The 144179-nt window shown below is 37.0% G+C and overlaps 1 protein-coding gene across 4 annotated transcripts; it reads left to right on the plus strand.

Moving 5' to 3' along the window:
* Positions 1 to 410: 410 nt before the first annotated feature.
* Positions 411 to 83246, plus strand: LOC134796706 (transmembrane protein 151B-like). 4 transcript variants are annotated; one of them, XM_063768879.1, is made up of 8 exons: positions 411 to 1048; positions 64344 to 64492; positions 64843 to 65061; positions 78078 to 78168; positions 79737 to 79902; positions 80514 to 80637; positions 81209 to 81329; positions 81533 to 83246. In XM_063768879.1, exons 1-8 carry the CDS (start codon positions 998 to 1000, stop codon positions 82430 to 82432), a joined length of 1821 nt encoding a protein of 606 aa, XP_063624949.1. In that variant the 5' UTR covers positions 411 to 997; the 3' UTR covers positions 82433 to 83246. The 4 variants fall into 4 exon arrangements, with proteins under 4 accessions (XP_063624949.1, XP_063624950.1, XP_063624951.1 ...); XM_063768880.1 differs by having other exon boundaries at positions 78078 to 78162; XM_063768881.1 differs by having other exon boundaries at positions 64858 to 65061.
* The last annotated feature ends 60933 nt before the right edge of the window (positions 83247 to 144179 follow it).

The raw sequence follows: 144179 nt of genomic DNA on the forward strand, positions 1-144179 counted from the left end.
TTCTAATATTCTATATACAACATTGATACAACTAAGATCTACCTAGTTAGCAAGCCCTTATTATATTGGACCAAATACCTACGTGTTGGACGAAATGCGAATTGAAATATCATTAGGACGAACTATGTATTGGACGTACAGCTAACAAATCTATACATGGCCAATATAGGGTCATTGCGCTAGTTTTCGTCTGGTGTCAGTTTCCCACCACTTGACGAAATTTGAAAATAAACCTTTATTGCTGCATAAATTTGGACTTATTGCAATCCCTAATATCTACATAAAAATTATATTTTGCAAGAAGCAAATTATAAATGAAATGTATTATTTGCTAATCCGTCAAGTGGACGGAAACTGACACGACGGTAAACTGACGCAATTACCCTAAACCTAATAGAATTCAGAGCGCAAGTTATAAAAGAAATTACTAAAACTCGCTTGTATTACGTAAAGGGCTCGACTACGTTTTATAGCCCTCAAAGCAGTCAACGGAGCGCGAGCATAGTTATACAACTCACTCGGAAAATACCCTAACGTATGACACTGTAATCCATTCCCCTGACAGATATCTTCCACAATGCAGGCAACGGTTCGGCTGCAGCGTGGAAACGTGGAAGCCTCCCCGTCGCCATGGTTACCAGACGCTGCAGTGCTTTCACAGCCCGCCCTTCGTCGCAGTGTGCGTCCGTGCCCCGTCCGCGCCGCACGGATTCTTCGAAATTCCAAATTCAACTTGTCATGTTCTTTTTTCGAAGTGGTATACTTTTTTAATTGTAATCAAAAAAGGTTGTCAATAACTTTTTGATGTTTTTTAAAGTGTTAGAATTTTATTGATCGTGGACCTAGGTCCGCAGGTTGTTGGCAACACGATGTGCGAGGGTCGCGTAACTTTGGACAGAGTTTGGATGCAGTTGGTGTGGTTTCAGTGATGGAGATTTGTGTGTTGTGTTTAAGCCATGAGGAAATGCTGTTTTGGAATACGGATCGACTTTAAGACATGACGGCGCAAGACCGAGGAAATATTTTCACGGACGACGACGAGGATTTGGTATGTATTTTATAAAAATATTTTTGAGATAACACACTTCACACACGTGTGAATAAAATACAAAGAAAACTTGGCCTTTTTCAGGGCGTGAGCATAAAAGGGCACTTGAAACTTTTGTAATAGGATGTTTCGTAGTTTGTTTAGAGGGGTGACAGAAATGGTGATCGATGGTTGTTTGTTGACTGAAAAGTTCCCAACTCGTGCGAAACGTTGGAGGCTATTTCGAGTTCCGTAATAAAAAGACACATACACTGAAACGAACTAAATACCTATGTACAATTGTAAAGTCTTACCTATTCTTTTGATAGAAGTGATAGAAGTGACAAGTCAAACGTCTATCGGCTTGATTCGGAAAATGAATTAGATTTCTACTAGACTTCAACAAGTTACGATACGGATAATTTAAAGATATTTGTAAGATAGATATGTCAAATTTGACGTTTCCGCGTATCTGGAGGTCCTCTTGAACGATTTCGACAAGTTATGACTTAGATATCCAAGTCACATCTAGTCGATATCTAATGTAGATCTAGTTGATCTCTAAATCGTCTCAAGATCTTGTGATTATCTCGAAATCCGAATAGGCCTGTATGTTTGCTACATATTTAATGGGAAATGATTACTGCTAGCTACGCCGTAGCAGACGTAGAGGGAATGATAATTTAATAATGCGGTTTATTTTTAGGAATCAATGTTGTTCTTGGTTTGATACATTTGAAATAAATGTTAGTAAATTCGTTTGACAAATTCGAATCACTCGTAGATTTTACTATTTTTCCAGACATTTAGGTTAAGTATAATTTAGTGTAGTTTAGATATAGTCAGACATACAGGCCTATTCGGATTTCACACACATTTCACAAGATTTCACAAGATCTTGAGACGATTTAGAGATCAACTAGATCTACATTAGATATCGACTAGATGTGACTTGGATATCTAAGTCATAACTTGTCGAAATCGTTCAAGAAGACCTCCAGAATCGCGGAAACGTCAAATTTGACATATCTATCTTACAAATATCTTTAAATTATCCGTATCGCAACTTGTTGAAGTCTAGTAGAAATCTAATTCATTTTCTGAATCGAGCCGTATGTTTGCTACATATTTAATGGGAAATGATTACAGCTAGCTACGCCGTAGCAGACGTAGAGGGAATGATAATTTAATAATGCGGTTTATTTTTCGGAATCAATGTTGGTCTTGATTTGATACATTTGAAATAAATGTCAGTATTCGTTTAACAAATTCGAATCACTCGTAGATTTTTTTTTTCACATTTAGGTTTAGTTTAGTTTAGCTATAGTAAGATTTAGTTGTTAGGTACCTATTGTTATAGAATATTTTATAAAATTTTATTCGCTGATATTACTATGTATTGACGTTGCACCTATATTAGGTAGGTAGTACTTACTTATACAGCAAGGAACCGACTCGGTATATAGCTTTATGCCAGAGGAGTCACTTTTCTTTACATACAATAATTACTTCCTTAAACAGTTAACGATCGCTTCCCCCTTTAAGTACGAAGACTAAAATTTACGCTTTGTGATGTAATACTTTTCCCTGTCCATTTATTTTTCAACCTGTACCTACCCTGCCTACATAATTGCAACCTGGCTATATCTATACATTAACCGTTAAATTATGCACCCTTACTAGACAGGTCGCAAAACAATGGCAGGGGTGGCCATTGCAAAAGCCTAAGCATTTTAAACCAATTAGTCCCATGTCCGTAACGTCTTAAATGCACATACTACGATTTGGTTCTGAGAGTCAGGAGTGTCAAACCGTATTCCCTAGGCGGGTGCGGAGCGGAACACGGAATAGTGGATAAAAATAAAAGGCATTTGGCGTCAGTGTCGTATCGAACAGCTTATGTAACACGTAACGCTGTCAATAAAGACAGACAGGTGAAGCCTAGTATTCGTTATACAGATAGGCGTGTACTCCGGCCAAAAGTATGGAAACAACGTAGTTTTCTTTAATAAATATCTCGTTTCTATTACGTATTATTGTATATTGTAAAAAAAAACTTACATTACTTAACTATTAAAAACTTACAACCTCAAAACATTAATAATATACCACGAGAATAGCATATCTGTGTATAATCTAATTACAACTTCATTTATTATTAGTCATTAAATATTATACTTACTGTTTAATATCGGCTTCATCTCATTAGAAATATTAAAGGGTCACGCAACAGACGAATAGGACCTAGTGCTATTTCCTACAAAACGTTTATATCAAGTTCTGTATTTCGTCAATAATGCATCCTTTCATGAATTCAAATTAACTTAGTTTAATTTTCACGAAGATGGGGCTTTCACTCGCATGTCCAGTTATCAAACAAGAGTATGTTGAAACAAGGGTGAACATAGCACATGTTCCGGAAAGGGTTGCAAGCGCAAATTAACGGTGCCCCGGGGACTGGATAGGGGAAATTTTTCCAGTTGGAATTTGGCTGGACTCGTGTTAGCAAATGTTTACCTGGCGGTTTTAATTAGGAAAAGGGATTAAATTTCTTAGTATGTCGGTGTCGCACTCAACTTTATTTACATTGTGTCGTTAGAATGCATGAAAAGTAACGCTATTTAGAATGTAGTAGTAGTTATCACTTTATTGTTAAAACATACACCCGATGATAATGATGTCGTCTGGGAACAAGTAATTTATCGTAGATCGGCGAAAGAAACGTTCGATAATACGACAATCATTGATGGTACAAGATTCATACTCCATATTCCATGAAGAATAGAAGAATTTATATTATCTCCAGCCTTCATAGATAACAGAACTAGCGACACAAAGCATACCAGAGCTCGTCTCAAGGACATGCACTTTATGTAATAAGCTACCAAGCGTCTTATGTAAGCGTTAATATGTTAGGGCGCGTATACACGGTGCCGTCTTCGCGCTGACACCGCACTGCCGCCGCACGGGCTCGTGTACACGGTACCGCCTCCGCGTCGACACCGCACCGCCGCCGCACCTCCGCGCTATGTTGTCGCAGTCGGATCGTATAATCCGCCGTATTACATTACGGCTAGCCGTTTTCAAAAACAGGGGCGTTTCGAAATGCGGCGGTTCAACGATTAGCCAGATTGAATGCGGCTGAATGAGAATCCACCGGAATGTATTCGGCGCTATGCGTTCTTCAACACGGCTAGCCGTAATGTAATACAGCGAGTCATTAGCCGCCGCTTTGACAGTTTTTAGTTCCCATTTTTAGGGTTCCGTACCCAAAGGGTAAAAAACGGGACCCTATCACTAAGACTCCGCTGTCCGTCCGTCCGTCCGTCTGTCACCAGGCTGTATCTCATGAACCGTGATAGTCAGATAGTTGAAATTTTCACAGATGATGTACGGAACCCTCGGTGGACGAGTCTGACTCGCACTTGTCCGGTTTTTTAACACTCGTGGCACTGCCTGACATAACAACAACAAACTATGAAAAACGCTGGGGTGTCCATCATCTGGAGTTCATCGGACTGTTTCTTTTCAAAAAACATTTCCTTTGCAACTTAACTAGACGGAGCCTATTTCTGAGCCGTTTGCCCTTCGGGCATCTCATCATCATCATCATCTCAGCCATAAGACGTCCACTGCTGAACATAGGCCTCCCCCTTGGACCTCCATACGTGCCGGTTGGAAGCGACCCGCATCCAGCGTCTTCCGGCGACCTTAACAAAATCGTCTGTCCATCTTGTGGGTGGACGTCCTACGCTGCGGGCGCTTCGGGCATCTGAAGCTACCTAACGAACCTAACCTACCTACCTATTGATTTAGTGAGGCATCCGTGAAAATATTACACTTTGGGGTAAAAAGCGTAGGTAGGTAAGTAGGTTAGGTTCGTTAGGTAGCTTCAGATGCCCGAAGGGCAAACCGCCCAGAAATAGGAGCCCCGCAAAGCGGGGCTCCGTCTATTTAAGCTGTGAAGGAAATGTTTTGGAAAAGAAACACATGTAGTGCGGTGGGACCATGGTAAAAATTAATTAAATTGCAAACATTGTCAAACTCCGGTTACGTAGGCGACCGAAAGAACTGGTCACTCTACAATCTAAATAGTAGTACGATGCGGCTAAACGTAGCCCGCCTTATTGAAGAACGTATCGCAATGACAATCCGGCTAATCGTCGAACCGCCGCATTTCAAAACGCCCCTGTTTTTGAAAACGGCTAGCCGTAATGTAATACGGCGGCTTATACGATCTGACTACGACATGTACACGAGACGCGTAAAGCGGCGGCGGCGGCGGTGCGGTGTCGGCGCGGAGGCGGCACCGTGTACACTGTACAGGCGCCCTTCACCGTGTACAGGCGCCCTTAGTCAACCGCAAATAATGTTGAAAGGAAATAGATACATTTTATTCATTTTCTTTCTATAATATTCTATTTATTATCTATTCCTTGATTACTACTCAAATAAAGCTAATTCATAAATAAAATAAACTTAAAAATATTTACGTAGTAGGACTTTCCTCATACGATTTCTCTTACCCGAGAAAAATAAAGTATGTTTTCACGCCACTGTTCGGAAATGTGGCAATAGATGGTCTAAAACCAAGCTGGAAAGTAGGCAATAGCTGTAGCACCTGAAGCACCACTACTACAATGTTTCATTGTTATCATCATCTGTCATTGGTGACGGTTTGCTACAGCAATGAGTATCATTTAAAACATAAAAATCAATAAAAGGTCTGTTTGGCGCAACTTTTTCCTTCAAAAATAAAATTAGGTTATTTATAGGACCAATTTCTTGTTAAAAAAAAAAAGAAATGTCAAAACCATTCAGTTCATTTTTTAACAATTATCCATTGAGTTCACGCTTAAGGCGTTTTTTACTTTTGTAGCTGTTTGTGTTTTTTTTTAGCAAAAACGCTTCTAAGTTTAGAGTCAGTTTGAAGCAAATAACAGAAAAACGCCTCTTAAAAGTGATAAAAAAAAGTAAAAAAGGCGGGATCTGAAAATACTTACTGAATTGGATAGTGTAAATTGTGTTTGACTAAAAATACAAGAAACACGTATCTACGCTCGCTATAAAAATGAGTTCTTCTGGTGAAGAAAATTATATTCTTACGCTGACGCCTACCGAAATTCAAGAGGCAGTGGCTAGTAATTTGCTACCAGAGAAATCGCGGGCTAGTACTTATAGTTGTTAGCGCCTCATTGGTGCTACCGTCGTGTCCCTACGTGCTGGCCGCTTGATCGCCTAATGAATTCGGAATTCGATTATTGACATTGACTAGATATATATGATTTTGTTCATTCTGTTGAAATTATTGATTTTTTACCAAAAGAAGAAATGTTATTTATTTTACAAAAAGCTTAATATATTAATAAAGAGATATGTTTAAATGAGTTGTATGTTCTCAAACATAATTGTGGTGACCCCGACGTGATCAAGTTCGCAATATTTCTATGAAGATTGCGCTGAGTTGAAATGAAGACTATCCTTCGGAGAATATCCCAATTTATCCAATAACGATTACCAGATGTTGTGAGTTTAAGCCGGTGAGAGCACGAATGGCTATTGCTGGTACCCATCAACTATTTATCAATCGCTATTAAAATATCGTAAGTAATTAATGGGTAATTCTACGAAGCGCGGGATTATTACTGTAAGTACCTCTATGTACCTAAATTTGCTTTAATGCGTATGCAAGTATAATTTACCAGTTTAAAATAATCTCGCACCCTCAAAATGGAGGAACTCAAACGACAAAGAGGAACAGTTCGGAGGGCTTTAACCCTATTCAAAAAATTCCTCACGCCGTTGTTAGATAAAAAGAATCTAACTCAAGTTCTTGTAAATGAATGCACCCTTAGGTTGTCTAAAATACAGGAGGCATTTAATCTTTTCAATGAAATTCAAACTAATATTGAATTACAGGATGATTCTCAGAGTGAGCTGGATGCTCGGGAGGCCACAGAAAATGAGTTTTATTGTGTAATGGCTCAGGCCCAAGAGGTAATTGCCGCCTTTAAGGAAAAAGACCATCAAGGGGACGAGTTCTTCAGCCAGAGCAGCCGTCAGCGCGGAGGAGCGAAGAATGTGAAACTCCCGCAGCTAAGACTTCCTCCCTTTGATGGAAAGACAGATAAGTGGCTAGAATTTAGAGACCTTTACCTGTCTTTAATACATGACAACGAGAACATTGATGACGTTTGTAAATTTCACTATCTCAAGTCATACCTTCAAGGCGATGCAAGCTTAGTTATTAATTCTGTGTCCGTCTCAGCTGAGAACTATCCTATCACTTGGTCTCTTTTACGCGAGCGATATGATAACAAGCGTTTGTTAATCAACCAGCATTTAAAGGGTTTGTTTAGCATAGAGCCTTTGTCGAAGGAAAGTGATGAGGGTTTACGCAAATTGATTGACCATTTGTCAAAAAATTTACAAGCACTCAAGTCTCTTGGTGAGGAGACCGATAAGTGGGATACCTTGGTTATCTATATGGCCTCGTCGAAACTTGACGTTAGTACCGCGCGAAAATGGGAAGAGTTTCGTAGTGACATAACTTCTCCATCATTACAGGAGTTTTATAAATTCCTTCGTAACAGAGCTGACGTTTTAGAAACGGTATCTAGTTCGAGGAACGATAAACGTCAAATTCAGACGGATTTAAATAAAAACGACAAACGTCAAAATGTTACTCGAACTAAATGCTTTGTTTCGTCAGGCCTGTCACCGGGATCTGCGACTACCGTGGTTATAAATGAGTGTCACTATTGTAAGCAGGATCATAGGCTAAGCGATTGTCCCAAATTTAATTCCTTATCGGTTGATGAGCGCTTCTTACAGGTGAGTCAGTGGAGGTTGTGCAAAAACTGTTTACGCCCCGGCCACACTGCTTATCAGTGTCGCACCAGTACTGCGTGTAGGGTTTGCAAAAAAAGGCACAACACCATATTGCATAAAGAAGTGATCAACCATCAGCAGCAAGGTGAAGAGGAAGCAGCTGCCAGACCTAGTAATAATATTTCAAATCCTCAAATGTCAGCAGCTCCTTCGCCTTCAAACGTAAGTCAAGACGCTAAGCCCCAAGCATGACTAGCACGGCCGCGCGCCGATCCGTGGGTCAAGTCGCTCTATATGTATAAAGACGCTAGCGGCGGCGCAAACTATAATGAGGTTTCTGATTCGGCTATCGTAACAAACTCGACTAACACGACTGTCACGTTGACAGCGGCAGACCGTCGTCATATTATTTTGGCTACAGCTCTAGTTGAGGTGACTATTCACGGAAACAAGTTTGTTTTGCGCGCGTTATTAGACAATGGTAGTCAGTCCTCATTTATAACTGAAAAGGCTAAACAAAAGATTGGTTGCAGTACAATTATTGTAAATCGCTCCATTTCGTGTCTTAATAAAATACCTTTGTTTATAAATGAATATTGTGATCTTAATTTACATTCACTCCAAACGTCATTTATAGCTGAAGTGAGGTGCTATATCATAGCTGAGATTACGGATGAGCTTCCTGCAGTCAATACAGGAATAAAAGTAGATATTCCTAACAATATTATCCTAGCTGATCCTAAGTTCCAGTCGCCGGCAGAAGTCGATCTCTTGCTTGGTTCCGATATATACTGGGACTTGATTGGGCAAAGAAAAATTAAGCTAGGTATAAGACAACCATATTTAGTAGAAACCGAGCTAGGTTGGATAGTGGCTGGCCCTACGGGGGGGAGGCCCAGGGACTCTACGAGTTCTCATACTATCCGCTGTAACTTTTCACAAGATATTAAAAACCAGTTGTCAAAATTTTGGGAACTGGAAGAGTTACCTAGTTCGAAACCTGTAATATCTTCAGATGATGCTTATTGTGAAAAACTCTTTAACGATACTACGCACCGTAATAGTGACGGAAGATATATCGTGAGTATCCCCTTTCGAGAATCGCCAGATGCTCTTGGTGATTCATACAAAATGGCAGAAAGGATACTCTATAGCATTGAAAGAAAAATCTCTAGGAATCCTAAACTTAAAAAAGGTTATTCTGATTTTATTAAGGAATATGAAGACCTTGGGCATTTGACTGAAGTCTCGAAAGCTGAAGAAGGTAGTCAGTTTCTTCCTCATCATGCTATTTTAAGAGAGCAAAGTGAAACTACCAAATTAAGAGTCGTGTTTCATGCGTCAGCAAAAACTACGTCAGGTAAGTCTTTAAATGACATACAGTATGTAGGACCCGTAGTGCAAGACGACTTGTTGTCTATTTTGTTAAGATTTAGGCAACATAAATACGTAGTTACAGCAGATGTAGAGAAAATGTACAGACAGATTCTAGTAGAGCCCAGCCAACGTAAATACCAGCAGATTCTTTGGAAAGACCCAGATACTAAAAAGATGCGTATACTACAATTAAATACAATTACATACGGTACTGCTTCAGCGCCTTTTTTAAGCACGCGATGTTTGCTGCAATTAGCGAAGGAATGCGACAATCAAACTATCGCCCAAATAATACAGCATGATTTCTACATGGACGATCTTTTGACTGGTGCGCAGACTGAAGCGGAGCTTGGCAACATATGCGAATCAGTTACCAATATATTAAACGGAGCTTGCTTACCTCTTCGTAAGTTTCATACGAACGCTCCTGATATTGTCAAAACCAGCCTAAGTACCATGATACCTAAGGATTTAGATTTAGCGGGCCAGTCGAGTGTTCTGGGTTTGAAATGGCAACCAGCACCCGATTGTTTACAATTTTCAGTGGAAATTGAATCCACACCGCCAGTAACTAAACGTACTATTTTGTCAAACTCGGCAAAAATATTTGATCCGCTCGGCTTACTAAGTGCGGTTACAATTACACCTAAAATCATTCTTCAGAGGTTGTGGTTATCAAAACTGGACTGGGATGATCCAGTTCCAGCTGATTTAGGTAAAAAATGGACAGATTTTGTAGACAAGCTCAAACATTTGACAAACATTAATATACCGAGATACGTTTTGTGTAGTCAACCTGTAAACAACTCTACACTCATTCTCAGATGCATCTCAGGATGCATATGCTGCATGCATTTATTTAACCTCCTCAGATGTTGACGGTACCATGCTTACACGTTTACTGTGCGCAAAAACAAAGGTTGCTCCCTTGAAGCCGACATCTATTCCACGTTTGGAACTTTTAGGCGCGTTACTGTCTGTTCGATTGACTGTTAAGGTTCAGAAATCGCTACGCTGTAATATTGAGCAAGTTTTCCACTGGACGGACTCAGCTGTCGTTCTAAGTTGGCTTCAAGCGGAACCTCGGAGTTTAAAAACGTTTGTAGCAAATCGGGTTGGTGAGATTCAAGAATTGTCTCAACATAGTACATGGAGGCACGTGCCAGGAGAGATGAACCCTGCTGATTTGGCATCAAGGGGGGTTGACCCTCAAAAGTTATGTACCGCCGATATTTGGTGGCAGGGTCCCTCTTTCCTTAATGACCATATGTCAAACTGGCCAAAACTGAATCCGCTTATCAGCGATACTAGTTGCATACCCGAAATGAAAACGTTTACTCTTATCGATAATATAGTAGATATAAACTACAGTGTCGTAGACTTTGAAAGATATTCGAAGCTGACGACTTTGCAAAGAGTCTTTGCATATGTGCAAAGATTTATCTACAATGTAAGAAATCCTGCGTCTAAACGTTGTGGTTATTTAACGACAGAGGAATTAAATTCATCTTTAAAATATCTGACAAAGCAATCTCAACTAGAGTCTTTCGGTGATGATCTTTGCACACTGCAAAAAGGTAAACCTTTACCTTTAAAGTCTCGAATACTTAAGCTTACACCATTTATAGATGAGGACGGACTACTACGTGTCGGTGGTCGTATTCAGAATTCTCCAGTCAGTTACACGCAAAAGCACCCCGCATTATTGGATGCTAAACACACATTCACGAAGCTGCTGTTTCAGCGTGAGCATAGTAGAACTTTGCATGGATCTGTTAAACTAATACTAAATAATCTACGCAATCAATTTTGGCCTATACGCGGGAGAGATTTAGCTAGGAGTACGGTTAATAAATGTAAAAAGTGTTGGATTATGAAAGCGAAAACTGTAAATCCTATAATGGGGAACTTACCTGAAACCAGAGTCACGCCAAGTCTGCCCTTTAAGGTTTGTGGAGTTGACTTTGCGGGACCCTTCTTGATTACAGATCGTAAGGGTCGAGGCTGTAAGATAACCAAGGCTTACTTAGCTCTTTTCGTTTGTTTTTCGACAAGGGCTTTACATTTAGAACTCGTCAGTAGTCTTTCCACTGACGCGTTTATTCAATGTCTCCGACGGTTTATATCTCGTCGTGGTTATCCATGCGAGATTCATTGCGATAACGGTTCAAATTTTGTGGGTGCGAGTAACGAACTTGCTTCCTTTCTGAAGTCTAGCAATAATTCTGTAGCTTCGTGGGGGGCTAATGAGGGTATAAAATTCGTGTTCTCGCCGGCTTATTCTCCACATTTCGGAGGGATATGGGAAGCCGGAGTCAAGTCAGCCAAATTCCATATGGCGCGGGTCCTAGGCAACACCCACATGACCTTTGAAGAACTGTCAACGCTTTTCAATCAAATTGAAGCCATCTTGAATTCTCGGCCGTTGACCTATTTATCGACCGATCCCAACGACCTGGAGCCATTAACGCCAGGTCATTTCCTGATCGGCCAATCATTGATGTCTTTACCTTCTCCGAACCTGTTGGACATCAACCCAAATCGGCTAAGCAGATATGAGCACATCGAGCAAATGCGGCAGCAATTTTGGAATCGCTGGCATAAGGAGTTTCTGGCCGAACTACAGGAACGGATTAAGTGGAAGGTCAACACACAACAACTTCAAGTTAACGACGTGGTTGTCGTTAAGGAGACAAACGTCCCTCCAATGAAATGGAGAATGGGACGAATAGTTAAGTTGTTCCCCGGACAAGACAACGTATCCAGAGTGGCGGATGTTAGCACGGCACGTGGCATAATACGAAGAGCAGTTCATCGTCTATGTCCACTACCCAAACCGGAAAAGGCTTTCTTCGTCCTCGAGGCTCTACCTCCTCGAGGGGGGGGAGTATGTTAGCGCCTCATTGGTGCTACCGTCGTGTCCCTACGTGCTGGCCGCTTGATCGCCTAATGAATTCGGAATTCGATTATTGACATTGACTAGATATATATGATTTTGTTCATTCTGTTGAAATTATTGATTTTTTACCAAAAGAAGAAATGTTATTTATTTTACAAAAAGCTTAATATATTAATAAAGAGATATGTTTAAATGAGTTGTATGTTCTCAAACAATAGTTATGTAAATGTTTTCTTATTTCCTCGCAGTAGTCGTGAAAAGCACTATGTAATGCCTCGGCCGGAAACGCTAAAGATGGACTCGTATTATTTGAAGGCCTCCACTAACGTGTCGGCCCTCAAACGCACTCGTCCATCTTTTAGCGGTTTTCCGTCCTCTCCTACAATGTACTATTCCCTTATCCCACCTGACCTTAGTGACCTTACACAATAAAGTAACCAAGTTTATTTATAGTGAAACTTGTAATTATTGACAGCGAAATTTAAGAAAGTAAAATTGTCATAAGCTTGATAAATGACAAACCAGCATTCTATTATAAAAACGGTATTTCGAAAAAACCTACCTACATACTTACTATTAGTTACTACCTTACAGTTGAAACTAAGCGACTCAACACAACCTAAAGCATCAAAATATGTCGAGTCTCCGTTTCAAAATAAAGGTGGTGTCGAGTATATAGGTATATATGCGGCTGTGTGTATACGATCAATTGAGATTGCCATATGCTGTTAATAATTGGTGCACACGGCTCCAATTGGCTCCAATCAGGCTTCAAACCACGAGTGTGGTCAACAAACTGTATTATAAATATGCTGATGTTGTTGTGAATATTCCAATTTAACAAAATTTAAATATTATTGCTTCCTGCACTTTAATGTATAATGCGCTGTTTTTAAATAAACTGAAGTTTTTCACTGATATACTTACAATGTTTTTTTGGAATGAACACTGAAGTAGGTATCATTATTACGTTGATATATAATTTATACAATAAGTATCTTATAACATAAATGAATGATGCATTATAATGAAATGTTGTCTTTATGTCATCAATCGTATAAGAATGGTTTTAGTATTAAATGATTAAAATAGGGAATTAATACAACAATTTTACAAGTACAACAATTTTGCACTTAAAGATGGTAAATAATTTAACGGCTACACGAAGTACAAGACGAAACTTGAGCGTACTTTAACGAAGCGAATCGTGCACATGTGTGAGTTCATGTACGATGTAGGTACGTGCAAACTCTATTACCAAGTAACAAAGTGGAACATAGTCCACATTCTGCACCTATAGGTACCAAATGTAAAGCACACAACAAATAAGGACCGTCAGTTCTAGATTTAAATCAATTGTATGCACCCTTTTCATTTACGCTCGGTTACATAAAATACACTAGGGCAAAAAATATCTCTTAAGTAAGATGAACGCATCGCGGTAACACAATTTCATGCCCTGTTACATTTGTTTCCAGTGGGCATTAAGGAAGAAAATCAAAGATTGTACATCCAATTTTTAAATAAAAATATTAGGACTAAGGGACAGGATGAAGTAATAGGTACAATTATTCAAGAGGGCCTGGGCAAGATGCCAATCGTTTGCGCCGTTGAAACGCTAATGTCTCTCCGTCGCACTAACATCGAAGAGTGATAGAGAGACATTACCGTTTCGTTCATTACGGCGCAAACAATTGTCATCTTGGCTAGGCGGTCAGGTAGTTTTGTCCCGCAAGAGTAATCATTATTAAATTATAATTTTATTTAAAGCTACTTTACTAACGAGTGACACTTTAGATATAGAGACCAGCACTGGTGTTCGGAATAGAAATAGTGAAGTGACAGCGGTTTGAGTAAAAATTTTATAATTTTGGTGTTTTTACGGATTATACGCGAGAAGGAGGAGAACCAAGTCTTACTTTTAGAAAAAAAGGGCATTTTATACATGGTATAGGGGATCACGTTAATCTCAATTAATATACAAACATATCTCAAATTAAATACCTATATTACAAATATAAAACAATACTACATTTATGCTGGCCACCACACCACACCACAATTCCGCATCATGCTTATACCTAGATAAAAAAATAATAGGATTCGTATAATGTAAATATATCTTTTCTTTTCTTCTAACTAGTGCTTCTTCAACTAGTGAAAGTTAGCAAACTACTCCGCATATTTCTCTCAGCCTTTTACGAGGCAGAAAAGCTCAGCGGCACTTCTGATTTTAGTTCATTCCCTGCTAATAAAGGTCTCATTTGAAATTCGGAACGCGCTAGCTTGCGTTACCGTTCAATTTTTTTACAATATATAGGTAAAGCCTGACCAGTATTACCCTCTTGACAATGATATTGAATATATGATCAATATCATTGTCAAGAGGGCGCTGTTATTCTCGTGTATAGGGTGACAGTTCTGTATTAGTTCCATTGAAATTCTGCAACATGGCGCGTGATCCTGGTCAGGCTATTTTGAAGTTTCCTGCAGCAATGCATTGTATTTTACTTTTATATTGGTTCATGTTATAAACAACCTAAGTTAAGAAGAAACATAAATAAAGAGAATAATAGCCGGCAGATCATGTCCATAACCGATTCATAACAAGAAACTACTATTTGAAGAAACCTCTATAACTGTCCATATTGCAATTTATAACAAAGAAATTAAGCGCAGTTGGGGCAGTTTTCACTTTTTCCGGTTCTAGTACCGCACTTATGCCACGAAACTTGATTGCAGTCTAATAACATTAAAACCCACATCTTATTTCATTTGCATCCTTATTGATAGCATAAAAAAGGAAAAGGTAACAGGGCCATTTTATTTAAAGTGGTCCCCTACACATTTTTTTCAAAATTGGGATTTATTGTGTTATTTCTACTCAGAATCACGAGCTCTTTCTATCCTAATAGGAGAAAAAAAGTGTCCCAAGGTTTTTTCCCCATTCCGTTACCATTTTTTCATAGACTTTGTATGGCGGTTTCGGAATGGAAAGATCGAAAAATGTATGGAAATCTTGGGACACTTTTTTTCTCGTATTAGGATCAAAAGAGCTCATGATTCTGAGTAGAAATAACATAAAAAATCCCAATTTAAAAAAAAGTGTAGGGGACAACTTTAAATAAAATGGCCCAACAACGCGGACCGGAGGGATAAGCGTGCACGCTCCCATTTACGTGCCACACTTCCTAGTGCCGTGCCGTTTCGCGAAACTCAAGGACCCAAGTTTTTGGAGCGCGTCCAAAACGAAATTACTCGTTACATAAGCTATCTGCAGTGGGTTTCAGTGGCGCTGTTGTTATTGTAATTAGGAATTTGATTTTGACCTTGACGTTTAGTGTTTTAATTTTATATCAAGAACTTTACCTGCCATTTAACGTTTTCCCTTAATCCTGTCTGAAGCTACAACAATCATCTGCAGTAGATACTGTGACAAAAATTCGCGATGAATGATAATAATTTATTTATTGACTTAAAATAAATATCTATGAATAGAAATTAAAAAGTATAACAGAGTATATTCGAGATAATCACAAGATCTTGAGACGATTTAGAGATCGACTAGATCTACATAGATGTGACTTGGATATCTCAGTCATATATTGTCGAAATCGTTCAAGAGGACCTCCAGAATCGCAGAAACGTCAAATTTGACATATCTATTTTACAAATATCTTTAAATTATCCGTATCGTAACTTGTTGAAATCTAGTAGATATCTAATTCATTTTACGAATCGAGTCGTAAGTATTCCCCAAACTTAGGAATTTTCAATTCTGTTTATATTATTATGCTTCCGCGATAATTTCCATGAACAATGTTTACAACCTTTTATACCGAACTGCTATGCGGGACACCTTTATGCTAATGGTATAATCAAGTAACCTAGAGCGAGCGCACCACGCGAGCACAATGGAGCATACATTGGTGAGCATACTGCTACGTGGTCGCACATACATATATCAATGTGTATACGAGACTTTACTATACGTCATACCTAACAATGGCACTATCCCAAACTGTTAATTGGTTTTGCGGTTTTATATAGCTGCGACCTCCTTTGTGTCCCAGCGTCCTGCATTGTATGCCAGGACTGCTGGCTCGACAATAGCATTTGTGAAAATAAAATTTAAAACAAAGAAAATGGCGGTTAACGAACCAACACGTTTTTTGCCATTGGCGAGAAGTCTCGGGCGCAAAAATTATCTTGTTGAAACTAATTCCACTACATAGGCACCTACTTAGTAATGAACTTTGTAGCAAGTATGTATGATGCAAGTTCCGAACAAATTCAGGCACAAAAAGTGTGCTCTTGCCGCGCAGGGAGTTGGAGTCAAACGAGGGTAGATACCCTAAAATTCCTCCACGGTAGTACTCAGATTGCATGTAGGATAGTTTGAAAGTTCAATTTCACCTGTAACAATTTTAGAAAATTTAAAATATTTGGGTCCACTAGCGGAAAACTGTGGAACAAGTTATCCATTCCAATATTATCCCCTGTTATTAAGGAGACTGAAAGATTCTTGAGTCCCTATTAGCTACCAACCAGCTAGTACTTAAAAACTGCCAAAGACTTGTTAAGTTTTACGTGTAGAATAATGCGTAGAAATAAGGTGGAAAGAAGTAGAAACGAATTGGAAAGATATTTAGCTAAATTCTTTGCAAAATCGTGACTCATATAAACTAGTAGTTCGCCCCGAACTAAAAACTCGCGGTTCGCTATAAACTATATAGTGTAGATTCATAGACATCTATTACATTTTCGACACGATTGAATAAAAAATGTTAAATTCAAGATGGCTGATACGCCTATTTCTTCGCGTACACACCACAATTGACCAGACAACGATCCACCTACCCTACCAATGTATCTAAACTATGGCCACTCATATTTTCTTGCAAAGGAGTTGACCAGAATAGCAAGACCCCTCACAAATAGCTTTTGCGCCTTCTATAGGCTCTTTTAGCTCCATAACCCCGTGAGCGAGCCTGCTCATAATTTAATGACTAAAATGTAATGCCCTCAACTACATGTTTACCTAATATAATTTAAATTAGAATACATTTACATAAGTTATTGCGTATCAAACTATCCTCTGATAGATCAGCTTAAAAACATCGAAATGCCGGGACGTGCCCCTAGCGAGCCGACTGTTTCAAGTCGAATGTAAGAACTTCACTTCGCTTTGCTCGCTCGTTCGAAAATGCTGTTTTCAGATTACCTTTGCATCATAAATAAAAAAAATTGTAGCACGCTTGTCAAAATATCGTTTTACGAACAAGCTCATGAATCACTTTACCCCATTACATGTTTTGATAATACGGCACGAAAGTTAATCAAAACCGGTACGCAAAAACACCTCTTTCGGGAGCGAATGTTCATAAATCTTGAAACAACGCTGCTTGGCTGGTTGGTGAAAACGTCAGATGTGTCATCGAAGTGTCTAGAACTTAAGCCGTTTTTATGGAACTCGGTGAAAAGCTACAATGATGCCAGATTCATGTTGCTTATAAAGCATAGGAGAGTCGAACGTTATGTCGACTCTCCTATGCTTTATAAGCTGTTAAGTCTGTTATCTCTAGATCTCTTTAAATTTTTCGTATTAGGAGGAGGGAAGAAAAATATGTGACACGTTCTTATTTGGAGCGCAATAAGAGCGCGTCATATATTTTTGCGGCCCTAGTTGTGTAACATACTATTGCTGTTGACTGTACTACAATGACTTAATAAACGGATAAGCTCGTTGTGTTAAGTTGAGGATGTCCAATTAGATCCCAAATTATAGTTTTGTACAATGTTGAGTAAAATATGTAGGTGTAGTAAAAAAGCAATTTACGAATAAGTATCCGAAACTATTTTTATGGTTTTCTAGATAAGAGAACAAAGTAACTTAAAGAAGTAGGTAAACGTAAATCATTTTCAATAAATGAAAATTCGCACTGTCTTTATTAGCGCCCTGTAGAGATCGGCAAGGAACTTTTGACGTCATATTATATGGGAAAGCAGCAACATTTCTGTAAAACAATATCAACAGGAGATCAAGAGTTCAAGGCCTTTTACTGGTCCGTATAAGCATAGGACTCACCTGTGCTAAAACAGTGGGAATAAACACAAGGTCGTTTCATTCGTGCATTGTTCCATTCCCTGCCATTCCCAGCCTTGCAATATTCAGGGACCTCGGCGCTAGGAAACTGGACAAATATCACATAAATCGAAACTACGTTTTCTCTGTTTCACTACATTGGAACTGAGTAAGAAGGAAAGGGAAATAAATAATGTAACGGGTGCAGGGTATCTGCTATAAAAATGGAACGACGGTTTGAGGTCGAGGGACCAGATTGACTTGCATTCCCTAGCTACAAAAAGCCTGGTACTGAACTGGTGGTAAACCACGTTTAAACTAATTAATTTTACGTTTATACTCGTACTACAGTCGAGGAATTTGACTTCTGTAGGTACCACAGATATGAATATATTATATCTACCACTTCGTACCTTATAACACTTTAAACTCTCGCGTTTTGTACACATATTTAATCACACAAACGGGTCTACCGCGATATAATTTCATTGTTTTTACCTTTTTACGGAGTCTTTCCGTGACCACAGCTGGTGCAACTCAGCTGAAACGTCGGAATTAAAGGTAAAAACAATGAAATTATATCGCGGTAGACACTTCGTACCTTGTCATAGTGTAATCAATGTGAAATCTCTAGGAATCTCATATTATTGGCACTGTGATAAGGTACAAAGTTGTACAGAGAAATCAAATTCGTTGACCGCTCCTGGGTGATTCTTTTCGCGATGCAAACACTTCATTTCCACTGAAGTGTTTACATCGCGTTGTTCCACACATTTAATATTCATTTGAATTACTGAAGTAGGTTATGGCTCATTTGAATTTGAAAGTGCCTTGATCTGTTTTATTTCATAAAATTCCCATCAGTTTATTCCTTCATATAAACAAATAAAGTGGTCTTATTGGCATTAATAGATACACTGAGAAAAAAAACATCGTTTAAAACAATTGAATTTGCATTAACGATTGCTTTAAACAGTTCCATATGAGTCTATCGAACCAAGCAGTAAAGTTTACTGTTTTTACGTTTCGTACGAACGAACGTACATTAGTTGATATTGTAATATAGCAGTTAAGCTTAATGAAATAATTTTAATGTGTGCTCGATAGCTCATATTTTTTTCAGTGTAAGTGTAGGCAAAAGCTTTTTAATCCTAATTGAAAAGCTTTCGCAAAACTATTAAAAAGGAATACGCGTTAAGTAGGTAGGTACCTAGTGCAACATATTGTAGCTCCATATAAATACACACACAAATATTGTAGTAGCATTACAGCTGTATTTAATTTAAAGATAAATATATGTCATTTTGTGTTAAACTTCAAAATGACATAATTAGTTCGTGTCGGCAGTATCATATAACAAATTGTTATGTGAGGTGTGCGTTATATGAGCAAAGTTTGATTAGTTGCTGTAACAATAGTTACATGATACTCCTAGGGAAATTTCCTGCTTGCTTGCTAATTATCCAAGTTTAACAATAAGGTGGATGTAAATTTTAAATAATACATATTATGTAGTTTGACAAGGTATAGCTTTAAATATTAAGACTAGACATCGCGAACCTTCATGACCCGCAAATTTCCAAAATCTGATAATCGACAAAACGGAAATGTTTACATAATTGGGTACTTTCCTCTACTTAAAATAAATTATTTTACACTATGCACGAAATAAAGCAATTATTAGTAAAACACAATTTATATTTAATAAATCGGATAGAAATATAAAAAGTAGGCGAGTTGACGATGCCGTCACTATACTCGTTTTCATATAAGTACCGGGTGTGGCCTGTAACACGAGCAAAGAATTAAAACATAGATTGTACTCCTCAAACCGTGACACTTTTGTTCAACAACTTTTAAAAATTATGAAGTATTTAGACTCCCTATTTTTCATACAAAATAAATATTATCTTCAATGGACGCCATCGCCACGCCATATCATTGTGATTGACGTTGCTTGTCACGCCTTAAACATAACAAAATTCGCAATACATTGCGTCTTAGATTAAACTTTAAAGTGTATTAAAAATCAAACCACAAGTTATTTTTAAAAGTCGCTGGACAAATGTTGGTCAGTATGATCAGTATGAGAGTACAGCCTACAGTTTAATTTTTTTTGCTCATGTTACAGGCCACACCCGGTATAGCCAGACCAAGAAAAGTCTGCTGCGAATTTAATAGCCCACATGATATAAATTATGACGTATAAATAACACTTGCACTGCGTGGGCTGTCAAATCCGCAGCAGACTTTTCTTGGTCCGACTCAAAATTCCATATTGGCAAATCGTTTTGACGGTTCTAAACAAGAAGCTGATTTGACTAGTAGGAAAGTACCCAATTTAACAAGAGTCGGTCGAGAAAACGACGTACAGAGGAGAACAGCCAGTCCGATCCAGCAGTTACTCTTACTTAACCGTTTTTTCCGCTCAGGAGATAAGATGTATTTCTAAAACTGGTTTCATACATTAGTAATACTTTCTTTTAATGAGCAAAAGCTATTAAAATTAACGTTCTGTCGTACTTATTCTACAATCTCCAAAAAGCTTGTATAATTTCACTTTGGGGTATAGTGGTCATGGTCATAATTATGCACGGCTCGATTGTGGGTGTCCCCGCGGCAGGTATTTTAGGACAATGCTAGTGATTAGCGTACCGAAGTAGATTGTCCCGTTATTATACCTATCAAATGAGGTCACCCTGTGTTCCGGGGCGGGTAAAATACCCCGCTTATAACATAAAAGAATTAAATGTACTTTGAATTTTATGCGGGCGACAATACGAATGATGACACATGCTGAATTTGATTTCATGAAAATATTTTTTTTTAATGGTTAGGACTGGAACAATTGAACATATTGAAGTGGAAATAAATAGTGGTCAGAATGATCGATAAGGTATATAGGTATTATTTCTTTTAAAAAATACACTATTTTTAGTTCATTATTGTATGACATATTCGTAAAAGGCTGTTTGTTTTCTAAATACTTAAATAAAAGCAATATGCAATGGTTCGCGTTGAATGGAAATTTGTAATATGGAACTATCACACATTTGAACTTAAACACCTTACACGCGTTTCGCTGTGTTGTTTGCACATAATAATATTAGGTAAACTCGTAGATGAGTAGAATTTTTACCATTCTAAGTGAAATTAGGTAGGTACTTATATATATGCAAATTTCTGAAGTTTTATAATAATCTAACACGTAAAACTTTTTTTATCAAGCATCGACTACACTAGCAATAGTAGCAACGTATAAAGTTTTTCTAAAAACCGACTTGAGAAACTTATGAAGTAGGTAATCTAAGTCTAATAACATCTTCATCGTCCATGAAAAAGCAACGTTTGTTACTAAAAAAATACTAAACGCAAAAAACATACCTAAAACAAAAATGAATCAAGTGTAATATAAAAGACAAAATAGTTTTAACCTTACGTCTGTATGATTTAGGTCTAAAATGGATGTACACTTTTGCTGAAGCAATTCCCACTCGTTTTTCTTGCCGAAAACGGGCGAGCCAAATACTCAGAAAAACCAGGGGCTCATATGTAACATACGTTTACACTGTGTAACCGCATCGTGGGCAAAGCAGTGAGCTCCGAAGAGACGACCTTACAATAGGGACATAGATCTGGGGTTGCCGTCGTCGAGGTTGCAGTCAGAGTTTGGGGCGACAGTCAAATGAGCTGTTTCGTAGCAACATGCGCAAGCGTCAGCAGCAAATGGCATAAGCGTGGAATAACTGACTAACTAGATAACTAAATAATCTAAATATCTAAAAGTGGCGAATCAGGTCATAATGCCATCTCTTTCACTCTTGATTGGTCTTAACAAAGGTAAAGGAGATGAGATAGCATTATGATCTCAGTCGCCAGTTTTGCGGCAAGTATAGATGACTTGATTTGTGGCAATATTTCAGACAGTATGCCAGCAGTCTTTTTTTTAACAGTATTTGTAACGGATCTCAAGGTCACATCATTCCCGAGAACTCGACTCGCACTTGCTCGTGTAATCAGTAAGAATAAGAAAACATTGGCCAGAGGTAATGTTCTTCGAGGAAGCTAGCAGGGGCACGATTTATAGTCACTTCAAGTTACCTGCCGCTTACTCCGTCCCTAACTAATGTTAATCGTGGAGGAAACTTTATAGATAAATACATAGCTTGTTCAAGATTTTAGGTAATGTTTTTACTTGAAAAATTTACGTTTAAGTTACTTAAATAAAAACCAATTGAACTCGTGCTACGTATTTCTCAGTATTTATATACATAGCTGTATCACGGTTTTTTATATATTTTTTACTTCGATAAGACTGGCTGACGTTCTTAAAGTTATTTTGATAATCATTTAAATGCTATCTCTCTTACCTATCTACAGGCCAATTCGAACGTACACTGATATCTGAATGATGTTTGAATTATTAGGTATATTATAATGGGTCTCTATTAGTTCCCATAAATGTTTTGTTCCGATTTTTTCAGTCCATAACGTTTTCCATCATAATTTTTATTAGTCATATTGTCAATAGTCATAAATTTTAACAATATAAATTGCAGTTCCGATTGTTGCAGGTCATTATTATTGTTACTCATAATATTCAAAGTCCAGAAGGTATACTATTATATAATGTTGAAGGCAATAAACTTGCTTACAATAATCGTTGTAAGGTCTTTTATCGCAGGTTATAATGATAAGTAGGGGCTCTATTGCATTCCCTAAATTTTAAGTTCCGATTTTTTTAGACCATAACGTTTTCCATCATAATTTTTATTAGTCATATTGTCAATAGTTATAAAATTAAACAATACAAATTGCATGCTTGCCTACCTACCTGGGGATTATTTTTTGTTTGCCTTACTGATTTCCCCTCCATTTCTTATTTTTCATGTAGTTTATTAAGCCATTTCGTCCCGCCAACGAGTTGACGGAGCCCCGCTTTGCGGGGCTCCTATTTCCGCTCTGAGGGACACAAGGTAACTAACGAACCTACCTGAGGAAACATATTTTTTATTGTTTGGCTTACTGATTTCCCCGCCATTTCTTATTTTTCATGTAGCTTATTAAGCCATTTCGTCCCGCCAACGAGTTGACGGAGCCCCGCTTCGCGGGGCTCCTATTTCCGCTTTGAGGGGCACAAGGTAACTAACGAACCTACCTGAGGAAATAGATTTCTTATGTTTGGCTTACAGATTTCCCCGTCATTTCTTATTTTTCATGTAGTTTATTAAGCCATTTCGTGCCGCCAACGAGTTGACGGAGCCCCGCTTTGCGGGGCTCCTATTTCCGCTCTGAGGGACACAAGGTAACTAACGAACCTACCTGAGGAAACATATTTTTTATTGTTTGGCTTACTGATTTCCCCGCCATTTCTTATTTTTCATGTAGCTTATTAAGCCATTTCGTCCCGCCAACGAGTTGACGGAGCCCCGCTTCGCGGGGCTCCTATTTCCGCTTTGAGGGGCACAAGGTAACTAACGAACCTACCTGAGGAAATATATTTCTTATGTTTGGCTTACTGATTTCCCCGTCATTTCTTATTTTTCATGTAGCTTATTAAGCCATTTTGTCCCGCCAACGAGTCGACGGAGCCCCGCTTTGCGGGGCTCCTATTTCCGCTCTGAGGGACACAAGGTAACTAACGAACCTACCTGAGGAAACATATTTTTTATTGTTTGGCTTACTGATTTCCCCGCCATTTCTTATTTTTCATGTAGCTTATTAAGCCATTTCGTCCCGCCAACGAGTTGACGGAGCCCCGCTTCGCGGGGCTCCTATTTCCGCTTTGAGGGACACAAGGTAACTAACGAACCTACCTGAGGAAACAGATTTCTTATGTTTGGCTTACTGATTTCCCCGTCATTTCTTATTTTTCATGTAGCTTATTAAGCCATTTTGCCCCGCCAACGAGTCGACGGAGCCCCGCTTTGCGGGGCTCCTATTTCCGCTCTGAGGGACACAAGGTAACTAACGAACCTACCTGAGGAAACAGATGTTTTATTGTTTGGCTTACTGATTTCCCCGCCATTTCTTATTTTTCATGTAGCTTATTAAGCCATTTCGTCCCGCCAACGAGTAAACGGAGCCCCGCTTCGCGGGGCTCCTATTTCCGCCCTGAGGGATACAAGGTAACTATACTTGGTCAAGCAGATCTTGTCAGTAGAAAAAGGCGGCAAATTTGAAAAATGTAGGCGCGAAGGGATATCGTCTCATAGAAAATTTGAATTTCGCGCCTTTTTCTAATGACAAGATTTGCTTGACCATCTATAACATGCCTACCTGAGGAAACAGATTTCTTTTTTCTTTATATGAAGGATGTTATTGATTTGGTTTCTTAGACGTAATTCACTTTAGTCATTAAAAATGGGGGTCCCTTTGTTTGACATAATTATTGAAAGTCATAATGTTTAATATTATAGCTCCTAAATATAAGAATATTAGAGGATATCATTTTCTGACTATCGAAATTCGAAACAGTAAGTTTATGGGAAACAAAGGGATGACATTGAAACGATATGATTAACGACCATTAGTCCGATAAAATATTATTATATGCCTTAAAATATTTCTGAATAATTATTGATATGCCTTTGAATGTTATACTCATCAATTTTATAACTTTTGTGATTATAGCGTTTATTATTATAGATGTTTAACATTAGAACTATGAAACGTTATACTTAACAAAAATTATGACTTTTGATGTTTATGTCCATAAATTATATGGATATCAATTTCTGACTATCGAAATTCGTAACAATAAGTTTATGGGAAACAAAGGGATCCCATATTAATAATGCGTCTTGCCCGCACCAATGTACTTACGAACAAGTTCGAGGGAAATGCACGACTAACTTACTAATGATTCAAATATCATTCTGATGTGAATGTACCTATACGTTCGAATTGATACTACATACATACTAAAACGGGTTAGCGATAGCAATATGACATCAGTCATCTTTATATACGAGTACCATTCACGCCATCCGCTCGCGGAGAGTCTGTATATAAACACTTTCTCTAAAATTACTATCTAAATACAGGATACTATTGTTACATTTTTGATAAAACAAGCATTGTAATCCCCCACGGGAGTATGGCGACGGTGGCGGCGCTTCAAAATCCAACTTTCCCCCTTTGAGTATTATGTATACCTACCTACGGAGATCCGTTTTCGCTTAATAGTCTTCCCCATTTCCTTTTTTATACAAAATCTACTTAGGAACAAAGTAGCTGTTATTTTTAAGTATCTTCTTACCTTCTTTAAGAAAATTTAATGTATAAGGGAAAACCGAGTCCTTTATTCCTTCCTTCACTTTTGATGTATATGACAGGTTTAAGTAGATTTTAATTTGTAATATCTTCTCTGTAAGAAATAGTAAAGCAATGTCTGCAATTTTGGTTTACAACACAACTAAGTCGGGTACAATTTTAAGCGATATATGTACTTAATATAAATCGCAACCAGAAATTTAGCTCTAATCTTAACTATATTTAACTTGTTCTTAATTTTCAGGACATACCTAGTTAAATAATCGTAGATAAACTAATTTAATAACTGAGAATTTACCATGACAGTTCAAAAATACCCCCAAAAAGTTAATGCAGTATTGGCAAAAAATATATGCAGAAATGGTTCACAAAGGGCAGACAAGTTAAATATTCTATGGAGCGAGCGGGACGTTAATCAAGTTTATACTTTACGATCATTACGTGAAGTTTAAATTGGGTTGCGAATAAATTGCAAGTTCGGGCACCGACGCCACCGACGGTGGTTAGCGGAAAGTTGGCAAAGTGTTTCGATTTCGTGGCCTTCGTCAAAATATCTGAACATTTAGTCTGAACATCTAACATTTTAGTCGTAGGTAGACGGCCCTAATAAGTTGACAGTTGATCATTTCAATATCGAGGGTGGATTAGAGAATGGACGGGCATCGGACTTAAGACGAGTTCAGTCGTATTGTACCTTACCCTCTAGTACAGTTAGTGAACTACTTTAATAAAACTAAACCAGAATTGATTATAATTAAGAAAAATAGATAGATTTGGCCATGTGATCTCTAGTGAAATAAATACGTTGTGAACCTTAGTACCCATCGTCTTTTATGTGCAGACTGATTAGATTTGGATTTAAAATACTACCCCTAAAATACCCTATGTAATTATAAATATTACTACTGTATCTCTATATTATAACACTATCGTATGAAAAATAAATACTTAATAAATTATACTTTTTTTTAATTTATCTCATAACGGGCCCTACCGTGAACAGTAGTAAGCCCTTGTTGTTTGTAATTTAAATGTTATACTTTCCTTTTATATCCCTTCGCTAACCTAGGAAAATAATAATATGTAAATCATGCAAATATTATTAATACGTACAAACATACTTTATCTACTGTCACGCCCGGATGAAGACAGGTCTCTAGGCTAAATAATACCTATTTTATTTTATTTTTAATAGGTATTCCTAAGCACTATGTAATATTTACTTTTATCAGCGTTTCGGAACCTATTTTCAGACAAGAAGAAACGCCAAGAAACTCATCTGTATATACTTTAAATGTATGGAATACTGAAGCAATCGTCTATTAAACATGACTTAATTCCCTTATTTACCCCGTTATAGAAAAGCTCAAATTGTCACTAGTGAACTGCTCCGCCTGTCTTCTTCGTGACTACAAAATTCACCATGACAGTAATTCTCTATACACATTCTATTCTCTTTGGTTTTAGCAATCACTTTTTCTGATTAATGGCCCACTACGAAACTTGACTTAGTTAAGTTTTTGTTTCTCGATTGATTTCTCGTGGGAATGTTATGCTTTTATTTAAAATTAATTTACTGAATGCATACTTTATAGTTACTTACATGTATTTATTTTAATTGACATTTTTACATATTAATCGAGGTTTTATAGTTTATGAAAATATTATAGATCGATCAGCTGTGTCATTAATTTATGTTAACTAGATCAGCTAGTGCGTATAGTTACAGTATGACGGTTTGGAATCCTAACGGTCGATCGTAAAGAATACTTTATTGTAATTATTGCCAGTATAATCAGTATATTATATTGTCTTTGGTATAAATGTGAACTGTTGAACATCGTTTTATTGTTTTACTCCATTAAATACATACCAACAAAAGTGAGGCGCCGTTTCATATCGAATAAAGGTTGAGTACAATTAAAACAAATGTAATGTAATAATAATTACATGTTTTTCTTAAAAAGTAAGTATGGTACTTTTTTTTATTGTATAAAGATAAAAGAGCAATAAAATTAAGTAAGGCAAGGCAAAGGCAGAGACTTTTAAAATAAAACCTCGTTGTAGCTTATTGTATCTGCATTAGACAAGACGGGAATGGAAATTCTCTTTTTGTACCCATTTTACCGGCTAGCCTCTTCTACCTCATTTGCTTAAGTTGTTTCCGTGAATTATTTATATACGTGACGTACAATCCAACAAAAGGGGACATATCCACTAAAATGATTATCAAAATGAATGTTGTATAAGTAATTACAATTTGAAAGCATCATCTTATTCATCATCAACATCATTGTATTATAAAACATAAGGGTCAGGGGACCAATTTCGACTGCGGGGTAATTTCAATGTTTTACATTATTAACTAGAGTCACACACAACAGATCTTTTTCGCTATCTGGTCATATATGGCACTCTTGTTAATAATGTAAAACATGGAAGATATTTCGATTAGTTGAAATTATTCCGCAGTCGAAATTGTCCCCCTGCACCTTAAATCACTTATAAAATGAACACACAGTCGCCGCCTGCTGATAAATTTTAGGGAAAGCAGAATTTAATCCCATTGAAGATAATGTTTGAATCGTGAAGGTAGGAGTTTTTGAGTACACACACAAACACCTCTAAATCAAATCGGAAATTTGTTTACCTAATCCCTTCTACCAAAATTGTTCAAGGTTTGGTAGGGTCTTCGTGAAACGAGTTTACTTTATGATTCGCAGAGAGTGTCATAAGAAAAAGCGTTTTAAAAAGTATTATTGGAGATTTGATTAGTAAACTCATATAAAGTGTCATTCTTTGGAACTTGCTAACTATGTAAACAAACTGCCATATTGAAATTGTCACTGAATGATGATTTCAATATGGCGGTTTGTTTACATAGTTAGCAAGTTTCACTGAGTTAAAATGAAGTCGCCATAGGAGATTTTCGCGAAACTGATTATCATAATTCTCCCACGTCACTACGATTGGCTGCGCCAAGTTAAAACCAAGTACCTAAGTTAATTTTTTTCGAGAATCAGATTTATCTAATCCGTATTTTCAATATACTTTGGTAAATCCGTCGCTTTTAATGAATAATTTTATTTTTAACGCTTTCGATCACGTCTTCAATGTTGACAGTAGCTTCGCAGCGCTCCAAGTGCTAAGCCTGAATACTAAATGAATGGATATTTCCGGTAATGGCCGCCCAAAAGTGGTAAATAAATGGTGGTTAAGTGGCAGCGGGATGATGGGGGAGTCTCACGTCGCACACTAACAAACACGGCTTATTTATTCAGTGGCAATCGATCGGCCTTCGGAGTGATATTGAGAATGCTCGCCGAAGTACTCATGTTTGATCATTCGGATTGTCTCTTGACAGCAGGATCTTAAGAACAATTTATCTGAGTTCTCAAGCCCAGTGAGTGAATATGAAGTGAACCTTGAATTTATATAACGCGTTACAATCTCGACGAACTTACAATTTTTTTCGGACCGTTTGTTACAACTATAAAAAATAGGTACAATACGGTCACGAGTGAATTTAAAAATCTACAACCCGACTATAATTTTTTACAACCCGGCTCCAAACCAGAGATAAAACGCAGCAGGAGGACGCCTTCTAAAAGGTAGACTGCCGATCTGGTCCAGATTGGTTGAATAGTGGACCGACCGTTGTGGAAATTTTTAGACCAAGATAATGCCCAGTAGTAGACTCCTTTCAGCGATATGATTATGATAGTACGATTCTTTGTTTGAATATTACAATTCTAACCAAAAAAAGTCCGTTACGAAATCATATTAAGTATATACTTCCTGTAGGAATCATAATTAGACATTAACATTATACATATAATACCTAATTATTCAACTTTAATTAAGGTCGTATTTTCTACACCAAAATGGCCGACCTTTTAAATTAAATTGTTTTAACAAAAAGGTAAACCGGAGAAGCTATTAAAAATAATCCCTTAATGGTAGAAGAGCCGGCCGCAAAATTTCTAACCGACTTGATACCACGATGAAATGCACAATGGTTTCCCAGAAAAGTTATGCTAAGTCCGAATTCGATAGTCTGCCACGGCGGAACTTGCCGAAAGTACGAAAAAGAAGGCCACTTCCGGTGCGAAAAAAGGGGCTGATTTAACCCATCTGATACCGAGATAGTAGTTATGGCAGCAGTTAGAAATTTACATGTAGACACAGAAAAGCGAAGTCTGCCACTATTTTTTTTGCCGGAAGTGCTTGGCAGACGCTCTCAAAGGTGACCATCGGGACCCCTAAATTAACCCATCTGATACCACCATGAAACCAATGCCAGTCGGTAGGTATGAACTCTCATGTCAGGAATATATAAGTCTGCCAAGGCTTTTCCTGCCGAAACACCATGGCAGACGAGATTATGTAAGCAAGGTTGCCATCGGTTACCCTACACTAACCCATCTGATACCACCATGAAACCAATTCCATTCGGTAGGTATGAACCCCCATTTTAGGAATATATAAGTCTGCCAAGGTTTTTCCTGCCGAAACACCTTGGCAGACGAGATTATAAGCAAGATGACCATCGGTTACCGTACACTAACCCATCTGATACCGCCATGAAACCAATTCCAGTCGGTAGGTATGAACCCTCATTTCATGAATATATAAGTCTGCCAAGGCTTTTCCTGCCGAAACACCTTGGCAGACGAGATTATGTTAGCAAGGTGTACATCAGTTACCCTACATTAACCCATCTGATACCTCCATGAAACCAATTCCAGTCGGTAGGTATGAACCCTCATTTCGGAAATTTTTAAGTCTGCCAAGGCCTTTCCTGCCGAAACTCCTTGACAGACGAGATTATGTAAGCAACATCCGCATCCGTGGGACCGGTATACGTGATTACTGTAGGCTTATTTATTACTTTATGCTTTTACATATTTGTATATTATTATGTTATTAATGAAATATATTTATAATTTATTAAACCTATACCTAATACATTGGGAATTCATTACCTGCTTACGGCAGTAGTAGGGAGTAGTGTGTGAGTTCTGGCTCACTTAGCCAGGCCAACAGTCCCTCCCCCTTTTTTTCCCTTGTTGAGGCCCTGCAACCTTACCTTGAACCCAACCTAATGTCATTGTAGCTCGAATCTAACCTAATCTATTTTTATTGCTTTTAGAAAATATTCTAATAACAATTATCTACTTTTGCAAAGTTAAATGTTGAATTCTTTATTTCGCAAAATGGAATTTTAATGTGACTATAATGTATGTGCAATCTACTTAGAAACTGGGTTTAGAAATATAAAAACACACATTTTATATAGGATAATAAGTTTATTCAAGTAATATTCTGAACATATGAGATATAGTAACATCATTACTTATTCTGTGTACAGTGGAGAAAACATGCAAGTGATAAACTAAACAGTATTTGCCACAAACCGATGTAAAAAAAACTTTGCAGTTGTTGATTACAATACCATATCTTAAGGCCCCAGTACACAATGGGCCATCGCCGGCCATTCCAAGGGACGCATTTATGCGTTAGAGGGAGCAAATGATATTGCTATCTCATTCTACCGCATGGCTGCGTCCCTTGGAGTGGCCGGCAATGGCCCATTGTGTACTGGGGCCTTTACAATTTCTCTCCATGAACATTTTATGATACCCAACCAACCTTCCGGTTTTCGCCCGAATGAATTAAAATATTCACCAACACCATTGACATCAATATAAATGGCTATCCGATGTCAGCCAGGTTTAAAATCCGGATCTAAATTGATAATAAGCAATTTAAACAGGTGAACAGGTAGCTGAACAAACATTGGCATTTTGTTGGCTGCAAATACATTCGATTCCACGCCTATATTCATTTTACTCATATAGTGTTACACAGAACTCATTTGCTGTCAAGAATTACCGACAATTGTCGTGTTTCTTGTGACAATTGTCATTAGCTTCGCAAAATAAGTACTTAGTATTTGGCGATATAATGGAGTTTTTATTTTATTAACATGTTGGTGGCAAACAAGCACACCGCCCGTCTGATGGTAAGCGGTTACCGTAGCCTATGGAGGCCTGTAACGTCAGTACCAACTGTGATGTCGACAAGTGTCGCACCTGCCACCGTAGTGAAATAGAGGCCAGGCCCCAATTTCACATCGGTGACAGGTGCGACGAATTGTAAAATCACTATCGCTGACGTCACAGGCATCCATGGGCTACGATTACCACTTACCATCGGGCGGGCCGTATTCCTGTTTGCCACCATCATTGTATTATTTAAAAAAAACTTTATTATATCGGAAAAAACAGATATTTCTCCTGTGAAGTTTCTGACAATTGTCAAAGATCTAGAAGAATTGTAGGTAATTCTTGACAGGTAATGAGTTATGTCGGAATTTCGTGACAATTGCAGTGTTTCTGTGACAATTGTCATAAACTTAGCAAGAGAAATATTTGTTTTTTTTCCGATATCATAAAGTTTTTTTTTAATAATACAATGATGGTGGCAAACAGGAATACGGCCCGCCCGATGGTAAGCGGTAACCGTAGTTCATGGATGCCTGTGACGTCAGCAACAGTGATTTTACAATTCGTCGCACCTGTCTGACGTTGGTGAAACAGGGGCCAGGAGTTAAGTCAAAAGCTAGTAAACAGTAATCTCCTCCATAGTCCTCTCTAACTTTCAGGCAGTTTTATTAACTTCTTATGGTATCAATGTGGAGTATAAATAGTCTACTATACATATATCCCAAAAACTTTAACGTTTACGTTTTTAAATACAGGGTGACCTTAGCCATTGGACAAACCCTGAAATCCCACATAGGGTTACTTCTCAGAAATGCTCTAACGGTAATTTCTTTTTAATTAGAACAAAAGATAAAACATTAAATTATCAAACAAAAGTTAATTCCAATAATCGACAACAAAAAGAAACATACTGTATTAATCATTGGCAGTGCTTTTGACAATTTGTTTGAAAATGTGCGGCAATGATGACATTTGTCAAAAGTCAGAATCTTATTAATGTCATAAATAAAAAAGATAATCAAAACGGTCGAAGAAAGTTTTAATTAATTTAATTTAATGTAATAATTTAATAATTAATCTTATTTAAAGCTGCAACACGACTGATCAATTGACATGATTGTTCTCCCAGAAGGAGGTTCGTGGGGTGTTAGACTTTGGTACGGTCGTATAGAGGGCGGTCTCGTGACTTCAGAAAATTCCGACTTTTGGCCTACCGCTTCCGGTCAGAAAAATGTTCGACGGCCCGGCCAAACGGTGGGAGGTAGGTGGGGGGTGCTCGACCAAATGTCATAGAGGACCCTGGCAGTTTTTGACGCCGCCATTTTTTTTCAAAATGGCTGACTTTTTTTTTTAATTTTTTCAAGTTTGTCCTAGCGCGCTGAAATTTTGGTCACGGAATCTCGGGGTCCTCTAGATTCGTATGGGAAAAAAAATTTCGAAAAAATCCAAGATGGCGGAAAAAATGGCCCCTTTTATTTTGTATGGCAACTTTTAAACGGTGCGAGATAGGTGGGGGGTGCTCGACCAAATGTCATAGAGGGCCCCGAGACAAAATAAACTGCATTTAAAAATTTTCAAACGGGCCGACTTTTTTTATTTTATTTTTTCAAGTTGGTCCGAGCGCGCTGAGATTTGGCATGGCGAGAGATAGAAGCCTCTAGATTCCTATGAAAAAAAAAATTTTTGGAAAAAATCCAAGATGGCGGAAATAATGGTCATTTTAATTTTGTATGGCAACTTTCAAACGGTGCGAGGTAGGTGGGGGGTGCTCGACCAAATGTCATAGAGGGCCCCGAAACAAAGCAAACTGCATTAAAAAAAATTCAAAATGGCCGACTTTTTTTTTTTAATTTTTCAAGTTGGTCCGAGTGCGCTGAGATTTGGCATGCGGCGAGCTAGGGGGCCCAGCATTACCATGTAAAAAAAATTTTTGGAAAAATCCAAAATGGCGGGCGACAAGGGCAAAATTCAAATTTCCAAGTAGGTTAAGCGAGTCCGAAGGGCGAGCTTCAGGCCGGGAGGCCGAAGGCCGACCCCGCGTAGGGCCGTCAGGCCCGGAGCTTCACCCCGAATATCCAAGCGTGCCCCACCCCCAGTAATTTTGGGCGAGGCCGAAGGCCGAGCTGCGGGAATGACGAACAAAGCAAAATCCTATACAAAAAGTGTGTTAAGCGAGCCCGAAGGGCGAGCTTCAGGCCGGGAGGCCGAAGGCCGACCCCGGCGGAGGGCCGAAGGCCCGGAGCCTCCACCCCGACTCCCAAAACGCGAGGCCGAAGGCCGAGCTGCGTGAATGCAGTTCCCCCAAGCGTTCTACAAAGTCAACTGTCTTGATAAGCGAAGCCGGCGGGCCGAAGGCCCGACGGCGAAGCGTCGAGGCTCGCGAAGGCCGAAGGCCGAGCTCCGCGTAGGGCCGAAGGCCCGAAGCGTCACACGAGAGGGGGAAGTTGGCCTACGGCCTTCGGCCTTCGGCCCGCCGTTTCGCTTGTCTAAGACACTTTTCTCTATTGGGTCGTGTTTAAGCTCCAACTTCCCGCTTAAGCCCCGAAGCAAAACCAACCCTCCCAACTGTTTTAATAAGCGAAGCGGCGGGCCGAAGGCCCGACGCTGAGCTTCGAAGCCCAGCGAAGGACGAAGGCCGAGCTCCGCGTAGGGCCGAAGGCCCGGAGCGTCCCTTACGAGTTCCCAAGCACGCGAGGCCAGGCCGAGCTGCGGGAATGTAGTGCTTTCACGCGGATCTTTTCGTCCTAGCAAAAGTACAACTTTATTTCTTTTTCCCTTTGGAAAACAAACTACTACTACTACTACTACAACAAAAACAACAGCACCAACAACAAACTACAAGAAGACCGCGGGGCCCTCGGGCCCCGCGCACAGGGCAAAATCTAGTCATACTATTTATTACCTTAGGAGCTACTAACACATACAGGTTGCTTCAAAGTAAAAAAATCGTAATTTGTTATGATACTTTGTATACTGGTTCTAAATACCATTGACGTGTAAAATTGTATTGATTTTATGAATAAATTATTGAATATTGAATATAAATACCCTAATGCATGGACACCCTGTATATCAACTTGAAAGAAAATGTTCAATATTTCTTTATAGTGCGACTCCTTAGCTCGATTTAGTATGGAGGTAGAGTCTGGCTAATAAAAGATGAACCTGCAAAAATGCGGTCCTGGTCTGACCCATCCGTTACGAATCTAGGTTCAAAAATAATCTAGTTACAGTGTCAGGATCTACAATGAAATTACACAGCACAAGTCCACACGCCATGACAATTAAAATTTATAATAAATTGAGTGACACCTTAAAAGGAGAAAAGAACAATACAGTATTTTTTAAACAATTAAGAAAGAACTTAGTAAACAAATGTTTCTATCATATAGAGGAGTATTTCAGGGACAAAGATGTTTAGTGCGCGTAAGATTTGTATTTATTGTTATTTATTATTTATTGTAATTAGGATAATTTAGTTTTTAAGTTCTAGATAATAAGTTTTCTGCTATGCCCCATCCGGGTTTAATAATATGACGTGTATATTTTGTATACTTATGTTATTTAGCATGAATAAATGAAATGAAATGAAATGAAATCCTAAATCCTGTCCCATCCGGCAGAAAGCACGAAACTTGGCATGCAAACTTCAAACTTCAACATTTATTCAGCAAATAGGCCGCAAGGGCACTATTACACGCCGCTAAAGAAATTTTCACTTCAAAAAGTTTTGAGATGTAATGTGAAACCAAGTCGGTTATTTTAATCAGTGCCAGGGGGTGTTAAAACAGTATCAATAAGATATCTTTAATTTGTAATTTTTAGCGAGTTTTAGCGGTGGGCAAAGTAATCCGGTGATTTGGCATCCATACCAACATTGCCCACCACCAAAAACGGATTAGGGTTGTCACTTTCATCTAATTTTCCCAACTTCGCATGTAAAATAAGGTTATGTTTGTACACTAAAGTAAGTTTATAAATATATACTGTATTTAATTTGTCTTATTATCCTTTACTTAGATGTTTTATCCCGTTAACTAATGAAAAACACAGCAAAAATCATATTTTTGGCCATTAAACTATTGTAACAGATTTTCTCAAAAGTGACAACCCTAGCCTTTGTAAAATGCTTAGGCGAGCCTTATATGGAAATGAGCAAAAACGGGTAGGCAACATTGCCCAGCAAATTTATTTAAAAGTTTTTACACTTATCGCTAAGTTATTAACAGGGAATGGTAGGATTGCCCAAAACCAGTGATCCTTAGACATCATCATCATACGAGCTGTATTTGAATACCAAATTGACGTGGGCAATGTTGGCGAAAACTCCGGATATCTTTGCCCACCCTCTAAAACGCAAAAAAATGGGTAAAAACACGATAAAAATATTTTTTCTTCAAATAAACTGATGCGTTTGATCACAATGGACGTGCTGAGCAAAAAAAGTAATTACGATTTGTTTTTTTTTTGAGAAATTCGTGTTTTTTTTTTAAATGCGGGCAAAGTTGGTGATAATGACCGGTACCTACTCTTCGAAGGCCGCAAAAATATATGACATGCTCTTATGGTTCTACAAATAAGATCGTGTCAGATATTTTTGCGGCCTTCGTTGTGTGTTGTGTAACATAAATTGCAGGTGACTGTATATTAGGAATAATTATTTTATTTAGTTTCAACGAAAGTTTCAAGTTTAGTACGAAAATACTTCAGATATACAATATGCACAAAATGTAGACCTAATCGAAATAAAACATTGCTTTTTATAGTAATTTTTTTTAAAACATTCGATACATAGGTATACATAACAATAACCAGGCCACAGCGGTATTGGCCTGTAAGCTTTATCTCGGTCTCCAAAGCCGCAAAAACTCGCTAGTACTTCGTGCTGGTCTAGCCGTTATTTTTTCTTGAAGATTTTCAGAGAACAGCACGTACACGCATTATACATATAGACGGAACGAACGGCATAATCATAATCATTTATTCGTCGCAATCCATGGTATTACAGATCTAGGTACAAGACTTTCAGGTATTACTTATACGAATTACATAACGCTTCCTGTTAATAGGCAATATTTTAAGATAAAAGTTCTATAATATATTACAAGATTACAATTGTCATCAAAATTAATTGACGTACAGAAGTCAAATACGTTTTTAAAATGACGCAAAATGAAAATTAATCCCAATCAGTAAAGGATGAGTGTTTAAACTTTTTTCATTTTAAGCGAGTTTTGATTTGAAGGAACATAATACTTAAATTCGACTGTAATCGTATTGTTTTAAGATAGTTTACTGAGGTTTTCAACCATTATGACCCGTAAATAACAGCAAATCAAATTTAAAGGAGACGCGAGCTGATATTTATGTACCCTATTTTTTGAAATACAATTTATCTACTGGTATACTTTCTCGTGTGCGTATATGATTTAATGTCAAATCAAGCTGTCATTTTTATTTGAAGAATTATACGTGTGCTCCGGTGCAGCCCCAGCGGGCATCTGACTTGAAGAAGAATTTTGAGTGATGTCGTCAATGTATGGAAATTGTTCGAAGGTTTACATTTGAGATTGAATTTCTGTGTTGTCTTTGTGAGTAAAAATATAAATCTTGAATTGTCTAGCTTTCAAAATCACACAATAATTCAATTACTGTCAAAGACAAAATTGTTTTGCTTCTTTCTCAAACGGAACTCCATATTTTGATATTTTGATACTTTTAGTGTCGATTTGTAGAGAATAACAGCAAATTAAAAATATAATGGCATGAAGAGTCGGTACACGGTTTCTTCGTGAACAAATTTACGTGTAATAATAATAATTATAATATAATTATATTATAGTGGTTTTCCGGGTCAAGGTCCGGGTCCGAGTCCGGGTCCGAGTCTGAGTCCGAGTCCGGGTCCGAATCCGTGTCCGAGTCCGTGTCCGGGTCCGAGTCCGAGTCCGGTTCCGAGTCCGGTTCCGAGTCCGGGTCCGAGTCCGAGTCCGGGTCCTAGTCCGAGTCCGTGTCCGAGTCCGAGTCCGGGTCCGAGTTCGAACCGGATCCGGGTATGAGTCCGGTTCTGGGTCCGAGTCCGGGTCGCAGTCCAAGTCAAAATCGAAATTAGAAATCACCAAACGTGTACTATGCGTCGTTGAAGAGTTTTGTTCTGGTCATCATCAGCAGTTCCACTTCATCAAATGCGACAGTTTTTAATGTAAATGCTTGATTTTATGATGAAAATACAAAAAAAAAAAAATTTTATTTTTTATTTATTGGTATTCAGGATAACAACAGCCGTAAATATAACTAAGACATATTAATGCTTACATAAAAATAAGGCCAGTAACAGTCATCCATTGAGTTACATTATATAACGATTAAAAATAACAAAGATAAGAAAACAATGAGAATGTACAATACACACAAATGCTCGATACGCTAGAAATACTATAAACCGGTTGTAAAATGTATAAACCGGTTGTAAAATGTATAAGTAATCTAGTTAAAAATACCTACTTCTAATACAAAACAAAACCATGACATTGCATTAGTTGAAAATCAGACACCAGCAGACGTTCACAAAAATATCAAGATAAACATCATAATGTAGTAGTTATTCAAACTGAAAGTTTATTGTTCATAGAATTATTATAGGAGTTAGAATCTAAAAAGTACACCTACCTGAACGTACAACTAACTGCATTTCCCTGGCAACCAGGAACACATAGCTTGAAAAAATTATGATCTTATGATATAAAGAGATGTTGTAATAAAATGTATGTATTTATTTAAGGAGCAATTAGTACCAGTACTGAAGTTAAATGTAGAAACACAATAGTAATAAAAACAGAAACTGATTTTATGTTAATTTTCTTTGAACAAAATGGAATATATATATTTTTTTAATTTATTTTTAGAACCTACAAAAGGATCGGCAGTGCAGAATTCAGTGTTATACAAGTGAGGGATCCGTGATAACACGGCGTTAGAACCATAGTTAGTGGAGTGGAAGGGAACATGAAATAGAGTTGTATGTCGAGTTCGACGTCTTGGAACTCGAAACGTTAGACCAGATAATAATTCAGGGCAGTCTAAACGATTTCTAGTTATATCGAAAAGTAGACTCATATCAGCTAATTTGCACCTAGCTTCAAGTGAAAGTAGGTTATATTCCCGGCAATTACCTTTGTACCCAGCAGATGGTTTCTTAAATTTAAAATTTAAATGAGCTACAATTTTTTTTTGAATTTTTTCGATGCGGTCTTTATGAACAGCGTAACAAACTGACCAGATAGGTGATGCATATTCAAGGATGAATCTCACATATGCGTAATATACGACTTTTAGACATGACAAGCTATGAAAAGGTTTACAGGTCCTCATGACGAAGCCTAAACTGCGATATGATCTGTTAATAATGGAGTCAACGTGATTTCTCATTGTCATTTTAGAATCTAGAATTACACCCAGGTCACGCACAACATCGACTCTGTTCACCGCTACGCCATTAACCCTTCGAGTGGCATTGTCCTCCTCGAGGTCTCTACGGTAAGTGGCGGTGGCCGCGAGACGGACAGACATAACAAGCCGGTTGAGTGGCGCAGCCATTTTGGAAAAATATACGTCAAGTGGCGGGGCCTCAACGGGTGATCATCGCTAATTTGGCGCGTGTTAGAAATATGACCGTTTTCCAAAACAAATCTATGAATGATATATACAAACTATATATCACTGAATTCAGCATAAAATGGGTTATTTGATTGTATACCAATGAAATCTATTCTATTTATGTGAATTATGCTAGACTTGTTCTAATCTCATATTACCAATTTTTTTCTACTTTCATGTAAAAATACGTATAATTACGAAATAAAACAATTGACTGTAGAAAAAGCAGTCTTTATGACAAAATAATACCTACATAATAATACATTTAACACGATTCACACAGTTTATTTCACTTTTTATCAGTGCGTATTCCGTTTGAATGTTCGCGGCTCGACGACGGTCGGCGCGTAATGGGCGAGGTGGGGCAGGAACATCACGTCATTTCTAACAAACTTTGTTTTACGCGGGAATTCGACCGTTAGGGAATACCATCCTTGTTTATTGACGAATGCATCTTGCAAGAGTGAGCAAGCAAGGCATAGTTTTAACGGTTTTATTTTAACGCGCGAAATGCAGCGTCGCACAGAGGCCGCGAGATGGTCTCTGCCAATTACGGGCTTGTTATGACCGAACCTTCTCGCGGCCTCAGCCACGCCGAGGCATATTTAAAAAAATGGCCGCGCCATTTCTCCTACCGTTCAACCGGAGGTGCTGCCACCCGAAGGGTTATAGTGGTATGAGTAATTAAATGGCTTAAGACTTCGAGTAAAACTTATACACTGACACTTATTAACACTTATTGTTATCTTATTACGGAAGTAATACTCGACTAGGTTATTAAGATCATTTTGCAGGAGTTCGCAGTCTGCTAAAGATTTAACACGCATGAATACTTTTTTATCATCTGCATATAATAAATGGCGTGCGGTTACAAAACATGTATTAATATCGTATATATAAGCATTATAAAAGAGAGGACCGAGATGGGAGCCTTGGGGCACGCCGGAGGGAATATTAATGTAATCAGACCTATAGCCGCCAAGAACTACAGCTTGGGAACGATTAGTGAGGTATGATTTGACCCATCTGAGCAAGTCGCCATGAATTCCGAGTGCTTCAAGCTTCATGAGCAGTATAGCATGGTTGACACGATCGAACGCTTTTTCAAAGTCTGTGTATATCACGTCGACTTGACCGCCTCCTTCCATTTCTGTTAAAACATGATTCGTGAAGCAAGCTAGGTTGGAAACTGTAGAACGTCCCTTTAGAAAACCGTGCTGTTTATCCGAGATCCCACAAGAGACAAGGGGGTAAATTTGTTTAAAAATTATGGATTCAAAAAGCTTTCCTATGGTATTGAGGATAGGGATAGGTCGATAATTCTCGATATTGGACTTTGAACCTTTTTTATATATAGGAATAATGTGGGCCCTTTTCCAGATGGAGGGGAAAATACAGTCCTTTAAAGATCGTTGAAATAGAATGGTTAGTGGGCATGCAAGGCTCTCAGCACAAGAAGATAAAAAGATAGGTGGAACGCCGTCACAACCAGGTCCCTTAGTTTTATCTAGTCGCTTTAAGAAACTTAACACGATCTCGCAAGTTACATCGATTCCGGACATTGCATCGCACTGATTGCTGCTCATAGAACTATTGTTAAGGTTATAAGAGGAGTTTGAGGTATCAAAAACACTCTCAAAAAATGTATTAAACGCATTACAGATATCCATGCCACTGTTGTAGTGATTACTACCTAAATTGAAACAATTAGGGTAATTAGAGCCTCCCCGTTTAGATTTGACATATTTCCAAAAGAATTTAGGAGAGCGCTTGATGTAAGATTCGGTGTTGTTATTAAAACGCTGAAAACAAATCTATACTTATGCCTTTAAGATTTGAGGAGTTCCCTCGATTCCTCATGGATCCCATCATCAGAACTCGAGCTTGACAAAAATGTGGCTTAAAAACTTGACTTGCTTAACAAACATAACGAAGACGACAAATCGCCAAACGTGAACTATGCGTCGTTGAAGAGTTCCGTTCTGATCATCATCAGCAGTTGCACTTCATCAAATGTCACTTTTTTGAATGTGTATGCTTAATTTGATGATAAAAACCTAAAAAACACTATATGTATGCGTTTAAAATTTGAGGAGTTCCCTCGATTCCTCATGGATCCCAACATCAGAACTGGGTTTTGACAAAAACGGAACCAATCTGTATGCATATACATACAATCAAAAAACTAATTTTCAAAATCGGTCCAGGAATGACGGAGATATAGAGTAACAAACATAAAAAAAAAAAAAAAAACATACAACCGAATTGATAACCTCCTTCTTTGAGATTTGGAAGTCGGTTAACAAACTAATATTAGCCCAAAATCTAAAATAAATGAAGTACCGATCACATAAAAAGTAAAAAATTAAATTAAGTAAATAAAAACAGGAAGGTATCATAAAATGTTAATGAAGAGAAATTGTAAGAGATGGTATTATGCCAACCAACAACTGCAAAGTTTTTTAACATCGGTTTGTGGCAAATACTGTTTAGTTTATCTTTATTTTAAAACGAAAAATGTCAACTTGCATGTTTTCTCCACTGTACACAGAATAAGTAATATGATGTTACTATATCTCATATGTTCAGAATATTACTTGAATAAACTTATTATCCTATATAAAATGTGTGTTTTTATATTTCTAAACCCAGTTTCTAAGTAGATTGCACATACATTATAGTCACATTAAAATTCCATTTTGCGAAATAAAGAATTCAACATTTAACTTTGCAAAAGTAGATAATTGTTATTAGAATATTTTCTAAAAGCAATAAAAATAGATTAGGTTAGATTCGAGCTACAATGACATTAGGTTGGGTTCAAGGTAAGGTTGCAGGGCCTCAACAAGGGAAAAAAAGGGGGAGGGACTGTTGGCCTGGCTAAGTGAGCCAGAACTCACCCACTACTCCCTACTACTGCCGTAAGCAGGTAATGAATTCCCAATGTATTAGGTATAGGTTTAATAAATTATAAATATATTTCATTAATAACATAATAATATACAAATATGTAAAAGCATAAAGTAATAAATAAGCCTACAGTAATCACGTATACCGGTCCCACGGATGCGGATGTTGCTTACATAATCTCGTCTGTCAAGGAGTTTCGGCAGGAAAGGCCTTGGCAGACTTAAAAATTTCCGAAATGAGGGTTCATACCTACCGACTGGAATTGGTTTCATGGAGGTATCAGATGGGTTAATGTAGGGTAACTGATGTACACCTTGCTAACATAATCTCGTCTGCCAAGGTGTTTCGGCAGGAAAAGCCTTGGCAGACTTATATATTCATGAAATGAGGGTTCATACCTACCGACTGGAATTGGTTTCATGGCGGTATCAGATGGGTTAGTGTACGGTAACCGATGGTCATCTTGCTTATAATCTCGTCTGCCAAGGTGTTTCGGCAGGAAAAACCTTGGCAGACTTATATATTCCTAAAATGGGGGTTCATACCTACCGAATGGAATTGGTTTCATGGTGGTATCAGATGGGTTAGTGTAGGGTAACCGATGGCGACCTTGCTTACATAATCTCGTCTGCCATGGTGTTTCGGCAGGAAAAGCCTTGGCAGACTTATATATTCCTGACATGAGAGTTCATACCTACCGACTGGCATTGGTTTCATGGTGGTATCAGATGGGTTAATTTAGGGGTCCCGATGGTCACTTTTGAGAGCGTCTGCCAAGCACTTCCGGCAAAAAAAATAGTGGCAGACTTCGCTTTTCTGTGTCTACATGTAAATTTCTAACTGCTGCCATAACTACTATCTCGGTATCAGATGGGTTAAATCAGCCCCTTTTTTCGCACCGGAAGTGGCCTTCTTTTTCGTACTTTCGGCAAGTTCCGCCGTGGCAGACTATCGAATTCGGACTTAGCATAACTTTTCTGGGAAACCATTGTGCATTTCATCGTGGTATCAAGTCGGTTAAAAATTTTGCGGCCGGCTCTTCTACTATAACCGGGAAGAGGTTACGTTGGTCGACAATAATAAGGTCCTACGCTCTATTAATTCAAGCTTTATTTATACCAACAGCGCCTTCATCAAGAGATAAGCATCTTCGTAACCCAAGAGCAATTCAAACGAGTCATTTTCTATAGAAATTTCCATACCAATTTACCTATATTCTTTGCTCTTGATTGTATTTAGTGTATCGTAACAGTCTATACCCATTCAGTGCTAATCACGGCACAATCTTTTCGTTATCTCGCTATTGAGCGTTTTCCTTACATGACGGGAGGCCAATTCGAACGTACAGTTTGATATCGATCTAAATGAAGTTTGATATTATCTAAATGATGCCATTACCATTCGCGCGTGCATTCCGTTCGTACTCGCTAGTATATGTGATCCGAGCGAATCGCATGGGCGAATAATAACTAAATTACATCATTTAGATATGAAAATGTACGTTTGAATTGGCCTGCGGGAAAATACGGTATTTACTACTATGAAGCGCTACGCGTTAGTTAACGGAGTGATGGCGATAACGGACTTTTAGGGATATAACCCTCTTCTTGCTTCGCCGTAATCGGTTAAAAAGAGTTAAATCATTCTCTGCTAATTCGAATTTGAAAATGAATGAGTTAGCTCTTTTTACGTATTTAAATCTATCTATAGGAAGTAAGGGTCGCGCTTAAATTGTCTATCGTAACCGTCACATTACATACTTGTTATGTAAATGCGAGAGTGACATATGACACAATAGGCAATTATATTTCAGATATTTCTATTACATAATATCCATTATACTGAAATTAAAAAAAACCTCAGAGTAAAACTGTATTAGATTATCCATAGTAGCCCCGAGTTAAGGATGGCTCACGTTAGACCGGGCCGTGTCCGGGCCGGAGCTTCCGGCGCATCGTTTTCTATAGAAAGCATCACGTGACCGCCTGTCATGTCATAGAAAAGTAAGCACCGGAAGCTCCGGCCCGGACACGGCCCAGTCCAACGTGAGTCATCCTTTATTTAACTTACCTATTAGGTCCCTTGGGTAACGCCGGTTAGGACCAATATTACAACTGTGGACAGGTAGAATTGATTTCCTAATTAAATCAATTTTGTCTTAAAGTCAGTTAAAACTTTCACGAGCGATTCTCAAACATTAAAACAAGTTGAATTCGAAACGTAACCTCGGTCCATTAAAGCTACAACTCAAGACTACGCCAGAACACAAAAGATTACGTTTGTTGTCAAGTATCTACCAGAGATTAACTTAAAAGCTCGTCTTTCAGTGTGAAGGCCTCTTTGTCATTTAAACGTGTTTTAGACGTAAAGGGGATCTTTTTGTTTTAGTCCGCCTAAAGCCAGTTAAACGCCAACATGCCATGTTATACAGGCGCATTCGAATTTTAGTTATTAGATCAGTATCATATCGGAAACAGATCGAATAACTAAAATTCGAATATTTACGCCGCATAACGCATAAGTAGATACGGTAGAAACTTAAATTGATACACCTAGTATGCATGTGCTTCTTAATTGCTAAGTCCATCTTTTGTACCATATTTTATGCAAAATAAAGATATTTGTTATTTGATCTTTTTTTTATTTTTTATGAATGGGCTTACTCATGGCCACAGACTAGCCGAGGCGCAGATGTGGCCTACGATGGAGCGAGCTCGCCCAGAAGGTGCCTGTTCACTCATGATTTGAAGGTTGCCGGGTTATAAGAATACGGAAATATAGACGCCGGCAAGGAATTCCATTCCTTGGCAGTGTGCATGAGGAAAGAAGAAGCAAAGCGCTTCGTGCGAATTGGTGGAATATCTACCAAGTAAGGATGGAAACCGGCCGTGCGTCTAAAAGTTCTCGTCGTTGATCTACTAACACTAGTAATGTAAGTCTGTATATAACTAACAATTTATGGGCATATTGGCCTGAAATAAAGAATTTTATTATAAAAGTCCGATGGTAGAATGGGGACGGTGGAATAAGCTCGTGTAGCTCTTGAGCACACTCCCCGAAGTGCAACCTGTAGAATACCGACAGGCTGGCGACTTTCCGCCGATTAGCTTAGCCGTTAGCTTCTTGTCACCAATCATCCTCCTGGCTATGCGCTCCACTGAGTCCAAAGCGGCGAGTTGGTATTTAGCTGAGCCGTCCCACAGGTGGCTGCAATACTCCATAGTCCATACACGATCGGACTTGAGCTTTGTAAAGTGTTAGAAGCTGTCCAGGTGTGAAGTATCGCTTCACCTTATTAAGGAAGCCCAGCTTTCTGGCCGCAGTTTGTGCTTTAAACTCAATGAAGGTGCCGAAGCTGATCTATTAGGTGTATCAATATTTAGGATATTTGTCTTATATTCATATTCATATTCATATTCGTTTATTAATAATAATTCATATTACATGTCATTTTACAATGTTACATCAAAGTAGGTATAGTACAAAATAAATTTAAATTAAAATAAAATTAAAATTAGAACAATAAATAAAATGTCAAATAAAGATATAGGTACCTACGGTAACATAGGTAATAACTTAATTCATAAAGTCTGCAAAACTGTAGAAAGTGTGCTCTACAAGCCATCGTTTAAGCCTAAATTTAAAGCTGGTCAGTGACGGCGCATCTGTGACGTGTGGTGGCAGACGGTTGTAAACGGCTGATCCCATTACATGGGTGAGTTTTGCGGATTTTGCCAATCTACGCTTCACGCCCACGAGTTTTCGGGCGTTTCGCAGGTTTCGTCCATGAATATCGGATCCACTCGAGTACTCGTCAAGGTGACATCGCACGTATGTAGCTACTTGGAAAATCACAATGGAGGGCAGAGTGAGTATCCCAATGTCCTTAAAGTGAGGTCTCGCAGAGTTACTCTGACTCACTTGCACAATCGCTCGGACGGCTCTCTTTTGCATGCGAAAGACACGCTCCCATTCGGCAGCGCGGCCCCACAGCTCTGCGCCGTATTGTAGGAGTGAGTGTACAGTGGCAAAGTAACAAGACCGCACCACCCTCCTGGGCACCACTCTCGCCAGACGTCGCAGGGCAAAGCAGGCACTTGCTAGCTTGTTATATGTTTATTGTCACTTGCTATATGACATGATATGGCTTATAAGGGCATTTTCACTGAACTGTGCACCTTTCAGCCGACAGTGGTGCCTTGACACTGAAACTGCATTATCACAAACATCAATAGAACAACGGTGCCGTGTCAGGGACGGCGGTAATCGAGGCCAGGTAGCACAGAGAACGGTGCGATACCGAAGTTTAACTGTGGAGCTTTTAGACAAAATAGTTATTTCTTTACATAACTGTATTTATATTTCGATCGTCCGAACTGATGGCAAGGGTCTATCGCCGCACAAAGGCTCGTAAAATGAGCGTATATTAATGTTATGCGCAGAAATGAAAGTCTGATATGAGTAATTGAGTAAAGTATATGTTTAAAGTGCAAAATTTTATATAACACTTTAAACTCTCGCGTTTTGTACACATATTTAATTACACAAACGGGTCTACCGCGATATAATTTCATTGTTTTTACCTTTAATTCCGACGTTTCAGCTGAGTTGCACCAGCTGTGGTCACGGAAAGACTCGGAATTAAAGGTAAAAACAATGAAATTATATCGCGGTAGACCCGTTTGTGTAACAAAATTTTATAATACTAAAAAGCGTAAAAGCGTAAATGGAATACTAAAAAAAGATGATTTGACCTTATAGCCTACAACACAACTAGCCTATTCTACTGTGCTCAACGACAGGTATGAGAGGAAACTCATTAAGCTCAACGGAAACATCGGAAATTCTCGAATATATACGATGTGTCAACGAATTGAATGTACCATTACAAGGGTATAATGTAACAAAGGGCTCCCGTTGATTCAGGTATAGGAAACAAGATCAATGACACATTTATGGCCGTATTTAGTTCACAATATGCCAATATCAGTGACAAAATAAATTCAAATATAGCTCCATCTATTATTTTACATTCGTTGTGGAATCAGTCAGTTTAAACTTTTCGACTCGACCCACCCCTGATCCAATTTGCATCTGGACACTCATTTGGGATGCCTGATCCGTATAAATTTTTAAATTTACGTATATATTGTTGTCATTTACAAATGCCCCATCAATATTCATAAAAACATTATCTTTCCAATGCCGAGTACAGTAGGTACATTAGAAATCACCGAAATTTTTAAACCTTTACAATCCCTAATATTTAAAAATATTTAAAATATTTTCTGCATGGCATAAAAAAATTGGTCGGTCTCGGTTGAAAAGTTTCCGTTGCTAGCATACCAGGAGTCAATCAATGGCGTTGCTTGATTTACAAAATTGGCTCAGCTGGAAATTGGAAGATCAAATTTTACGAGCAAATCGGAGGAAATCCTGAAAACGGAAATTATGTAAATTAATTTATTATTGAATTATGAAAACGGGAAAATTGTTGCGAATTCTGTTTAAATATTAAGTCGCGTCGATACTTGGGAAATATATGGAAAGGCATTTTTAAATCTACATACATTTTTTTATTAAACCTATCACACTAAATCCTGATATTTTACATTTTTATACGTTCTTATACCTTAGTCAGGTTAGGTTACAACAAAACACATTCATCACTGGAGTTTCAAGCATCATACCCCATAATTAGTCATCATATTCGTGTATAACATTAGTTAAAGATTCCGTGTCAGTACCTACACTAATCAGTCTAGAATTTAATTAGTAACATTAATGACACTGACAAAAACCCGTTACAAAATCTCTTAACTCTTCAAAGATTACAAATTTTTTGAAATAATACCGTACTCTCATGGTCCATGATGTTCGATGTCATCGTTCCTCGTTCAAATTGCGACGAAATAATAAAATCTAAACGGCCCGTGTGTAATGGCGGACGTGAGGAGCATCGTTGAGTTACTGGATTCGTTTTCGAACGACCAGCTTTTGTCTTTATTGCTCTGTTTGTTTACGTCACGAAATAACATTTGTGAGATAACATTTTTGGCAAGGGTAGGTACATTGGCAATTAGAACTGCGTGCTGAAATAGCAAATATTTGAAATTTAATAAATAAAAATTCGTGTGGTTTTAAACATTTTCGGAATGGATAGTATGATAGAGATGTTGATGTAGAAACATTTGTGGTTTCCAATTAGGTACCTTCGAAAAAGAAAAACCTTGCTTCATCAGCTGACAGTTAAGATTTTTTTTGAAAAGGGACGGGAAGTTCATGCACACGGGGCTCAATGTGTCGGGAAGTGTAATTTGAGGTTTAAGATAACTCATCTTAGGACATGATTGTGATAAAATTCTTTAACACATTCAATACCACTAAGTGCTACGGGTTACGCTCGTAGCGCGTAGCCACGGTTTCGTCGTATGTAGCGCGTAGTCGCTACGAACAGTGTACCCGACAGTCGGGTTCTTGGTGTTGAATGTGTTAATAGGCACTTTTGTGTGATTATGCCACATTACGCCCGTTTTCGAGGGCTTTGTCGAGGTTTCGTAAACAAGAGGTGCTGTAGTAGGGGTAGTTTCATTTCAATAAACCTGAACAGTAAAGTAAATTTCTCTTGGATGTGCTTATCAGAAGATCAGCGCAGGTCACTGTTGCTACCCACTTGTAAATTCGTCCGTAAGTGTGACAGGGAGGCAACACGTCGAACGTAGTTCGCGGTAGGCCCTCTGAGCTCGTTTTGTGACCCTTTTATCTATGCTTTATGAATTTAATTTAACAAACACTTTAATGCAGATTTATATTTTAGCGAGGTAAGACTAAATGCAAATATTTTTTTTTAATATAAATATTTAGTAAATGTTTTGTAGCTTTAAGTAAAACTGACGCAGAGAGTAAGATAACTCTGCCTTGCTATTTATTTATGGAAGTAAATAAAGCGCAAAGTGCCTTTGACGATAATTTTCTACGAAACTCTTACTCTTCCTTCGTGTACATGGCATTAAATATTTATCTGTGTTAATCACGCCATGTCTGCCTCTTGATATTCTCATACATCTATTATTTACGTGTCACTCCTTCAATGTATTTGTATACCTAATTTAACTTAGAACTTCATATATACAGTATGATGAGAAAAAAGTCCTATCAATGTCCGTCTTTTAATACAAGAATAACAAAAAAAAATAGTTTTGAAAAAAAGCTAATCACTTGAAAACTAGTATAAAATAATTACTTTGTTCAAATCCTTAAAACATTTTAAAATCTGATCTGATAAGTATCATTTGGGTTCAGCTCTAGATCAGAAAATTGTCCATAACGAAGCTAGAAACTTTATTAGGGTAGGCCGAGGCGATTCGGATCACTGGGGAAATCGGATCAAAATAAGCATTTCTGTAAAAATTTAAAGATCGCGGTTAGTTACAGCCAGTCAATCAGCGTCCCGCGTTCGCTCTGTTCCTAACGCATGTCGCCACAGTTACTGCCATTGGAAAAGACTCACGCGTCGGTCACGGTGATACTTCCCGATGAGTCGCTCGTACAGGTGTATTGTGATTTTACCGCCAATGTAAAAAATGTGCAAATACAGTCCGTGATAAAAGTAAACGCAAAAGGCTAAAGGTTTGTAATTGTTGTTACTTATTGTTAATGGCGCATAGTGTTTCCTGATTTGATTTTGTTTTTATTGTATTTAAAGGCATATTTCCGTTACGCGAAAATAATTTAAACATAATCGGATATGTGTGATTTTTCATGTTTTGGTTTGCAAAAGTTTACAGTTTTTGTTTATTTTCATTTAAGTTATTCGATTTTGTTGCTAAATGGCCATTAGCATGTTTTGGATTTATTGTTAAAATATATAGTAGCATATAGGAGTGATATTATGTTGCGCTTTCTGTAGGTGGCGTGATAAAAAAAATTAACTAGAAAGGAGGAATAAAAATAATGCTCAAATGCAACATTAAAGATACCAATGACAGTTGATGTCAATTATTTGACCTTTGTGATTCTTAATCATATTATGATTAACATTGTTAACCATTATTAATTAAGATTTTATGACAGAGTTTTTTGATCCGTTTTACCCCTTAAAATGGGGCTAATCGGATTTTTTAAGAGGTTTTGTATTTTATTTTTCATAAATCATATTTAAGTTTGATTTTATGTCTGAACCTTGGATTCTGTTCATTAATAAATAATTTATCCAACTGAATATTAACAAAAACAGTATCACCTTAAAAATTGTATTTATTGACCGTCAAACAAAAAATGACCCGATTCGCCTCGGTCTACCCTACTAAGTTAAATCAATGTCATGGTAAATAATTTATGGTACCTAGGTTAGCAACTTTAATATTAATGGACACATGCCTGTACTTTTAACCCCTAGATTCCAAAATAGGCTTATAGGCAAAATAAGAACTTTAGTATTCTTCATCTTTTTGAGTAAACATTCTGTGTCATATATAACATGCTGCTTTAATCTGATTGAATCAGATTTCGTATAAATTATTCACAGCATCCATATGGGACTATTGCATGACAAACTTTGCACACACACATAGACGAATTTAGTACTTATGTCTTCAGAACAAGATCTAAAACTACTTGTATATTCATAATTCCCAAGTTTGTAGCTGCTACTGAGCCACTGAGGCCAATTCTGTTTTAATAATTCGTTATGGTTTCATCTCATTTTGATACGACCTTAAACTGTGTCAGCTGGTATCTCACGCGCAACAGTAAGTACGAGTGAAATACCTAACGACGACGGCAGACGACTCCTCATCACATTTCGTGACCACTAATCAGCATGAGCCGCTAACACAGATTGGTGTTTACGATTAAAGCCCTGTGGGTTCAGGTTTGTACCTTCCCCCCTTAATATTACCTAAACTAAAGCTCTACCCCTCCTTACTGAAAATTATCTCCAGAAAATTTGGCCACGTGATCGTCTAGTCTAGAGTTAGGACCCCTCGAAATGTACCGCAGAAACCTAAGTTCTTTAATGAATACTAGCTAAATTTTGGACTCTGTTTTATTTTATTATTACCTAGTTCATAAAATAGAGATGTTATTACTGAGAATGATTTTTATTATGTTATTAAAGAAAATTTTCAGGAATATTTTATTAAGTTATTGTCGCAGCATATTCAACGTATTCTAAGGTAAAATATGAATGGTATAGCTAAAAATATTAGAATGGTATGGTAATGCAGTATATATTAAGAAAATAATATATTCTTGATAAAATGAGTTTAAAAAATTTGTTGGTAAAAACCTGCCACACCTATTAAGCCTCCGGGATAACATATGAGTAGCATTCCTGGGATAAGCCCATTTACTCCCTATCCTTTCAAGATTATAATTAACTACCAGCTTCTTGCGAAGATGCTACTCACACGTTCGATGCAGGACTGGGGGCTCCTAGTCCAGTCAACAAGGTTAGTCGGAACACCTACCCTAACTTGTTAGCCAGAGGGGCTTTTACCAACACTTCGGAACCTATGCGTATCTAGATGACTATGAAAAGAAGTGCCAAATATTCATCAGTCATCAAAATTAATCTTTTTTACATTTAAAAGCTAAGGGATATTAATCCCATTTCCATTCCCCAAACTAGAATATAAGCTGCATTTCTGGTCTCTTAGTAGTATAAACGAAGTACTAAATTTACTATGAAACTGAAAACGAATTATGAATATCAAAATGAGTATTATTCCACTCAAAGTATCCTCTGGTTTACTCTTGTCTTGCCAAAGGTTCCCTAAAACAGCTAATCTTTGATATTCCATCTCAGAATAGACTGCGTTTCCTAGCAACTCAATTTGATATTTTAGAATTTGTTTTATAAATACCTTGGAAACCGGATTATGTTACTCAGTACTTCATCTCTACTCCAGACGACCAGAATTTTAATAGATAAAATTAGAATAAGATAGAGAATACTCTTTTACCCAGATAAATTATAAGTTCATTAGCAGTAACAGATAACTCCACATAATTTTATAATGAAGAAACCATATTCGAAGGTTTTAAACGAGGAAAAATATCAACCGTTTCAATCTTAGACCCTAAATCTCTAAAGAAACCCTAATTCCCTAGTAATAGTATGCGATTCTACCCTATTAACCCTATCCTCTGTCCCTACTTTAGTATAACCAAAGCACAGTTCGTACTTACCATCGACCCTGGTACTTTGGAATATACGCAAGTGTGTCCCTATTAGATATAAGCTAAGCATTCGGCGAGTGACTCCGAGATTGCAACCTATCAACTCGAGTTATTGCCCCCCTCCATGGCGTTTTGCACAAAGGCAGGGATGCAACATGGATAGGACAGGTCCCTATTGTGTATATAATTGGTATAAATAAATATATTTAAAATACAAAGCCTTCGAATACTGTAGATTTCAAGCAAGCCCAGGTTACCCCGGATGACGCGCACGTGACGTCCTTGCTATTCATCTACAGTTGGACATCGAAAAGCTAGGGAGGGAGACGTTTTAAGTCTGCTATGTTGATATAAAGCAGACCCCAAGACAACCCTCATCTTGGAACAAGTTAGACCTCCTTCCATCCGCTGTTTGTCACCGTTAGGATAGCGGATGAAAGGCTAGACTAAACTATATGTCTAGGCACTGATTTGGTTTTGAATCAAATAAAAATTAGGAGTTTTCAGATTTAGGACAAGTAAGCACTTTCCAAACAACTACATTTCTATTGAAAATCTCCTTTAGAAAATCATTGGTAAAATGGGCACACTCTAACCAAAGATGCCTAAGTTTCATCATAACGGAAACACATATTTCCGCCATGCCAAAACAAAGACACAATTCCGAGTGCTATCTTATGAGATTTGGGACTTGCGTCTTAATCTCGATAAAACCCAGCGACTCAGAAAAAATTGGACAGAATATTCCCACCCCTCACCAATAATCTCCGCGTACTATATTAAAACCAAAGTCAGTTGTCGGTCCGGACGCCAGTAAAAGACTAACTCGCGACCGGCCCCATCAGTCCTTTTATACTATTACCCATGTCGTCACTGCTGTCACGGATGGCGTCAGTGACGACATCCCATTGTCCTTGGTCATTCACCCTGTCGTCAGTGCTGTCACTTTTGACCTTGGCAAGGACAAAAATGACATCAGTGACGACACCCCATCATCCCATAATATACCCACTCGCTCTATCAAAGTATAAGTCTTACATACTTGACTTAAAGCTTATTTTCGGTTTGATAATTTAATAGAACCGTTTAATACCGACTCATGACATGTTTCCGCATGTAGTCCCTATTCCTCATACTTTAAGGTTTACTCTTGATTAACCATGATGCTCTCAATCTGAGCCATCTATGAATCTCTTACACAACTACATAACCCTTATGTCCTACATGTTAAGATCCATATTTTAATAATAAAATGCTGATGAGGGTAGTTTTAAATCGTATTTACGTAATCGCATGCACAACCAAAGTACGTTTGAGTTAACATTTTTCCCTTTATGATTCCAAATATTGCGTTCATACTGAAGTATTTCATGTTTACCTTTATAATAATGTTTTCTAAACATATAAAAGAGATTAATTATTTAATTATCGTAACCTTTTAACTACCTCATGCTTTTTGAATTTTACGGTTTAAAACGATACCTAAATGGCTCCTCGCCCATACCTGTCAAAGTCAACGTAAATAACCTTACAATATTTGTTTTCCTAAGCAAATTCTTGTTATTCTTTTGTTTTTACTAAGTTATTTAGCAATTATTTTAAACGTGGATACATGTGATAAAGATTAGACTATGAAATCAAGTGCTTCGAGTTCCCATTTTTAGAGATTTCAATGAAAATCAGGAACGTAAACGCACGACCGGCAAGGAAGCTCCCGGAAACTTTCCTTCACCGCTAAAATGTAAGTTTTATATTGATAAATGAGCTTAATATTACGTAATAGGCATATGGCCAGTCACAGGTTGCGTTGGTCAGCTATGCGTGCCCGGGATCGCAGATATCATATTTTTAAACAACAATTTTTTGTAAGTTTTAACAAACAAATACTAATCGATAAGTTAGATCAAAAATAAAATTCCTCATTTTTAGAAGCAAGTTTCTTATTTTTAACTTTTGTGCAAATATTGTTACAAATTTTTAAGGTGCGTTTTAGACCTATGTTCGTGATTTTTTTCTAGAAACGGCTCAAGATTGCTAATAATTTTTTTGGCAACCGTATTGTGATCTAAAAAAGCACTACGATTTTTCAAAAACTCTTTTGGCTAAACCTACTGCACCTAAGGTCGCATCAAAATCGTGAAAATCATATCAAATTGTGAAAACAGATTCAGCCCCACTATGGAACTTACTTAACAAGAGCTTGCACAGAACAGCAAATTACATTCAAAGTGCACTTCCGTTTGCTGTAACCGCCTTTGTTTGCCTTTGGGCCGCCATTTTGATATTAATGCTTTTCAAGGAGGTGGAATAATTTCGTGAATTGGAATTGATTGTACGATTTGTACGAACTTATAACAGACGAACCAATTGGCAATTTATTTTTATGACAGTACTTTGATGTGTGTTTTTGAACGTAAAAACTTTACCAAATGCAAAGACATATTTAACTTCGTATAAGATAAATAAAGTCTAAGGAAAAAACGTGCCTCGGAAATCAAGAAAAAGTCATTCTCGGATAGATGGCGCACACACCTTTAGCCTATGCTCCGCTAGATGGCGTGACGACACCGTTGCATATTTAACCATTTTAACACATAGATATCAGTGAATGAACATGGGTCAAAATGATATAAAAATAATAAAATCATTTATCCATATATATACATTTTTTTGATAATTTTATACGTTTTCATTTTGAGTTTTAGTCGTGTGTCGATAGATGGCAGTAAATTTACTGTGACTACAAAATTTACTATGACAGGACCCCTCTATACTATCTATTCTCTTTGCCAAATGTATAAATCATAATCATACCTAGAAACTGAATGTCATGGCCACCGAAGTCCTTTGTTTTCTGTTTGTATAAGTGACATACAAAACTATATTAAAATTATGTTTTTGCGACTGCTTCATAATCATCAGAAGGAAAGCAGCAAAGAAAGAAGTTGTAAAGTTTTCTCTGTTTATTCTTCTCTTTAACGAATGAAAATTAATAAATTAATTCAGTAGATCCTAGATATTACAGAACTAGGAAACAAATCAAATTATTTTATTAAAATATTTTTATTTGCGTTATATTGGGTAGAACACTAGATGTATATTTTAAACCCCTTAAGTTCTTGGTATTTTTCTCTTTCGTACGTTTATTACATCTATTTCAGTTTAACTACTTAAGAGAGTTTGCTAAATGTAATATTTTATGATCGGATCTACTGTGCCGAAGCAAATAAGTACAATGAAATGAACACACTTAAATATAAGCAGACTTCCTCCTGAAATCACTTTTATAAATGAAAATGTTTGATCTAAAGTTACGATCATACTTTGACCCGTAAAGTTTCGACATAAATTCCCTCGACAATATTGAATCCGGAAATTCGAGATTTATTATTTCGAATCTTCAATGCAGTATTTCGTATGCTTTACAACTCAAGATATTGACTACAGTTTTATGTATTAAATATATAGATTCAATCGATATGAGTAATATTGTACATGGAAAATTGTTTGATTCTTAATACTTTCGAGTTTCTCACATTTTTTAAATAATTATTTGTTTTGCAGTAAATACCTGCGTACAATGAGCCTAACCAAGTATTTAAACCTAAAAACAAAACCAGGAGCCCGATTATAATTTGATTTTTTTTAATGGCCATAGTAAAATAAATACCCAAGCTTATTAATAATTAAGTCAATATTAGAAGCAAAGCTTACCTCCTAATTATTCATTTTATTTTATTCGAGTTAAAGTACTAGGTATATAAAAGCGATTAAACAATTTTTTTTGGGAGTAATCTTCGGGAAGTTACTGACCTAAACGATTGTCTAGTTGCTAAGCTTAAATAAACTGCAACAACACGTGGCACTCGTGGCTCAAACAGGAATCGCGGTATAAACTAAAACACCGAGTCTCAACAAACAAGGCGTGTTTACGTAACAATATTCCATCTTACATTATTCTGCGTCAAGTTTTCTGACACACGCTCGGTGTTTGCTCTGGATGATTCAAGTATAATGGCGAAGTTTTACAATAAAACTTAACCAAGCATGTGTAGTAAGCAATATGATAGGAACCTGCTTGTATTTGTTATGCCTGTACAAATAACCTACCCACTTAAGGAAAAAGTTGTGAATTTTCTTTCGATCAAACTTAGATCATCTCATCCTTTAGGATCAATAAATTAAGATAAAGAACAATTTACAACACACTCTATTGTCTATTGTGTATACTGTATAAATGCAGGAAGCCCTTAAAGAAATGTTCGTGGCTATTGCGCTAATCAACCAGACCGAGTTGAGGGTACTGATAAGAATCAAGAGAAACAAAGGTTCTAAAAAGATCTAGAAAAGGAAGAATATATGATTCACTATTTATTAATTGTAATAAGCTAGAAGTTCATACTGATAGCTATAGAAGGGAAATGTCCGTTTTTTTCGGTTAGTATTCACAGTAGATAAATAAAACATAATTAGAAAGTTTACATAGGTCTACATTACTTTACATATACATAATTTAAACGAGGTTTATTCAGGATTTTCATTTAATAACCAACCCGTTCACAAACGTGAAGCACCAAAAGACTCCATCTTTATTTTTTTATCAAAGTTATCATTAAAAGTAATTCCCTCTTACAAAGTACAAACAATCCATATCTATTCCATTCTATCTAAATTTATAATTTTTCTTTTTTCTCGCTACACGGCTACTAAAAACTTATGAGTAGGAGTATTTAATACACTAATCACTAGCCTTCATATTTTGAGACTGGTCTACTGACAACTAGGCAATTTGGCAGGGCAGATTAAGTAGATTCGGCAGTACCTATAAAAATCAGTTTCGTTACTTAGATACAGACAATGCACAGACTCTGAAATTTGAAACACATATACTACAAATAATACAGACCTTCACAAAGAAAATAGACTTCCAAAATATTGAGAACTACTACACAGATAAATTCCCGGGCCACGACTAGTAGACGCCTACATATTTTTTGATCAAATCACTATATGATCTGAAACACCGTGAGAAATTCCGTAAAAGTTCTTCAACTAATTGCAAACTGCATAGCTACAAGTTCCCAGCGCACTTCAATTTTAACGTTTGTAATAAATTTGGAACTGTTTCTGGGAAATTTTACTTCGGCATTGACAACTTCCAACTATTGGAAAATGTTTGGCGTAGTAAGTTCTTAAGTAGTTTGCGGAGAACAATCGTAACTAAGTATTTCTTTTTAGTTGGGCAGCCGTAAGTAGGTTTTACGAAAAATAATATTGTAATGGACTACCTAATCGAATAAGGAACGCATGTAAGCCTAGTAAGTATGTACTTTGTGGAAAGGAAAATAAGTATTGGCAATGAAACTTATTGACCTTTCAAAAGAATCAGTTTTTATTAAGCTTATATCAATTTTATTAGGGAAGCAAGGACCAAGATTGCAGTCATATTGTTAATTAATACGAAATTGCGTCGTTGTTACAAGCTCCATATAATGGGAACGACCACATCGAATGGATTTTCCTTTTATCTTCATAAACAGCAGGTTGTCACCCCCTGTTACTACCCGCTTTAAACATGTCACATTCAGCCACGGGGGCTTTTCTTTAAACAAGTTACGGCTGTATGTTTTTTTATACGTCTGTGCTTCATTTAATATTCTAAATGTTTGAATTACACCTAAAAGATTAGGTTAGGCTAAGTAAGTAGGTTGGCGAGGTTGCGGAAGAGTACTTCGGCGTTGCTGGGACCTCGCCATATAGCAGCGAGGCGGCCATATAACAGAGGGGTTTTAGTGGGTAAACCTGGGGTCTCATTAGCCCACAACAGGGAGTCCCACATAACCATCCCGGCCCGTCCCCGCGCCCGGTGGTATGCGTAAAGCATTTCCCCTCATAAAAAAAACCTAAGTAAGTAGGTATAAAAATTTGCAGCCATCTATCTTGGCTATCGGTGAAAGCAGTTACTCTTGCTATATCGAAAAGACTGAGATAAAAGATTTTCTATTCAAAGTTAGCTTTCGGACCCCATGACAAATGTTACCTCCTTGTGTCGCATTAATAAGAGCTTCTAATACGTCCCTAGTTTGCTTTTGGTACTAAAGTTCTTAACTGAAAAAGTGAAAATGTTTTCATGTTTCACTAAAATATTGAGAAAGCCCATTCTCATTCAATTACGAACTTAATGTAAACTGTATTAAATTCTAAATTAATCAATTCGCTCCAAATAACATTAGTAGGTAACTCAATTCGACCATATCAGAATACACATTATCGTAGCGGAAACTCGAATAACATTATACGCAGAATGTAATCCATTCAGTGAATTGGCAAAACAATTCAATTTGCCGGTATTGCCGCCAAGCGTCGTCGAATTCTGAGGGCCTACCGCGAACCACGTTCGACTTGTTGCCTCCCTGTCACACTTACGTGCGAATTTACAGGTGCAACAGAGAGGCAACACTTCGAACGTGGTTTGTGGTAGGCCCTCTGTTCAGTTGGCGGCTTCATTCTGCTCGCGTATGCTGTTGCAATAAGGATCAGATTGAGTTTAGATACGCCGAATTGTTTGCTGTTGCTTTTGTCTCTGCTGTACAATGTTCCTTGTTTCAATATTGTATAATCTTGTAAATAAAGATAAATTCATTGATATAAGCGATTGCAGAATGGATATTATTTTGATACTTGCATTGTTGTTGTGCTATGAATCTGCAATATCATGACCGTATTTTTTTAATAAGTTGAATTAGAATGACTACTTAAGATTTTTATTTTTTATTTATTAAATTATATTTTGAAACACAAAAGTTTTATGCCAATCAACAGGACCTACTAAGGTGGTGGTACTAGTGCTCGACATGCTAATGCCCAAATAGATGACACCCTGCTGTCACCTCTATTGATAATGACTTAAGTTTCAAGATGACATGTACTGGGACCGCGTCAAGCACCAGTACCACCACGTTATCATAATATCATTTGCTTACGTATAAATATAAAAAGCCCGTTCATAATTGAATCTACCTACATCTAAATAACCTTCTTACATGATTTTACCCAAAGTCGCTCAACTTGCGGAACATAGAATACAGAATGTTTAAATAAGTTATAAATCCACTGAACATTAGCAAGCCGTTTCGCGACATTAATCAAAACTAAGCGTCTATAAACGAGGACAACCCGATACCGAAATATTGCCCTGAAACATTAATGGTGCAATATATCACAGCGGGTCATCCCTGGACCCCGTTTTCCGACACGATCCTAAATACAAGCAGCGGGTTGGAACACCATTTACCCGAGGTGACCGCCATTATGACTGAGCTAAAATTAACGGTATTTGAGTCATGGAGGTTCTCGTATCCACTCTGTTAGGTGTAAGATTCTATTTATCAACGTCTTGTCGAGAGATTAACAAAGGGCTAATTGAATTTAGCCAGGGTAGGGCTTAGTACTGTCCATTATCACTACACCTTATAAAACAAAGTCCCCCGCTGCGTCTGTCTGTTTGTGTGTATGTAATATCGATAAACTCGAAAACTACTGAACGGATTTTCATGAGGATTTCACCTGTCAATAGAGTGATTCTTTAGGAAGGTTTAGGTGTATAATTTGTTAAGGTTTTGTGTAACCCGTGCGAAGCCGGAGAGGGTCGCTAGTTATAATTATAACCAGAGTTCGGACAATTTATCGCAAAAATAAATATGGTATGGAACACGATACAATTTTGACATTGGAAATGTCTTTTCGTTCGCTCCAGTATAGGGTCCGCTTTCACGAAAAAGTGCGATCCCCTTATATCTCGGAAAGTTGTGAAGATATGATATTCAAAAATAGGCTCAAAAGACGCATACTCACGAGAGCTGTAAGGTGCAAAAATAATTATTCGAGAAAGTCAAAAACATAAAAAGTTATGGTCGAAATAGTGAAAATAAAATTCAATTCTTTCCGAATTTTTGATTTTGGTGCTCGACAATTTGGAAACGAAGAATTATATCAAAAATTTGAGAAAAACGGCTCTGGACAATTTAGTCAGCTACAATTTGAGCCTAAAACAAAGACGATTGGGTTAAGAGTTTGCCCTGTAGCCTAACCTTAAAATAGTCAAAAAGTCAGTTTTTCACATGACATTTATGACTTCATGTTTCGAAGAGTTCGTTATCGGTGTTTGTTGTGAATTATCGGGATTATGACGGCAGAATAACACTTGCAATGCGTGGGCTTTCAAAATCGCTGCAGATTTTTCTTGGTCTAACTCTAAGGGAGAGGGAGAGGGAGAGATAATTTTATTCGTGAGCACAAACACAAAATAAAAACTTATACAGAGAAACATAAAAAAGAAAAAGGCCACGAAATGGTCTCACCTCAGCATGTTGCTGGCGGCTGCTAGCAGATAGCTGATGCTGAACCCTGGCAGTACCTAGTGGAGCTCGGGTTTAATACAACATAAGCACACGCTGTTTTGGTCATCGGACTCGTCTCGATGAGCACTTAGGAGAGTAGTACCCAAGATAGAGCTGATGCTGAACCCTGGCTGTACCTAAAGGAACTCAGGTTTGTTGCAACATAGGCACACGCTGATTTGGTCATCCGACTCGTCTTGATGAGCACTTAGGAGAGTAGTACCCAAGATAGAGCTGATGCTGAACCCTGCTTGTACCTAGTGGAACTCAGGTTTGGTGCAACATAGGCACGCGCTGTTTTGGACACCCGTCGTCATGATGATCACATGGTAGAGCATTACCCAAGATAGCTGATGCTGAACCCTGGTAGTACCTATTGGAACTCAGGTTTGGTGCAACATAGACAAACGCTGTTATGGTCATCTCTCGTCGCGTCAAAGTGCTGTCAAGAAAATTTCATATCTTGCAGCAAATGGGCCGCTGCCGATCAAGACTCGAGTGACGATAACGGCGATGTGGCTACCACTTCTCGAGTTGACTACGGATTTGCCGTGTAATAATTTTCTTGTACTTTGAACATTAATATATCCTGCTTATTAATCGAAAAATGAAATATGTACCTATACTTATGCGCCACGGCGACAATTATTCAAACTTCGATACGCGTGTGGAAATTTTGCAATTTGTTTGTTCACATGCGTTATGTCCAGGATACTTGTGTTAGTCTAAGAATAAAATAATTATCATTCAACGTTGTGGTTTTATTTTGTAACTTTTTCCTTATCCAGACTTTCTCTTCGCTCAGCGACAATATTTTTTCGAATTCCGTAGATTCATTTCCAATGTGCTCGATAGTCGTGTGAGGCACGAAATCTGTGAATTTTTTTTAACAATTTTGAACTGCAGTTTTTGAGTATAATCTGAAAATTTCATAAAGATACTGTGTACATAATATGAGTTTAATAAATCTTGTCCTATTTTGAGATATAAATGATTTTGATGGTTTTGCGATGATTTGTTCGACTTCTGATTATAACGAACGAACGATTCTAATCGTAACTCGTTTTAAAATTTACAAATCGCTGCCGGGCGATATTTAGATATGTAAGGTAAAGTACCCCATTTAATACTTGGTGTCTGCGTCTGCAAATAACGTGGTCACATATTTTTAATAAAAGTCTATGCTTATAAGTATAATTATGTACATTTTAGTATTTAAGTAATAATGTAATAGAGCGACTTTCAGTAGGTACTTACTAATATTAAAGTTTTAGGTACGCCTCGGCAAACTTCGTCGGTTTTCAAATACAGACAAAATGTACAAAGAGATACATCGAATTTACCTCGATATTGTTATTCAAAAACCAGAATGGGAATGGGTTTTGTTACTGTAAGCGTTGCGTGTAATCATCTACGCAATAAAATGTTAATTTGTTCTTCATTTCCTAATGACCTTAAATAAATATAAAACGCGTTTGGCGCAAAATGTGCCATTAATGTTATATTAAACTTGACTGACTCAGCTAAGTGCTGGTAATTGTAGAATTGTGCTATCGTAGGATCATGACTACCTTGATTGTACTGAAAGGAGGATTGGGGGATGTCTCAATATGATGGGTACTAATGAAGTTATGATCTTTTTACTTGAATAAAAAAAACAACGGGTTGCACTCCGGGAGTGCCGACAGAAGTGAAAACTAAATGACTAGTCCAAAATGTCTGCAGCACTATGTATAATTGACCCATCCTCCTTTCTATTGAAAAACTTTAGTTCCGAAATTGCTGGCCAGTGAGCTTAAATTTGTAGCGTTAATTGTTTAAAATTCGAATAGAAATTGTAAAGTTACCTTGCAGACCTCGCATCTAAATATATTTGGTCATGATATAGTTTTATTCACCAGTACTAGAGTTCACTTTTATTAGCGATTTCATCAAGATGTAGCTTTATTGAATTATATTGGAGTGATATAAAGTTAGAATGTAACTTTGAGATCCTCGTATTTCAGCCCGTACAAGATTAGAACATTGAGCTTTATTGCTTAATATAAAAGTCCAGTTTTAAATAATTGACCTGATTATGATACGTTATGACTAAAGTTCTTTAGTGAATAACATTGTCCGTCACACATAACATAACGTCACGCAAGCGCCCTGCGCCGCCTACATGAAACAGCAGGCTCAGGCATACATTTTCGCCGTGCGGTAGAAAGAGAGGAAAGACGCCTTACGCGTTACGCCTTACGCTGTCTCGAGTTTATCATTTTTTCCCCACCTCAAAAAGTGCTCAGCGCCGCTAAAGAAGTTTTCACTTCAAAAAATAGGCAGCCGAACGACATTTTTGTTTTACATGCTACAATAATAGTATTTTTTATAAGGCAAGAACAGGAATATCAATTCCTTAGTTTTATGGGGTAATATGTGAACTTCAGAAACTAATATTATTCCGTAATTCTTGTTATTTGATTTTAAAAGTAACTTTCTTTTAAAACTGAGCCTTTAAAAGTCTATCAACAAGCTCTAAACGAAACTCGGTCTAGGGGAGTTATGATAACTTTTGCCATCCTTTTTAACTAATTTTCCTGTAGAACTTTCTCGAGATTTAACCTAAGTAACTTTTAAAAACAAAGGAACAAATTTTGGATTAAAGGAAGCGAATCGTTAAACTTTTATAATATTTATTAGCTTAAAATTTTACGTTTTTTATATGTAGGTAAGGCAAAAAGCATTATAATAAGAGATGTAAGTATATTGTTTAAAATGAAACAACATTGTAGGTATCCCTGCTCCGAAATTGCCTAAAAACTCAATTAATCAAACACCGTTAAATGAAAATGTAGCACAAAATGGCGACTTGAAAATTCGAAATTGATTGATGTCATTTTTCTTGTCAATGTTACGATGCAAATTTCGCCATTTATAATAATTATGAAAAAGCGAGGACTGCCATAATTATACTCTTAATTGTCACGATTTTTTTTAAGCCGGTACGTCTTAAATTAAATTCTTCCCTATAAATATGTTCAGCCATAAATATTACCTAGCTCGTAAGCGGAGGGCGCACTTTATTGGATCAAGGTATGTAAATAGAGTGGGCCGATTTTTAGCTTTTTCTTATGGACCACATACTTATTCCTCGCTGAGTTAATTCGCCTTCTAAAATATTTATTAAAGCCTTAAGGAAAAATGTATGGGATTGATTGGGTAGTTACTACAAGTCTATTAGAAGTATTAGAACAAATTAACTTATTTTCAGAAAATATTCGACCGATATTTTCGACCTATACTTATGCCGCTGTGGCCCGGTGGCCGAATGGCACAGACACCTGCCGCGATAACAGAGGACGCTGGTTCGATTCCAGCCTGGGGCACTGGAGGCCTTGGTCACTTTTTCTTAGTATAATGACATTTATTTTAGTTATTACTACCAGTCATTTGGTTTATGCTATGTAGTCTACCTACTTATTTTTATATTGTGTAATGTTATATTATATTAATAAAACATACCAAATGCTCATAAATATTGTGGATAATCGTGCCGTAATAGTTAACAACGGGTTGCGGATTAAAAGAGAATGTTACATTTATAATATGCACTCACAAATTTAAAAATTTGAAAATAAAAACGGAATTTTTCTTACTCTCTCAGTTTGTTAATATTTTGAGTCAGCATCAACTGAACAGAGTTTCTCTTTCGCAGCGTCCGCGTCAGCAGAGCTTGGGCGGGGTCCTGCGGCGCGAAGGCAACTGGAAGTGCTTCATGCTCACCCTCATGATCGCCGGCTGTCTCGGCTCCGTGGCCTGGTGTAACACCGCCAAGATCGACAAGGAACTCATCGATTTGCACACGTAACTAAAAATAATAAATACTTCATTATATAGAGCCAAGGCAGGAAGTTGACGACCCTGATAATTGACGACAACCTCGGCCTTCTAGCCTCCTCCCACTTTTCCAAAATCGACTTGTATATTTGATGGTAACCACAGTCTTTAGTAAAAAAATATGTCATAATGAGATAGAAAAAGAAGCCGTGTTATTTTTGGGTGCTTTTAAGTCTAAGTTTGCTTTTCCTCTTTTCTATATTTCCAACATTACCGCTGACCGCTTCTGATATTGCTTAGCGATCAACTGAAACACTATGAGGAAATATTTTGGCGCAGAGTTTGACTTACCAAGCACGGATTAATCTCCAAATCAGTTTCTTTTCCCGCAGATTCCCGATAAAACGGGTGGTACGTGAATCTCCTTGCGATGTCGGCTACGCCTACATACCCATTGCGTTCGTCCTGCTTCTATACCTGGTGTACCTGGTGGAATGCTACCACAGCACAGCCAGGATCCAGCTCGCCCGGCGGGTGGACACCGCGGCGGTGAGCGCCAGGGTGCACGCAATGAGAACCGCAACGCCGAGAGTTTGGTAAGTGTAGCCGACTATTTGTATTTGCAAGAATATTGCGTAAAAATTCTGATAATAAACATGATATAAACATATGGAAAGAAACATATGATATGTGAAGAAACAAATGGGTTAAACTTGCAAATACATCAGATAAGAGCCATATATGGGGTCATGAAAAGTTGACATAGACTTTCAACACGTCAACTGATTGTGAAGTAGCTGCCATAAATCCATTTTAATTGAAGTGGATATAATATAGTAGATATCACATTACGACCTGCCATTGACGACTCAATTAGTGCCCCAGACAGTCATAAAAATTACAACAGTTTACCTACAGGGTTATTTTGTGACTGAAAAGAGTAGGTCCTTTTGCCCATTTTAATTAAATTGAGAGGTGCACGTTGTCACGAATGTCTCCTTCATGCCAGTATTTATCGAACGAGCGAGCGAAGCGAACGAAGTTCTTACATTCGACTTGGGACACGCGGCTGGCTAGGGGCACGTCCCGGCATTTCGATGTTTTTAAGCTGAACTATCAGAGGATAGTTTGATACTCAAGAACTTAAGTAAATTTGTTCTAATTTAAATGAAATTGGGTAAACGTATAGTTGAGGGCATTATATTTTAGTCATTAAATTATGAGCAGGCTCGATCAAGGGGTTATTGAGCTAGAAGAGCTTAGAAGGCTAAAAAGCTATTTGTGAGGGGTCTTGCTATTCTGGTCATCTTTTTGCAAGAAAGTATGGTCGAGTTTGGTATCAAATGAAAGTGCTCGGCTTGCACTTTTATAATATCGTTTTTAAATTTACCATTTTGAAATAATTAGCAAGATAAAAATAAACATAATATAGGTATTTGACATTTGACAGGAAATATTGCGGCTTACCACAGATACAGTATCAGTTAAGGGCTCCTCCTTGTAATATATCCACGCGATTTTAGATTCATTGCCGCCTATAGTGGGACATAAAATAGTAGAAATTAAATAAAATGGAACTCTAAAATTTCCATACTATAGTCGGTCAAACCAGTTTGTCAGTAGAACAAGGCGCGATATTCAAATTTTCTATGGGACGATAGCCCTTCGCGCCTACATTTTTAGCCGCTTTTTTCTACTGACGGAAGAGCATTTTACGTCAAAAATGTGACAGCTACGTAGAAAGTGGCGCCCTCATTTATTAACCGACTTCCAAATCTCAAAAGGAGGAGATCTCCGTCATTACTGGACCGATTTTGAAAAATATTTTTTTGATTGTATGTATATGCATACAGATTGGTCCCATTTTTGTCAAAACCCAGTTCTGATGATGGGATCCATGAGAAATCGAGGGAACTCCTCAAATCTTAAAGGCATACATATAGTGATTTATGTGATTATGTGTTTTATCAACAAATCAAGCATATACATTCAAAAAAGTGACAATTATGATGAAGTGGAACTGCTGATGATGATCAGAAAGGAACTCTTCAACGAAGCATAGTTCACGTTTGGCGATTTGTCCTCTTCGTTATGTTTGTTAAGCAAGTTAAGTTTTTAAGCCACATTTTTGTCAAGCTCGAGTTCTGATGATGAGATCCACGAGGAATCGAGGGAACTCCTCAAATCTTAAAGGCATGTGTATAGAGATTTTTGTATTTTCATCAGAAAATCAAGCATTTTCATTAAAAACTGTCGCATTTGATGAAGTGGAACTGCTGATGATGATCAGAACGGAACTCTTCAACGACACATAGTTCACGTTTGGCGATTTGTCCTCTTCGTTATGTTTGCTAAGCAAGTTAAGTTTTTAAGCCACATGTTTGTCACGCTCGAGGTCTGATGATGGTATCCATGGGGAATCGAGGGAACTCCTCAAATCTTAAAGGCATGCGTATAGAGATTTGTTTATTTTCATCAGAAAATCAAGAATTTACATTAAAAAATATCACATTTGATGAAGTGGAACTGCTGATGATGCTTTCTACTATTTTATGTCGAACTATACGAGTAAGTTGGTGCAACAAAGTCAATCGCTCTATATAATTTTTGGCAAACCGCGAGTTCTCAGTTCGGGGCGAACTACTAGTTTAGAAAACTTCAAATAAAAAAAATGTAAAATGAGCATACACAGAGCAGGCCTTCTTTTTGTTCTTTAGACAATTTATTATTGACTTGGAAAAAGTAAATACAAAATATGAAACTTTATTAAAAATATTCATTAAGTAGTATTATATTGACTGTAAGTTAAGTTTTACGAGTAGAGCCTCTACCATCAGTTTTAACATTGACATAACGCTCACGTCTACGTAATTTACTTTCTGTACATCTCGCTTCCACTATTGCTCGCATATGCGAGTACGAGCGAGATGCATAGAAAGTAAGTTACGTAAACGTGAGCGTTATGTCAATGTCAAAACTGGTGGTAGCCGTATCGACGCTTATCATGAATAGTGGCACAACTCAAAATGAAATGCTATTGCATTTAATATTCTATCTTTTACTGGTAAGATTTAAAATTGAACGGCATTTCATTTTGTTTTATGCCACTATTCATGATAAGCAACGGTATAGGTATGTAGCAAGTAATATACCGCCCGCTGTGTGCAGGAAATCCCGGCGAAAATCTCTGCTGGCTAGTGGAAAATGTAACATGGTAACGTATGTTTCGAATACGGATCGTGCAGAAAATACCTAAGACTTGAAACCTTTATTTTACAGTCCCAGTAATGTGTTGAGAAGTCCGATCATAAAAAGAACTTTAATACCGTTAACTGAGTCAGTTATTTTCTTTTATAGGTATTACTAAAGTCTACGTCTACTGATCTTAACGTTACAAAACCATTAGTACAAGTTGTTATGGCTCCTCTACACAATGGGCCAGCGCCGGCCACTCCAAGGGAAGGCATTTATGCGTTAGAGGGAGCAAGTAATATTGCTATCTCATTCTACCGCTGCGTCCCTTGGAGTGGCCGGCGCTGGCCCATCGTGTAGAGGAGCCATTAAAGGTACTCAAGACTGCGGTAATGTTTGCGTCGCAATGTCACGAAACCATTTCTAACTGAAATTACCATATTGCAGACGTACCAGTATCTTGATAACGACCGGCCTATTGGGGCCCGCATTCTGATAAAGATCTCGTAATGATTGCCAGTGGCCTTGCTGGATCTGCCCGCAGTGTGGGGGTTATTTATGCCTCGATTCTTTAATACGTCCTAGGTTTCACCTTCCAGCTAGCCTTGGTTTACCGCATAAAAAACCCACCCTAGCCATTTCTCGAAAGCTACTGCTATTTAACGAGCTTGTCAGCAAAACAATCTACTTTCTCGTAAAGCAATCACCATTATTGCTGAAGTTTTATAATACCCATTATGACAGTAAAATGATAACTGAACAGTAAAATATCCACTCAGAATGCAGTGATAGTTAAGTAAATGTACAATGGAATAAGATTAAGTATTTTTTCACCACACCAGCTCGGAAAGACTTACTTTGCACTTCAAAAACGGATAGCAAAGTTGCACTTTGCTATCAGTAATTCACATGTGAGGCAAAGTAATCAAATGCAAATTTTGAGTTGTTTTCTTATGTTTGCTGGTAGAATGGACTTTTAAATGATAAATATTTATAATATTCATTTAAATTTGATTTGGTTTGATTTTGTTTGATATTTTACATTGAATATTTGCTTCGGGTTGGTGTGGTGAAAAATTTTGTGTTTCACTCGGGGGCAAATTTTGTTTAACCCTCGTGCTTTGAAACCCTCGCAACGCTCAAGATTCCATTTTTGGACCACTCGCTACGCTCGTGGTTGCTCGGGTATCAAGATTAGCACGAGCGGTTAAACAACAAATTTGCCGCCTTGTAAAACAAATAACTATTATCGTTACCTACATGAAGAAATTGAAGAACACATCATACAAGATTAAGATAACGTCTCATTTACTTATATGAACCAGATTAGTTTTCACGTATTAACTACGGCAGAATAACAGAAAACTATCTCACTCAAGACAAGTAAACAATTTCTTGTCTGATATCTGAGGGACCAATAAAACTTAGAAAACGGAATTTTCACAAAAAAAATCACAGATCGCGTGCCTCTCACGACCTTCGGGTACATTGAAAATGAATTAAAATAAATCAGTTTTTCACATTTTTATATCTTAAAAATTCTTAACAATTGAAATAATACGATACTCGAGTAAAGAAGTAACTACCCCGCATGCGCTCCTAAATGACACAAGAAAAATAGTAAAGAAATATACGTTGCACTATAAGTGTACAAATTATTTTAGATAGTAGATTATGTAGATATAATAAATAACAAAAAAACAGAGCCACACGGATGAAACAAAAATACCACACGTGGGCTCCTAAATGACACGCTTAAACTTAGTTATGTTTTTATTCGAAATCACTTTTTTATTTATCGAAAAATCTTTACAATTAAAATTATACGATACTCAAAAAAAAGGAAAGAAATATACTATGCACTTAAAGTGTATAAATTATTTGAGTTTAAACACACTTGTACACACAAATTTTCACTTCAGAAGTGAGAACGTAAATATTAGACATCCTGAACCTGAAAAATTTAGGTAATCCTTCTTCATCACACAGTAGAACACGAGATCAAAGTTATTTACATCTCGTGCGCTTTTGAGTCCCTAACTACGCTCAAGATTCTATAATAGATTTACGAGCGTAGCAAGTTATAGAATCTTTTGCTTGCACGGGACTCAAAATAAGCACTCGAAGAAATAACTAACTTTGCTCTGTTGTTGTACAAATAACTATTTCACATTTTTATTGTGAGTGCAAAATAAGTTACGGACCACGTAGGTCCCTAGGACGCCACACGGGTTAAATCGAATATCGGTTTTTTTAATTAATGAAAGAGAAGATAGTTGTATTAGAAAGATATATCTTTCAACTACACAACTGTCTTTTCTTTCAATAATCCTGTAACAATTAAATATGCAGGAATTGTTTATACTGAGTTTTACAGAGTAAAGTAACGCAAGTCTTACCGTTTGTTTACATTAGGGAATATTTTGTTGTTATAGTCGGGCAAGAATTCTTATCACTGGGGTTTTAAGTTGCAGTTATCAATGACTGTTGTTGTATTTCGAGGTAATTTTAAGTGGTTCATTCATACCCACTTATAAGGGTATGGGCGCTGTGAATATGAAAAGTAATAACGCGAGTAATTTTTTTTTAATTTGGCTGAATAAGGTTGAATGTTGAATGACTTTAGATTTGAAACAAATTTTACCGGATTATATCGCGTATAGTATTGAGGTTGTCCACGTATGAATTCTGAGCTGTTGCAATTATTATTAGCGCGTTACCGATGCTCGTTTTATGTTGACGCCAATTGCAATGCACACCACTAATGCATTTTGAGAGTGCATTGGAATCTAACAAAGACTGGCCTTTTTTGAGCGATCTATCGAAGTGATTCTACGGAGTGTGGTCAAGTGGTTATGGCTTGCATGTGTAGGGGCGCTCGGTCTGCGCTTTTTTTCCCTTGCCTGCCCGACAACAAAAAATCTGTGTTCCTGTGTGGTACACCAACAATGCTGAGACAAATAAACTTACTGCTTAATTACAGAACCTACCGTACTAGATTCGTAGATAATTATTGTTAGTTATCTTTGATTTCGAACATCACTACATTTTAATACTTCCATCAATTGCCAACGGGAATGCTCCTTCCTTCTCTTCCAAGGCGAACCCTCTTGACGTCTGAGGGCCTACCGCGAACCATGTTCGACGTGTTGCCTCTCTGCCGCACTTGTTAAATTGTACGTAAGTGTGACAGGAAGCCAACACGTCGAACGTGGTTCGCGGTAAGCCCTCTGACGTCTATCCGAATTTTCTCGACGTATGTACCTATAAACTAAATTGTTTTAGACTCTAGTCCCACTAAACAGATCTCACACAGAATCGTATCACTCTCCAACACCACTAATCACTGATCACCAACACAGTAAGTAAACATATGTTGAAATCACACTTACCTACCTTAACAAATAATGTCAGTAATTATGTGCACTCACGAGCACACTTAGATATTAAACCATCTAAATAATTTTGGAAAGAAATAATAATTTTGGAAATTATTTAAAAAATCACTATTTATATTTATTTCAATAACATATCAAGCTTTAACTATACAATAATCAACAAACTTCAATCATACTACTTGTATAGGTATCCCGCGCCGCGCACGCCTCCTGCGGTATCCTGACATTTCGCTACATAAAGGATAAGCCACAGCCTAGGCCGTAAGAGATAGAGAGGTCCGGTTTTTTTCAAAATGTAGCCTAACTCAATACCCCGAGGGCTTTTGTTCATTTTTTCGATTGTCGATTTAGTGCGAAAAGACACCGAAAAATGCGTCATTTCTCTACATTTTTGAGATTATTTTTTCACCATATTGTAGCCCTTGTTAAGACGAATCTTTTGAGACCTGGACCATTCATGTAGCCCTAAAACTCACGAGACCAGAGCGATGTCTCACTCTGGCTGAAATTGGAGGGCTATACTGATGCGATCGAAAAAACACTTTCAATGTTAAAAAATTACTTACAAGTGGCAACATCGATTACTAAGTCCTTATTGAACGTTTGATGCAAATAAATAATAGCACATCCTTAGTCAAAGCTCTCGAAAACCAATACAAATAGCGATTAAATCCTTAACCGCAGCGTACCGTATATTCGCGCCGGGTAGGACTAATCGCCTTACCGCTTCACGGTCGAGATTCGTCAGTGAATTTGTGTTTTCAATTACTTAGCGACAATCTGCTGGATTAATATCGACACTTTTAGATTTAATGTGAGGAATTGTTCAGAAGGATGGACTAACTTTTACTTATGAGTCGTTGCCATGGTTACGGTCACCTGGATCACTTTATAACTAAACCTTAATTTTTATGGCAGTTATAATCCATGAAGGATCATTTTCTTAGTATATTTGTAGAACGTAGTTTAACATTTCTTTTATCAAACTAATATGCTATTATTGTCGCCTGGCTGACAGGGCAGAATAACAAGAAGAGTGTTATTCGAGCGACACCTATTACATAAGTCTCGGCACTTTTATAGATAAGTTATAGGACTAACATAATGACATTACACTGTGCACTGTCAATTCATAGTCGCAAGACGCAAAAGTACACAACCTTAACTTAGAAAAAAATTCTTCAGTCAACAACCTCACCTCAAATATATTATCGCATAAAAATAGGATAAAATAAATTGATCTTAAAATGGGATTCCACGTAATTTCAAATTCTTTAAAGGTCGAGTGTCAAAATAACGTTCACAAACTTCTTAAAATATAATTAAAATAAAACAAATTTGCCCTGAAAGGTAATACAAACTCAGCACTCAGGTCGACATCTTACAGCGAAATCAAAACCTCTTCGCTATAAATTCTTTATACAGTATAAAAGGGGAACCACTTTATGAATTGCCTCCCCGGACGCCTCGCTATTAATATCTTATTGTATAGCTTTGGTATTAAAGATCGAAAGTGTACTTTTACCTGGGGTTTCGATGGTGATACAAAGTGGCAATAGCTGGGTCAAGAGGGGTAAAATTTGCCATTTAATGTTTTGGTTCTTGTATCTTGTATTAGAGCTAGTAGAAGTTTTACATTCAAAACTTCTACTCGCTATACTTTCTTTGTAAAACAATTATTAGAAACGAAAACGAAATAGTACCAGACATAGATCATTTGTTATCTGACAATATTGAAATTTGTATTTGTATAGATATAATTTATGTTACGAAAATGTTCATACCAAGTTTCATGCCATTTAAGCATGTCGTTTTAAAATGAGATCGTACCTATTAACTTCGATTATATGGGAGCGGCTTTTTGACGGCGTGTTCATGTGACTCTTAAGAAAGCTCAAACAGTAGGTATACAAATGACCCAAAATCCTACGCGGACAGTGCCACGAGAACAGTTATTAACTAATGAAATAAAAGCTGAAGTCTGTTTACTCGTACCTTTGATAGACTGAAGACTGAGTAAACAAGTCTGAGGGCGGAACGAAAGTCATGCCAACCCCAAGTAGCATGGAAGTGTCGGCAACATCAATATAGCAGCCAATTAAGAACTTAGAGTGATTTAAGGGACGTATAAGAGTGTCAGAAAAGATTTAAGCTGTATAAAAGGTACTTTACAGACATTATACAGCTCAAGCTGTATAAAATCATTATAAAGGATTCTGCGGAAGCATGGGGTGCTTTATCAGAATATAAAAAAATCTATCATAAAACTAAAAGTGTTGTGAGAGACTACAAGCTAATTCTATCGTAAAAGCTGTATACAGGCTGTATTGTAGTAACACTTGGCACTTTTAGCTGTACAAAAGTATCTGTCAACTCCTTTTTAAAACATTAAGTGTTGTGAAACACTACAAGCTAATTTTATCGTAAAAGCTGTATACAGGCTGTATCGTAGTATCACTTGGCACTTGTAGCTGTACAAATGTATCTGTCAACCCCGTTTTAAAGCTATTTCTTATGGCGTAATCTTACTGTCCTATAAGAATAGTAGTTGTATAACTTCTGTCCGTAAGGGTATTATAAAACCAAATGAATAAATGGCAGCTATAGTACAGCTTTTTTCTGTATTACTGACAGAGTCGCTTATAACAATCTTTTGGCGTAATTGTACACTCGTATAAGTATAGTAGTGTAATGATTTCTGAAAATAAGTGTATTATAAAACTAAAGGAATATATGACAACTACAGTACAGGTTTTTTATTTTTTATACGGATCTCTAAAGAGAATTATAACTTATGTACGGAGAACCGAAATACAGCCAAACGAATACAAATATTCTATTAAAAAGCTGTTTTAATTACAAAAGCTGTAAAAGACACTCCATTTATTACACAGCACAGCTACTAAGATTATAATGCTCTCCAACTACTATCCTGTAGGCTGTTTAAAAATTGTCGCCATTTTACAATAAAAAAAAAACGTATTTGTAAATATAATTAAAGAAATACTTGCAAATATTTAGCAGACTAACGCCGTGTTATGATTACCAGCTAAAATAAATTGTTTAGCCTTAGAATTAATATTTAGAAATATTTTTGATACTCTAACCTTAAAAACAAACAGTAACTTTACCGATTTTTGATATTTTCCTTATGGTTTCTCTTGTTATTTTGCAGGCGCGTAAATATTTTGCCAGAAAAGATACACAGGTTCACAATAAACTAGCAAAAAGCAGAGCTTTGTAAGGGCTCGCGGAGTTTTTCTATCTATATAGTCATAAATACTAAGGTAGTTTTTAATAAGAGATTCATCTTAAAAAACCGGACAAGTGCGAGTCGGACTCGCCCGCCGAGAGTCCCGTACAAATTTAACGTATTTATTAATTTATTTACAAAAAAATAGTTTTCAAATATTTTGCCAGTACTTGTAGTGACGATATTACTTGCCAAATTTCATAGTTCTAGAAATTCTAGATCAACGGGAATTACCATACTTAAGGGGGCCCACAGATTACCAGTTCGCCGGACGATATCAGCCTGTCAGTTGTTCGGAGCTGTCAAATTTTGCGTTTAACTGACCGGCTGATATCGTCCCTCGAAGTGCTAATCAGTGGGTCCCTTTATAGGTACATTTTGATTCCTTTTCTGTGAGTTTCGAAATATACATTTTTTGCGGCATAAACGGCCGTATCTTTTTTTACGATAACTTAGAAGTTTAAATTTTTCACAGCTTTTAGGACCTAAGTTATGCTTTTAACTCGATACATCTAGGCATTCCCGAGATAAAAGGTCTTAGTAGACAGACGGACGGACAACAAAAGTGATACATCTAGGCATTCCCGAGATAAAAGGTCTTAGTAGACAGACGGACGGACAACAAAAGTGATCCTATAAGGATTCCGTTTTTTTCCTTTTGAGCTACGGAACTTTAAAAATGATATGATATGATATAAGGGCTTCTATAAATAATTAATACCCCAAATCATTTTGTATTCTATTATATCAAGAGTGTTTGTATTATATTATATCAAAAGGTATTTATATTAAATTCCTCATACGAATATATTCTTGTTTCCTACATTTCAATACATGAGGTTTAACATTACGTAGGTTTGATCTATTATAAGGGAACCATCTATATCTTGATGTATCCAAAATCTCATATTTTTATACCGTTTAATACAGCTTTTATGTCTACCGTTCTCCAATTCTCCCTCAATTGCTCAAAGGTTAACTGGAAGAGATCCCTGAAAGGGATACGTTCGCCTTTGTACTATAAAACTTTGTGTGCTTTTCATGTCTTATCTTATGTTTCTTTTTGTACAATAAAGTGTCTTACTACTACTACTACTAATACATCTCATTAAAATGTCAAAAGGGCCTCACGTGTTGGCTTAAACTCCGAGCAAGCCTTACACATGTCCGGAGCACCTATACTATAGCTTCTTGACCGGTAGACATGAATATGGGCGTAGCGATGTCACAACCCCCTCGTTTGCTGATGGACCAGTACGATCAGTCAACGCAGGGCAGCTTGTGGAGAGCTGTTGGGAAGAAACATTCCCACGGCTCCTGGGAAATGGGAAGTTCTGCCACCAGAATAGAAGGGTGGATAAAAAGGGCCCTCTGCCTCTGTCTTGCTTTAGCCGGTCGTCCAGAGTGGAAAGCGACATCGATTTTGACATTTGAAACGATAACGGCAGTAATATCGCGCTGCAATGCTGCTGCCGACTGCGATATTAGTGCCGACTATATTACTGCAAATGTCAATAATACTGGCAGCGACGTCAATTTTGACATTTGCATCAGTAAGGTACTAATGTCGCGCTGCAATACTGCTGCTGACTGCGATATTACTGCCGACTGCATTACTACCGCAAATGTCATAAACCCTGGCAGCGACATCGATTTTGGCATTTGAAACAGTAAGGCAGTACTATCGCGCTGCAATACTTCTGCCAACAGCGATATTACTGCCGACTGCATTACTACCGCAAATGTCAAAAACCCTGGCAGCGACATCAATTTTGGCATTTGAAACAGTAAGGCAGTACTATCGCGCTGCAATACTGCTGCCAACAGCGATACTACTGCCGACTGAATTACTACCGCAAATATCAAAAATCCTGGCAGCGATATCGATTTCGACATTTGCGTTTCGCGCTACAATACTGCTGCTGACTGCAATATTACTGCCGACTACATTATTGCCTCGAATGTAAAAAGATCGATATTGGAATTTGAAACAGTAAGACAGTAATATCGCGCTGCAATACTGCTGCCGACTGCGATATTACTGCCAACTGCATTACTGCCGCAATTTCGAAATCAATCACGTGTGATTTTAACCGCCATAGTAGTAAAAACGATTATCGATTCAATCAAAAAATATATAGTCACGTATTAAATTTCACCCATAATTAATTATGATTACCTACTAATAGGGTATTTGACTGTACTTAAGATAAATTATTTTACACCATGCAAGAAATAAAGCACCAGAAGATTAATAGAGAAACGTAGACAGCAGTTATTTTTAGACAAAATTTCTATTAACCCGATAACAACTATAAAGAGTAGGTAATTTTCTTGTGACGTCACATGCTAGTGTTTCATATAAATTCCATAGATATTCCAAAGTAGCAAATCGTTTTGACAGTTCGAAAAAAGTAACTCATTTGACTAGTATAGTCAAATAAATACCCAATTATATTGAGCCACAAAAACCCAGCGCATTTTAACGGAATAATAGGAACAACCTTTAAAACCTTGTCACTACTAACGCCATCTGTAAGAAAAATAAATAACTAACATTAGTCCAACAGATGGCGTTAGTAGTAATACACATCTTTTACCCTTTTATTTATTTTTTATGTTTATATAATGATATTTTTATGCTTGATAACACATCTAGACATTAATATAAATTACTATGTTAAATCTCAAACCTAATAGTGCGATAGTTTTTCCGTAAAGTGTACCACAAGAATGCATAGATTGTCGAATAGTGATAGGGCTCGCTTCGCTCGCCCTAATAATAATCCGCACTTACCAATAATGTAATATTCCATTCAAGTCCTGTATAATAATTACTTTTACTTTTACCATCCACTATAACACTTTATTGTCGCCATTACTATATTACGAATGAACAAGATTAAGACATTTTAGTTTCTTAAATGATTATTATTCTCTTGTAATTCTTTCTTATAACTCATTTAAAACTTATATTCTTATATCGTACTTATAAGAGATTATCTGTAGTGTTAAGGTTTCCTGTTACACCGAAATATAGCTGTAATGCAGCTATTATGCAGCTTATGTATTGCTTATACAGCTACTCTACAGCTCTAATAACGCCAAAGGCTGTATAATTTGGGCCCTTTTTTTACTTATAAGCGCTGTATAAGCGCTTATACAGCCTTTGTACAGCCTAACTGTACAGCTTATAGTATACAAATACACTTTAATACAGCTTATATACAGCTTGCAATGCTACTTGGGAACGTTATTGAGCCACCGAAGGCAACTAAGTTTGATTAACTACTGAGTCTCCTCGACCCTTGTGTAGACCTTTCCTATATGCACAAGACGGTTTTTTCTTGCACTACAAGTATCTCTTACCCCATCGTCACAGAATGCACGTTCCGAGCGTGGACGTTCGACACTGAGGCTGACCTTCATTCTCATTTATTTTTATTATATGGGGAACGTGCATGAACTGTAGGAGGCACCATATGAGCCCCCTGTTTATTGACGAGAAGTGTAAATGTCGAATTTAAGCTTCCAATGTAACCCACAATGCACAAGAAAACGTACGTGGATTGCAGAGGCCAGCACTTGCTTTGGCGTGAAGTGTCAATGTAGAGTTTATGTTTCGATTCAGGCCACAACATGGCAGAACCTCCAACGCGCACGGCCCCTATGGCAGTCAGCGTCAGCGTCGAGCGTGCACGCTCAGAGCGTATCTTTCGTAGCCGAGGCATTTTAGTTGTTAACTATTGTATTGTATCATCTGCGGCAGGTGGAAGGCGATCTGCTATCATTACGTGCGGCGCAAGCGACAGGTGACGCGGTACCGAAACGGGGACGCGTATACCACCACGCAGGTAGGCGTAAGTGCACTTTTGTGACACATACTTAATCATTTTTTATTTAAGGCTTTCATTAGTTTTATCCACCACTGCTTGATATGCTTTAATGCGTAAAACTTAATTCTTTAACTGGCGTGCCACGTTACAGGGTTAAGTATGATACCAATTATTTGCCTAGGGTTAAATTCTCCATATATGCAGATGGCAGTGAAACTGGATGTGGACAGTCAGCTGCAAATATATCTCACCACTCTCTGCCTAGAAGATTAAGTATAGAAAAGTCAGGCATAGGCACTTGTGATGCAATCTTAATAACTGCTTTAACTAAGGGTGGTGTTTAGTTGCAATCTATACTAGATGCTTCTGCTGGATGGCTGGATGGAAAATATTTATTATGTCTTTTTTTTTGCTTTCAAATGGAAAGACTGCTACAATTGGAAAAAAAAAAACCTTTTAGGTAGTTCAGGCAAGACAAATAGCTTCCTTTCATGATGTAATCGTAGTTACGGAAATGTTCCTTTGTATCTTGCCTTTCTTTGTACTTTACTGAGTCATTCATTAGTGCTATTTAAATACGAGCAATTTTATTGTAAATTGGGCGCGTGCAAGGTTACCAAGGAAAATAATATGATATTTATATTGGTTAGATGTTTATAGTTTTTAACGAGTTGTATATTTTTAAGTCAAAGAAAAAGTATGCTTCTGAGTAAAAATAGTAACTTACAAAGTTACCGTAAAGTTTGCACGCGACTTGACTTTCATTAATATTCACGTCACGTTATATATTACGTATACGTGATGTGACTTGCACTAGGGTCTAACGGCCCTTCAATCCAGGTAAAATTTATAACGTTAGTTTTGGTCACAGATTACATAGACACCACAGAAGCGTTTACACACGAGATCCTCAATATAAAATGTTAGGATCTGAGCAGCACAAGTAGCACAACCGAGTTTTATTTTACTATAATAGCCCAGAATTTTATTTTACTACACGACTTTATACTATAATAGTTCAGTTAACCTAATTAATGCCATTTGCAATTTACCAATGTATGAAATTACCAAAAATATGATGTTTGAGGCGACTTGAATGGTTTCATTAGATAACTCGTGAAGTTTCGATCCGTGGTATAGGTACACCTATATGTATACATTTTTAAGATAAATAAAATTTATTTAATGATTTTAATGAATGAAACAAGTGCTACCCTAAAGCTACTGCCATAGATAGTAGACAAGATGGCGCCGGTCGCCGCTGCAAAGGCTGCGTTCAGCTTATGATAGGGCCATGTCGGCTGCGATCGTGGCCCATAAATGGTCTCGCTGGAAGATCAGTGCTGACTTTCGGGTCAGTACCTATGTATTATGCTGAGGCGAGACCATTTCGTGGTAAACTTTAATTCTTACAGACCAATTTTATGAATACTTGTAGTTTTTTAGTTATACTTTTGTATGTAATTTTAGTTTTAAGTTTATCACGAATAAAATACTTGATTCTGATTCTAAAGGCAGGAGTTATGAAACTTACGAAGCCAATTCAGTCACTTCATTATTATTATAGTATTTGATATCTATGTCAATTATAGGTGTACTACGAACGCGTGAATACGCACAGCGCGAGCACGTCATTCGCGCACGCGTGCTGCGGGCAGCGCGACGCGTCGCGCAACCTCGTGCTCGACTCCAACACGCCAATCACTAAAGTGCGCTTCAGCAAAGGATTCGCCTTTGCCAACATTGAGGCTGCCAGTGGTAACTTTTTCTAAATTATATATTTAATATCTAATTTCTAACGGCCCAATTCGAACTTTAAGATGCGTCAATTAATAGATCTAGGAACGATTTGGATTAGATATATCAGTGTCAAATGTGATGTTTCTTCAAACAAAAACGTCACTTTTGACTCTGACACATCTAATCCACATCGTTTCTAGATCTATTAATTGACATATCTTAAAGTTCGAATCGGGCAGTAATACTCTTAAGGCATGTAACGACTACAAGTCAAACAACTGTTAAATATAATAATATTGATAAAAGCGTAATTTTGGTACCCATCTACATAAAATAGAGCTATGTATTTGGTCTCGAGTGGGTTTTTCTACCTAAATAAACTTCTAAAGGGCATCTGAACACAATTTTCTTTTGTATCAGAGTTTAAAATAACTGAACTAGATAGAGATCAAGTAAATTTCTTTTAAATTACTCTGCGACAAAAGCAGACAATTTGGAATGAAAAAAAGTCTCTTTTGACAAGAAATTTACGACTGAGGCCGCGGCATCTGCGCCTTCGCCTTTGAAGAAACGAGGTTATTTAATTCGCAGGAATTATTCAGTAGACTATTAAGATTATAATTTTTCAGAGTTCGAAGATCAAAGGTCGAGGTTTTTCGCGGAACACGAGCGATTCGACGACTTCATGGAGATGCGAGAGGGCTTGGATCTGATCGGAGTGAGCTCGTTCAAGGAGTACATGGTTGCCTACCGGTATTGTTTTCAAAGTTTCATATATTTAATATGTACCTTTTCTTCTTCGCGTTATCCCGGCATTTTGCCATGGGAGCCTGGGGTCCGCTTGACAACAAATCCCAAGAATTGGCGTAGGCACTAGTTTTTACGAAAGCGACTGCCATCTGTCCTTCCAACGCAGAGCAGAAAGCTTATTAGGATTAGTCCGGCTTCATCACGATGTTTTCCTCTACCGAAAAGCAACTGGTAAATACTAAATGATATTTCGTACATAAGTTCCGAAAAACTCATTGGTACAGTCAACGGTAAAAATATGGGTGTAGACAACTTACTCAAAAATATGTCTCATAGTTCTTAATTCACTGACATAAATAAGAGTTATGGGACATATTTTTGAGATGATTTGTACACCACACACACTGTACGAGCCGGGGTTTGAAGCCGCGACCTCTAGCTACCCGCTAGGCTATCAGCGCTTCAATATATTTAATATGTCTGTGTCTCACATATTCAATATACTCGTAGAAAAAAAGAGTGCAATTAAACTAAATGCAGTTTCAAAATAATACTTTCTATCTCTTGTTCACAGGGACGCCGATCGCTGCCCATGGTACTCTTCTCAATGGTTGTTTTGGACGTTATCGTGTTTACTACTTTCGTGGCCTCTTCGGATTCTCATAGAATGTAACACCGCCTACGTACATTATACAGTGAGTACCTTTTTAAGTTTGACCTACTCAAAACTACAGTGAGAACGTAAAAAGGCTATTATGCTTCATTTCGTTTTAAAACAGATACGGCCAATGAGATTATAGCTTGGTTAACAGTTTTTATTCTCTGCAACTTTTCTTTGGATTACTATTTTAATTAAGTTATTGCATAAGAAGAAATTCAGTGTGCATTTCATTTTCAGATTACCAAGATATTTGGAACAAACTATGAACTGGATCCTAGTAGACAGTTGGATATCGATACCCACATGTCAGATACGTTACCTCCTGTTCCACAGAGGAATTATGCCTGGGCCATAGCAGATGAGCAGAGTGCTTTACTGTGCTCCGCGCCCCGCCCTCCCCGGGCTCTTCCTCTCTCCCACGCCTCAACAGTTGATAGCCTCGAGCTGTTTGCAGCCATCCGAGAGAATTGTGCCTTAGTTCCTTCTTATTCAGAAGCCATGCGTATCGACGCAGCACTTAGAGAAGATCCCGCAGAAAATTCTAATAGTAATGGAGTACTAATTAACATGGAAACCGAGCCAAGACCTCACCGGCCCGCCATAAAAGCGGCTTCATTTGATGAGCCACAGCGCAGGCCCAGAGTAACTAGCACACATTCTAGTCATAATATATCTGCAATCGCTAGGTCGCATGAAGCTAAGCAGCAGAACCGGCGATCATGGGCGGGTATGGTTTCTACCAACAGAACGGCAAGGCAGATTCTCGAGGAGATCCGATCTTCGGCCCCAGTCTGCTACCAACCCATGCCAGAGTCCCATGCTCCTACACGAAGTGGGGACAGTACGCTATATTTTTCAAGGGAACTATCCCCGACCTGTTCTAGGGACCCGTTTGGAGGACGGGCTCAAACGACACCGACTGACGAGCCTCCGTCTTATGAAGAAGCGTTGAAACTTCCAGCGTTGAGGAAACTGACAAGGTCAATCACAGGAACTGATCTGTCCGGTCCTAGAAGGGCCTTCCTAAGGGATGTTTTATCGAACAGAAGGTCTTGCCTTGAAGGGGTGGGGGTGCTGGCGGGCGCGAAATCGGTGCGACTCCCCAACAGTGACCCAGGTGACGAAACACCGCTATAGCGCTTTTATACACTCGTGCAATTATTGACTATATGGTGCAATCAAATATACTCAACTCGTGGTGCCCGCGGCTTCGCCCGCGCTAAATCTACATTTTTATTCAGCCTGTACTTTATTTAGCGATATTGAGTAATTAGAGGCCATAAGAACCAAGCTGTAAATATTATAAGGATTTTATCGGAATTTGATATTTTTAATGGCGAAATACTAAATGGCCGTCATCGTCAGACTTGCAATGTATTGTAACGTATATTATAGAATAACTTAAGTAAGTGAGATGGTATTATACTTTCCTAATGCAGAACAGATTGACAGCTTTATAGGATGAGGCGAATGATTTAGTATTATGGAAGAAAGTGTTATAGTTTAAAAAAAGAGCTTGCACAATTAATATTTAGAATAAAATAGACGTCATGTAGATAGTAATAAAGTACATTCTGTGTCTGCTTGCTTATTCTATTGATAAAGTAATGTTGTATTGATAGGGTATTACATTTATAGGGTCCGAGATCCGATTACATAATACATTAATTAAATATTTCATTCCATCAGAAATTCCTACAGTAATAAATTTTAATAATCTTATTATTACAACCGCCGCTTCCGTCGTTAAATATTGAGGGAAGCATTTTCAAATTCTGTTTTTTTATCATAGCCACGCTTCAATTGTCAAATGACCCTCATCGCATATTCTATTGCACAAAAGACTTTATTTTTTTTTATCAATAAAGAAAATATATTTTTCCCTTTGGAAAATGTAAGGCTGTTTCATTAGCAGCCACAGCCGAACCACCGAATTATTGTAAAAGCAGTAGGTAAAAGAAAATAAGTGAATACTTTAAGGCTGTTCTTTTGGGGGTCTGTTGATATATTGTACTGTACATTAAATATAAGGCAGTGCCTTATATTGTTGTTTGGCACGGCTTCTGACACGTAGCGATATTGCGGCTTGTGAACTGTTGTAAGTATGTAGGTATAAATTAGCACAATCGAACTAGGACAAAGCTTGAGTTGGAATCTCTAGAACAGTCCTGAAATTTGGTATGTATGTTAATAAAAGATCCTGTTTTCATGTTCAGGTCATCGGACGCCTAGCCTTATGAACGCCACAGACGGCATTTGACGTCAACGCAAAATCGTGACAACGGCGCCAAAGACGGCATTTGACGTGGATCGTATTTTGATGAAAATCTACTGAAAAACACCCCACTTTTAGGTTGGCTGTATTTATTCACAAAACTAAATTTTACCCCCATGGCGTCAGTGGCACGGCAAATGGATGCGCCATTTAGCGTTCAAAAGGTTAGGGGCCTCGAGGAACCGCCGCGATCTTAGAAAATGTATTTCATCCTTTATAAATTCGCTTTTTACTCTGAATCTATGCGCTCTACTAAAATATACACGTTATCCAAGATGGTGGCGGTTCCTCGCGGCCCCCAAACGTCAGATAGTCTGGACATGAAAACAAGACCTATTTTACTTAATATACATAGTTAGAGCTTTGTCCTAGATCGATTGTGCTAAATGTGCTCTCACACATCAGACACGTCAATATCAGGTATTTTAAATAAATAAAAATATCTGGCAGTGAAACAATCACAAGTAAGGTTAGCTGTTAGTACTGATTGCATGTAAAATAAATGAAATTAAATGAAAGTATAACGCAATTGAAAATGCTTCAAAAGTTTCTTCTTTAATTGATCAATACGACTGGTCGGATCGATTACCATTCTTGTTATAAATACAATTGTAACTTTAAATTTCTTGTGTGTAGTACATTTTATAAAATATGTTTCTTTACTAAGTATGAGTAAATTTTACTATGAATATCTTGGTAAATTTTCTGTATCTTTCTAAATGACACACACAAGACATATATTATGATTCCTAGTTTTTGATACAATCAGTTGTAATTGCAATGAGTTTTTTCTTACATGTAATTGCAATACGACCGTCCAATCAAAAGTGAGCGTATTCTCTGTATACTTAGTTTCACTTTTCCTACTTGCTTTCAATACAATGGACTTTTAACATTTTGTATACGAATTAACCAACTAAGCAATATAAATCCGATTTTCAACAAATAATCATAAGAAGCAATGTCTGTACGAATTTTCGGTGCACTACTTTAATGATAACTTAAATTTAAAATAAATGTTGTTTAGAAAAACTTTCCTTTGTAAGACCCGGCCCGAACTGGACTAACTAGCTAAGAACATACGTGCAGATTTGTTATTAAGCCGTGGACATTAGATAAATACAGTCAGTATAAAATAGATAGTGGGCTAATATATCGCAATTCGCAACACACTTTTATTAGAATAAAAATAAATAACGAGGTGTTACGGTATACTTGATTACTCTAGCTGTCCCTACCTTCCTACTTGATGCTGAGTGTACAGATGAGTCTATTGTATAATGTATGTATCTGCAGACACTGCGAAGATGTTCGTGAAACACGTCTGCTACACAAATCTGGGCCACATCTGCGGGCTCAGCACGGTTCCATTTTTATCGACTATCACTATGCGCGTCCCTTTCGCACTTACATACTTGTTAGAACGTGACAGGCATGGTGACAAGGGATAAAAACGCTACCGTGCTAAGCCGCCTGTACTTATGTCCTTAGCTAATAGATAAGCGCACTTTAAGATTAACGTACCTATACACCTTTACCGTGACTTCAGGATAAGAATATTTACACTGCTGTAAAGGTATAGAGGAAATATCGATTCCATGAACTATCTTGTGAAAACGATAATACCTAATTATTATATTTATTTTCCTTTCTCAAAATCCGTCCTTAATTGTTTAATACAAATACTTCCTATTTCCTCTTTCTATGTCAACCTTTCCTCTTGAAAACCCTTCCCTTTCCCCTTGAATAGCTGCTAAATATTTTGCAAGAAACATACATCTTCTGTTGTCAAATTGCGGTGTATGACCCCCCAAACAAATTGTCTTTGCATTTTATCCAAACCATGTCCGTCTTTGCTAACGGGTCTAGTCTTTTGCCAAAAGTGATACTAATGTAATTAATCGGTAAGATAATTTTTGGTAAGTAAGGGCTCGATGTTCAATTAGTATTGAATATAATGAAGAACCAAAGTAGGTATTTGGTGACAAAAATAAATGTTAAATTGAATAAAATACGCTTAACTAACAAAGTTTTAATACTGTTTCAGGTACCAAATTATGACTACACAAAAATAATATTATACTATTATGTTAATTGTATTTTCACGTATGTTATTTACGTTGCACATTGTAAACATTACAGAAGTGTAAATTTGCACGACGCTTGCCACAAAGTAATTAAAATATTATTTGAACAGCATTGCACACATAATGTTAAGCATTATTGATAAAATTTAGTGCCAATAACAGTAAAGTAATTAAAATCAAATAACACAAAAAACTACATTACAGCAAGTGCCGTATATTTATAGTTATTTAATGTAGACAGTAAGTTGTAATTACGCTTTCAATATTCAAAATAGTTAGTGTACATTATTTATAGGCTTTGATGGTATAGTCGAGGGAACTGAAGTTAGATTATTTATTGTCCGATAAATTAATTCTAGATGGCTACCTATTAATGTTCTTGAACGAACTTTAAAGAAAACTGACAGTTTCGCACTCCTAGATAATTTATTAATATTTTTTTTATTTGCCGCCACTCAAATTATTTTTAACAGTTGTAGCTATATCCTTTGATCTTGCCACCATTGCTGTCTCATTCTCGCTTTATTTAGGACAATGATCACAAGAAAATAATTTTCCTAATAGGTACCACCTACTCGTAAATGCCGCCTACGACACAATTTGTTCGCCGCGCTATAGGTACTTATTTAGAAATCATTTTCTTCGACTATGCCATCAAAGGAAATTAATAGTTACCTGCGCTAAAAGGTAAATGAATATTTTCGATTGTAAATTATTGGCGAAGAGAAGTTTATTATTTTCAATAAACTATGTTACAAAGTCTCGAGCTTGTTTTAATTAAAGTGTTCTCGCTAGCGGATCGTGCCTCAAATTAATGCTTTTGGAGGATTCATGAGAGGTTACAAGGAAACCTTGACTTACCCAATTGACGAAGAAAAGAGGATGATGTTTTATTTCATTTATTAAATTTATTCATAACCATTGTTTTTTTTTAAATTTAATCCAGGGCTAAAGGAATATTGCACATACATGTGTATGATTGTATTAATTGTGTGTATGTTTTGGCGCAGCTGCAGCTGAAGTAATAATTATGTTATCACTATCATTCAAATTTATATATATTTCGTTTCTTAAACTTCTTAAAATGCTTGGGTCAACTATTGAATAAGCTACCTACCAGTGGCGGCGTGTCATAACATAAATATTGGTAGGCAAGCCGCGGCCAACTCAAGAATATGCTCCGAAATGTTTTAAAATTAGGCAAGCCGATGAGAAACGAATTCAATGGATATCGGGCTAAAGTATAAAACGGGTAAGTATATAGATTAGTTACCTAGGTACTTAAATTTATTTGTGAAATTAGCAAACAAAATACAACAAATTTACGAAAACATCAGTAATGTTTTTCTTAAAAACGCTGGTTCCATTCCGTTATGACTCATCTACGTCTTCATAAAAGCGTCATAAATGCGGGCGTTACGTTGCGACCAAACCACTATTGTGCGACTGAGGATCAACTCGGTAAGTATATAGATTACCTAGGTACTTAAATTTATTTGTGAAATTAGCAAACAAAATACAACAAATTTACGAAAACATCAGTAATGTTTTTCTTAAAAACGCTGGTTCCATTCCGTTATGACTCATCATCGTTTCCATAAAAGCGTCATAAATGCGGGCGTTACGTTGCGACCAAACCGCTATTGTGCGACTGAGGATCAACTTGGTAAGTATATAGATTATCTAGGTACTTAAATTTATTTGTGAAATTAGCAAACAAAATACAACAAATTTACGAAAACATCTGTGATGTTTTTCTTAAAAACGCTAGTTCCATTTCGTTATGACTCATCATCGTTTCCATAAAAGCGTCATAAATGCGGGCGTTACGTTGCGACCAAACCGCTATTGTGCGACTGAGGATCAACTCGGCTTAGGGTAGATGGGCTATTTTGTAAGGCCGGGATGTATAAAAGAGTGTCGTAATGCAAATTTTGAGGTAGACGACACGATTTAGGAAAGATTTATTTACGTGTTTTGGGAAAGATTTTGTATAAAAGTTTCCGTTGTTCGGAAAGATTGGGAGACGATAGTGCCGTGAGTAGCCGTGCTTATAGCCGCATGCAAGTTGCTATGCGTGGGAGTGAAGAAGCACGACGAAGTGTGGCTGGATAAGTTGAGACATAAAAGGCACAGGCGTCATCAGACTGGTAGCATGGTCTCAAATCTAGGGGCTCAACAAATTCACACATGCGACATAATAATATGCGACAAGAAGTGCCGTCCAGCGATAGGCTTGTATAACCATCAGCGGAAATGCATTGACCGTCTCAACCGCTCTTGACACAGCGTTGCAACAATCATTCGTCAGGGATGCAGTGGCCATTGATGATGCAAGGTGGTGCGGTGCCTGAGGCAGTTAAGTCTTCACATTGGATGCGAATTAGCACGTCGGTCCGTTGTGCGAGTCCGCTGCGGCGTCACGCTCATACACTAGTGTGATAACCGCGTAAGGTAAACGTCAGGTTGGTCGCCCTGTGATAAAGTTCTCATAGATGAGCGTCCTGGGTATATCAAATTGATAAGAACGAGTGGCGATTAGTTTTGAGACGCCAATCCTCTATTGTCCTGTAATGTGTTATTGTTCGCTGTCCTAACAGCCAATCAATTATTAGGTCAATTATTTAGCTCTAGAGTGTATTTTGACGTAAGTGCAAAAAAAATGTTTATTGTATGGTAGTTACCTATTGAAGAAAAGTAGTAATGTTTTAATGACTTAGGTACATTTCTCATTTTACTTTTTCGACCAAAACAAATAAGATATCCCTGAACCTAATAAAACCTTAGTTTAATTGCCACTGTTCCCATAAAATTAGGTAACCCAGTGTAAAGATAAGCGAAAACGAAATTTATGACACAAACCGAATAAATTTGATCATATCTCAGTAGGTACCTTAACATATTTTATGTAGATATGCAAAATGCAGACACATTTACACATCGCTCGTAAAAAATATCAGGTAACAGTAAGTTCTGCTTATATATATACCGGGTGTGGCCTGTAACATGAGCAAAAAATTAAACTGTAGGCTGTACTCCTCATACTGAGCAACATTTGTTAAGCGACTTTTAAAAATAACTTGTGGTTTGACGCAATGTATAGCGAATTTTGTTATGTTTAAGGCGTGACAAGTAACGTCAATCCAGAGTCAATCACAATGATATGGCGTGGCGATGGCCTCCATTGAAGATAATATTTATTTTGTATGAAAAATAGGTAGTCTAAATACTTCATAATTTTTAAAAGTTGTTGAACAAAAGTGTCACCGTTTGAGGAGTACAATCTATGTTTTAATTCTTTGCTCGTGTTCCAGGCCACACCCGGTATATTATGTCGGCGGCCGATCGTAAAATCAGGCATATGACACTTAACTGACCATTAGTAATAGTTGCAGTAAGGTCGACTATGAGTACCCTACTCGTGATGAACCTGCAACGAGGAAATAATAAAGACTGCTAATACTTTCACAAAACTGTGTGTTTTTAATAGGTATGACAATTATCTTAGACATTTTGTTTAAATACATATAAGTGGATGTTAAAACGCAATACAAGTCGACCAACTCAATCGAAGAAGAGGCACTTTGAATAAAAAGCATTTCTTTTTACGATTTTAGACTAGCCTTTACATAATAAAAACAAACAAAACACAATAAATGGAAATACCTACCCCGTTTTTGACTGTCGACAATAACAAGAAATTTTCTCATAGTAAATGAATGTTTTGGCCGCGACACTACCACCACCACACAAGTCACTAGCGTGGCTATGTGGAGCTCCGGGCTCATACAATATTCACTGCATTATCCCGCGCCTGCATGATTGTTGCATAAACATTTCGACGGATGTGTACTATTTAAACAAACGAATATTTTTCGAATATAATGTAGGTCTTATTACTTGAGTGCTAAAACTAGGCTAGAGTGACAGCCTGACAGAAATAAAATTAAGCAGAATAACAGTATTATATTGTGGCAATTTATTGCTAACTTAATACCAATAACAATAACATTCTGAATACTTTCAAGATTTATCTACATCGGTCCAGTAGGGATACGACTATCTTTCTGCTTTTTCTGTAATGTACGTGGATATCGGGTGAAAAAGAACGAAGGACTTTTACGCAAACGGGGAATTGTTTAGGCTATACTTACTTTATTTTTCACTAATGAATCACGTTAATATTTATAACCGTTTTTGAGATACAGTTTGTTAAACATTAGTGCAAAAATCGGTATGTTCAACCCTAGCAAGTAGATCCTATTGAATGACATGACATGACTGTGTCAATTTAAAATGTAAATAACTTTGTAGGGTTGTCACTGATATAAAAATATTTCATTTTAATGATTTGTTTTACTTTTTAATCCAGCTTTACGATTATAAATATTATAATAACTCTATTGTAGATCACTTAGATAACATTATCCTTTCAGCTCAGTCTCTGGAAACTCCACTCTGTATATATAATGCAAGCGTGCAGAATATATATGTATTTATAGGTACGTTGTGCCCTGATATGTTTAACCACAATGTATTTGTGGTCAGAGCACGTCACGTTAGGCAGTGAGTGTATAATTAGTATAATTACCTAAGCTGTAAGGCTGGATTTGTGTTACATACGTGTCTAACGGGTAGTACCTAAATGAAGCCCGTGTTGTACATTTTAATTGGATCCACGTGGAAACGTGATATAGACCCAAGAAATATTTACGTATATAATGTAGTATACATGCAATTTCGGTACATTATTACCATGATTGGTACGCAACAATAAAAATAAACGATAATAACGATAATTGTATTATATCTGAACTATTCAAACACTGTTACGCGTAATAAATGAGGATTAAGTATATTAATATTACATAGCTAATTATAATCAAATCAGACCATACCCATGGTGGGAACAGTTCCGATCCTGTGCATAGAAAGGTTCTATGGTAAAAGGCTTTGTCGTAGGCACTTTATTTTATTTTCTAAATATATGACTCTAAATAGCTTTGACGGCTTTAGCAGCAAAAACATATGACCCACATTTACTTTCAGTCTAGTATTAACAATGGAATTATATTTATACAAAGACAATAAATCTTTTAGATTTTCAATAGTAGTAGGTACAGTCAATGGGACGACGTGTGGAGCAAACACGTATACAGCTCATTGGTGTCCGGTGCCTCGGGAGCAGATCTGGCGCGTCTCAAGGCCATCGCGGAGCCAGAATCAGGGGCGTGGCTCCATGCATTGCCCTCACTTCAACTGGGTACCATGCTAGACAATGACTCGCTGAGAATAGCTGTGGCACACAGATTGGGGGCAAAAGTGTGTGAGCCTCACCGCTGTGGCTGCGGAGAACGGGCATCATGGCCTGAGTTGCCGACGATGCGCTGGCCGTTTTCCGAGACACCACTCTATAAATGAGATTGTGCGGAGGGCCATGGTTTCGGAAAACATTCCCTGTGTGTTGGAGCCGCCGGGTCTCAGTCGCACGAATGGGAAGAGGCCGGCCGGACGGCCTTACGTTGGTTCCGTGGCGGAGAGGACGCTGCCTCTTGTGGGATGCAACTTGCGTGAGCACGTTCGCTGCATCCCATTTGGGGCAGACCATGCGTTGTGCTGGTTCGGCGGCGGAGACTGCTGCCAAGCAAAAGCACATTAAATACTCCGCACTGGCATCTGCTTACGATTTTGTGCCGGTAGCACTAGAGACAGCGGGGCCGTGGGGAGTGGAAGCTCGCCGACTTTTTGGGGAAATAGGTCGGCGTTTGCGGGAGAGAGGTGGTGATCCTCGCTCTGGGTCGTACTTGGTTCAACAGGTCTCCATAGCAGTTCAGCGGGGGAATGCTGCAGGCATTATGGGGACCTTTGAGCCAGGTACGATGCTCTATGGGTGGGTTATTTTAAGCTTAGTGTAGGATAAGTTTTATTTGAATTATTTTTAGGGTTTTTTTTTTATTTTTATGTATAACTTAAGGATTCAATGTTTTAGGTTATTTTATATTTCGAAATGTTAATAAAAATGCAAGATATTTAATTAAACGAGTAAATAAATAAAAAGTACAGTCAAATAAATAACATCTTAACGGCCTAAAAAAAGACAAGTACTTATAAGTACCTATATATTTTCTTTTCTAGTACCAATCGCTACAAACAAAACAAAATATAAATTGTAACCTCACAGTCTTCACACTGTTAAATAGTTTAGGTTTATATAAAAACAAAAGATTACATTAGTTCAACAACATTTAACTGCCTGACTAGAGAACCAACCAATTAATTAGCATTGCGGAAATTTCCCGCAAACGCGTGATTTTTAATCTAGTTCTGCAAATTGAAAAAAATATCGGTTATCCCCTTTAAGGCACTGTTTTACTCGGATCGCGATCTGCGAATGGCAATTTAAAGTTGTAAAAGCCTGCGGGGTTAGAGAGTCGTTCAATTGTGAAAACAAACAGAAACCGAAAATCAACAAACCCAAGGCTTTATACCTAAGGCATAAAGTTCAATTTCATTAGTTCCACCACATTTATCAAAGGACAAGCTGAGCAGTTTTCGTAATGCTAAAAAATTATGCAATTTAAGGGGATTAATTGTGTAATCTCGAATTAAAAAGATTAGGTGCCGCGGAACCTCATTTAATAAGAGCACATAAATCGGGGAATGAAAACCGAATTTTCCGTCGTTGTATTTATTTGCCAGTAAACCTGGATGTTTATAATACATTGAACTTGTTACAACGTTAGTGACGATGACGATATTTTGTAAACGAGTTGAGTGGCGAGAACATGGCGTTAGAGTACGTATTCAGATATTTTTGAGCACCTCGGCCGCTCGATGGCGAATGTACTGTGGCTGTGGCCCTACGCGAAGGTAATCCATCCCTGCCATCCCTGGCACAATAATTATTAATTCCTCCGCTCGTACAAATTGGATTATCTAGTAAATATTTTTACTTGCTTGAACTTCTTATGTGTCGCAAAATAAATAAACCTAAGACCTTCTCTGTTAGTTTGGCATTAATATCACGATATTGCACCATTGGCAATGAAATGTTGCACTGCAGCGTCTCTGCATTATGCTCTTAAAATCACATCAGCAGTAATAGTACATTACTACAGAGGCCGGGACGAAAGGGGTTGCCGGCCGAAGACATATAGACGGCCGAGCGAAGCGAGGCCGGATAGGTCTGAGCGCGGGCAACCCCATTTCCCGCCGAGGTATGTATAGTGCTTTTCTCAAACATGCAATGAAATAAATAAAATAAAAAATCCACGAAACCCAAGTTTTATTTATAGAAAAAACTAAAAGTAAACTACACCCAAAATATAACCAACACGTACCTATATCATTATCACGCGTATGTTTTACACGAGTCGTGTAATTTTACTACCCGTATATTTTCATGTATCTTTGATTTTTTCGCCTTGTATCCGTCTGACTGTCGTTTTCGTCACATAAGTTTACATAGTCTTTCATGTTGATATCATGTTTCACATACATCGTTGCTTTATGCATGGAGTAAATAAGTATAATTTCCACAGTGTTGACCAATTTGTCAACACTGTACTGTTTGTTTGTACATTCATTTAAAATATGCCACAAAACTGTTTCTAATAAACTGTAAGCCATTTTTCTTAGTTTCTCAAATAATAAAATTGCCATAAGCAACCATATACATACTTCGTCTTTGACTTGGCGGCAGAGGCAGCAAGTTATTAAAATCAATTCTGCTTACGCTGCCAATTCCAACACCTACGATTACAATTAATATTAATTTCATTATTTCGTCGGAACTCATATTAAAGTCAAAAAATCAACAACGCACCATAAATCCAATAAAACAGAATGAATATTTTTCAACTTTACCTCCATAACAATTAAAAAAATATAACTACGCGTGTTTGAGTAGACCTTTTTACCGCTAACGTTTAGATGAAATATTTTAAATGTTTTTATTTGTGTAGTTAAATTTATAATTTAAAATTATAAAATTATAGAATGTATTATTTATTAAGTTCATGTTTATTTTATGCAAATAAAACTGCAAATTATAGCCAACATTGTTTTTTTTTTTTTTTTTTTTATAGGCGTAGTGGCAGAGTGTCATTACGAACCATAAAGCAAATACTGCCTCTAGTTTTTTTTATGGATGAATGCCACGATGCTGTGTCACAAATATCTGTGAAATGAAAATTAAAAAAGAGGACTTTGCCGGCCTAGGCCTGCAAGATGTGTATGAAATTCCATTAACGACATTTTGTCCTAGCCGCACCTGAAACGCCATACTTCGCAGCCTATTATAAGGAACATAACTTAAATATTTCATTGCATGTTTGAGAAAAATAAATAAAAGTACAAGTTTTAATTATTAGTATTTTTTTTAATTGTTTTTTATGTTCACTACTTTTTGGCCTTTTTTGTCTTTAACACACTTGACCATTGGATTGTGCTCAATCTTTTCACGTAACTCAGCTATTTGGCTCGTACCATAGTGAAAGAGGATCGATGAGGGCCATAATATTTTTTTGCTCACAGAGCTTATTGCGTGTTGATTTTGTACAGTCAAGGAATTTCGATTTATGTAAGTACCATATCGCAAAATAGAATGGAAATCAAAACCTTTGGCCGTACATTATGTAGGTGTGTCACACATGGTAAAAATACAAACACAAGACTTATCGTTTAAATATATATATTTTTTCCATTTTGTAGGTAAAATGGAAAAGATATATTTTTCCAAAGAAGTTACACGTCATAAGCGTACTGCTGACAATAACCTCCGCTTCTAATGTCAAGTAACAAGCCGAAATCAGTTGCCCCACATCACGTCACTAACGTTGTAACAAGTTCCATTTCCGAGGATAAATAGACGGGCCCTAACCGCCACCACACGGAAGATAGAAGGGATGGGATGCACTGCTTTCGGATTTAACAGAACATCCAAAATATCCAGAATATCCAAAATAAAAGTTTAGTTGACTGCCACAAATAGACGAACGAACGAAATGCTTTACAAGTTTCACTTTCATAATTGCCCTTACCCCATACCCATAACAGTTTACCCAGTGTTACCGAGGTCGATAAAAATATATAAAACCAACGGGCAATTAGCTCCGTTACCAAAATATCGTACATTAACGTCAAAGGGCGGAAAACGAAACGGCCGAAAGTAAGGGTTTGCCTGATGAGGTTGTTGCTAGGGCGAGGATTGGCAAGAGCTGAGCTCAGTCGAAGACAGTTACTTACTTAAGTACTTGTTTTTCAAAAGCAGTTTCGCGTCATAAACTTTCATCTGCTGACAATAGCATCCTCTTATAATGTCAAGCAACAAACCAGTTACCCCGCATCACGTCACTAAGATTTAACAGGAGGGAATATTCATGAGGGCCTACAAAGAATGTCGAAAATCTAAATATCGCCTCTCAATTGATAATAGAGGGACGAATTGGTTTGCGATTCGACCTGTTTCTAATGGGAAATTTTCGTTTTCGTACGTAACTGTTTAAAAAAAACCGAACCGAACCGAAAAATTCCGAAGTGATATCCATAATTTCCTGTCATAATTAGCATTTCCTAATTGCATCGTAAAAGAATTTTTTGGCAATTTAATCCCAAGAATTTACGTTGGTATAACTTTTCCCGAAAGCATCGGTCCATCCAAAACAAAGCGAAACAATGATTTATTGCGTTAAGTTCAGTTTCATTAAACCTTACAATGTTTTTTCTTTACCAAAAAGCGACTTAGGAACATCAAAGATACTTAAAAATTGTCTAAGAAAATAGCTGCACGAACCGTAAACCAAATAACAACCATTAGTTTGGGAATAGAAATACCGGTGATCTCAAATAATGCTATTCGATCAGTTTTAAAGTAGGTATATCCACCAAGAAAAGTCTGCAGAGATTTTGACAGCACACGCAGTGCAGGTGTTATTTTAACTAAACTTCTATGAAATTATGACGTATAAATAAAACTGGCACTACGTTGGCTGTCAAAATCTCTGCAGACTTTTCTTGGTCTAACTCTAATCAATGTTATTATGTTTGGAAACATTTTCATTGCCCATCACTAAAAGAACAGTATTTTGAAATTCAATCAATGTCCTTCGTTGCGACGGGCCCGATGATTCGTTGACCCAGTTGGAACACTTTGATTCCGCCGGATATTTTATTTTCTTCCTCAATAAAGGGAAATAAAATGTTTGGCTGTTTTTTTTCTTATATTGAACGATATTTTGTTAATATTAGTTTCGTAGGAAATCATATGGCGAGACGACTTGGACGCATTCTACCCCAAATGGTGGGAAAATACCGATGCTAGATTCGAGTGGAGAAAACGAGGGGAGGCCTTTGCCCAGCAGCGGGAGACCAAAGTAGGCTAATAAAAAAATGGTTTTGTTGAAGCTCTATTCGGATTTTTTTTGTGTATCAGTTCTTGTTACCTTTTCTTACACAGGATGCATTTGTCCTCGAGAATCCTAACTTTATTAGTTAGAGTTTGTAATAATAAAATAAAACTAGAGCCTATAACTACTTACAATAATTAAAGATCGACTGATTAAGCTTTAACTACAACATATTATGTAATCTCATTCTGCAGAAACGATTCATAAAGCTGAATAAATGAAGTTGGTAGCATTGATAAAGTAAACTCGATGAAACTGTAACTACAAAAGTAATTAGTGTTCCTAGGTATTTATATTCATAATGTAAACAAAATTTTAAATTCCGTATGTAAAACAAGACCTAAATACATTGTTTGAATAAGATGAAAATTGTAAAGAAACTTATTTGCTGGTTTTAATTAATTTCATCCCGCTCCACGTGCTTAGCATTAATTTGATTATTTCCCGGCCGTAGCACCGTACATAATTCTTGCTAATTATCAACATTAGTCGTGTATTCAAGTATACATTTACAACTTGAACATTAATCCAAATTTAAATTATAACATTGGTGTTAACTGTGTGTGTGGTAATAGCTACATTACTATATCAAAATCGATTTGGTAATGCATTTTAAATTTCGAACATCTCTGAATAAAAAAAGCAATTTGATTTGACCCCTATTCTAATATCAGTCGTCAGGACGTTTTATTCGAAATCAAATGACAATTGCATACAATATTGACAAATCCCGTATGTAAGTTGGTATCGGACGATATGGTAATCGACCCCGACTCTAGTTTGTCTCTGAATTTAAAAAAAACTACGGATGCGTGACATACGTGAAAAAAGTTTTCCTTTGCCGCCATTTGACGTACAGTTTATATTTTAATTAATTTGTAAGTAAAAAATAATTTGTTTTGTTGTTTTTAAAGTAACTATAACAAAAGTTTCGTGTAAATTGTGCGATTAAGATATTTCGGAGACGCCAGCTCATATCCGCGAGTTCCGCCAAAGAGGAAAGTGCCCCAATGTCGGCTGTAATATGAGGTTAGTGAATATATCATAGAAAGTTTATAATATGTGTGTAGATAAAGCAGTGTATGTAACTGTACATAATTAGGCATTAAAACACTCGTGTGATACTATTATGAAACTCATTTCATTCGTTTCATAAACCCACACTCGTATTTTAATGCCTTTCATTATGTAGCAGTCACATAAACTACTATTATGTAGGTATATGAAATATATGAATAGCAATCGTGAGGCCTTTCTCTAGTAACTTCATCGATTTGAAACAAGAAACAAATAAAAAAGAGATAAAGTGACATTTCTTCAATCAGAAACGTTACTTTCGACATCGATCATATCCATAACAAATCCAGACCAAAATCAAAACCTGTTATATAAATTAATTAGACGAACTTAGACGACCGATTTGGCCTAGTGGGCCCTGCCTATGAAGCCGATGGCCCCGGGTTAGAATCCTGGTAAGGGCATTTATTTTTATGATGATACAGATATTTGTTCCTGAGTCATGGTTATTTTCTGTGTATTTAAGTATTTATATATTACATATATCGTTGTCTGAGTACCCACAACACAAGCTTTCTTGAGCTTACCGTGGGGCTTAGTCAATTTGCTTAAAAAAATGTCCTATAATATAATATCATACTAAATTAGAATACGCCTTCATGTTTCATCTCATCATCAGATATTACTTGTTTTTATTACTTTTTTTGGAGGCCTATACCAATTTTCCGGGTACATACTTAGAAATATATCATTATATTTAACCTCATAACCTAAATTGGCGAGGTTAGCGGCAAATCCAATAGAGTACATGACGGGAATCGCAATATTGAAGAAGATAAGTACATTTCTTCTTGTTATCGGCCCTATTTCATATTTATTGACTACCACTGTTTGGTAGGTGAATTGATGCAATATTATTCGAATATGCTGTTTATTGCGTCGATGAATTTCACAAAGAGAAAATGTATATTTAACGACGACATTACTGTAACGACTTGGTATGTAAAATTGAGTATTGGGAAATATTGAAACGCAAATATTTTGTTTAATGTGCTAAATAAACAACACTTTGCTTTATGTGCTTTATGTGCTTTATGTAAGTTGATATGGTAAAATTATAGCATCTTAAAAATTGTTTACGATAGAACTAGTTACCTACAGCACTTAATATTATTCTTTCTCTTTAATTAAAGAAAGTTTTTCCTTTATATACTATTAAAGTATATGAGTTTTATATATCTGTATAAACTATTATTGTTTCTTTTACGCTATTTTTAATGGATTGACATAATTTGTTACGTGTAAAATACCTTTAACCCTTTGTGTCACAATTTTTTAATAATTATAAAATTTTTAGTAATAAAAGCGTGCAGTAGTATATGGCTTATGATGACTAAAATAAGGGAAAAAATTTTTTTGACAATTTTGAAGGGGATGTATGTAAATAGGTGGTTGGTATAGATGACCACCAGGACGAAAAGAGTTAAAGGATCTATTGTTTGACATCCATAAATCGGTTTGTCTCGTCGCGAACAAAATTTTCCAACAGTTTACAAATATTATAAGGATTGTTTTTATTTGTTTAAATGAACAATAAAAACTTCTTATGTAAGGCTCATAGAATTCTTGATTAGAGTTAAGTGACTACTTTTAATTTTTTTAAACCATGGTAGGTACATCATATTTATAGTATCCTAAAAAAAAAATCACAGAGTGCACTTAGGTAACATGGTTAGGACATGTAACCTCACCAATTTTTTGTCGTCATGCGTTTTTGACATTTAGTTGTAAATTGGGAATGTTTCTGCCTTTTGGTTTAATTTAATGACTAAAACAGTCATGTAGTAAATAGATATTTTCACCACACCAGCTCGGAAAGGCTTACTTTGCACTTCAATAACTGACAGCAAAGTTGCATTTTATTCACATGTGAGGCAAAGAAATCAAATGCAAATTTTGAGTGGTTTTCTTATGGTTGCTGGTAGAATTGACTTTTAAATGATGATTTTTGGGATGGTAAATATATAACATTCATTTGGATTTGATTTTGTTTAATATTTTGCATTTAATATTTGCTTCGGGTTGGTGTGGTGAAAATTTTTGTGTTTCACTCGGGGGCAAATTTTGTTTAACCCTCGTGCTTTGAAACCTTCGCAACGCTCAAGATTCCATTTTTCGAATGGGAGATTCCATTTTGGGATCTTTCGCTTGCTCGGGTATCAATATTAGCACGAGCGGTTAAACTACTGTAAAACAAATAACTATTGAAGCTTATCTTGTTTTGGAAAAATGAGCGTTGGATTTAAGGTGCCTATTTAACAGGTTCAGTTGAAGGCACACGGCAATCATAGCTAGCTGACAATTGGATTTTTTTGCAATAAAAACATGCTCCAACCGTTATCGGGGAGAAATAAATGAATGTAAAAAATAATTGAGTCCTTTGTAGAGCAAATTAAAGCAATAAAACACCTGTCAAGAGAGCTTTATACTCGTGACGCGGGTCTCGTCAATACGTTGAATAATGAACAATATTGAAATTGTTTAAACGTGAAACATAAAACATTATGTTGCTTATTGCTATGTTTTACTTGCGCGCTTTTACAAATGAAGGTGGAATATTCTTTTATTATAACGCCGAAAAATAAATTGTGAAAAAATCGGTTGCCCCATAAGTATAAAATATCGATTTCTGATCCAACGTTTTCTCGCTATTTCGAAATTCGTTAATGATCTATTCATCTCGCAATATACAAACAAATTATAATCTGAAGTATAGCCAATCAGACGTAATAAAAGGTCAGTAATTAGGATTATTACCAAAAATTATTATAAATAAATTATTTACGGATGTAAACTGTTGGTATATACATATTTGTCCTTAAAAAGTGCAAGATTACGAAGTAATGAATGTAAATTGGTTAGTTTACATTTTGGCCACACACGCGGTCAGTTAAATAAATATTCGTAAAATAGAACTGGATTTTATTTTCTAAATACTATACTAACTAAATTCAACGGCGGACGTGTAGTTTTATAGTTTGTATACCGTATAGGTTACATACGAAAAGGAAATAAATGTAGGTATTCCGCTTGGAAATTCGAACCGTGCACTTTAGTTTGCGAATGTGAAACAGTGGAAAAAACGAAAGCCGCTTGTTTCGTACCGAGTAAAAAAACTGGCATCGAGTTCCATCCAATTTCATTCAATATATATATTATATATCTACCAGCATATGGTGGTAAGGGAAACGTCCCAGTACCCGACGTAAGTTCAAAGGTGACATGTAATGGGACAGTGACGAGCACTCGGACGTCGTTAATAGGTGATTTAAAATAAGTCTTATTGTATTTATCAATAACTAACCTTTAAGTAGGTATTCATGCATTTAGGTATATTAGAATACTCCTCATCCCCGTTATAAATAAATATTATTAGGAGGATTTTACACAGATCGACCTAGTCCTAAAGTAAGCTCAATATGGCATGTGTTTTGGGTACTAGACGACGATATATGTATACAATATTTTACATACTTAATATTATATGTTTATTTTAAAATAACTACGTATAAAATAATCGGGTCAGACGCGGATAAATCTCTACCTCTCCAGGATACATTTTGAAAGCCACCTTAATTATTTTATTATTGTTTGTTTAACCTACAACAACGACTAATTGTTTTTATTTCTACTGAATTACCTTTGTTTTACACCCACACTCACCACAGCCACCCTGTTTTACAGTTATCGTTTTGCCCAAAATTCGATTACAAAAAAAATTAATTTCGTTAAGAGCCAACGGGAGTGGTCATTTATCCATACAAACGTACTCCTCGTTTTCCTCCGTGGTTTTTGAAGCTAGAGCAATGATTTTTTCAACACAGATTAATATTGTCAATATCTGTGTCGGACCGTTTTGCTTTTTTTGATATTTTTGTTTTTTAAGGCGCTAGAGCCCTTCAAAAATGGCCAAAATGGCCTAATTGACTATGCCGCAATGAGAGGCGTGGCATTCAAAACTGATATCAATTAGCCAAAAAATCAAAACGGTCCGACACAGATAATTTCATAATAATTTAGATTTCCAAATTTGGTTACGATTGGTTAAGTTTTGGAGGAGGAAACAGAGGAGTACGAAACCTCGATTTTTGAGATTTTTACGCAGGATTTTTCGCCTTGTCCTTATCGCACTACTTTTAGGTGCCGCTTCCGTTAGCGAGACGGGTATATTTACCTAAAATATTTAAAACTCAGCTCCTGTTTCGTCTTAAAAACTTCTCCTCTGAAACATACTGGAAAAGGTACCACGCACATATTATGGAGAGATCAGATATGGCTTATCGTAATCCATTGGAAATGGAATACTGAATACTGGAATACCTTTTGCGTTTAATTGCTTCAGAGGGTCATCGATACTTCATCAGAAAACATATCAATTGATTTAAGTTTTTTTTTTCTTAATTATTTTTTATTTGTTTTTTTTTAGATTGGTATACAGACAATTTATTAACATGAATAAGATTAAAACTAAATTTAAAAACTAAAATTAAAAACTAAACTAATCTAAATTAAAATAATCTAAAAAAGGCCCCCGCGGCATTGTGCCAAAGATGCTGGCAGCATTCCTTCGCTGAATGGCAATACTAATGCGCTGCGAGAGAAAGCTGCCAGCTGATGTATTGTTTTGTAGTGGCAATTACCGGTAGTATTGATGTAATGGGAAAGGAAACAATAAAGGTCTCTGCCCACTACAGCGTATCATACCATGACCGTGCTATGAACGTATCAGGCACGGAATGTAACGCAACACGGACTACTATGCCCACTACACCGTTTCCACATCGTTTCATATCCGTCCATAACGGGTTTAGTGACCGTAGTATCCGCGTATCATCCCCGTAGCTGTGTTCAACTAAAAAAAGGGTACTTATATAAATGTAATACTTAGTTCACATCAATTGTTCAGATAATGTGAATACTTTGCAGATATACTCGTATAAGTAGGTACATAAATAATCTAAAAATAATTGGCCAAGCACGAAGTCAAGACTACGGTGTTCAGAGCACCGTACGACACATCCCTAGGTGGTTTTAAGTTTGGATACTTATTGACATCTTTGTCACTCAAACAAGTTTGATCAAGATCGGCTTACTTTATATTTCGTCAACTTTACCTTTGTTTCCAAAACCTGTGAATTTTAACTGTCATATACAATACAGGCGGCGTAGCACGGTCGCGTTTTTATCGCTTATCACCATGTCTGTCACGTTCTAACAAGTATGTTAGTGCAAAAGGGACGCGCATAGTGATAGTCGATAAAAATGGAACCGTGCTGCGCCCGGTCTTCCAAAATTATTTTTTCGTAACAGAACAGTATCTAGACGCTGCTCTCACCGATCTGTTCAAAAATATACATACTGTATACAATTAATACATAAATGTAATGGTACTTAATGAGAAGGAATACTGTTTCGACGAATCAGATACTCTCAGTAAAATCTATAGGTAGATGACGCCATAGCTGTTAATAAATATTAATAGTACATTACTACAGAGGCCGGGACGAAAGCTCTCGCTTCGCTCGGCCGTCTATATGTCTTCGGCCGGCAACCCCATTTCCCGCCGAGGTATGTATAGTGCTTTTCTCAAACATGCAATAAAATAAATAAAATAAAAAATCCACGAAACCCAAATTTTATTTATAGAAAAAAGTAAAGTACACCCAAAATATAACCAATACGTACCTATATCATTATCACGCGTATGTTTTACACGAGTCGTGTATTTTTACTACCCGTATATTTTCATGTATCTTTGATTATTTCGCCTTGTATCCGTCTGACTGTCGTTTTCGTCACATATGTTTACATAGTCTTTCATGTTGATATCATGTTTCACATACATCGTTGCTTTATGCACGGAGTAAATAAGTATAATTTCCACAGTGTTGACGAATTTGTAGTTACATTCATTTAAAATATGCCACAAAACTGTTTCTAATAAACTGTAAGCCATTTTTCTTAGTTTCTCAAATAATAAAATTGCCATAAGCAACCATATACATACTTCGTCTTTGACTTGGCGGCAGAGGCAGCAAGTTATTAAAATCAATTCTGCTTACGCTGCCAATTCCAACGCCTACGATTACAATTAATATTAATTTCATTATTTCGTCGGAACTCATATTAAAGTCAAAAAATCAACAACGCACCATAAATCCAATAAAACAGAATGAATATTTTTCAACTTTACCTCCATAACAATTTAAAAAATATAACTACGCGTGTTTGAGTAGACCTTTTTACCGCTAACGTTTAGATGAAATATTTTAAATGTTTTTATTTGTGTAGTTAAATTTATAATTTAAAATTATAAAATTATAGAATGTATTATTTATTAAGTTCATGTTCATTTTATACAAATAAAACTGCAAATTATAGCAAACATTGTTTTTTGTTTTTTTTTTATAGGCGTAGTGGCAGAGTGTCATTACGAACCATAAAGCAAATACTGCCTCTAGTTTTTTTTAATGGATGAATGCCACGATGCTGTGTCACAAATATCTGTGAAATGAAAATTAAAAAAGAGGACTTTGCCGGCCTAGGCCTGCAAGATGTGTATGAAATTCCATTAACGACCTTTTGTCCTAGCCGCACCTGAAACGTCATACTTCGCAGCCTATTATAAGGAACATAACATCAATATTTCATTGCATGTTTGAGAAAATGACTTTATTATCTCTATACGCTTTATACTAACTCTATGTGCGCTAATGTGAAAAAAAAACACAACGACAGTGAAGAACGGAATTCTTAATTTAAATTTGTACTGATAAACTCCAATAATAAATATGATTCTTACTGCACACTGCGATAGTCCATTGGTTGGAAAGCCCGTTCGAAATTTAAACTTATTTGCTTTATTACAAGGTTGCATTTTGCAGATCTTTTACTCTCTCATACTTATAGTAGGCTATTCAGAAAAAAAATGAAATATCTCACAAAAGTAAGTAAGTAGAATTAAACTTTGTATCAAAGACATAAGTCATAAATTTCAATGCCAAAGTTTTAAGTAAGGATCTTTCTCGCTAAAACTACTTCCTAATATGAAATGACCAGTGTAAGCATCAGTTAGCTCGCCCTAAGCAACCAAAGATCAGGCTGCAGTTTAAAAACTAATAAAGATAGAGTTAACCTGATAATTTTCCCGCCGTCTCCATACTTGTTTTAGTTGGATATTGACTGGTCAGCTGCCTGTTAGCTATAGTTTTCGCGAAAATCGACAGGACAGAGGTGAAAAGTTTTGTATGAAAACTTGCAACTTTAAATGCATTTTTTATCGAAACTATTGCATTCTAAAATGAAGTCAAAATCAGTCCATCGACTCAATTTTTTGCAAGCTTTCTAATGGTACCTCACACGATTCTTACAATTGAAAATAAAATTCAGCCTAACCCTCTAACCCCCTCAATTTCCCCCTAAAATCAGAAATAAGCAGTTTCGACTTATTCACAGTGTTAGTGATGGTACTTGCCATAACTATTCCAAATTTCAGGTACCTACATCAAACGGTTTTTGAGAAAAAGGCATTTAACCGATTTGCAAGACCGAAGTGATCCCATAAGAGCACCGTGAAAAAGTTTTGTACGGTGCTCTAATAACAGTAAGTATTCAATATATAATTCAAGTACCCTCTAGCATTTTGAATAAATTACTCGATAATAATACCATAAGTATATTAAGACGAAAGTGGAGGACCCGAGCGAAATCGCCTTTTCATACAAAGGTAGTCCTCATTTTCCTCTCTAAATATTAACTTTTTTGAAAATATTTAGACTCAATTTGTTCCCCCTGCCGCCTACGTTTGTCCATGGAGAAGCGGCCGTCCCCTTTCCTCTAGAGGTCGTCTATGATAATACTTATATGTATATTGAAAGTACAATTACACAAAATGCCTACCAGACTGTTTTACTTCCTCATCAATTTAATTTTACGCAAGATCTTTCTTGGTACTATCCATATATTTAGGATGCTTTAAATTGTATATAAATTCGTATTTTCGGAGTCTCAATTTTTTTTTTTTTTTTTTATCCAAAATAACTCTTACGTACTAATTTAACATGGTGACACAGCGAACGAAAACCGCGTACGGTTTATCTGCCGCCATTGTCATTAATTTTTCGTCATCCATTTTAATATTCAAATTAACGTGCGTGTTCTAAAACTGACGGAATTAGACTGGCAAGAGCGAGCAAGAAATATGGCAACGCGTTTATAACGGGCTTGGAACGGTCACCATACGAGTACGCAGTTATAACCCGTCTGTTCACCGTTTCGCCGCCGTTCTGACAACGTTGCGTGCCGTGCACGGAGAGTTTCGGCACCGGCAAAATATCCTCGCCGACAATTTTTGACGGTCCGTGCATGGCACGCTACGGGTATGGTCGGTGTCGGAACGGGCTAGTGGGCATAGTCTCATACTTTTTAATACAAAGATTTTTTTTTGCCTGACACGTTCATAGCACGGTCATGGTATGATACGGTGTAGTGGGCAGAGACCTTAAGAGGGCTCCTTTTCATAATTATTATGTCTTCATGCGCTATACAAGATGCGTACGCATGATGTGTCTGCCATTGCTAAATTAGTTTCAAATTGGTAACTTATGTTCAGACATATAAGTTTTTGTGGCAAAATGAAATATCGACATGTCTGTTATCGATGTTACGTTAACGTTATACTTGGATATTTATTACATTTTATAAGAAGATAGCTACCGCGAAATACACAGCATGTTCGATGTCTTCTTCTCTTTTGATATATTGGTAGTTTTCTATTATTTTAGCACTGTATACTATTACAGTTTACGTTTTAATTTTTAAGTACTAAATATATGTAAAGCGCTACATAATTTCTTTATTACACAATAAAGAAATTATGTAGGGCTTTGTAATTAATTTGCATTATTGAAATTTCTCGGTAACTTACCTACAGCAAGTAGAAGTTACATATTTTAAATATTAAAATATTTAAAATTTATCAAACACTCGTTTATGCCACAAAAACTTCTGTCTGCTTATGGTATAAAATATCTAATGTATTTTTTTACAGAATGTTGAATTTTCAGTGTAATGGTATTTATTTAATCCCAGAATTCAATTTTATGAAAAGCAAGCACGCTCATTCCTAGTATCGCAACTTTAATTTAATAAAATGTATAAAAACAAAGAAGAACGAAGTCCTTTGATGAATGAATAGAATATTAAAACGTTTTATACAAATCAAAAAATAGAAAATAGCTGTTTCATTCAAAACAAAATTGAATTTGCTTTGGTCATTCTTTATAACTATTGACTAGGATAATGAAATCGCATTCAATTATGTCGGTTTTGATCGTTTTATTGGATTTAACTGAGAATATTTATTTTTATCTTTATTACTGGACCTGGCCTTTTAAGTACCTACCTATAATGTGTTTGTACTTGCTCGATATACCTAAGGAAGTACAGATGCTCGACGCTGCACTAGTATTCGACAGGGGCACTTTATGTCAAAGTAATATAGGTTATATTTGAACGGCGAAGATTTTTCTGTATTCAAATTTAATCCTTGTCACTTTGACATAAAGTGCCTATGTCGAATACTAGTGCAGCGTCGAGCACTAGTACTTCTACCTTATGTTATAAAACATAAAAAACCTTACGGGTCAAAAATTAACGCGTAAGGGTAACATTCCATTTCCAACGACAGCTGCACTACTGTCAATTATTATGGAAATTGACAATGACAGCGACGCGTTCAGTACCGGTAGTGCAGCTGCGGTTAGAAATGGAATGTTACCATAAGGGTAACATTCTATTTCTGACCGCAGCTGCCGGCCTAGCCAAGGTTACAATCGCTATCGCTTCGACAACGAAAAGCATTATGTCTCTCTATCACTCTTCCATATTAGTGTGACAGTGACAGTTGCGTTTCGATCGCTACGGAGTGTAAGCGATTGGCATCTTGGCTACGCGGCCAGCACTACTAGTACGAACTACGAGCGCGTCGGTGTTATTGTCAATTCTTATTGTTGTTAATGTCGTTGGAAGTGGACTGTCACCTTAAGTTTAATTTATATGTGGATATAGTCTTTGAAGTGTGAGTAAAATTACTACCCGTTTTTTCATAAATGAAAGGATAAAACATGTATTTACGAAATGAATATAAATGTGCCTAATGCCTAATTACTATATATAGTTGATTACCTTGAAACCGCCTGATTCCATGAAACGCTCAGAAGGCCTATATTTACGAGAAACCCATGCATGCATAGAGTTGACCAAAGGGCTGAAAGGCAACTAGAAGAATATTGTATTTATCAACCCCACGCAAAAATTCGCTACAGCTATGTTTTTATCACTGCGCTTTCATACGAGATTTCAGTAACGTTATGTTTTAAAAAAACACAGCGGCTCTTTTCATTGATTACAAACTGCATTAATTATTTAATTAGCTACGAACTTATCTTATGCTTTGCTTTGCTTAATATGATTTGTAATTGCAAGTAATTTGGCTGTGTTGCGGTAAGGTAATTGTTATAGATGTACTATGTTGTGAGTCGAAGGGTGTCTTGTTTCGACACACCCCCCCGAAACCGAGTCCGACACCGGAGCTCGGGGCTGACATGCTATTGTGCAATTAATCAGGTTAGATCCGAGCTCGTCTAAATACATCCCCGACAATTGTAATTGCCACATAATATCAACAGTCGTAGAAGGCAACATTAGTTTATGAACTTTACTATTTGTGCTGTTTAGTTTATAGACGAACAATTTGGAGAAGATAAGTTTTTTTTGGAATGCTTTTCCGCCCAAATGCGGAGCGATTCAATGGATTTGATCATGAGTTATGAATGGCGTTAAGAAATCATTTTTACTCTCCTCATTTTTTTAAGGGAGGCTTTCAATTCTTTCGTCGTCATCTTCTTTTGCGATTATTTAAGTATCACTACATATTTCTGTCATAACCTTACGAGTAGATACGTGTTAGTTCTCAGGGCTATAACCGCGAAAATCGAACGTCGCAAATTGCGGGAATCTTTCTCTGTCACTCTAATTACGCATTCATTGGAGTAAAAGAGAAAGATCCCTGAAATTTCCGAATTTTGCTTTTCGCGGTAGCCCCCAGATTTAAAATATCCATCGTAGAATGTGGAATAAATATTTCTTTGCTTTAGATTTATTTTTACTAATGATCTCAATCTAGATCGAGAAAGCTCCAGTTTTTGTCAAACTAGTACGAACTTTTGACGACCCTAATCTTTAAAACTCACGACACTTTAAGGAGGTCGATCGGTAAGATTATTCGGGCCCCGAGTTACAAAGAGTAATTTATTTATCAGTATTTTCCAATCTTTGCTGAAACCAAAGAGATCTACGTGTTAAAACACGTAGTTTTAGATCCGCAGTTACTCGTAAATTATAAAAATACGTAGAAGGCGAGAAGAATTTAAACACTACAAACGCTACAAACAGACAGTATAAAATACAACCAATAGACACAGGACAAAAATTGCCGATCTTACAGTTAATCAATCAATAGTTCGGTTTCTCCGGATTCTCTGGTTCTTTACTCGATGAAGAAGAACTCGATTTACTTGAAGTTTGAAGTTCGATGCGTTCAACTATTGAGCTAGAAATTTTACGCGTTTTAATTTTCAAGAAATCCTTCAACTAACTCTCAAGTATTCTCAAGCCATAACTAAGCCAATGTAATTACGCCAAGCTTGTAGGTCGACCGTCCACAGCCTGCGCTATGATTTAATAATGGGATTATTACCAGTGTTTGGTGACACGCGGCACATCAAAGGCGGGTTGGCTTTGATCGCTGAATGGCTCACCGCCTCCCATATTGTCTACCGGTGTACACATGTACCTATAGGTCGTATCGGTGACATGGTTTTACAATCGATACGTTTTGAAATTTAAATTATGTTGGCTTTGGCAGTTGGAGAAAAAAGCGGGAAAATTAAATGTCACGTCGCGGTAGTTTTTGTTTTGTTTTACAATTTGTTTCGAGCTTTTAAATAGGCTGCAAGTTTTTGACTTCTTGATAATGCCGTTTTTTTTTGTCCTCTCGATGATTTTATTTTGTAGGTAGTAGGTACTTAGCATCAGCCTTGGTTACTAATAAAAAATTATGTCATAATAAGGTAAGGTGGGGTAAGACTAACATAGTTTATTTTGCTCGGGGCAAGACAAACAGTATGAGGATTCCACACAAGCGATAGTCTTACCCCGGTGATAGTCTTCTCCCACCTTACCTTACATGAAACGTTTTCCCAGATATTTGAAGTTAGTCCTGTGTTTGTTTCCATAATAGGATTAGCAGAGTGTAAGGTCGTACCTACTAATTTGTGTATTTTCTCGCCATGTTTAACTTTGGCAAACGATCCCAATTACAGATCCCTAAGCGAGCTTAAGCCGGCGCATAATACTTTGAGCATGTTTAAAATACTTCTAGTTTAGTTCTTTGGGCCAGAGTAAAGGACAAAATGAAAATTTAGTGAAGATAATTTTGGAAAGCAAACTTCGACCTAGGAATGAGGAATTAAGGAATCTAACGGTGGGGACAATTAACCCTGGACAACGCTAGATAGAAAATAGTATTTTTTAATACACACATCAGAAGTAAATTAATCGATGTATGCATTCTCAGTCTCATGAAGTTATTTCACGAGGACTAAACCAAAAGACGAACTCTAAAAATCTTTCACACTATAAAAATTACTTCTTATTGATATGATATGCACTTGATGCTACTCACAGTGCATCTTGCGCGCACCAACAAGCGCTTTAAAATCTGAATGCCACTCCACGGTCACTTGCCTCTCCGTGACTATTATGGCCAACTCCGTCACTAGAAGGTTCGACAGCAAAGCTTATAATCTCGGTTAATTGGCGAAGCGTTCCAGCCGAGATTGGCGAGAGACGTAAGGCTTCGAACTTCCGTTATGAGCAAGGCTGAAAATTATACGCCCGACCTATCCGATTAAAGAACTCATTTTTGACGATATTGCTCGAATGAGTAGAGTTGTGTTGGCATTGGTGTTTATTATTAACATTCCTGCGTCAGTAATAACACGCATTTCCTGCATATTACTTTCTGATAAGTATGGAAGAACTTTTTTTTACATTAAGAATAAGAATAAGAATAATTTTTATTTATAATAAAATACGCATGCACAAAGGTGAGCCTGTATCTTGGGACTTACAAAAGAGTAGGTAACAATAACTAAACCTAATTAAAATGATGTGTGAGAGAGGGTGATAAGGTGTATGCTTTTAGGGTGTGTATATGTGTGTGTGTGTGTGTGTGTGTGTGTGTGTGTGTGTGTGTGAAAGGTGTAGGAGAGCGAGTGAGTCAGGACTAGATGACGACAGACTGACTAAGACCAAAATTGTAGCAAATTTCAGGAATAGAAGAGATAAATTTTAGGACCTAAATTGTGTATGACACATTTGCAATATTATAAAGTTAAGACAAAAAATAAACTCTCGTAGATAATGCAAATTGCCAAACCACATATGCAAATTAAGGTAAACACGAGTGTTTTCATGCGCCAACAGAGAACTTAAACAAATGTTTTTCCTTAATTTTTAAACCTGCGAACAAATAAGATATTTATTTCTGCAAGATAAGGTTGATTTTCCCAGAAAATTACTCCTCGACACCTTTACATTTTCATCTATAGGAAAACTTCCACTGTTCGTAATCGAGCTGAAATCGAACCTATCGGTCGTTTGAAGTCAATGAAACTTTATTCATTAACAGCCAGTCGTTTTGTAGTCCCATGAATGAAGAAGTTGACCCTAACCGCCAGTAAGTTTCGGAAATTCTAATAATATTCAAACATTTTCAAATGTATTAGTGTCCAAGAGCCGTATATAGGTATACATATTATTATGTGATATTCATATCCTCAGTAGTACAGTCATTATAGATTTTGACCCGTGAATAATTAGTTCTTGGATTTTTTTTTCGTAGGTCCCTCGGGTGGGTCACTGGGAGTGTAAATTCAAAAAGTAGACTGAATCAGGCTTCTGCGTATATTCGAAAAATATTTTTTTTCCAAAAAACGGTTTTTCTTGAATAAACTCGGCCATTTTTGATTTTACAGTAAAACCGCGAGGACAACAATTATAGGAAATTTGATTCTCTACAAGTTAGTCCAGTCATTATATCCAAAAAATCGACCCTACCCGTGAATAATCAGTTCTTGGATTTTTTTTCGTACGTCCCTCGGGGGGGTCACTGGGAGTGTAAATTCAAAAAGTAGACTGAATCAGGCTCCTGTGTATATTCGAAAAATGGTTTTTCTTGAATAACTCGGCCATTTTTGATTTTACAGTAAAACCGTGAGAATAAAAATTGTAGAAAATTTGATTCTCTACAAGTTCGGTCCTCACAATTTTTCGTCTAGGATCGATAGTTTGGAAATTAAATTTGAAAAAAGCGACAAATTCAAAATATTTTCAACATCTCGTTTATTTTCAATTTTACGACATAAATGAAGAGGACTAAACTTGTAGAGAATCAAATTCTGAACAATTTTGGTTCCTACTTTTTTTCCCCCAAAATCGATATTTTAGAAATTAAACCTGAAAAACGCGACAAATTCAAAATATTATCATTATCTCCTATGTTCCACGCTTTACGGCATAAATGAAGGGAAACAAAGTTGTAGAGAATCAAATTCTGAACAATTTTTGTACCAAAAACGATATTTTTTGAATTGGACCTAAAAAAAAGCGACAAATTCGAAATATTATCATTATCTCGTTTATTTTCAACTTTACGGCATAAATGAAGGGAAACAAACTTGTAGAGAATCAAATTTTCTACAATTTTTGTCCTAACGGTTTTACTGTAAAATCAAAAATGGCCGAGTTATTCAAGAAAAGCCGTTTGTCGAATATACACAGGACCCTGATTCAGTCTACTTTTAGAATTTACACTCCCAGTGAACCCCCCGAGGGACGTACGAAAAAAAAATCCAAGAACTGATTATTCACGGTTGGGTCGGTTTTTTGGATATAATGACTGGACTAACTTGTAGAGAATCAAATTTCCTACAATTTTTGTTCTCACGGTTTTACTGTAAAATCAAAAATGGCCGAGTTATTCAAGAAAAACCGTTTTTTTGGAAAAAAAAACATTTATTCGAATATACGCAGGAGCCTGATTCAGTCTACTTTTTGAATTTACACTCCCAGTGACCCCCCCCCCCCCGAGGGACCTACGAAAAAAGAACTAAGTATTCACGGTTAGGGTCGGTTTTTTGGATATAATGACTGTACTACAGTACCTGAAGATATAATATGATATATTATAGGTACAGCCGACGTCAAAGATATGTTTACAGTTTTCGCCTTATTACAAGGGAGTAAGATGCAAAAGTGTAAACATATGTTTGACGTCGACTGTACCTACTTAGATGATATTAAATGAATTAACATTCTGTGGGTACCTAATAGATACATAGCGAGCGTTGTACTGCTGATTGACAGCATAACAACCGATTAATGATATTTCAATCACTTGAATTGATAACTTTAAAATTTATATCCGCAAAATAAATGCTTACATTGCTTACGACAGCCGTGGAGCAAAATAGTATTGTGTAGGATGATGATGGTTTGAACTTCGGTGTCTTTGGTTAGGGTATCCCTACCGGGAGCAAAGAGTAAAATTGCCCGGGAGTCTAAAATTAGAATTTCTAATTTCTTTTTTCAACTGAATCCTGTTCGGGCCGTAAATGTATTAACGCCGACTTTAATATTATCGTTTTACAGCCTTTTACATTATTTTGGTACGGTAATTAGATCATATTAATATTTTTCTCAAAAAAAGATTTTTTAGACGGCAAAGTCGACTTTGCCGTCTAAAAAATAGGTCGCGAAGCGCTTAGTTTATGGTCAGTCAAAAATTAAAAAGTTAAAAACATTGCAGTCTCGATTTTGGGACTGCAATGTCGCATACAAATTCCATTATTTGTCGAGTTCCAAACTTTTTAAAAGTTGAAATAGCCATATCAATTGAAGGCACAGGCCCTTTGAACAGCCAAACAGATGATTAGTACCGCGACTATTTAGTTGTCTCAAATAGGTTGGCGTATTTTCGGCAGAAAAATACACTTCTATTTTTTTATTAAAAAAATAAAAAGGCGGCAAGGGCTTTCTTCTGTGAAAATATATACGTAACAACGTTGCTTTTGTAAAATATTTCTATGATATTTATATTTCTTCCACCATTTTTGAGAAAAGCACTATATATGACTCGGCTGGAAGGCTACTTGCTGGCTTCGGATTCAATTAAACGGACTCCCAAGGTCGTCCGTTTAAAACGAATTCTCAGCCTGCAAGTAGCTACTTCCGAGCCTCGACAATAATGTACTATTATTTCTAAATGCGAACCTTTGTATGTTAAGATGGTTTTCACTTCTCATGCTCAAAAAGTGCACCTTTATGTCGTGCGTAGACGACATAAAATCGCATTTTATGCTCTAGAGCATAAAAGTAAAATTTTCTTCTAAGACTAAGGTAATCGGTCTCAACAGCCAAACAGTTAAAACATATTGCACAATTTTACTGAGCAATAAAATTGTGTAGATGACAAAACATGTTATATTATTTCATTTTTGCTACTATTTATTAGAAATCCGTATTTTCTGTCATTAAATTTAGTAAATCACATAAAATAGGAGTCGATTATCGTTCAAAAATGCTCCGAAATGTTTGACTTGGCAGAAAACCAAGAGTCTGAAACTCTGATCACATGTTGAAAATTAAAAAAAAAAAAAAAAAAGTTGGTTGGCGGGAATTGGTTATGTATTATGTTCTTTCGCTTTACGACAATTTCGTGGTGTAAATTGCCGTGAAAAATATAATTTATTTTCCTCGCAATCGAAGTGAAAAGCAGAGTGTACAACACGGGCATAAATGTCAATTTTTACGCTCGTCTACTATTTTGGTCTTCGCTTCGCTCAGACCAAAAAATTGCCTCGGGTAAAAATGGGTCACTTTATGCCCTTGTTGTACAATCTACTATTAATACCGATACATTCTTACTTAATAATGCGAAACGGATGAATGATGTACAGGTTGATTCACGAAAGCTGGCATGAGTGGAATGAACAAAACTATCATTGTATTGGTAATACCTGTATCGATATACAGTCAGAGCCACCATTTCATTGGTTAATGTGATACACACATAGATACAATTTTCATTCACTCATTTATTGCATTCGTGCCAGCTCTTGTAAATCAATCAGTAGTACGCATAGTCTAATAAAACATGGTCTTCTCTTCCCAGAGTGACACAAGCCTACGTCACAATAACATTGCCACTTTATATAGCGCTATCGCATATTATCATACAGCGCTGTCGCATGATGACGTAGGCTTGTGCCAGTCACGTGACCACGAAAAGACGGGAAGAGAGTACCAGGCGGAGTATATTATTATACCATGAGTAGTATGCAACTTCGTCGTTTGTGGGATAGTTTTTTACGGGTAAATGTGTACCTATTTCTGGTGAGGACCGCAAGCCTGTAAGCAATTCATAATGCGTCTGTGGATAACCCAGACGGGAGATTTTTCTAGAAAGGTCGTCGTCGGCGCCATGGCGGCGCGTCGACGAGGCGGCAAACAAACCGATCCTTATAATAATTCGTGTAATACAAGACCCGTGGGTGTGTCCTTCACATCTCTAGGTTGAGGAAGTTTTAGCCATCTGTCACATAATCATATTACCCAACTTTGATGGTTTTTGATATGTTCATGGAATGTACCTTACTTTTTTATAAGCATCTGTTATTGCCACATCCGATATGGGTAACATGTATTGAAACGATTATTACTTTAAAACCTAAAGACCTATACATAAATCATATCATGTCGACCTTGATGACACTAAATTCGTCCAATTTTTGACTTTAATAATCTTGAACTATTCTGATCCACCATTCTAATGCATATTACCCCACTCACTGATTCTGTTAAACCTAGTACCTAACTCTATAAGATATGTCGACGATCTTGATCTCGCATATGAAATAATAAGTACAGGTATAATTAACATTAATTCATCAAGAACACTAATATATTTACGTAATTACGGAACGAGACAAATCTACCCGTTTTTATATAAGTATAAAGACATAAGGGTTCACGTATCTTAATTAAGCTGTTGTATACAGTAGCGCGAGATTGAGCGAGGTAATAGAGACCGGGGCAAAGTTGAAACCACACATTTTGCTAAGTGGATTCTGCGAAGCTCGAACTAGAGGGAAAAGTTTTGTGCAATAATGAATTTGCAGGTATTACTCTTGTTTCAACGATGCCGAGGATACCTTATGGAGTCTATTTTTCACTGCAGTAACTCTTTTGGAGCACAGCAGATATGATATTATGTAGGTATTTGATCTTTTATATCAAATGTTTATACATTGAATCCTGAGCGTAATACCCTTATTATTCAAGTGTTAACGCCCAAGATGAAATAATTTTGATACCGTGTGACACATACTGCTTTTCACATCAACTATGAGGAAAATAAAAAATAAATAAATGAGGAAATTATCATGTATCAAAACACTATTTAAGCTAAAAAAAATTGTATGTAAAATTAAAAAAAAAATGTGTCCTAGAACAGAAAAGTACAACTTTGATCCCTCCTAGCAGGGAAGAAAAGTGCCACTTTGATCCCTCCTAGCAGGGAAGAAAAAGCCCTTTTTTGAATAGGTGATGTGAAAACATTTTTGCCTTTTAGTCTCTAACGTAAAGTAAAGCATTCAATATTTTTACTACCCGTAATAAACGCCAAATATTTACCTATACAATACGGTTTTATTGGAAATCACTTCACTTCTGGAGGTTGATTAAGAACAACGCAAGCGTAATTTCTCATAAGTAAATAGTTAACGAATCCGTCGAAATTAATAAACGAATTTATTTATTTATTTATTATAGTTATTTATTATACAAGAAGTTACAACTTTTTTGGAAGGACAATGCTCCACAAAACTACATTTAGTTTGACTGTGGAGTCTCACTATACTATACTTAATAAAATTTAAATATTATAATAGGTTTACATTTGGGAGTTATATCATTTACCCTGCATAAATATCAATACACTATTTCGATAATTAATTGCAAATTTAGATTGTATTGTTTCTCCGTCAGTTTGAAGACTTAATTATAACAATTGGCAGTGATATTCCGAAACTGTCAGACCCAAACAACGCTAAATTTAATAAATGACTTCTGCCTGGTAACCCATTTCGTGTTCTAATTTCGAAGTTTCGAGTAGTAGGTAACTTACTTATATTTTAGATTAATTTCCCGTTAATAGACCGTTTGGAAAAACACAATCAGTTAATAATATATCAATATTATTGGGTGTTTGTTTCTGCAGTGTATTCAGCAGAGATTATGTTTACTTGACTGACTGTATTTTTGCAATATTTGCAAGTTTATAAGTGGAAAATGAATACCCGGCTAGCAAGAGTTATGAAACGTAACAAATCTTGTTTATATAACAAAAAATATTGTAGTAAGACGTGTCCAAAAATAACTAGCTGTCATCTATTTATTTTTCAAATAGGTAGTGGGTTGTGAGTGTTATGATAAATTCATTAGGAACTTACCATCATATTGGTGCGGTTTTAGAGATTCCTCTAAAATGTATGGTTAGTATAGTATCTCAAGTTTGAGGACGTAGTTTGCAAGCCTTAGGAAAAAGGCAAGCCAACTAACAGCAACTAATAAATTGACATTAATGTGTATTTGTCACTAGAAAATTTAATTTGACGGAGTTCTAGTGCAGCAAATCGCACAAAGCTGGATGAAACTCGGAAAGAGGAAGAGTGGAGAGAAATTCTTCAATCGGATTAATCGGTATAGTTCAGGCTTTAAAGATTAAACAGAAGGTAAAAATTTATTTCAAAGCCGATTTCTAAAGACTAACTTTTTACAAAGAGGGTATTTGACAGCAGATTATACGAATAAAATGAAACCAGACACACTTTTATTTTCTTGTTGAAGGCTGTTGAAGTGTAGTTGATTAGGGATCGCCTGAATTGTAGACTATAAGATCATGAAGCACATATATTATCCAATAAGCGTGTTTGTTTACTCAAACGTGAAAGAGAAACTTACTTGTTGTTGTATCTACTTATTATATTTAAGAACGATATGTAGGTATAAGCGCGGAAGCGCTGGTGGCCTAGCGGTAAGAGCGTACGACTTTCAATCCGGAGGTCGCGGGTTCAAACCCCGGCTCGTACCAATGACTTTTTCGGAACTTATGTGCGAAATATCATTTGATATTTACCAGTTGCTTTTCGGTGAAGGAAAACATCGTGAGGAAACCGGACTTATCCCAATAAGGCCTAGTTTCCCCTCTGGGTTGGAAAGTCAGATGGCAGTCGTTTTCGTAAAAACTAGTGCCTACGTCAAAACATGGGATTAGTTGTCAAGCGGCTCCCAGAGCCGTGGCAAAATGCCGGGATAATGCCAGGAAGAAGTAGGTATAAGTACATTTATAACCGACTTTGACTGAGAAGCTAAAGCTGGCAATAGTTTATTAAACGTTTTGCTTGTTCGGGTTGTTCTTATTTATTGCATTATTACTTTTCCTTTTATTTAAAACACATAAATTCAGTATGTTTCCTGTTAATCAAGGCTTAAACCAAGAATTAATTTAAGCTGGCTTAATATGAGGGAATTAAAAAAAGCCTTTATTGAATGTTATTGAAATTTGTAGGGAATGGACACAAAAGTCGTGCTACGCAGTTTTCATGCCAAGTGCTACGTCAAGTACTTGGAGATTTTAAAGGAATGCGTATTCCCATATTAAAGGCTGGCAACGAGCTTACAACCCAACTGGTGTTCCGGGTGTCCTTGGGCGGCGGTAATCGCTTACCTTCAGGGGTTCCTTAACACATTCATTGCCACTACGTACTACGGGTTACGCTCGTAGCGCGTAGCCACGATTTCGCCGTATGTAGCGCGTAATCGCTACGAACAGTGTACCCGACAGTCGGGTTCTTGGCCCCGAATGTGTTAAGTATTTTTTCTTCTATTTAATTCAGGGAATCACTTTGTACTTATATGTGTTACGAGTATATACATATACAGTAGGTAACTGTGGAGTGTATATCATAACTGTTATGATAGACGACCTCGTAAGTCACCGGTGAACGAAGCAAAAGCGAGAACCCAGAACGTTATTTCACTTTTGACACTTATTTTCTTCAAGGCAAGATAAATGCTAACGATTTCATGATAATGCTTGTGGTTTTTTTCCAGGGCCATAAAAATAAATACGTTTCAAAGTATTACTTACTCTATAATAAAAAAACGTTCCCTTAAAATTTAGGGAAGTAAATCTGATAAATTACTCGTATTATTGGTTAAAATGATAACTAGAATGCTGTTTAATTCTTTTTTGAGGTCGTTGATGTTTATATTGATTGTCTGTTATACTTACAATACAAAATGGCGGCCGTAGAATCTAGAGTTGTATCTGTTAGTAAGGACACAAGGAAAAAACTCGCAATTATTCGTGTGTGATACCACTAAACAGAACTTTTCATAATAATATGAAGTTTTATTGACCATTTAGTAGGCCAGAACTTAGTATGAAGATTAGAATTATTATTTGATAATTAGAATAAAAGAAGGCAGCAATTTTGGACATAACACTGACCACCGACAGCTTGGGCTTGCTACGCTAATGGCGGCAACCTACGTTAGGCATTGTATATTATGTTTATAATATTTTGTACTGTTGTGTGTGTCTCTATTGTATTTTATTTATAAAATGATTATAAGTTTATAGTTGAAGATTATTCAATCTGGTAATTATTTTGTCATGACGAAGGCTCGGTAGAAAGCTAATAGCCAGGTCTGTATTCCGCGGGTGTTTCTTTACTTGGGCGATCCACCGAGGCCGCAGCCGAAATTGCCTCATTAACGGACGACCCTAGTGTAAAAGAACGATAAATTAGACTCAGCGAAAGTCTGAATATTGATGAGGCTAGGCTAGGTCTTTTAGTAGCTATTAGTCAAACGTATTGAAATAAAAACAATGTTTTGAAGACACTTTGTAAGTAAGTAAGTAAGTAAGTAAATATTCTTTATTGCACCAATAATTATACATTTTACATACATGTAAAACTACAAAGAAATTTTAACGGAAAAATAGAACCAGGTAACAACAGGCGGTCTTATCGCTAAAGAGCGATCTCTTCCAGACAACCTTTGGGTAGCAGGAAATGTAGAACTCAAACAAAAGTCAACAGGTAGTGCACGGAGCAAAATATGGAGACTATTAAACACAAACACACATATTACAAAACTACTTATATTAGTATTACAACAAAACCTAATACACAAATAAATATACAATATATATATACATAATACATATTTATACTTACATATATACAATATATAAAATGGCAACTTAATGCAGAGATAAAAAGTATACTTTCAGCTGATTTTTGAAAATGGGGAGAGATTTAGCTAATCTTAATTCTACTGGCAAAGCATTCCACAACCGAAGAGCCCGGAAGGTAAACGAGGTGTTATAAAATTTTGAAGTAGATAAAGGAGGAGCAAGAATATGAGTCTGAGAACATCGGATAGAAGAGAGATACTTGAAACGCTCTTTGAGATAAGGTGGTGTAGCGGGATTAAAGAGAATGCCATAAAGAAGGGCGAGGACATGAGAGTCACGGCGAAGTCGAATAGGAAGCCACTTGAGCTGAGAACGGAATTGTGACACATGGCGCAGGCCAAATATAAACCTTATGCAGAGATTCTGGAGGCGCTCAAGCTTATTCAGCTGGTCCTCCGTAAGGTCCAGATAGCAAATATCAGCATAATCTAATATGGGCAGTAAGAGGGATTGAGCTAGCGCAATCTTTGTGGCGTAAGGCAAGAAATTTCGAAGTCTGCGGAGTGATGCACTTGCTGCAAACATCTTCCTGCTAACCTCACGCACCTGAGGCGCCCAAGAGAGACTCTGGTCCATCATCACACCGAGGTTCTTTACCTGGAGAGAGTAGGGAATCTGAATGCCGTCAAAGACAATGGCAGGTAGAGAACCAAAATCAATCCGAAATCAAAATTTGTGTTACATATATACCTACTAACATTCAAAATAGGGGTCGAGAATTACAATAAGTGGGTAGAATACAATACAATACTCTTTATTGAGGTGTGCAATAAAGAGTATTGTATTGTATTCTTACATACTCGTAGTTTACAATAAATGTATACAGTACGGCTACCACCAGTTTTGACATTGACATAACGCTCACGTTTACGTAATTTACTTTCTGTACATCTCGCTTGCACTAATATGCCAGTACGAGCGAGATGCATAGAAAGTAAGTTACGTAAACGTGAGCGTTATTGTCAATGTCAAAACTGGTGGTAGCCGTACAGAAACATAAATAAAGACAATAGAGGTAACAACAGGTTTAAACTGTTTAGTGTATAAGATCCTCTTTTTTAAATTTATATGTGTGGTGCTGTATGTAGATGGTTTTTGCAATAAACGTTTTTCTATTCTATTCTATTCAACAGGAACCTAATATGGATGGTTAGGAAACAATTACAATATTGATGAAATGTGGTAGCATTATGGTTTATGGTCTATTTTATTTATTTTTTACTTGGTTACCTGAAAATACCCGTTTTATATGAGTTTATATGTAAACAGCAAATGTCTAACAACAAACGTAAATGATGCATGTATGTAGCAAAAGGATATGGCTATGGCTGTATGGATGTTTGCATCATGTGTTGCCTATTGAAGCTTAGCGGCGCCCTCAATAAATTTCTACAATTTCTTGCCGATCTATACCTACGTCTAATGAGTTTTTAAAACCATTTGAAAGAACTTAAAATAACTAGAAATGCATTTTTTACTAGCTAACATATGCCATCTATTAAGCGTTTTAGTAGAAAGTATTACAACGACTTTGATAACCAACTAGGACGTTGATTTCTTCTGGCTGACCTCGTATGGGAGCCTCCTTTAGTTTTTAATTTATATTTATTTTTTGTTGTTGTAACTGAATAAAAACATATTTTGACAAAAATATTAACTGTCCCCTTAGACAGCGGACAGACGGACGGATAGTTGAGGCTTGGTAATAGGGTTCCTTTTGTCGCCCTTGGGATATATAGCCCTAATAAGGAAAATTGTAATGTTTCAGCGGATACGCTCTCAAAACACGATTAACTACCAAAGATATGTGCAAGACGCCGGTGAGATCCAATTTCAAGTTTAATTAAATGTAAACATGGTTCTTTTACGAAGCGACACGCAAGCAACCACATTAGTATCGGTTTCCAATATTATCCTTATGGTTACAAATTATTTATGTCATGACATACATTACCTACTTTTTTGTACTGATATGTTTCATCACGTAAGGATAGTCAGGGAGGTTTGAACCTTATTGGGAGTGATATTTTTTATCACATAAGGGTAGTCACGGAGTCACTTAAACCTTGGTAGAGTTGAACCTAGTATTTTTTATTGAAACTGGTAATATCGGTTACCAATTTTTATGCTTGTCAATTTATTGTAATAATACAAGCATCCCACATTTTAATTTAATAGGAATCACAGAGATATATTTAGGTTACAACTTGTCAATGATTATTGGTAAATAATAGTAGTTCTGAAATGATACCCGCGGTCTTCATTCATCACAGTTATTAAAGTGGCAACTTGGAAGCTCTTGGCAACTTTGGGGAACCGTGATGGATTCGAAACTCGTTTTAACAAGATTTCTCCGCTCTGATTACTTATATGAACTTTTCGGGGACAGAACCCATGAATATTAAAGAGTGCTTAGGATATTCTTCGATGAGGACTCATTATAAATTTTGGCTGTCGAAACAAACGCCAAAGCATCTTTTGTTAAGGATTTTGTATGCCCAGTGATTTGTGCAAAATTCATGCTTTTAAATAAAACTAATCCTTAAGTATATTTAATTCTTACGTTCACGCTCTAGATTCCTATTTTAAATAATATATGCATACATTTTGTTTTTGATGTAAGTTTAGCTAATCCCTTTTTGGTGAAGGAAATCACCGCAAAGAGCCCATAAGACCTACTTTCCCCTCTAGGTTGGATAGTCATAATTTATACTATTATTCTGCACAGTGCCTGCCATATACCATACTACCTAGCTACTCGTATTTCTAAAAAAATCGGGCAAGTGCGAGTCGGACTCGCGCACGAAGGGTTCCGTACCATATAAAAAAAAACAAAAAAAAAAGCAAAAAAAAAACGGTCACCCATCCAAGTACTGACCACTCCCGACGTTGCTTAACTTTGGTCAAAAATCACGTTTGTTGTATGGGAGCCCCATTTAAATCTTTATTTTAATCTGTTTTTAGTATTTGTTGTTATAGCGGCAACAGAAATACATCATCTGTGAAAATTTCAACTGTCTAGCTATCACGGTTCGTGAGATACAGCCTGGTGACAGACGGACGGACGTACGGACGGACGGACGGACGGACGGACGGACGGACGGACGGACGGACGGACAGCGAAGTCTTAGTAATAGGGTCCCGTTTTACCCTTTGGGTACGGAACCCTAAAAAACAGGACCATGTTAGGAACGCAGTCTGGGCAATTTGGTAGGTACTTTAAATCTACTGTTACAAAACAACTTGTTATCCGACATGTTATCTGTCCACTTTACACGTTTACCATCCGCTGGCTTTTGTCTCTAGAACCGTTGGTTAACATTAGAAATTAACTTGCAATTTATATGTCCAATGCGAAGCTCAATCGTTCCAACTAGTTTATGTTTGGATTTAACACAAAGCGAAATGCGTCCGAATCCAAAGAGAAGCTATCTTAGCCACCAGTGACCCGTCCAAACGGCTTTGACTAACGTCTCGTTAAGGCTTAGTGACCTATTCAGGCTCGAACAGCGAGAACTGATTTTATAAGGCTTTTAACTCCGAAAGAACCAGGATGATTTTCGCGTTTTCAAATCAGGAATCCCACTTTATTTCTATTACAGTTTGAAACTCGAATGCAAAAAAGTTTGCATTGACTAATAAATCATTCTTGAGTTTAACCACAAAACTAATTCGGTATGAGACTTTAGTTGTGTATAGCGATGTCGAAAATTGCTTTCAAAGAATGACGACTGGAGTAAATTATTTTCCTATCAAGTATAAACTCAGTATAAATCATGAAAGCGACGAAATTTTAAAACATAACAAATATAAGAGCCTCGGTAGAGAGTACCATTTTGTACCGTTTGAAGTTGAAACTTGAAACTCTAGGTCCATGGGGTCCCAGCGCGCATAAGTTGTTCGCAGAAATCGCGAAGCGTCTGGTTGACGTAACTGGTGACCGAAGAGACTGGCGGCTACCTCGCACAACGTATCAGCATTGCGATACAGCGAGGAAATGCCGCCAGCATCCTTGGTACAATGCCTCAAGGGCCTATTTTAGATTTAAGCTATTTATTAATTTCTTTTAGTAATACCACTGTATATATCTTGTTCGTAAATAAATGATTTTAGTATAAATCATTAGGTATATTGAATGTTCACATCGTTTGAGGAAAACTCCACTTATGGACAAGCAATTAAAATCGTTCAAAATAGGGACAGGAAATAAAAAAGAAACTTATCAAGCGGCTTACCAAGGTTGTTTTTTTTGTACAAATATGTGTTTTGTCTATTTATTAGAAATGCTTAAAAGACTCGACTTATTTTAACGAGAGAAATATCGTTACATATATCTCAATAGACTGGTCTTATTTTTGTAAAAATCGATTTCGACTGGCAAATCGTATTACATTTTAGCAACCGGGTTTTTTAACCTAATTAGATCCCGCTGAATCCAATTTTGCCGGTTGCTTGGTCGAATTCTTGACCGGACGTGTGTTCTACATGTTTCTTGTAGGAAATTTTATGTTTATTATTTATGTATATGATTTTTTTGCTATGAGTCATACTTTACAAATTATTAACGAAAAAATAAAAACAAGGAAACTTAGAATTTATTATAATTAACTTTCCCTCTTTATTATCTTTTTAAACACTGATCCCTGCGAAAAAGTGTATTGAATCTTTTTGGTACAAAATTTTGTGTAGATTATTAACTTTTAACAACATTTTTTGATATTGGCCACCGTTTACGAGTTATTTACGAAAAACTAAAAAAAGGGACCTTAGAAGTGATTATAATTAACTTTCCCACGTTATAATATAATAAATATATATATAATTATCTTATCTAGTAGAACATTTTTGGCTATTAGCCACCGTTTAAGAATTATTTACGAAAAACAAAAAAAAGGGACTTTTAATATCAAATATCTCACTTCCGGTCAAGAATTTGATCAAGCAATCGACAAAATCGGATTCAGCGGGGTCTAATTAGGTTAAAAAACCCGGTTGCTAAAATGTAATATGATTTGCCAGTCGAATCAAGAGGGAGAGCGATTTAGAATTTTTATGTCTAGTCTATAATATCTGACACGTCATAAATGCCATAAGCTTAGAGCATTTAATAACTGGAGTCGCCTTTAAGAGCCCTCTGCCGAAAAACTTGCACAATTGTGCAAAATTTTGTATGACATGGCTATTTGTACATTACGTACCTACAAATCATGTAGAAATAGCAATACATTTGACCGTTTGACGTCCCCTCCCCCGCAAAAATCGGCAGACTGTCTCGTACAGAAAATGACAGCGATGACTCCAGTTACTAAATGCTCTAAGGTCATAAGTCAAGTCACATAAATCGATCAACTTATCCTTGTCATCGTCTTTTCAAAAGCTTAAAGAAAACATTGTAATCTATTATGCCCACTTGCACCATCCTAACACTAACCTAACCCGTATTTAAGCGGTTAAACCGTTAACCCAGTATCAAATTGTACTGTGGTAACCATGGTAACTCCAAGTTTAACCGGTTAACCCCAGGTTAGTGAAAGGTGCAAGTGGCCCTTAGACACCTACTTGCATATAAGTATATATTTTCATATGGATAGATTTGATGTGTAGAATGTAAGCAAGTAGATCATAATATTCATAATGAAAACCTTTTTTGTATCAATTTAATATAAGGCTCATAAAATGTCGCACACATTATTGGCAACATAATATCTCTCAAAATCGCTCAGTTGGCGCCACATCGTCTGCCGGAGGCGACGGCGAGTCGCGACCGTGACATTCCTGTGACCCTTGTCCGCTACACGAGACAAAGTTATCCAAATAGGATAAGAATATCCAGATGGATAAGATGGTAGAATATAATATTAATATTATAGGGATATTCTTTCACAAATTGACTAAGTCGCACGGTAAGCTCAAGAAAGCTTGTGTTGTGGGTACTCAGACAATGATATATAATATACAAATACATAGAAAACATCCATGACTCAGGAACAAATATCTGTGTTTACACACAAATAAATGCCCTTACCGGGATTCGAACCAGGACCATCGGCTTCATAGGCCAGACCGGTCGTATAATATAAGGCCATAAAATACTTAAGGCGTGGTTTGCCCGTTCATGTGATAAGACGGTTGAACACTAGTGAGCCGGCAGCAATACAACGCGCGCACTGTCTATTCCAATCGAACACAGTTAGTGTATAGTCTTTCTCTCAAATTGAATCAAAAAGAAAAATTATAAAGCCTTTTTTTGTGGTTTTTTAATGGCGAAATCGCAGTACCTTAATCAATTCTACACACACAGATACACATTTCTTTAGTAGGTATATGACGGGTAAGTAATATAAGACATAAGAACTTATACTATAATATTCATATTATATACGCTCATATTGTATAAGTTTGTTTTGTATACCGTTCAAGGTGTATAACGAACGTTAGATATAACATCAAAATATCTATTTTTGTTAAGTATAACGTTATTTAAGTATAATATCATTGTATATAACGATCATTATGTATAACGTTCATAATATCTCAGATTTATAATGTATATTACTCATTACATCTAACACCAAAATGCATAATGCTCGTATAGAATAACCTAACCTACTTTTCTGGCAGCAGTTTGATTTCTGTAGGGGTCGCAGTTCTAACCTAACCTAACCTACTTTTCTGGCAGCAGTTTGTTTTCTGTAGGGGTCGCAGTTCTAACCTAACCTAACCTACTTTTCTGACAGCAGTTGGTTTTCTGTAGGGGTCGCAGTTCTAACCTAACCTACTTTTCTAGCAGCAGTTTGTTTTCTGTAGGGGTCGCAGTTCTAACCTAACCTAACCTACTTTTCTGGCAGCAGTTTGTTTTCTGTAGAGGTCGCAGTTCTAACCTAACCTAACCTACTTTTCTGGCAACAGATTGTTTTGTATAGGGGTAGCAGTTATAACCTATTTAGTATATCATACGCTATTATATTTTATAATCATTATACTAAAAGATAGTATATACTATGATCGATATACGTTATGTATGTTATATAAACTAAATTTATAGTATTTGAGTGTTATATAAAACATCATTATACAAAATGAGTATTATGTTAAATGACCGTTATTCCTAATAAAAATATTGATTTTGATGTTATAGCAAACGTTCATTATATCTTGTGAACTTTATTAATATGAAATTATATATTGTGTAGTTATATCTCATGGGACGCACCCGTATATGACATCTTTCAGTTTACGAATTGAATTAGGTAAATAACCAACTTGAAAGAACTTGAAAGAACTTTGGTCGGTACTGTCGATGTATGGATTGAGCGGCCATCTCACTCAGGCACTGAAATCGCTCTATGAGGATTCCAGTGCTTGTGTGAGAGTAAACGGATCGTACACTGAGTGGTTTAGCATCGAGAAGGGTGTTAGGCAAGGATGTGTAGCGTCACCGTGGCTGTTTAATCTGTTCATGGATAGTAGTTTGCATGATTTGAGAAATGATGAATGTGGGCTGAGAATGAGTGGGTTATCCGTCAAATGTCTTCTTTACTTTGATGACCTGGTATTGCTAGCGTCATCGGGTGACGAGTTGCAGGAGATGGTTACTGGAATGCATGGGCCTTTTGAAAGGAAAGGAATGAAAATAAATGTAAGCAAGACGAAAGTAATGGTATTTGAAAAGGAAGAAAATATGACAAACTGTGAAATTTCGATTGATCAAGAAAGAGTGGAACAAGTGAAAGAGTTTGTGTATCTGGGAACCTTGTTCACTAGGGACGGTAAGCATGATAAAGACATTGAAAGGAGAGTGAATGCTGGAAATCGTGTGAATGGGGCACTTAACGCTTTTATGAGCAGCCAGAAGGTATCGCAAAAAGCACGGTTGGCTGTTCATAGAGGGGTGTTGGTGCCTACACTTATGTATGGTAGCGAAAGTTGGGTATGGCAGAAGAGGCATCAGAGCCAAGTGAATGCAGTGGAAATGAGAGCGTTGAGAAGTGTGTGTAGTGTGAGATTGCAAGATAGAATAAAATTAGGAACAGTGTGATAAGGTAAAAGTGTGGACTGAATGTAGATGTAGTGACAAAAATTGAGAAAGGTATGTTGAGATGGTTTGGACATGTGGAAAGAATGAGTGAAAGAAGGCTAACAAAGAGAGTGTATAAGGAAGAAGTGGAAGTGGGAGTTGGAAGGCGTAGACCTCGGCGGACTTTCTCTGATCAGATCGGGGAAATCCTGAAGAAAGCCCAGGTCAAGAGCACCCTAAACCGATGAGCGTGTATGAGAAATGTTATGAAAGTGAAGGAAGCGAAAGAGGTATGTCAGGATCGTAGCAAGTGGAAATCCGTGGTCTCTGTCTACCCCTCCGGGAAATAGGCGTGATTATATGTATGTATGTATGTAAATAACCAACATACTTAGTTTCACTCACTTTGGTACTTTATATGCAAGGATCGGTTCTAATTGTAAAACGAATAGGAATAATTTCTTCCCATTTTAACCCAATAAGTAGTCGAATACATCCGCCGATATCACAGACGAAAATAGCACACATTTTCATATATTTATAATTAAGAGAATAGGAGATATTTGTAGCTATAATTTAGACCCCATAGATTAAGATAGGTTTAGTTTAGTTTTAATTTGTATATTATATTTATAACCTTTTAACCCTACCGATCGTTTGTCTGAAATAAAGTAAATTAAGGGTAACATTTCCCAGGATTAGGTAGGCACATTAAAAGTAAATTGACTTGTCATGAGCAACCTACGAAAAAGATGACTAAGAAAATGGGCCACCCGTAAAAATAACTGACTTACAGTGAAGCAAACAATATTAGAAAACAGCTTCCTTCGCAAAAAGGTAAAATGTTATTATTAGAAACGTCAGCAACAGCTAAACTTGTTTTCCATGGAATTATGGCCCGTTCAAAGAGAAGTGAGAGAGAATATTTTATTAAACTCTTCAATATTACCACTTTTAAATGCCATTGCCGGGACTCCAAGAGATGTTTGAAAATGGAATTTAAAAGCAAGTGAATCCAGGAATTTCCCAGAGCGGTGTTCTGTTCACTACGCCAAGGAACTGCCTACCAACTCCTTAGCGACACATAAACCATTTTAACTCTGGCCATGGTGTTGAAGTGGGTTTAAAAACGCGGAGTCGAATTATCAGACTTGTGAGACATTCTCATCCTCTCAAAACTCATAATAACTATTTGTAAATCGGAGCGCCCTAAATACTTTTTCACTCATGAATATATAGAGATAAATAAGGAATTATTCTGTTATAATTACGGCTACACTAAGTAATGAGGAAACCAATGTAAGGAGAAGGAAAAGTTAAACTCTTTGAAGTTAAACGGAGGAAACTTTGATTGACACTTCTTATTAACTGATTGTTGTTTACTTCATCTAAATATCCTTCGTATAAAATTAAGATCCACGTGCAACTGTTAACTCGTTATTTATAATAACAGCTAATTAATAAGTTAATTAGTATCGTAAAACCCTTATGTAACTAACTACTCGTATCCTCGTTATTCGTTATTCAAGCATGATTTCAACGTACAAATTGATTATTTAGGGGTCTTTCACTTTTATATCTGTACCCCTACTGTAAATTTCATTCTATAGCGTGACGTGACCTACCTACGCATTTGCTTTAAGACTCATTTTATGTGGGATTATAACGTCCCGCTTGGCGCGCTGTTTAAAATCCTATACAAAATGAGACCTGACGCACGCACGCACGACGTCCGTCACGCTATCGAACTAAATTTAGACTAGGGGTTCTGGATCCTGGATCAAGCTATACTAGATGCCTTCTACAAGCTGCAAGATATGTTAGGACTGGCTTGGGAATCGCTCAGCTGTTTGGAGCTCGTAATTTCCCTCGACAGACGAGGACTTCAATTGCTCGCACAATGTTCCGTGTAACATATTACTAAAGAAAACGAATTTGACGTAATGAACTTTCTCCCGAAACGTGGCAAACGAGAGACTTAATATTAAGCGCGATTTGTTCAAGTCATTTGTTTCAGTGACTCGGGTGAAAATATCTCGGGTGAAATGGTTCACTTTCCACCCTTGGTTAACAATCTACTATTCTTAATTTTTAACAAGCAGAAACGTCTGCGAACGATGCTATTAAGCTTAGAATAAATTTAAAAGTGGAAAAATTACTGTCTTGGGTGAGACTTGAACTCACGGCCTCTGGAGTATCAATCCAGAGGCCGTGAATTCTAGTCTCACCCAAGACAGTAATGTTTCCACTTTTAAATTTATTCTTATATACTATTCCATCGTAGTTTCTTGGAAACGTTCGTATTTGTCATGCTACTTCAGTCAAACTCAGTACTTTTTGTACCGAGACTGACTGAAATAGCAAGACACGTTCGTACGTGTCCGTGATAATACGATTATAATAATTATGCACTACTTACATCTATATCAATGTACAGTAAACGTCAAAAATATGTACAAAGAACTCAAAGAAGTAAGATGCAAAAGTGTAAACGTATATTTGACGTCGACTGTATAGTTGATGTCAAAGATATAAATTTAAAGGAATTAACGTTCCAAGGACAATAACGATCCATCTCTATTAGCAATTCTAACCTTTGATTGGCTGACACTCGGTTGGTGTGAAGACAAACTGCCGTATTCGAACTTCAAGATATTCGCAAGAAACGACACGTACTAGATCCATTCTAGATACGTTATAGTTTAGATATCAACTAGTTCTCTTTTGCAGCGCAATTCGGGCAACCAATGTCACTTTTACGTTAGATAAAGTAAGATATATAGATGTGAATTGGATCTCCAAGTCATATCCTGTGGAAAGCGTTCAACAGTATCTCCAGAATCGCGCAAATGTCAAATTTGACAGGTTAGATCTTAAACATATCGTTATCGTATCTTGGTGATGTCTAAAAGATGTCTATTTCAAAATCCAAATCGGGCCCAAATGCGGCTGTGGCGTGAAATACGGGCTGGCGTGAACTTGGGGTCAGGCGAACCTTCTGAATAAGTAAACGAGAGGCTTTGGCTCGTGCCCATTGTATTGCGAAACAGATCAAAAAAGGTCTATGATAACTCTGATCTATGAAAACAGACACGATGCCTAATTCCCGCTATAATTTGACATAGGTACTGCCATACAGATCTGACGGATATATATATGTACGTAACTTCTAACTTGTGTAGAAGTAAAATATCTTGTATATGTCTGATATTCCAATGTAAAACTATAACCACATGGTCATTGTCATATCAAAATATAGTTTTGCTAACGGAAAATATTTAGATCCTACAACGATATTTTGATGAAAAGATGGCTGCAATCGTTAATTGGATACACCCTTTGTTATATCTCTTAAGGATGACTCACGTTAGCGGGCCGTGTCCGGGCCGGAGCTTCCGGCGCATCGTTTTCTATGGAAAGCATCACGTGATCGCCAGTCATGTCATAGAAAAGCAAGCGCCGGAAGCTCCGGCAGCCCAGACACGGCCCGGTCTAACGTAACTAATTATTTAATCGATATTTGATCATTATAATACAAGTCAAAGAATCCTTCATTTAATATGGTTGCTACAACGTACATGATTCCACGAGACTTCAATATAAGGATTACAACATAATTATACCTACATACGGTTTTGCGTGGTAAACTACAATGCTTCCTGTGCACGTGCTCTAACTAAATCAAGCAGCCTTGTTTCTAGATTATAATAGGTGCTAGGTATACACGTGCGATATTAAAGCTCCGTCTCGTATGTAACTCGCGCTTAACTTCCGCGGGCGAAGTGCTTTTGCAGTACTAAGTTTCATTCATTTAAACTTTTCTTTGATGGAAATTTAGCGAAAATTTCCTTTACAATATAAAATCATTTACTTATCTCACTATTGTATCTCACTCATAATCTTCCTTGCGATATCCCGGCTTTTTGCCACGACTCATAGAAGCCTGGGGTCCGCTCGGCAACTAATCCCGAGAATTGGCGTAGGCACCAGTATTTACGAAAGCGACTGCCATCTTGATCTGACCTTCCAAGTTTCCAACCCAGAGGGGAAACTAGGGACCCGATTCGGATTTTGAAATAGACATCTACTAGATATCTTTTAGACGTCACCAAGATACGATAACGATATATTTAAGATCTAACCTATCAAATTTGACATTTATGCGATTCTGGAGATACTCTTGAACGATTTCCACAAGATATGACTTGGAGATCCAATTCACATCTAATAGATATCTAACACTATCTGACGTAAAAGTGACACTGGTTGCCCGAATTGAGCTGCAAAAGAACTAGTTGAAATCTAAACTATAACGTATCTAGAATGGATCTAGTACGTGTCGTCTCTTGTGAATATCTTGAAGTTCGAATACGGCAGTAGGCCTTGTTGGGATTAGTCCGGTTTCTTCACGATGTTTTCCTTCACCTTCACTCTTACCGCTAGGCCACCAGCGTTTTCTACTATTCTATTACACTATAATTTTTAGAGCACCGAACAAAACTTTGTTCACGGTGCTCTTATGGGATCACTTCGGTCTTGCAAATCGGTTAAATGCGTTTTTCTCAAAGACCGTTTGATGTAGGTACCTGAAATTTGGAATAGTTATGGCAAGTACCATCACTAACACTGTGAATAAGTCGAAACTGCTTATTTCTGATTTTAGGGGGAAATTTAGGGGGTTAGAGGGTTAGGCTGAATTTTATCTTTACAGGTAATCAATTAGTTTCCATTTAAATAGTAACTCTAATAAAATATCGATGAAGTTGGGTTTTATTCTTACCGTCCTACCGAGTTTTCAAGTTTACCCAAGTCTGCGGCGGTAGCACGGTCGCATTTTTATCGCCTGTCACCATACCTGTCACGTTCTAACAAGTGGATAAGTGCGACAGTGACGGGCATAGTGACAGGCGATAAAAATGGAACCATGCTGCCACCGCTGGATGTTAAATTGGCAACTATTATCGGGTGTAATGGAGACATGACATTGTCTCAATGTTAAATATACTGATAGCTTTAGTAAAGTGGTTGCAAATATGTTTTAAGTAAAGCCTGACTAAGTACTTTTGACCAAGTGAACTAACTTGGAACTTTTCGGCACTAAAACTAAATTTATTCGTGCATACCTGTCGTTCAACTTAATCAACTTGCACGGACAACTGCAACCTGTAAACAAGTTAAAAAAAACCGTCAAAGAATTGGAAAGAAATAAGTAGACCACGCCCATGCTCTGTCTCTTTAGATATTTAAATAAAATTAAACGAATAATTTGTACATTTTCGGGTGGTTATAAGATTTATTGGTTAACCAACCAAATACAAAACCGCCTGGACCTGAACGACCTCACTTTAACCTACATTATTTGATTCATGTAATGTTTTCATCTACCCTCAACTAGGGTTACCAGATGACAGGAATTTTCCTGACATGTCAGGAATTTTGGCCTTTTGTCAGGAATGGGGACGGAACACGAAAATGTCAGGAATTTTTTGAATTGATAGACTTTTTTATAAAGTACCTTTTTATTTACGTAAATTAATACAAATCGTCAGGTGACAAGCAAATGTTTAAATTAAATTAGTTAAATTACTAAAAAAAATTTAAACAAAAATCGACCTTCTTTTATTAAGTACTAATATGGCTATGAACTTGTGGTGGTACTTAGTGACTTTTGCTTGACGAAATAATAAATTTAATAAAACTTACAGAATAAAACTATCGGCTCAATCGGGTGGCCAATGGCCATTGCTAACGGCTAGACCCCCCCCCCCCCCACCCCCTCGTCGTCGTCAAAAATATGAATGTCAGGAAAAATATTCGGAAAACAGGATTTTTTTCAGGAAATTCTAATTTTGTATCTGGTAACCCTACCCTCAACTGGCTTAAGAAGCCATTTGAGGGTGGATTTTGTTTACTTTTATTTAAATACCTAAAGATACAGACTATAGACTATAGCCTGCCTTATAGACTGCCTTAATTACTGCTTGGAGCAGTTGTGAGGCGAGGCCACCTGAACAAATGGGTGATATTGATATACCACTGGTACTACTACTTATTCCTAAGGCCTAAGGTTGCCAGACGACTGACATTGGTTGCAAACAGCAATTAAATCATTGATTCCTAATTACATTTTTTAACTTTTATGACTAAAATTGTCTTGCCATCTTCTATGTATTTCGTATTTAACCCTATAGTCTAGTACATGTCATAAAAATATATAAATAAATAAATAATATAATTGGTTTAAATCTGAACTTTAATAGATTCCAATAGAGTTCAATATTATAACTGTCATATTATATGGCTTCGTATAAAGTATCCCATATAAGTAAATATCCCCGCGAATATCCTCGATGTCTACATAATGCATTCACATTTTACGCGTAAAAATACCTTCAGCGCCCGGCTTGACACAATGAGGTGGAGAATTTTACGAGTGCCATAGCGAATATTTACTTTCTTAGCATAGCATCAAATCAAAAGTCAAAAACGAACTGTATTCTTAACAAGACAAGGTTTATTTTTATTAAATATAGAAAAGAGGTACGATGGTGGCAATGGTAGCCAATATGTAGTCACCGTAGCATAGTAGCAAGCCTACGTCGTAGCAGCCGCAACAATCGTAGCATTGATGGAAAAACTGGGTGCCGTTCAATTTTAATACAAACATTTTGCATAATTACATTTAACTACTTTTAAAACTCATAATAAACATAATGTATACAAACAAAATCCATAATATTATTCGTTATAATAATTAAATTACAGAATGTTCTATAATCATAAAAACGTTGTTTATAACGATCATTAGGAATAATTTTACTTATTATAACATACAGTTAGTATTATGATTAAAATGTAGAAATATATTTTAACGAATGATCTGGTGACATAATAAATATGACATAAATTATAAAACAACTTACATATTCTACCTTAACGCAGGTCGCCGTTAGGTACGACGACGAGCGAAGCGAGGAGGAGTGTTAGGTAGAACTGCGACCCTACAGCGCGCGAGCCGAGGGAGCGAAGCGAGCGTGCCGCGGCAGCGGCCGGCGAAACGCCAGAACCGACTTATTTTATAATAGTACACATTTTATTACCCTCTCGATTATGAGAGGAGGCCTGTGCCCAGCAGTGGGGCGTGTATAGGCAGAGTTATTATTATTATCTTGTCTGTCTCTTACAAATTCTCGGGACCATGGGGTCCCGGACATTTGGAAGGCGTGCGTGGTTTTTTATGGAAAAAGAACGTTATGAGCATTAACTAGTATACAAAGTGATCATTATACTGATTGCCTGTTATGCAAATACATTACTATGCAACTGAATTATTATTATTTCTGAAATTATGTAATTTGTTCTTATTCATTTTGTTTTTATACTAAATAATCATTTCTGCATTTCAAAACTATGCAATTCGAATTATGCAAAATGATAATTCGAAAATAGTTGTTATTAAAAACATTACACACCCGGAAAAACTTTATTAATGTCACCTGTTTGCATCGAAGATTTTGGAAGTAATACAAGTTTTTTTTTATCAGGAATCCGGATCGAAGGACCATAAATGAATTTTGTTTAATTTTCATATGGATTTGTTTCTTTACCTTATTTAAAAATCACTCATTAAAATTAGGCAAATAAAAACGCTGTAGCATTTTATTTAGATGGCTGATAAACTTGATAAGACTGTTTCGAATTATACTTTTTGGCAAAGAAGATATAATAATATTTTTATTGTAATTCTATTTAATAAGTCGTTTTGCAAAGTCAAAGCGAATAGTCTCGACGTGGTTTCGACTAACATCTAGAGAGACTTGCTAAGTGGCTAGATCAAGGGTCAAAATGTAGAAGGCGATAGTCTTGGACCCTCTCTGCAGCCCTGACCACCGGTAGCTTGGGTCTGTCCCCGCTGCCGGCGCGCGGCGGCACCTTAGGCATCCCTAGGTTAGGTTTTTAATGTATTTATATGTATTTCGTATAGTTTTTGTATTCGTCTTTTTTTTTACTTTTATTCATATTATAAATTACGTAATATAGGAAGGAAATTGAATAAATTGGAGCTATTTTAATGATTGTAAAATGCATAGTTGCCTTTTCGGTAACAATAGTTTGTAGCTATACATATTTCATTACTTATACCTCATGTCCAAAGAAAAAAACTTATAGGTCTCTTAAACGATTGAAGTGGGCCTTGTGACTTCGCAATAAAAATGCCAATAACGCAATCTTTCCTCATAACATGTTATTCCGCGCTCTGTGGGAACTCTATTGATTTGTTCGTCAAACTTATTGTACGTTTATTATTCCTCTCACGCCTCCGCTCTGTTTCATTATTCTCTGACGTAATACCGTCCATGCGTTCAAAATGGCTCAAGTTTGAGACACACAATTGCTAAGTACATATATGTAGAATATGACCTTGGTTTCGATTTTGATAACAGGCTCCACTATTGAGACCTTTGCCACCGAAAGGCTTTAAAAGAAATAAAGATCAGGATAAATTGGTAAAGTTTTCTTGGCAAGCAGCTACATTGGGATGACGCAATGCTACGGCGCCTGAAAGTTCACCAAGTTCTCCTTGCAGCTGCGACAAAGTAAAATAGACCTTAGTTTATGGAGTTAAATATGAAATGGGTTGTTATTGATGTTGTCGTTTGTCTGGGATGTTTGCAGACTCGCCGGCGCCGCGGCGACGGTGTGTCGGGAGATTAAGTCATCAGTTCCCGAAATGGGACATTAAGGTTGCCCTTAAGTGCAATTATAAGCGGAGAAAACAAAGTTATTTTAACGGGGCAATAAGCAACCTAAATTGCTGTTTCCTCCACAGCAAGCTTGATGAAACTTATCTTCTTTAGCAAATTTTTGAACGTACCTATCTTAAAGTTAAAGTACTATATATTTTTATATTCGAGCGTTTTCGGAAGAACTTCATTAGGTATTTCATATACTTACTTACAAAAAAATCACAGTTACGGGTCAAACAGATCACTGTGTTATGTCTTTCCTGTAGACATACACAAGAGTTAAGGGCTATAAAGGTTAATTTTCTTATTTAACCCTTATCTACGTGAAAAGGTCCTCCTTTTATTTAGAGAACTATGATAAAATCATTGCTTACATGCCCACAAGCTGTTAACTATTGCCCACAGGAGAGAAAAATGTACTGTTCGCGATAACACACTAGTTTTCTCTCTTAAACTTATAGTAGGTACTAAATTTACATTTCAATAACTACCAAGCACAACATTCATTAGAAATTATAATATTGAATACTTAACAATTAACTTATGAATCTTATAATTAAGGTGAGATCATGAACAGTGAGATCATGTACTTACTTGGTCCGAAGTATTTCATTACATGCATTATGCACTCCATTATTGGATTTCCCGAGCTCATAGCGCACCCAAATGGAAAAATAATAGATAAATGAACAATCAAGTTTATCATATTGAAGATGTTATTTTTCTCTTATATTTCATAATACCTACATGTTTCCAATTTCGCGTGAAAATGACTGGGTTTTCGCTCTCGCATCTTTACCACAATATGTCGACCCATACAAGTACATGTAAATATAATATACTTCAGAATATTCTGAAACGGAAATTATAATAATTATTACATACAGAGTGCATGGACGTGCTCTTTTAAAATGAAATATACCTATTTGACAATTTAAATAAAAAGGATGGTGTTGAAACTCTAGGTCCATGGGGTCCCAGCGCGCATAAGTTGTTCGCAGAAATCGCGAAGCGTCTGGTTGACGTAACTGGTGACCGAAGAGCTGGCGGCTACCTCGCACAACGTATCAGCATTGCGATACAGCGAGGAAATGCCGCCAGCATCCTTGGTACAATGCCTCAAGGGCCTATTTTAGATTTAAGCTAGTTATTAATTTCGTTTAGTAGTACCACTGTATATATATTGTATGTAAATAAAGATTTACTTATAATAAAAAGGATAATTGTGTATTTCATGGTATAATAATATACTCCGCCTGGTACTCCATTCCGAGATTCGCGTATGACCTAACTGACACGCGCCTACGTCATCAAGCTGTTTACAGGTTCTCAAACTTTGAAATGTGGGAGAATTTTAACCAACGGTGAAAATTATTTTAACGGCATTAATTTTAAGTTATTTATGTAGAAACATAGTAAAATAAAACAAATCTAATGTATTAAATTAAACTTTATTTATCTATACAAGACAAACGTTTAAAAAACTAATTCACAGTTACATATTAATTACCAAGCTTACGACGTGAAAAGTTTGGAAAACACTGCGACTGCTGACACTGAGCGAGAAGGAAATAACAATTAACACGCGTTCGACAAGGATGACGGTCAGGGCATGAAGTTATCTAGATCCGAATTGTCAAATGTCCACTGCGCTATCCTGTGTTGCCAGTAGTATAAACAGAATTACCCGAAAGTCTGAAATTTCTTTCGTGAATCGGAAGATATTGCTAACGAGTAATTAAAAATGACGTGTTATTGTAAAATTTAAGCTAAAATACATATAAATGAAAATTATAAAATTATAAAGAAATATTTTAACTTATTAACCATAGGTATAATGTACCCATGTAACATGTTATGTTGAAATAAAGTGGCAATGTTATTGTGACGTAATCGCGTGTCACTCTGGGAATGGAAGACCATGTTTTATTAGACCATGGTGTATTTGACTACTAGTCAAATCAGTTTCTTTGTTCGAACTGTCAAAACGTTTTGCTACTATGGAATTTATATGAAACACTAGCATGTGACGTCACGATCAAATAAATACAGTCAAATACCCTATTAAAATGATGGTTACAATATATCACCGTTTTCATTATCACTGTTCTCTCACGTTGCTCCCATAAAATACGGTTATTATATAATTCTGCTAAATGATATTCACCCCCACAAACAACAATACAAAGTACAAATAGCCCCAAGCGGCTTATAAAAGATTATGTCTTCTTCATTACCTCGTATAATACTCGTATTCGTATTTGTGCAAGAATAAACATTATAAGTAACTAGACGGGCCCGCAGCTCCGCTCGCGTAAATGAAATAAAAAGTTCGTCTTATGTTTAGTTAAATACCGACATTATTATGTATTCAACCCTGCCATGGTTTAAAACTGTGATAGGGATTTCTTATTTGTAGCCGTTATTTGGATAACTCAATTCGCAAATTTGTCAAAAAATGATGTGATTTGATAAAAGGCATGATTGTATTTTTTCATCTACACGTATTTATTTAAAACTTGTTTCAAGATAAAATTATTATTTGTTCTTATAAGCCTAGTTGCAAAAACGTTCATTAGATTAATTTTCGCCTTAAGACGAATATGGACGACCACCGCCCTTAAATCGCCTTTTCATACAAACATAGGTAGTCTAGTCCTCTCGGTCTTGCGATAGCTCTCGCCAGTCACCATGGCCGAGGTTGAGCAGGTCTTGAGCAACTACGTCGTTTCAGCGGTACCTAGGTCGTCCACTCGGGCGTCTCCCATTTTGTTGTCCCAAGTACCTGCGCTCTCTTCACGGCACGATCCTCTCCCATTCTCTCTAAGTGTCCGAGCCACCACTGAATTTAGCCGCTTTTGTCTCTCAATATTTCGCCACTATATCGGACCACATCCTTATTTCTATGTCAACAAAATTATATTACGATATTTGGCCGACTGCTGACTGTACATTTGCTTATTTTTATCAGGTCGCTCAATAACATCTGAACATGCACTTTAATCTACCTACATTACTTACTATCAACTTTGTATTTTTGGCCCATCTCAGCATTCTTAGCCCGTTCCCCGGACGAATGGCAATGTTTGCCGAAGCCGTGAAAGTCAATCTGAATAATATAACTCAAAAATAAATTTAAAAAAACAACAAAATACAAATTGATAATAATAATATAGTAATTACTTGGATTGATAAGAATGATAAGTCATATATGACATAAATCACTCGTATGGGCTTTGACTAAGGTTGAGGTTGGCAGCACTTTTTATTTTACTTCGTGTAAAAAAACTCAGAAATACCTGTATACCAACATGACAAACATAATTTAGTTTACTTTAACTTACGGATTATTTGGTCTAATCTGTAGCACCGCCAAACGAAAGCAACCGAGAGTTGCCGAGAAATGGCCGATGAAGATTGTTATGAAAATTTATTTTCCTTATTGTAAATTAAATACGCATCGGAAGCGATAGTTCTTATGGTCTAGTTCTATTCCCGTATGTAGATAATTGATTTGAACAGGTTTTTCTTATCATACGTGCGTCGTATTCGAGAAACGTGTCAAAAACTTTTTTAGAAATTTGTAAGGCGCCATCTTTCTTCTTCGCTCGTTTTTTATCCCGTTCTGGTTTTTCAATTTTATATATATGATGAAACTGACTTTACTTTCGTTTGAATTTTATGAGTAATTATGACCCGTCTATTAGATATAATTTTAACTGGGTCCACATTATTAAATGAATGCTTTGAATCCCTGCAGTTTTGTCACAAGAAAACATTCCTATTATTATTTATTATTAGAAGCCTATACGGTGTCCCACTGCTGGGCAAAGCCCTCCACCCTCGATTTCCATTCGTCTCGGTTTTGAGCAATCTCCGGCCAGTTGTTAAGATATGCGAGCAGAGTCATCCCGCCATCTCCGTCTGGGCCTACCAGATCCTCGCCCGTCTTGCGGCACCCATACCGTGGTTATTTTGGCCCACCTCTGTGGGTGCATGCGGCAGACATTGCCGTCCCAGTCCCATTCCAGCTTGGCGGTCTTAGCTCCAACATCAGTAATGCGCCTTTTTTGAGCGCAGAGTTACGGATTCGGTCAATCCGTTTTACTCCTAGTATGCTGTGCTCCATATATACCTCTTTGGCAAACCTTCAATTTGATAATATATATGTTTTCTGAGGCATTTCGTAGTCTCTAGAATAGAGCTACTGCATGAGCATGTGACGTACATTAATCTATTATTCAGAAGGCAGACGTCTGCGGCCCTTTGATCGCGGCTCGCGTAACTAGATGAATTAATCAGTATAAACACGAGCGGGACGACTTTGATGTGAGATACCGTGGTTACTGGTTGATTGTAAAATATGTAAAATATTTGTACAAGGTTTTTTTGTTTTAAAATAATTTTTGAATTATGTTAACATAATACAAAATTTATCGATACTTCTCACAATTTTCGATTATAGCCTGAAAAATTGTAGAGTGAGCATCAACAGCAACGAATAAAACAACGCACCAAAAGCATCTGTCACCTATCATCATATATATAAAATTGAAAAACCAGAACGGGATAAAAAACGAGGGAAGAAGCGAGATGGCGCCTTACAAATTTCTAAAAAAGTTTTTGACACGTTTCTCAAATACGACGCACGTATGATAAGAAAAAACTGTTCTAATCTATTATCTAAGTATGAGAATATAACTAGAGCATAAAAACTATCGCTTTCGATGCGTATTTAATTTACAATAAGCAAAAGAAATTTTCATAACATTCTTCATTTTACGACTATCGGTTATTTTCGGAAACTCTCGGTTGATTTCGTTTCGAACTTCAAATAACCAAAATTATGTTTGTTATGTTGGTATGCAGTGATTTCGGCCTTTTTTACTCGAAGTAAAATAAAAAGTGCTGCAACCTCAACCTTTTACCTTAGTTTATGCCCGTACGAGTGACATGCCATATAATGACTGATAATGACTTATCAATATCAATAGTAATTTGTATTTTGTTGTTTTAAATTTATTTTTGAGTTATGTTATTCAGATTTACTTTCACAGCTTCGGCAAACAAATTCATCCGGGGACCGGGCTGCCGAGATGGGCCAAAAATACAAAGTTGATAGCAAGTTATAATGTAGGTAGATAAAATTTAAGTGCATGTTCAGATATTTTTGAGCTAAACGACCTGGTGAAAATAAGCAAACGTAGTCAGCAGTCGGCCAAATATCGTAATATAACTATCTATCGTAGCTAACTATCGTAATATAACTAAATATCGTAATATAAATATAACATAATTCTGTTGCTATAGAAATAAGGATGTGTTCCGATATACTGGCGGAATACTGTGAGACAAAAGTGGCTAAGCTTACATTGGCTCGGACATTTAGAGAGAATGGGAGAGGATCGTGCCGTGACGAGAGCGTACTTGGGACAACGAAATGGGAGACGCCCAATTGGACGTCATAGGTACCTACCGCTGGAACGACGTAGTTGCTCGAGATCTGCTTATCCTCGGCCATGGGGACTGGCGAGAGCTATCGCAAGACCGAGAAACATGGTGTGTTTTGTTTTGTCTTTTCTCGGAGGCCAGGATTCACATAACCGTAGTAAGTAATGTTAGTATTCAGAAAGGGAAATGGGGAGTACGTACGTTTGTACCAAAAGGCGATTTATGGGCGGTGGTCGTCCATATTCGTCTTAAGGCGGAAATTAATCTAATGAACGTTTTTGCAATTAGGCTTATAAAAATAAATAATAATTTTATGTTGAAACGAGTTTTAAATAAATAACTACGTAGATGAAAAAGTATAATTTTGCCTTTTATCTAATCACATAATTTTTTTTCAGATATTTTGCGTATTAAGTTATCCAAATAACGGGTACAAATAAGAAATCCCTATCACCGTTATGAACCCTGGCAGGGTTGACACACTCTTTATTTCATTTACGCGAGCGGAGCTGCGGGCCCGTCTAGTTTATTCATATAAGTTGTATGCATATATAGCTACCTGTATAGTTTTACAAACACTAGAAAATGAAGGTTTTAACTTACAGTACGCTCGAAGGATTCGTAGTGATCGAAAGCTCACACACACAACCTCATCTTGAAAATCTTCGGAGCACAAACCTTATCTATATGTCGTAGTCAGATCGTATAATCCGCCGTATTACATTACGGCTAGCCGTTATCAAAAACAGGGGCATTTTGAAATGCGGCGGTTCGACGATTAGCCGGATTGTCATTGCGATACGTTCTTCAATAAGGCGGCCAACGTTTAGCCGCATCGTACTACTATTTTAGATTGTAGAGTGACCAGTTCTTTCGGTCGCCTACGTAACCGGAGTTTGACAATGTTTGCAATTTAATTTATTTTTACCATGGTCCCACCGCACTACATGTGTTTATTTTCCAAAACATTTCCTTCGCAACTTAAATAGACGGAGCCCCGCAAGCGGGGCTCCTATTTCTGGGCGGTTTGCCCTTCGGGCATCTGAATCTACCTAACGAACCTAACCTACTTACCTACCTACGCTTTTTTCCCCAAAGTGTAATGTTTTCACGGACGTCTCACTAAATCAATAGGTGGGTAGGTTAGGTTCGTTAGGTAGCTTCAGATGCCCGAAGGGCAAACCGCTCAGAAATAGGAGCCCCGCGAAGCGGGGCTCCGTCTAGTTAAGTTGCGAAAGAAATGTTTTTTGAAAAGAAACAGTCCGACGAACTCCAGATTTGATGGACACCACAGCGTTTGTCAGGCAGCGCCACGGGTGTTAAAAATGGGAACTAAAAACTGTCAAAGCGGCGGCTAATGACTCGCTGTATTACATTACGGCTAGCCGTGTTGAAGAACGTATGGCGCCGAATACATTCCGGCGGATTCTCATTCAGCCGCATTCAATCCGGCTAATCGTTAAACCGCCGCATTTCAAAACGCCCCTGTTTTTGAAAACGGCTAGCCGTAATGTAATACGGCGGATTATACGATCCGACTGCGACATATACATAAAACAAAAAAAAAACAATTAGTAACAGTCATAAATTATAAACCTGCAGCGTTGAACAAGCACGTGCCTTTCGCAATATTCGGTTCAACGGGCACTCGGCACGCGTCCGCATTCATGCTAAAAGCACAAATTAGTGGACGCCAAATTGGAGCAAAGCAACAATTCATTCCGATGCCGGACGGAATGGAGCTACGGGAATGATGAAATATCCGCAATGGATGTATTATTCAGGAGAACTAGCGCCAATGAGGCACAACTCGTGTGGGCAAAAGGGGAAGAAACTCCACCTTAAATATATACGACCGCAACGATAACACACTTATAAAAACACAGTATAATAATATGCATACTCGTATACCGCCGGCGGCTTATTCCATTGTTTGCTACTGTTATGCTACGAAAATAGCGAATGGAGAGTATACCTGCATAAAGCGCGCGGTTGTTTTATGTGATGAACGCAATGCGTTTGCCGCACACACATTTTACATCAGATAATCTACGCGGCTATCATCATCACTGTAATCAGGCGGGTTAGCACGGTCGCGTTTTTATCCCTTGTCACCATGCCTGTCACGTTCTAACAAGTACGTAAGTGCGAAAGGGACGCGCATAGTGATAGACCGTGCTGCGCCCACAGCCCTATATATAGTAGTCTTTGAGGAAAGAGAAGAGTCGTGGAATGTAAGGGAACCTATGCATTCAACGACTCTTCTCTTTCCGCAAAGACTACCCGTCGATAGATATTGCACATCGGAATTTCGGATTCGTAGAGCGTTTCTCTCTCGTTGTCTCCAATATTCTCGTTCTAAAGGCCGATGTGC

This window comes from Cydia splendana, chromosome 14 (genome assembly GCF_910591565.1).
Source record: "Cydia splendana chromosome 14, ilCydSple1.2, whole genome shotgun sequence".
In the NCBI taxonomy this organism is placed as follows: Eukaryota; Metazoa; Arthropoda; class Insecta; order Lepidoptera; family Tortricidae; genus Cydia; species Cydia splendana.

Excerpts from the sequence above, each read along its gene's own strand:
- LOC134796706 (XM_063768879.1), top strand. The coding sequence starts at position 998 with ATGACGGCGCAAGACCGAGGAAATATTTTCACGGACGACGACGAGGAT. Across the intron at positions 1,049-64,343 it reads CGGACGACGACGAGGATTTG|CGTCCGCGTCAGCAGAGCTT; the intron begins GTATGTATTTTA and ends TCTCTTTCGCAG. Across the intron at positions 78,169-79,736 it reads ATACCACCACGCAGGTAGGC|GTGTACTACGAACGCGTGAA; the intron begins GTAAGTGCACTT and ends TGTCAATTATAG.